Source organism: Coregonus lavaretus (genome assembly GCF_964263955.1).
Source record: "Coregonus lavaretus genome assembly, chromosome: 10".
Taxonomy (NCBI): Eukaryota; Metazoa; Chordata; class Actinopteri; order Salmoniformes; family Salmonidae; genus Coregonus; species Coregonus lavaretus.
The window spans coordinates 36721379-36865557 of record NC_139997.1 but is presented as its reverse complement, the minus strand read 5'-3'; the positions used below and the strand labels follow the sequence as shown (position 1 = coordinate 36865557).

The following is a 144179-nucleotide window of genomic DNA, read 5'->3' as shown; positions in this document are numbered from 1 at the left end:
ACGCACCTGAATGCACTCATGACCCCTTTCTATGCACACCAAAATTACTATCTGTTTCTCTGAATTGCCTTATGAAAGCCTAACACTGTAAGATCGTATTTTATAATTTAGGTAGTCATGTTGACAATAGAAATCAAGCCCACCTGACCCAGATTGCAATTTATAATGGACCGTTTTTGGATTGCGTAAACAACAACAGTAATTGTGTGATGGCAGGAATGCAGGGCTCTGTTCAAGTGTGCTTGGTCTAGTTTCTCAACCGCACAGCTAGGAGAGCTCAAAAAAGTACCTTTATCGTTGAAGACTCTTCTTTGAGTCATAAAAGTGCATTGAAATTGCTTAGGAACCATGCACACTTTGGAGAGGTGGTGGCCAGTTAGTTCTCTCACTCAAACCCTTGTAAATGTTTTGTCTCATGTTGCACGTACCCCACATTTTCCAGGAATAGTCTAATCATGATACTGAATGTATCCAGAGTATTTTCAGATTTCGTTATCAACAAATGCTGCAAAAAAAGTACAGTAAATGTAAAATGCACATAAAAAACAGTGCAATGTTTGGATTTAGTCAGGTGAACTGTTGTGTACTCACCTTTGGTCTAATAATTTTCCCATTTTCTCCAAACTCTTCGCTTTTAATTTCTATCATGGTTTATGCATATACTTTTCATATTTCTTCTGTAAGAAACATTTAAATGTAGCCCTATCCATATAGGCCAATTCCCATGAGTGTAGAGGGTTAAACAAAGCCTGCCATAACTATGAAAATGATATATTCTGAATCAGGGGTGGATGGAGAAAATCCACACTTTTTGTGTTGTTGAAATTTGATTATAGAATAATCTAAATTTAAACAAAAAATCCCTGATTCAGATTATATCATTTTCATAGTCATGGCATACTTTGTTTAAGAGCTATTGAAGATTGAAATCCGAAATCGTATTTATTTATTTATTTTCACACAGAAACGTGTGGATTGTTCTCCTTCCACCCCTGATTCAGAATATAAAATTTTCATAGTCATGGCATTCTTGGTTCAATAGCTATTGAAGAGAGAGAACTGAATATCCAATATAAAACTAATTTGACCTCTGTGCCAAACCATAACTTGAATTGCTCTATTACATAATAGGCTATAGATTTAATAATGTTGGTTAATGAAATGGGGAATGTGATATCAGGTGCGTAGCGATATATTGACTATGTTTGTTATGGTGAATGTATGTGTACCAAAAGTATGTGGACACCTGCTCGTCAAACATCTCATTGCAAAATCATGGGCATTAATATGGAGTTGGTCCCCCCTTTGCTGCTATAACAGCCTCCACTCTTCTGAGAAGGCTTTCCACTAGATGTTGGAACATTGCTGCGGGGACTTTTTTTATTTTATTTTTTAATTATTTATTTTTTCGGGGGGAATGGATCAGCTTAATATTGCAGATAGATTGTATCTTCTTTCAATGTAATTGTCTGCATCACTTCCAATCCCCCATGTTTATTTTAATTTTTTTATATATATACTCCCCTTTATTACTTTTCAACCCCACCATCCTTTCCCTACTTGGAGTAAATTAGTGAACAACAATGCCCAGGCCTCTACTTCCGGTCTATACTTACTATCTACACCTTATGGACAGAGTTAATTTTACAATAATTCTATTATATATATATATATATATATATATATATATATATATATATATATATATATATATATATATATATATATTTTTTTATTTTATTTTTTTTGCTCCTGAACTTCTTCTACTCTCAACCTCTCCGATCATTTTCATGGTGTCCATCCGGTTTGCTTCTATATGGCATATCTTTCTAACTGTGCTCCTTCCCAAAAGCTCCCAACATGCAACCTATATACTTATTATGGACACAGTATGCTTACATTATTAGCTATCTTTGTTATTATTTGTTGTTATTTGTTATTAGTCCCATCCTTCAACTCTATTCAATACCTCCCATCTATCTCTTAACACCATCCATATAGGATTTCTATTTGCCATATATATTTCAACCGTACTGTGATGTTTTACAACAATTCTGAACCTTTCTATTCTCATTGCTTCTACAGATTGTGAATTAAAAATAAACATTTTTGCTAAAAGTATTATTATATTATTGATTGATTGACTATGACTTTTCAGATCACCCAGTAATGCTATCTGCAAGGTTAGTTCCAGGTAAATATTGCAATCCTTTAGCCATTCCTGGACCTGTGTCCAAAAACAAGCTACAAATGGACAGAACCAAAACAAATGATCTAATGATTCTGTCTCTTCACAGCAAAACCTGCAGAGCTGGGAAGATTGTATCCCCCATATAAATAACATTCTATTGGTAGCAAGAATCTTATATAATAATTTAAATTGAAAGATTCTAATTTTTGAATCCGGTGTCGTTTTGCGTGTCAGTTCATAAACACTATGCCATGGGATCGGTACGTCAAAGATCTCTTTCCAACTATTTTGCAATCTATATGGGACGGCTGTCAATCCTTTGGTCCTTAAGTGAAACTGATATACTTTTTTATTTATCACAGTTTTCCTTAACCAATTATGTTCTTTAATGCAAGGCCGACAGACAAGTTCCTTACTTTCTCCCCTTTCCACTTTCCTCTTCCACTTTTGCGGTAAGGCTGCAATTATTTGGTTGTAATTTTGGGTAGAGCAGACATTTCCATATGTTTTTGTTAGCTGCATGTGTGACATAACTCCACCAGTCCTACCGATGATATCATTTACGAAGATTATACCTTTTTTAAACATTCTGTCAAAAAATAAAGGTTTTTTGTCAATTAGTATATTTGAATTTAACCACAATATTTGTTGCATTATTTGTTCTGTCGTTTCTGGAGGATTAAATTGAAATTGCAACCAACTTTCTATGGCTTGTTTTAGAAATAGTGACATTTGGGAGATTATTTCCTTTTCAAATAACTGAAAGTGAGAGGTTGTAATCTGAATAAAGGGAAAAAGGCCTTTCTTGAACATTGGGTGAGACAATCTTACTAATTTGCTTGAGAACCAGTTCGGATTTAAGTATAACTTTTGTATGACTGAAGCTTTTAGTGATAGGTCTAATGCTTTAATATTTAATAATTTCTGTCCTCCGAATTCATATTCATTATATAAATATGCTCTTTTAATTTTGTCTGGCTTGCCGTTCCAAATAAAATTGAATATTTTTTTCTCATATAATTTAAAAAACTGTTCGCTAGGCGTAGGCAAGACCATAAGCAAATAGGTAAACTGGGATAATACTAAAGAGTTAATCAGGGTGATTTTTCCACAAATTGACAGGTATTTTCCTTTCCATGGTAGTAAGATCTTATCTATTTTTGCTAACTTTCGATTAAAATTTATTGAAGTGAGATCATGTATTTCCTTTGGGATATGTATTCCGAGTATATCCACATCACCATCAGACCATTTTATTGGTAAACTACATGGTAATGTAAAAATTGTATTTTTTAGTGATCCAATACGTAATATAGTACATTTGTCATAATTTGGTTGTAATCCAGAGAGGTTAGAAAATGTATCTAGATCCTCTATGAGGCTGTGGAGGGATTCTAGTTGTGGATTTAAAAGAAAACATGAATCATCAGCGTACAATGACACTTTTGTTTTTAAGCCCTGTATTTCTAATCCTCTGATATTATTATTGGATCTGATTTTAATAGCTAACATCTCGATGGCCACAATAAATAGATATGCCGATAGTGGACATCCTTGTTTCACTCCTCTTGACAGTTTAAAACTTTCTGAGAAATAGCCATTATTTAATATTTTACACCTAGGGTTACTATACATGATTTTGACCCATTTTATAAGAGATTCTCCAAAATTGAAATGCTCCAGGCATTTATATATAAACCCCAGTCGAACTTTATCAAATGCCTTTTCGAAGTCTGCTATGAATAGCAGGCCTGGTTTCCCATATTTTCCATAGTGTTCTATTGTTTCCAATACTTGCCTTATATTATCTCCAATGTATCTTCCATGTAAAAAACCTGTCTGATTAGAATGAATAATATCCGACAATACCTTTTTAATTCTATGCGCTATACATTTTGCTGCGGGACTTGCTTCCATTCAGCCACAAGAGCATTAGTGTGGTCGGGCACTGATGTTGGGCTATTAGGCCTGGCTCGCAGTCAGCGTTCCAATTCATATCAAAGGTGTTCGATGGGGTTGAGGTCAGGGCTCTGTGCAGGCCAGTTCAAGTTCTTCCACACCGATCTCGACAAACCATTTCTGTATGGACCTCGCTTTGTGCATGGGGGCATTGTCATGCTGAAACAGGAAAGGGCCTTCCCCAAACTGTTGCACAGAATCGTCTAGAATGTCATTGTATGCTATAGTGTTAAGATTTCCCTTCACTGGAACTAAGGGGCCTAGCCCGAACCATGAAAAACAGCCCCATACCATTATTCCTCCTCCACCAAACTTTACAGTTGGCACTATGCATTTGGGCAGGTAGCATTCTCCTGGCATCCGCCAAAGCGTGATTCATCACTCCAGCTGAAGATTGGCATTGTGCATGGTGATCTTAGGCTTGTGTGCGGCTGCTCGGCCACAGAAACACATTTCAGGAAGCTCCCGACGAACAGTTCTTGTGCTGACGTTGCTTCCAGAGGCAGTTTGGAACTCGGTAGTGAGTGTTGCAACCGAGGACAGAAGATTCTTCAGCACTCTACGGTCCCGTTCTGTGAGCTTGTGTGGCCTACCACGTTAGGTGGCCTACCACGTCGCGCTGAGCCGATGTTGCACCTAGATGTTTCCACTCCACAATAACAGCACTTACAGTTGACCGGGGCAGCAAAATGACTTTGACGAACTGACTTGTTGGCAAGGTGGCATCCTATGATGGTGCCACGTTGAAAGTCACTGATCTCTTCAGTAAGGCCATTCTACTGCCAATGTTTGTCTATGGAGATTGCATGGCTGTGTGCTCGATTTTATACACCTTTCAGCAACATTTAGGGTAAAGTCAGCATTAGTGGGACATCAGATGTAGTAGGACATTTTGTGTTTGAGGGTAGGCTACTGTACTATGGTAATTTTGAAACCTAATCACAACACATGTTATTGGGTTGTTGCTGAATGTGTTCTTTGCATGACAAAAATTGTTTTGGTTAGTGTAACATCATTGTAGTGTGTGTGGTCAGGTTTCTTAGTTGAGGTGACCCATTGAAAATCATGATAAACTGCCATACTATGAAACCTTCCTCTAGAATGATAAGGATTATAATTCAACAATCTAGCTTTTGGTGTTAAAATGAATATTTATTATTATTGCTTTGAAATATAATAACCATTCATGTAAACAGCTTTTATGAAAATGGGTCCTCTGTAGCTCAATTGGTAGAGCATGGCGCATGTAACGCCAGGGTAGTGGGTTCGATTCCCGGGACCACCCATACGTAAAAATGTATGCACACATGACTGTAAGTCGCTTTGGATAAAAGCGTCTGCTAAATGGCATATTATTATTATTATTTATATGTTTATTGTCTCTACACTTTTACAGATTTATTGAGGTAGCTAGTTGGAGAGTTGGATTGTTGTCAATATGATGTAGTCTACTCTTCTTTTTCTCTGTAACTCTTCTCTCAATTTTATAGACAGTTGGACTGGTAACAAGCACATCTCCACTAAGTACATTCTTGTTCGAACTTCGGTACAGATCTCTGGCCCAATGAAGCTCCACTGCCCAAATCTTGTGAATAGAAGTGAATTGACCTACATGGATCCTCTGTCTGAGCTGTCATCACTCTCTCCTCCTACATCCCCCCCACCCCCATCTATGTCCCCTCCACCTTCCCCACCCATGTCTCCCCCAACACCCCCACCAATGTCTCCCCCAACACCCCCACCTATGTCTCCTCCACCTCCCCCACCCATGTCTCCTCCACCTTCCCCACCTATGTCTCCCCCACCTCCCCCTCCCATCTCCCCACCACACCCACCTCCTCCACTGCCCTGTGGCCTTTAGACCAGTCGTGATGTCCAGCAACGGTCCAAGTTACGCAATCTGAACTGGGATCTCATTCTGAAGGAGAAGGTAGAGGGCCGTCATAGTGTCTGGACCAGTCCAGATGAGTTCCACGTAGACCTGAGCTCGTTGGATGAGCTATTTGGACAACAGAAGAGCTCTCAGCCCCCCAAGAGGGACGTCAATTTACGGCATGGTCTCAGACCCATTGGCTCCCCTCCACGCAATGTACCTGAAAAGGTCAGCAGGCTGGTTTCCATATGGACAGGTATAGGCATAATATCTATCAGTCTTAATTGTGATGAAAAGTGTATTCCAGGTGTGGTGCTATCCTTAGAGAATGATTGGGATGTGGCTGTATGTTGATTGTTGTTCTGACTGTTATTCTCTGTTTCCGTCTGAATCTGTAGGCATCACTTCTGGGCGGGAAGCACAGTATGAACGTAGGGATTTTCCTCCAGCAATTCAAGAGGTGGGAGACATATATTTTAAACCCACTTTCATCAGGTTTGCAAAATAATGTCACTATCAGAGACATTTTTTATGTAATCCCTGCCATGTAACATGTCCCTGGCCAAACAAGCATTAGAGACAGAGGTATGACCTATATTATAACTCATAACTCATGGCTGTTGTCTCATGTCTTCACAGTGCAGTGAGGGAGACAGTGGAGGACATCAGACAGGGGGCTGGGCAGCATTATGGGAGTGACATGCTCAGTGAACTGTGCAAATTGCTGCCTGAGACTGAGGAGTGTCACGAACCGGCTCAAGTTCGTAACAAAAGGGAGACACGTGGAGACAAGGAATACTTAAAGTATATATTTATTAACTAAAGTAAACTAACTGAAATAACAATGGGGTGTGTAATCAGTAATCAGTAGTGTAAGTGAGTGTTTGCTTGCATAAAGGTAATATGGAAAAGTGTTGAGAAGTGCCAAAGCAAACAACCCAAAAAGGCCACAAAAATATCACAACCAAAGTCAAAGTATCTGCCTGGAGAGAGTCTCCTCAATGAATGTGGAAGAGGTCCATTTATGCTGGGACACACCCGGCCCAGGTGTTTCCCATTTAGCTGACGACCCTCCCAACTCCGCCCACCGGCATCCTAATAAGGAAACAAGAGCAAAGAGAGAATACGGCAGACAGAGTGGGAGGGTCGTCACACCCCCCCCCCCATAAGACCGGGGACCAACAAGGACCCCGGACCAACGTACCAGCCCCTGCGTCCCAAACCAACAATTTGTACATGTTCACCCCTCCACTTGCCCCACCCATCATCCTCCTCTCCAGACCTCAGCAACCTTTACACAGGAAGCAACCTTTAAGAGGAAAGAAAAACACGACTAGGAGGGGACAAACAGGAAAGATAGAACATGACAAAATCAAACACTGGTCGGTCACATCAATATTCATGAACAGGGCGCACGAGAGAGCGCATCAGCAATCACGTTATCAGTCCCCCGGATGTGCCGCACATCTAGATGGAAGGATTGTAAAAATAAACACCATCTCATTATCCTCTGATTAGGACACCTCATGGACCTCAAAAATGTGAGAGGGTTATGGTCGGTGTAGACCACAATAGGTACTACACCCGACCCAACATACACTTCAAAGTGTTGTAGCGCCAATATAAGTGCTAATGCTTCTTTTTCAATGACCGAATAGTTCAACTGATAATGGTTAAACTTTTTGGAAAAGAAACTAACAGGCCTCTCAACCCCAGCCACATCTGCTTGCAGTAACACTGCACCCGGCCCCACATGACTAGCATCCACCTGCAAGGTAAATGACAAATCCACACGAGGAGCAGCCAGTACCGGAGTTGAAGTAAGCAACCTCTTTGCATCTTCGAAAGCCTGTTGACAATGAGAAGACCATACGTACACAGCCTTAGCTTTCAGCAAATCTGTCAAGGGAGCGACCACAGTAGAGAAGTTCCTACAAAAACCACGATAATACCCAATCATTCCCAAGAAACGCATCAGTTCCTTTTTAGTAGTTGGTAGTGGAAAAGCATCAATAGCTACCACTTTAGCCCGAACAGGACGCACTTCACCCTGCCCAACCACCTTTCCAAGGTATGTAACAGTCGCCTGAGCAAACTCACATTTAGCCAAATTTATCGTGAGACGACCCGCAGCCAGACGTTCGAACAAGGCTTGAATACGGGACAGATGTTCCTCCCAAGTATCTGCATATATCACTACATCGTCCAGATAAACAGAGCACCCGGCCAGACCAGAGACAACCCTGTTCATAAGTCGCTGAAAAGTTGCAGGCGCATTACGCAGCCCGAAACTCATAACCGAATACGAGTACAGACCAAAAGGTGTAATAAAGGCAGAGATTTCACGTGCCCTACTCGTCAGTGGCACCTGCCAATAGCCCTTTAACAGATCAAATTTGCTCACAAACTTAGCTGCGCCGACTTGATCAACGCAGTCCTCCATCCGAGGAAGAGGAAATGAATCCGGCTTAGTGACATCGTTTACCTTACGGTAGTCCGTACAAAATCAGTTTGTTCCATCCGATTTACTGACCAAGATACAGGGAGAAGCCCAACTGGAGAAAGAAGGCTCTGCTATTTTACTCTCCAGCATGTACCTGACCTCAGCATCCAGACAACGCAGTTTCTCTGAAGAAACTCTATAGAACCGTTGACGAATGGGGTCAGCATCTCCAATGTCAATATCATGTTCTATTAAGTTTGTACGTGTTGGTGTATCAGAAAACAACCCTGGAAATCTCCGAATCAGACCAACCATCTCTTTCCGCCCATCAACAGGTAGATGAGTAAGAAGGCTATCTAAAATCTCCAGTGTCTCTGAATTCTTCAATCTACCCTGCAGTATGCAATCGTCGGGACCAGAAACATCTTCCTGCTCCTGCACAGACCTAGCATGACCAGAATCCAGGGAATAAACAGTATCAGCCAAAAGAACAGCCTTACCGTCCTCTGTAGACTCCCCCTGTTCAGTCTCAGAGGAACGGGCATAATAGGGTTTTAACAAATTTATATGGCACAGTTGGTGTGCTTTCCTCCGTTCTGGAGTGGCAACTATATAATTTTGCTCAGTGTACTGGCGCACCACTGTATATGGACCTTGAAACTTGGCTTGAAAAGGAGAACCAACAATTGGCAGCAGAGCCAGAACCTGATCACCTGGACTAAAGTGACGAGGCTCAGCTCGCCGATCATATATGCTCTTCATCCTGTCCTGTGAAGATGATAGCTTCTCTTTAGCCATTTCACCAGCGGCATACAAGCGTCGCCGAAAATCACACACATATGATAACAGGGACTGAGGAGGCTCGGGAGACTTCCAGTCATCCTGGAGAACAGATAAAAGCCCACGCACCCTATGTCCAAACACTAGGTCATTTGGGCTAAAACCTGTGCTCTCCTGTGAAACCTCCCTAGCAGCTAACAGTAACCAAGGCAACCCCTCCTCCCAATCCTTATCCATCTCAGTACAATAAGCTCTCAACAAAGACTTAAGCGTTTGATGGAAACGTTCCAGTGCTCCTTGACTTTGGGCATGATAAGCGCTAGACAAGTTGTGTTTAATATGGAGTTGTTGGAGAACCTGTCCAAAGAGATTAGAGGTGAAATTAGATCCTTGATCACTTTGAATGACCTTAGGGATTCCAAACAGTGAGAAAAACTGAGTCAAAGCTTTTAACACAGACTTAGTCGTGATAGACCGGAGAGGATAGGCAGCAGGAAACCTAGTGGTCTGACACATCACAGTCAACAAATAATTACTACCCTTTCTGGAACGAGGCAGAGGACCAACACAGTCAATAATCAGATACTCAAAAGGTTTACTGAGTACAGGAATAGGGAACAGTGGTACCGGCTTAATAGCTTGATTAGGTTTACCAGTTAATTGACAGGTGTGACAAGTTTTGATGAAATCAGAAACATCCCTCTTTAATCTTGGCCAAAAAAAATGTCGTAATATGCGATTGTAGGTTTTTCTCACACCCATATGCCCAGCAACGTCGTTGTGAGAAGTTGTCAGCACCAACTCACGAAGCTTAACTGGTACCACAACCTGACTAATCACCTCCCCCAGAAAACAACTACCATGAGACATCCACTTTCTCATCAGGACCTCCTCTTGGAGAAAATAGCCCTGTGCGACATCTCCCAACTGTTCCACAGGCACAATTTGGTCCCGCAACTCTTCTAATGTAGGGTCAGTCCGTTGCGCCTCGATTAAATCGGAGCGGGATACAGATAACGGGATAACAGGGAAAACAGTAACAGACTTCTTTATGGTATTCTCGTTAGCCAGCTCCGTGACCAGGTCGTCATGGATCATAGAACGCGTCACTGCACACGCAGAAAACACCTCTGGGAAATTCTGCGCACTCTCATCAGGAATCCCTACAATTGACGGCTTAGTGGAAACCACCAAAGATGGAAACGCGATAGGCCACACACGCTCCCCAGCCAAGTTATTCCCAAGGATCACGTCAATACCCTCAATAGGCAATGAAGGACGCACCCCCACAACAACCTCACCTTTCACCAGTCCACAATCCAACATCAGTTTATGCAATGGAACTGACAGAGTGTTCAAACCTATTCCCCTAATTAGAACACTATTCCCCGAATCAGTCTCCGCAGAGAAGGGTAACACAGATTCCAACACAAATGATTCAGAGGCACCTGTGTCTCTTAGGATCTTTACTGGCACTAGGTTCTTACTTCCTACCATAGACACAAAACCCTCCGTAACGAAAGGTAAATAGTCGGGATCAATATAACCCTTCACCTGGCTCTGGGCATGAGACAATGCGTCAGGAGTGAACTGATGTGGAACAGGCGCGGCTAACGCTGCAGGCCTCGATTTACCATAAGCACCTGTACTGAATTTACCCCTAGACCTAAGAATCGGACATTCATTTTTCCAATGACCTAATTCTTGACAGTAGTGACACTCTTGACCAACGTCAGTTTTACCACGGGTATCAGGCTCAACCCTAGTTGAATGAAACTCTGCCCGGGAACCGAAGTATCTCGGCAAGCGAGGCCCAAATCTCTGCGAACGCCCCCACTCACTCCGAATACGGGGTTCTGCAAAAACATTTTTGTGAGTCAACACATATTCATCTGCCAAAACCGCAGCTTCAGCAACAGTCTTTATTTTTCGTTCGTTAATGTACGTCGCTATACGATCAGGGATTGTGTCCTTAAATTGTTCTAACATAATCAGATCACACAGCCCTTGAAAAGTCATAACTGCAGAGGCAGAACACCAGCGATTGAACTGTGAAGATAATATTCGCGCAAACTCAACATGAGTCTGCTGATCATCCCTTTTTAAAGTTCTAAATCGTTGGCGGTAAGCCTCAGGGACCAATTCGTAACTCTGTAACCTTCTCATAACTAACACCGTCTGCTACACTAAGAGCTGAATATGCTTCTTGCGCTTTACCAGTCAGCACACACTGCAACATCAAAGTGCGATCAGAATCAGGCCAACTCCTAGCGTCAGCAACACGCTCAAACAACGAAAAGAATGTCTCCGGGTCCTTTTCATTAAACTGGGGCAACAACCGTAAATTCCCAACAATATCAAATGTGTCTGGATTACGACCAAAAGAGGAACGACCCCTAGGTAACTCTGGGTCACCTTCCCAGAGCAAACTCTCCCCTGAGAGCTTTCCTTCCCTAACCAACTCTAGTCGCTCTTGTTGCAGCTTGATTTTAGCCCGCTCCATATCCTGTTTAAATTCCAATTCCCTTTCATATTTTACACGATCATGCTCCATTTTAGCTTGTTCATGCTCCAGCTGTAACAGAAGCAGTTCTTTCTGCTGTTCAAAAAGAAGACTACTATGACTAACCGATGGAGCGGTCATTGTAACATATCGGGGAGACAACGTGTCCTCGGCAGAGGCTGCCCCAGTGGTAACATCCAGAATACCACTCTCCATCAAATTGGCCTTCAATATTAACCTAATAGAATTTTTTAGGCATTTATCACTAATTTCAACCTTGTAGTGTTCAGCAACCTTCAACAGCTGTTCTTTAGTACATAATTCTAACAGTTCTTCTGATGGAAAGCGAATGAACTCGTCTACATTAGACGCCATAATCAGGAAAAAAAAAAATATATATATATATCATAATAATCTTGCTCAACCCCTCTGCTGAGCACACCAGACACAAGAGAAATGACAATCACACCGAGCACCACAGAAGAGAGCTGGGATATGGAGCTTCCCCATAACCTACAATAACTCAACCCTAGTCTTCGTGTGGATTCGCGGTGGGTAATTACGCACTGTAGCCCGCTGGCAAGGAATTAAACCCCCCAGCACGCTGGTAGATTCCACCAAGCCACGGATGTGCCCCCGAGACAACTGCTCAGTCCACAGACACCCACACAAAAATAACAAACATTTAACCATGCCCAACGTATCCCAAAACAAAACACGTCACTAAGCCTATCAGGGGAAAAAGCTATAGCTCCGGGTAGAAAATGTCACTACCCTACCCAATCTCCCACTGAGGTACACAGCCGATTGTACTCACCTCCTCAGACCGATGCCCCAACAGCGAGTAGAGCAAGAGTTTCCAGGCTGGGCAGGGACTGGAAACTAACCAATGTACTCTCTCCAACGCAGTACACAACCCAAAGGAAACCAATACTGGGCCTATCAAACTCAAACAAACTAACAAAATTTACAAAAAAAAACCCTACAGAATTGAACATTAACTCCACGTTCTCCCAAACACAACCAGTTCAAGATCCCAGACGAGCCCCCACTTGTCACGAACCGGCTCAAGTTCGTAACAAAAGGGAGACACGTGGAGACAAGGAATACTTAAAGTATATATTTATTAACTAAAGTAAACTAACTGAAATAACAATGGGGTGTGTAATCAGTAGTGTAAGTGAGTGTTTGCTTGCATAAATGTAATATGGAAAAGTGTTGAGAAGTGCCAAAGCAAACAACCCAAAAAGGCCACAAAAATATCACAACCAAAGTCAAAGTATCTGCCTGGAGAGAGTCTCCTCAATGAATGTGGAAGAGGTCCATTTATGCTGGGACACACCCGGCCCAGGTGTTTCCCATGTAGCTGACGACCCTCCCAACTCCGCCCACCGGCATCCTAATAAGGAAACAAGAGCAAAGAGAGAATACGGCAGACAGAGTGGGAGGGTCGTCACAGGAGGTACTGTGGAGTTCTGTCTGTCTCTCCATATCATCTGTCTGTATTTAGTGGTCTTTATGTCTACATGTTTTTTCTGTCCTACAGTGTACTGACTCATGTTTCCTGTTCTGTAGGAGAGACGTCTCAGGGCGTTCCCGGGTGAGCATAGCCATTTTGAAGACACTGACCTCTTCATGCTCCTACTAGTGGAGGTGCCCAGGTGATTAAACATATTTTTGGTGGTTGGTCATCATCCTACTCCTACCAAAAGAAAAAGCTATTGAATCCTTTACCTAATTTATCTTCCTGTCTTTTGCATCCTGTTATTTTTCTCTTGTCAGTTATCGCTTGCGTCTGGACACCATGATCCTGCAGCAGGAGTTTGACCCAGCCTTATCTTCACTGTGTGTTTCAGCATGCTGCATGGTGTCTGCAGCCACAGGTGAGGAGACAGCATGAGCCAGAGTGATTGAAATCGTTTGTCTTAGATCACTGAACTTTCTTGTAAGATTTATTTGACTTGCATGTTGTTTTGATCTTAGTGACATACTGTAAATGACTCTCTCTCTCTCTTTCTTAGAGCTTTTGAGCTGCCCAGAGTTGCACTCCATCCTACGGCTGGTCCTGAGGGCAGGAAACTACATGAATGCCGTGAGTAGCAGTCATCTGGCACCTAGACAGCCAATGCAGCCAAACATTGACCAATGTGTTGAGTGCATGAGTATGAATGAGTGGGAGTGGGAGGGAATGATCTGATCTTGTCATACCTTCTGACCAACAGGGAGGTTACACAGGCAATGCTGCTGGGTTCCGCATCGCCTCTCTACTCAAACTCGCTGACACCAAAGCCAACAAACCAGACATGAACCTGCTGCATTATGTGGCCATGGTAAAAATCTGCTAAATACTTCACAAATAGATGTTAAAAGGATTCTCCAACACTCCTTTCAGGGATATGCGACATAAGCAGTCGGTTAGGGCCCCCAGCCGCTAGGGAGTGGATAAATAACAACAAATAGGGCACTGACAGCTGTCAGTGTAGCTAGCTAGCATGCTAACCTTATCTAGATAGCTAATGTTCTATGTTGCTGCTACACTGTATTCAAAAGATTAGCCAGCTGGCTAGTCTACTGAATGGCTGGTTCTGGAGCTGGATTTGTCATAAGTATTTAGGGAAAACTTCGCAACAGATGGATAGGGAAAACCAGTATATTTTACTTTGCCATCTATTGTTATCTCCAAAGTTTTGTCATGTTCCATAAATTGCGGCCGCGAATCCACCATAGAAATAGAAAAAATAAGATGAGGCTCCGGTAATATGGATAGCCTAACTATTGAACAGTTTGGACTAGATTCTACATTGTAATGGACACGGTGCAACCTTTGGTATGCTTCTGGTAGGCTGCGCTACAGCAATGCCACGTCAGCCAGTGCTCATGCCATGGTTCTCACAGCTAGAGGAAGTGAAATGATAGGCTACAATGACTTTTCTCATGATGCAGACCGCAAATGATACTGTATGTAACAACATCCTGAGCGCATTGGACACAAAACGAAACACCAACACACATGTAACAACAGCACAAAATAGATAAACAAGTTTGTGGAGTTTTCTTTCACGGGTGCCTTCATTATAGGATAGATACTTGTGATTTCTAGCTGCACCAATCAAAGCATGGTCAAAACCATTCATCTTGGGGAGCTGGGTTCCAAAATGCAATCCTATCACTCACAATTTTACCATTTATAAAATGGTCATATACAGTGCATTCGGAAAGTATTCAGACCCCTTCCCTTTTTCCACATTTTGTTACGTTACAGCCTTATTCTAAAATGTATTAAATTAAAAAATGTCCTCATCAATCTACACACAATATCCCATAATGACGAAGCGAAAACAGTTTAAAAAAACATTTTTGCAAATGTATTAAAAATGTTAAACAGAAAAACCTTATTTACATATGTGTTCAGACCCTTTGCTATGAGACTCGAAATTGAGCATCCTGTTTCCATTGATCATCCTTGAAATGTTTCTACCTCTTGATTGGAGTCTACATGTGGTAAATTCAATTGATTGGACATGATTTGGAAAGGCACACACCTGTCTATATAAGGTCCTACAGTCGACAGTGCATGACAGAGCAAAAACCAAGCCATCAAGGTCGAAGGAATTGTCCGTAGAGCTCCGAGACAGGATTGTGTCAAGGCACAGATCTAGGGAAGGGTACCAAACATTTCTGCAGCACTGAAGGTCCCCAAGAACACAGTGGCCTCCATCATTCTTAAATGGAAGAAGTCGGGGGAGAAGGGCCTTGGTCAGGGAAGTGACCAAGAACCCGATGGTCACTCTAACAGAGCTCCAGAGTTCTTCTTTGGAGATGGGAGAACCTTCCAGAAGGACAACCATCTCTGCAGCACTCCACCAATCAGGCCTTTATGGTAGAGTGGCCAGACGGAAGCCACTCCTCAGTAAAAGGCACATGACTGCCCGCTTGCAGTTTGCCAAAAGGCACCTAAAGGACTCTCAGACCATGAGAAACAAGATTCTCTGGTCTGATGAAACTAAGATTGAACTCTTTGACCTGAATGCTAAGCGTCACGTCTGGAGGACATCTGGCATGGTGGTGGCAGCATCATATGTGGGGATGTTTTTCAGCGGCAGGGACTGGGAGACTAGTCAGGATCAAGGAAAAGATGAACGGAGCAAAGTACAGAGAGATCCTTGATAAAAATCTGCTCCAGAGCGCTCACCTTCCAACAGGACATCGACCCTAAGCACACAGCCAAGACAATGCAGGAGTGGCTTTGGGACAAGTCTCTGAATGTCCTTCAGTGGCCCAGCCAGAGCCTGGACTTGAACCCGAACAAACATCTCTGGAGAGACCTGAAAATAGCTGTGCAATTTTCCCTAAAAATAAGTTGAAATTGACCAAAGTATTTGGTCTCCACAATTCTTTATTTCACTGTTAATATTACAGAACCTTTGTTTTTGATTCAGAACTTAATATATCCATTTAAATCAGAAAATAAACAAATGACATTGACAAAATTATTGACACCCTAGACTTAATATTTGGTAGCATAGCCTTTGGTCAAAATAACTGCAATCAAGCGCTTCCAATAGCCATCGATGAGCTTCCTGCACTTCTGTACTGGCAGTTTGGCCCACTCCTCTTGTGCAAACTGCTCCAGTTCTCCCAGATTTTAAGGGTGCCTTCTCACAACTGCTTTTTTCATATCTCTCCACAAGTTTTTAATGGGATTTAGATCTGGACTCATTGTTGGCCACTTCAGAAGAGTCCATCATTTTGTCCTGGGTGCTTTTTGAAGTGTGTTTGGGGTCATTGTCCTGCTGGAAGACCCATGACCTTTGACGGAGACCCAGCTTTCTGACACTGTGTCTGACATTGCACTCCAAAATGCCTTGGTATTCTCCTGATTTCATGATGCCATGCACACGTTCAAGGCACCTAGTGCCAGAGGCAGCAAAACAACCCTAAAAAACATAACTGAACCTCCTCCATATTTTACTGTAGGGAAGGTGTTCTTTTCTTTTGAAGGCTTCATTTAGTTTTCTGCAAACATAGAGATGGTGTTCTTTACCAAAAAGCTCTAATTTGATCTCATCTGTCCACAGGACATTCTCCCAGAAGGATTTTGGCATGTTCAGGTGTGTTTTGGCAAATTGCAGTCAGGCTTTCTTAAGTCTCTCTCTCAGCAGTGGGGTCCTCCTTACATATAACCCCCTTTCATTGAGTTGGCGACGGATGGTGCCAACTCAATGAATGTCGTACCTTGTGTCTGAAGGTCAGCTTGAATCTGTGTAGCAGTTAATCGAAGTGCTTTCTTCACCATTCAAACAATCCTTTGCTGCAATCTTCCATCAAGTTTTCTCTTGCCGCCACGTCCAGGGAGGTTGGCTACAGTGGTATGGACCTTAAACTTCTTGATTACATTACGTACGGTGGGAACAGGAACATCAAGGTCTCTGGAGATGGACTTGTAGCCTTGTGATTGTCCATGCTTTGCTACAATCTGACCTCCTCAGATAATTCTCTGGTTTTCTTTCTTTTCTCAATGCTTATTGCGGTACACACAGTGACACAAAACAGAAGAATGAGTCCTTTTCTCTATTCAAACTGGTTGAATTAGTGATTTTTATATTGCAGGCACCTACAACTCACCACAGATGAGTTCATTTCCAAAGTAAAGGAGAATCACTTGCTTCTAACTACTTCTAGAAGGTGCCAATAATATTGTTGGGGCCATTTTAGGATTTCCTTGTGGAATAAGCTAACATTTAGTAAATTATTCAGATTTTTTTGTTTTGTTCAACTGCAAACCAAAGACATACGTGGATACCAAAATATGTTTTTATTTCAACAGTTTTTTGGAAGAAATTGTGCATTATTTGAAAAAAGTGCAAGGGTGCCAATATTTCTGGCCACGACTGTAGCACTGTTTTTGCATGTTGGTTGGTTGGTTGATTGAGTCATTAATTCATCCATTAATTCACTCATTCTTTAATTCACTAATTCAGTCCATTGTTAATAACAATGTTAGGTCCCTTTACGGACTAATCTCACCTCTTGCTGTTCTCTCTCATCCATTAGACTGTTTGTGGATGTGGTGCAGGGGGATCTGTCTCAGCTGCACAGCAGACTAACTGCACTAGAGATGAGAATTCAGACTGAACTTGCTCTCCAACAGCAAATCAAATCCTTCCTCCGGGTAAGTGCTTCCTCTAAAATAATTAATAATATCTCAAAATAAGACCACAAGACTGCCACTTAAATGTTTCAGAAATGACCTTATATTGCAAGTAATTTGCGAGTAAATTGATTGGAATTTGGACTAACAATCGTAAGTTGTGAAAGGTAGTTTGCAAGACTTTTGTTGTGGCCTGTTGTTAGAGCACTGAGGGGAGGCTGGAGGAGGTGGAGGTGGAGGTGGAAGCTCTACTGCAGGCCCAACAGGACCTGGTAGACTTCTTCTGTGAGGACGATGTCACGTTCAAGCTGGAGGAGGCCTGCAGCATCTTTTACTCCTTCAACGTTCGCTTTCAGAAAGCTGTAGAAGTCAGCACCTGAGCAGCATCTGTTTGAGTTCAACCAGATTTTCACTTCTCCCATTGATATGAATGAATGTTATTTTGCTACAATAATGCATGTGTGCTGGTTGGCAAGACCTCCATCAATGTACTTTTATTTACCCTAAATGATTCAGTTAATTCTAATTTGATTACTCTTCTGATTTGTGTTTCAGGAGAATGCAAAGAGGGAGCTTCAGGAACAGAAGCGAGCAGAGAGGGAGAGGATGGAGAGGGACCGGGACAGGACGGTGAGACGTCGCTCCATAGCCACCTATTCATCACTGGAGGAAGACCTGGAGAGAACCCTGGAGAGGTGCCACTTCCATACCTGGTAGAGCCGCCTCAATGTGCGAAGCCCAGACAGCCGACTACGCGCCATGAGTACAACATTACACAGCTTACTGGAGAACATCAATGATGATGATACTACAGAATCATGTGACGCACCACCACCAACCCCTGCCCATTCACCACCACCACCCCAGACAAAGCCTCAGCAGAGTGTGGCTGCTCCCCCCTCTGACCCCACCAACAGTATGCCAGCCCAGCCTGCCCAGGAGACCACCCCTCCGGTGGACAGCCCACAGTCGCCTCTGGAGAGTGCCCATCTGCAGGGCAGTCTACCAGAAGTGCCTGCCCCAGAGAAACAGCATGACACAGCCTCTGCCCAACCCACCACCATGGGACAGTCACAGAAGCCTGGGGAATGGGAGCGTCTGTATCCATTCATGGGAGACACAGTAGTGTGTCACACTCTTGTGACTGGCCTACACTCCTATAAGAACCTGACCCCAACACAGCCCCAGAAGGAGCCAACGAAAGGATCCCACTGCTGCTTACGGTTGAGGGACAAGCAGGAGCAGGACAGAGCGGCATCACCCCAGGTCCACAGAGTGGCAGCACCCCAGGTCCAGGGGGATAATGTGCGAGACAAAAAGGTGTGCACACCAGCTTCTAGGCTGCAGAGAAAAACTCTGCCCAGGAGCAGGGCTTCCAGACCCTCTGCCAGCCCCACTTACACCCTTTCCTCTACTGCCTCTGCCATCCCCACTTCCACAGCCTCTGCCATCCCAAAAATGCAGGGCAGGTCAGAAGCAGCCTCCACATGGTCCTCACTTCTCCCTCTCAGGAACTCAATGCGTTCCCCAACTCCATCCACCTTCAGAGATCATACTGAGGTCAGACAGGAAGGGATTGTTAGGGAGAAAATTATTTATCTGAATGAGCAGACAAAAAAAAGAATCTTCTTCGTCGACTACTAGAAAAAGACAAACCAAAGGAGAAGGAGAGAGAGAAGGAGAAGATAAAGGAGGAGGAAAGAGAGATGGAGATGGAGATCGAGAGAGAGAAAAGAAGAGGGAGATATCGAGGGAGAGAGAGAAGGAGTGGGAGGGAGTGAGAGGGGAGAGGGAAAGAGAGAAGGTAAAGCATAATGAAGAGAAGAAAAGAGGGAAAGAGCGGTAGAAGGTCAAGGAGAAAGAGAAGGCCACGGAGAGGGCAAATGATAATGAGAGGGAAAAGGCAGAGGAGAAGAAGCAGATAAAACTAAGCTAAAGTGGAGGGAGAAGGAAGTCAGTGGAGCCAGTGTCAGCTCTGTGTCCAAGCAGCTGCCCCTGCACCCTGACTGTCATACCTCTCTGCCCCGCTGTGCCCTTCAGAGCTCTGTGACCACTAGTGCCAAGGCCATATGCTGTGCTGTCATTGCTGCTGCGGCTGTGAATAAGGACAGGAGCAGCCAGTCCACAGTACCAAAGACCCAAGTTACAAAGCTGCCTGTCCCCAGGTCGAAGCTCCCAACTCCCCTATCCATGTGGAAGTGAGGCCACCCACACCCACTCAGTATGTGACCCAGACATACATAAAAACCCTCAGATCTAATATGAACAGATTCCAATGGGGATTCAAGAATAGTACATTTATTTGTAATATCACACTTCCTTGGCTTTAGCTGAGTAGGCTACCCTCAATTATGTTGAACTGAGGTGAGAACTGTGGTGAGAGTTTGAAAGTAGAATATTCTATCAGTATGCTGGACGTATTATTCAAGTTCATGTAAGAATTGGAAATGTTTGCTCATCAGTATCTGTATGCTGTTATTTATTCAGCTAATTTAATAGATAATCTATGATAATAAGGCATCTATTTTTATAATGATTTACTACTGAAAGTGTGATAAATATTGTAAGGTAGGTAATAAAAGAACACTCAATGCGTCCGGTTACGTAAACCTGCACCTTAGAGGCTGCTGCCCCATATACATAGACTTGAAATCACTGGCCACTTTAATAATGGAACACTAGTCACTCTAATAATGTTTACATATTTTTGCTTTACTCATCTCATATGTATATACTGTATTTTATTCTACTGTATTTTAGTCTATGCCACACTGACATTGCTCATCCTAATATTTATAATATTGATATGTTCCTTAATTCCATTATTTTACTTTAGGTTGTGTGTACTGTGTGTATTGTTGTGAATTGTTAGATATACTGCACTGTTGGAGCTAGAAACACAAGCATTTTGCTACACCCGCAACCCGTAAGATCATCAAAGACATCAACCACCCAAGCCACTGCCTGGTCGCCCCGCTATCATCCAGAAGGCGAGGTCAGTACATGTGCATCAAAGCTGGGACAGAGAGACTAAAAAACAGCTTCTATCTCAAGGCCATCAGACTGTTAAACAGCCATCACTAGCACATTAGAGGCTGCTGCCTATAGACATAGACTAGAAATCACTGGCCACTTTAACATTTACATTTACATTTACGTCATTTAGCAGACGCTCTTATCCAGAGCGACTTACAGTTAGCACATACATTATTTTATCGAACCCACAACCCTGGCGTTGCAAACGCCATGCTCTACCAACTGAGCTACATCCCCTGCCGGCCATTCCCTCCCCTACCCTGGACGACGCTGGGCCAATTGTGCGCCGCCCCATGGGTCTCCCTTTAAGAAATGGAACACTAGCCACTTTAATAATGTTTACACATCTTGCATTACTCATCTCATATGTATATACTGTATTCTATACTATTCTATGGTATCTTAGTCACTTAATGTTTACATATCTTGCATTACTCATCTTATATGTATATACTGTATTCTATACTATTCTACTGTATCTTAGTCAATGTCACTCTGACATCGGTCGTCCATGTCCAGTTGAAGTTGGAAGTTTACATACACCTTAGCCAAATACATTTTAACTCAGTTTTTCACAATTCCTGACATTTAATCCTAGTAAAAATTCCCTGTCTTAGGTCAGTTAGGATCACCACTTTATTTTAAGAATGTGAAATGTCAGAATAATAGTAGAGAGAATTATTTCTTTCAGCTTTTATTTCTTTCAGCACATTCCCAGTGGGTCAGAAGTTTACATACACTCAATTAGTATTTGGTAGCATTGTCTTTAAATTGTTTAACTTGGGTCAAACGTTTCGGGTAGCCTTCCACAAGCTTCCCACAATAAGTTGGTGAATTATGGCCCATTCGTCCTGACAGAGCTGGTGTAACTGAGTCAGGTTTGTAGGCCTCCTTTCTTGCACACACTTTTTCAGTTCTGCCCACAAATGTTCTATAGGATTGAGGTCAGGGCTTTGTGATGGCCACTCCAATACCTTGACTTTGTTGTCCTTAAGCCATTTTGCCACAACTTTGGAAGTATGCTTGGGGTCATTGTCCATTTGGAAGACCCATTTGCGACCAAGCTTTAACTTCCTGACTGATGTCTTGAGATGTTGCTTCAATATATTCACATCATTTTCCTTCCTCATGATGCCATCTATTTTGTGAAGTGCACCAGTCCCTCCTGCAGCAAAGCACCCCCACAGCATGATGCTGCCACCCCTGTGCTTCACGGTTGGGATGGTGTTCTTCGGCTTGCAAGCCCCCCCTTTTTCCTCCAAACATAACGATGGTCATTATGGCCAAACAGTTATATTTTTGTTTCATCAGACCAGAGGACATTTCTCCAAAAAGTACGATCTTTGTCCCCATGTGCAGTTGCAAACCGTAGTCTGGCTTTTTTATGGCGGTTTTGGAGCAGTGGCTTCTTCTTTGCTGAGCGGCCTTTCAGGTTATGTCGATATAGGACTCATTTTACTATGGATATAGATACCTTTGCACCTGTTTCCTTAGCATCTTCACAAGGTCCTTTGCTGTTGTTTTGGGATTGATTTGCACTTTTCGCACCAAAGTACATTCATCTCTAGGAGACAGAATGCGTCTCCTTCCTGAGCGGTATGACGGCTGCGTGGTCCCATGGTGTTTATACCTGCGTACTATTGTTTGTACAGATGAACGTGGTACCTTCAGGTGTTTGGAAATTGCTCCCAAGGATGAACCAGACATGTGGAGGTCTACAATTTTTTTTCTGAGGTCTTGGCTGATTTATTTTGATTTTCCCATGATGTCAAGCAAAGAGGCACTGCGTTTGAAGGTAGGCCTTGAAATACATCCACAGGGACACCTCCAATTGACTAAAATGATGTCAGTTAGCCTATCAGAAGCTTCTAAAGCCATGACATCATTTTCTGGAATTTTCCAAGCTGTTTAAAGGCACAGTCAACTTAGTTTATGTAAACTTCTGACCCACTGGAATTGTGATACAGTGAATTATAAGTGAAATAATCTGTCTGTAAACAATTGTTGGAAAAATAGTAGTAAAAAAGTAGATGTCCTAACCGACTTGCCAAAACTATAGTTTGTTAACAAGAAATTTGTGGAGTGGTTGAAAAACAAGTTTTAATGACTCCAACCTAAGTGTATGTAAACTTCCGACTTCAACTGTATGTATATATTCTTAATTCATTCCTTACTTAAATTTGTGTGTATTGGGTATATGTTGTGAAATTGTTAGATATTACTTGTTATATATTACTGCACTGTTGGAGCTAGAAGCACAAGCATTTCGCTACACCCGCAATAACATCTGCTAAACATGTGTATGTGACCAATATAATTTGGTTTGATTTTGATTTGAACATCTGCTAAACATGTATATGTGACAAATAAAATGTGATTTGATTTGAATTTACCTGTAATAATGAAAGTAGGCAAAAGAAAGGAGAAATAATGTATGGATGAGGTGATGTACAGGAAGTTGTACTTGGGGATATTCAACAAGATGCTTGAATATGGAGTGAATGGGTGAGGAGGGAATAAACAGAGAAGGATCTGGTCAGGAATAAGACCCACTTTGATGAGTTTTGAAGTTATACATATTTAAAATGAGAGATGGAGTGGTGGGGTACGTGTGCTTGTAGGTGTCTTGATTAATAAAAAATGCATTAAAAGTGTATTTATATTTCGTACCTTGTGTTTATGGTTGTTCCAACTCTACACAAAACAATACAACTACGAAAATGTCATTTTGTCAGTGATCTGTGTGGCTTTTGTTAAATAACTCACTCCTCCACTGTACACAGACTGTACTGAAAAAAATATGTATGCACTCACTAAGTGTAAGCCGCTCTGGATAAGAGCGTCTGCTAAATGACTAAAATGTAAAATGTGAATGTACTGTAGCAGCTAGCTACTACAACAACCAGAATACAATACGATTTGGGCAAGAATCCCCGGATGAAATACTTCTGCTACAACAACGAAATGAGGAGGGCGCGAGACAAGAAGCAGTGGGGCAATTTATCAAGATAACCTGACTTTCAGCTCCGTTAATGGGACATTTCAACTTCCCTACTAAATTCTTTGTGAGTTGTGTTCTTAATTTAGCCTGGTTACAGAATATTTCCAACAAGTTATTCTTGTTCTCGGCCAATTTGACAACCTAGCGTTTAGCTTAGCTTGTAGCTGTGGCTATCTTGCGCTAACGCTAGCTAGAGTTCATAGCTAGCTAACGTTATCTACCTACGAAAACAAGCGCGTGCTAGGTGGCTAGTTAGATAGCTATCTAGTTGGCTCAAAGTGATCTGGTTTTCCTGGCGGATAGCTAGCTAAAACGCTTGGCTGTACACAACCGTTTTATTTTCATTCAATGATACGTTACTATTACGTTTGTCTACTTAGCTCGCCAAGTTAGCTAAGTAAATAGTGCAACTTTTTTCTAGCTAACGAGAAATAAAGTTATCTAGCTATCTTGTTTGCTAACTAAGTAGCTAGCTGAGCAAGTAACGTTAGCTAGGTCATGTTTGGCTATCATATTTGATTCATGCATTTAGCTATATTCTTACGAATGTCCTAGTTATGTGTTTTTTCTTACAGTGTTGGTAAACCCTCTCTGCCTCTTTACATTGAGGACCACATTGAAAATAAGTGTTGCAAAACACTGTTATCCTCTGAGTTCACTGATTTTACTCAATCAGACTACGTTGAACTTATGATCAGCATTTCATGGTCATATTTCTCCCCTTTCAAATCAAATGAAATTGTATTAGCCACATGCGTCGAATACAACAGGTGTAGACCTTACAGTGAAATGCATACTTACAAGCCCTAACCAACAATGCAGTTTTAAGAAAATAAAAAAAAGTTAAGTACAAAATAAAAATAGCAAATAATTAAAGAGCAGCAGTAAAATAAAGTAACAGTAAGGAGACTATATACAGGGGGTACCGGTACAGAGTCAATGTGCAGGGCACCTGACTCACACTCTCATTGCCCCTTGTTTCAGGCACACTAGTCGCCAGTGTGGATGAGGGAAGCATGCAGACCATAAAGTGTGTGGTGGTGGGCGATGGTGCCGTGGGTAAGACTTGCCTGCTTATCTCCTACACGACCAACGCCTTCCCAGAGGAGTACATCCCCACCGTGTTTGACAACTACAGCGCCCAGATAAGTGTGGACGGCCGCGCCATCAGCCTTAACCTGTGGGACACGGCAGGCCAGGAGGAATACGACCGCCTGCGCACCCTCTCTTACCCCCAGACCAACGTCTTCATCATCTGCTTCTCCATCGGCAGCCCCTCCTCTCACGCCAACGTACGGCACAAGTGGCACCCAGAGGTATCCCACCACTGTCCCGGAGTTCCAGTGCTGCTGGTGGGCACCAAGAAGGATCTGCGTGGAGATACGGAGGCGGTGAAGAAGTTGAAGGAGCACGGCTTGACCCCCACCACCCAACAGCAGGGCAATGCCTTAGCCAAGCAGATCGGTGCTGTCAAATACCTGGAGTGCTCAGCTCTGATGCAGGAAGGTGTGAGGGAGGTGTTCGCAGAGGCTGTGCGAGCTGTGCTCTACCCCGTTACCAAGAAGAATGACAAGAAGTGTGTTCTGTTATAACTTTGTGCCTAGACTGTAGGGGGACAGGGGGAAGAGACTCACACAATTGGCTTGGCCATTTTGGCTCCCAATAGGCCTTCCACGTTCTAACCCTCACCACTGTTAGCTTTGCCTGGCTTCTATGTTAATTGATTGTTTGTCAAGAGGTCCTCTCCATTAAGATATGGTTTTAATTGATGCCATCAGCCTTCCTATGGATTTTTTGTACCTCTGAAATCAAAAACCAAAATGAAGATGCCAAGGGATTTCGATGGAGCCTTCTCAGCTGCCTTAAGTGTCCCCACCAGCTACATGTTTAAGAAGATTACATCTGCTTTTCTTTTCTCCTTCATCAGGCCAGTCTTATAACGTGTTGGACCTTTTCTGTTAACCTTGCCCTCGTTTTCATCTGATGTGAATCGCAGGAATTTTGTGTTAATCAATAGCCACCGTGTTAAACATTTAGTTCATCCCTCTGTGCCATTATAGTTATAGTCTTATTACATTAGGGCTGTCAATAAGATACAGTTTGCCTCTAACGTGGCTCATAAGCCAGGGTCGCAGGACATCCGCTGAACTAGCCTCGCTGGAATTAGACAAGCAAGGGTATATGTATGACACTGTTACCCCAAACACAGGCACACTCTGATTAGATCAGTCTGTCTCCTATTGCTCTTTCACTTACTCACACTCCTTCTCTCTCTCTTACTCTGTAAAGCCATGAGCTTGCCATTGCACACAATGTTTTTTTGTTAAAACAAAGTCCTGATTGTCTCAGAGATTTGAATACAGATTTGGATGTCCATGTCTGCTAAGTAAACAGATCCCAAAGATTAATCTTCCATTTGTATTGCTGTTGTTGGAAGAAGTTGGCAAGAAATAATTTTGAGTGATTGAGAGACTCCTCTCCCCCAAAAACTCAAACCTTCAGTCAGCTTACCTGCTTATGCGTAATAAACCATAAGTCAAACAGAAACCACAAGGCAAATACATTCCATGTTATATTGGCACTGAAATCTATGTGCTGATTAATGCTACGCATTAGGATGTCATAAAAATCCTGTACTGTTTAGCGTTACCGCCCTCATGTAGGTACGTATGTACGTGTGTTGAAGGTACCACATGTCAGCAGTGATGCTACTCATTTGTGGCTAACTGTGTTAACTTATCTAGGGGTAATGGCAAGTATGTATGACTAATACTGCAACAGGAGCTGCAACCCTAACAGTTACTAATATTGCATGGGCTGCATGAACATGCTTGTGGGATATTGGAGTGGAAAGGTATGTGCCTCTGCTGCAGGGCAGATGCCTACCTGAGAAGTGCCTACATATTTTATCCAAACCACTCTAGCAGGATTCTTTCAGTGCCTGCTGGTTATTATTGGTATGACTAGTTCTGTCGTTTGCCTCGTACCTTTGGTGATGTCATATGGGATCTGTGCAGCTTCTGTCCTTAAGGGCCACAGGGTCAGCTGGTTTTCATCAGACCGCAGCATTGAATTGAATGTAAAGTATTGCATTTGATGGACACCTGTTTATAAGTCATAGTAAATCTGCTGACTGGACAATACATGTGGTGGAAACCTGCAGAGTCTGTAGCACTTGAGAATTAAAGTTGCACTTCCTCTGTGTGGAAGTCTTTGCCTTCTCAAACAGATGGAATGCCCCCCACCACTGCCTGATAATAAATGGGTTCTGATGGAATGTCGTAGGTTTCTTAACAGGTAACCTGCTTTGACATGTATAACAGGTGATAAAGGTAAAATTAATAAGGGCAATTTTGTTTACATTAAAAAAAATAAGGCCTACATATTCCCTTATGTCTTTGGAGCTCAATGCCATTCTGTACTGCAGACTAAAGAGGCTTGGTTGTGGAATTTATGATCCAAAAGAGACATTTGGCATTGGATATTTTATCATCCATTTAATTCCAGATACAAGTGCCATGGTCTTTATCTATTATGTGTAAACACTCGACTTGATTATATATTTTGATTTAATCATTTTTTTACAATGGGAAGTCGATGTGTGTACTTTACAATACATCACATTTTAGATCAACGATTGTTACCTTACATTATGTAACATGCATTACATTTACAAATAATTACTTTGATAACAATTTCTTACAATTAATTATATAAGCGTAAAAATCAAAGGTAATGTAAAATAATGGGCAACTCATTTCTTAAATCTATTGTGTCGTCAGAGCAGGCATCAAGGAAACATCACCTAAGTTAAAAAATATATATATATATGAAATTTCTCTCCTATACTTACATATCACTGAAAGGGTAATGTGTGGTACAGTGAACCCAAACCATATATTTGGTATTCCCCAGACTTGCCCTGCTGCACTCAGCCTAAAATTGCTGAAAACTCATGTTTGGCCTCTTTTAATCTCCTTTAGCTGAAAGGGATGACTTGGCCTTGAAGTGCCTCAAGGATTGTATGGTGGTATGTGGTTTTTGACATAAGCACTGTGGAATTTGATTTGTGTGTTAAAAATTAATTTTAACTGCAACAAAATCCACTTGAATAACAATTCTGTGGAAAATATCAGTCATGCCAAATAAACACAAACGTAAACTTTTGAATTTATCTCAACTTTGTTCATGTCTTCTGTTGTATATTTGAAGCACTATTGAATGATGAAGACCTCAGCAGATAAACTGATTGAATATTAGACTGTATGCTTGAATAAACAGGAGGAATATTCAACACCTCAATTGACAGAGCCAGTGAGGGTAAGTCACCCCCTCAAAAAAAACACTTTCAATATAGTCTGAGACAAGCACCTAGATTTGGTTTTACAGTTTGCTCACATCCCACAACAAAGGACAGAGAGAGCAGCTGCAGCATTCACATTGAACACTCTTACATCATACTTTGCTGTGACACCACTGTACACAAACATCTCATTGTCACTGCTTGGTGTAACTCCCGTGTAGTTCAGTTGGTAGAGCATGGCACTCACAAAGCCTGGGTTGTGGGTTTGATTCCCATGGGGGACCAGTATGAAAATGTATGCACTCACTACTGTAAGTCGCTCTGGATAAGAGAGTCTGCTAAAATGTAAATGAATTGCCTGTGCTGATGCATGGATGACTGGGCTCTTGCCCTGGTGGTTGGCACACAGATGTGTAGTGGGAACCATATAATTCATTCTACAGTGCTATGAAAAAGTATTTGCCCCCTTTCAAATTTTTCTTTACTTTTGCATATTTGTGATACTGAATGTTATCAGATCTTCAACCAAAACCTAATATTAGATAAAGGGAACATAAGTGAACAAATAACACAACAATTACATATTTATTTCATAAACAAAGTTATGCAACACCCAATTCCCCTGTGTGAAAAAGTAATTGCCCCCTTACACTCAATAACTGGTTGTGCCACCTTTAGCTGCAATGACTCCAACCAAATGCTTCCTGTAGTTGTTGATCCGTCTCACGTCGCTGTGGAGGAATTTTGGCCCACTCTTCCATGCTGAACTGCTTTAACTCAGTGACGTGTGGGTTTTCAAGCATGAACTGCTCGTTTCAAGTCCTGCCACAACATCTCAATTGGGATTAGGTCTGGACTTTGACTAGGCCATTCCAAAACGTCCAATTTGTTGCTTTTTAGCAATTTTCATGTAGACTTGATTGTGTGTTTTGGATCATTGTCTTGCTGCGTGACCCAGCTGCGCTTCAGCTTCATCTCACAGACGGATGGTCTGACATTCTCCTGTAGAATTCTCTGATACAGAGAAGAATTCATGGTTCCTTCTATTAAGGCAAGTTGTCCAGGTCCTGAGGCAGCAAAGCATCCCCAAACCATCACACCACCACCACCATGCATGACCTTTAGTATGATGTTCTTACTGTGGAATGCAGAGTTTGGTTTTCGCCAGGCATTAGTGGAACCATGTCGTCCAATTTAAATCTGAAATGTCATAGATGACAAATTGCAAGAAAATATAACTTTGGGGTCATATGTTAACAGAATTAGTAATTTAGCTTATTAAACACGAAAGTATGTTTCAAGTGAGAATTTGGCAGGTCTGATGCTGAAAAAGAAATGACATTATTGCCTACTTCATATTGTTTTATTTTTCAAAAAAGAGTAGTGTGTAGTTCTAGTAGTTAGCTACACCACTACATGGCAAAAAAAAAGTGAACCTACTGAAAACACTACCTAGATGTGAATTTAGTTAAACTATGACCAACCTACTGCAAAATGTAGTTACATTACTAGTGAAACTATGTTCATCTAGTTCACTACTCTCCAACACTGCTGATACCTAATTCTATGGATGGAACATGATAAATGTAGCAAGACACTTAACATTATGTCATAAAGGCAGAGACACCCCAAGCCAAGGGTGTTTACTGTCATTCTCAGACCAGTGAGCTTGGTTACTTAAGGCCTAAGAAGGGCTAGGAGTCAGGTAAGGTCACATCAGGTAACACCAATTTGTTACATCACGTATTAAACAACACTAGTCTTGTTGTTGAGGTAACATCACGTGTGCTCGTGTGCTACTGCACTTTCACACAGTCTGTGGCTTGCGTTGAACGGCCTTGTGCAAAAATAATGAACAATTGCACATGAAATACACTATCCTGTAGGTGGCGACAAAGTACGCGTAAACGGTAAAAAAGAAGCGGGAGGGCATTCCGTCACTGGTCCTCCTTCATGGAGCGGAAATGAACTATGCGCACGCGCATTGCACAATCTCACCAGGCTGTGTTGGTTGGTGTTGTCTGGATGGACTACATATGAAAACAATGAAACCCATACATTTTCTTTCGAAATAACGGGTCTGTGACTTACTTTAGACTACGTGCAAGCTTACCCACCCCTTTACCGCGTGTGGATACTGGCGCAGTGAACGGAGGTCGCATAGGGTACTAACGTTAGCTTGCCAAGATAGCTGCAATTTGGGTCCTAGGATATTATCAAGCTGGCCTTAACCCGAGGCCGACTTGTCCTTCCTAACTGAGTAAAAGTAACGCAAGGTAAGATACAACCTTCAACATACCTATTAATTTAGTTAGCATTTTTTGCTGTCTGTCATTCTATCCCGTTTGTTTTGATTATCATGCATGCATGGATGCCATTGTCACCCCGTTTGCCACACAAACAGGATTGGTATTTTAACATGCCTAGTTTCACTTTTGTTCAGTTAACTGCATTCCATCTCTACTGACAAGTGAGGACTATATAAACAAGAGAGAATAGATTAATCACACATTTATATTGATCAGTCACCCCCACCCACCCCTGCTTTCTCAGGATGTCGGACTCAGACAGTGATGAAGACCAAGACCGCCCCTTCTCTCTCACTGGTTTCCTCTTCGGGAACATCAATGAAGATGGTCAGCTGGAGGGAGACAGTGTGTTGGACACTGTGAGTGACTATATTTTGTTAAAATAATAAAACACTGCATAGTGTGGAAATAAACACAACTGTTTTGAACACACACTAAAGTATGCCTAAAAACAGGACTGAGATGTACATTTGCTGAATATGGGTTTCGTGTTATTATATTGATCACTTGTCCACTATGTCTTTGGTGCAATGTTACTTATAAAGACAACAGTCATTTTCACACCTGGTATATTCCAATACACGTAGGCCTATATAAAAGGTGATGTTTGTTTGACAATGGGATTTCCTTCCACACCCCAGGAGTCCAAGAAACACCTGGCTGGCCTGGGCTCCCTGGGCCTGGGAAACCTCATCACAGAGATCACTGCCAGTGAGGAGGACGATCCTGACGAGGATGGAGACACAGGTGGCACAGACGCAGAGGGTAAGAGGAAGGGCATGAAGTAAGGCTGTGGGTGGGGTAGTACCGTGGCTGGGAACTGTTATTTAACTGTCTCAACATGAACAGTCAATATGCTTCTTAGTTGTGTTTGTAAGTTGTCTGTAAATACTGTGATAAATGAGTGACGGTTTCATGTCCTGTTTCTTATGTAGGCTGGGTGAAGAATGATGCCGATGCAGTTGATTATTCTGACATCAATGAGGTGGCTGAAGATGAGACTAAGAAGTATCGTCAGGCCATGGGCAGCCTGCAGCCTACCAGGAGAACAGGTGCAGTAATACCCATGCAACTCCACATATGTACATGTATATACTGTACACAGCCATCTAGGAGTGCATGTACCCTAGTTTACCAGAACAGATAAATTAATCGTATTTAATTTCCACCCTCTTTATCAGAGACTTTGCGTAGCCAGTAACTGGACACTTTCTCTCTCTCTCTCTCTCTCTCTCTCTCTGTCTCTCTGTCTCTCTCTCTGTCTCTCTGTCTCTCTCTGTCTCAGATGATGAGGATGAGGATGACTATGATGCGGATTGTGAGGATATTGATGCCAAGCTTATGCCCCCTCCACCTCCTCCAAGTCTCACCACGCCTGGTGGCAAGAAAGAGGATTCCTCTCCTACGGCTGCAAGTGGTAAGGATTGGATGAGGAAGGGCCAAAGGGTGCCGGTGAAAAGATACTTTGTACTTACAGTACCAGTCAAAAGTTTGGACACCTACTCATTCAAGGGTTTTTCTTTATTTTGACTATTTTCTACATTGTAGAATAATAGTGAAGACATCAAAACTATGAAATAACACATATGGAATCATGTAGTAACCAAAAAAGTGTTAAACAAATCAAAATATATTTGAGATTCTTCAAAGTAGCCACCCTTTGCCTTGATGACAGCTTTGCACACTCTTGGCATTCTCTCAACCAGCTTCATGAAGGAGTCACCTGGAATGCATTTCAATTAACAGGTGTGCCTTCTTAAAAGTTCATTTTAAATTAAATTTCCTTCCAATCAGTTGTGTTTTGACAAGGAAGGGGGGGGGTATACAGAAGATAGCCCTATTTCGCAAAAACCATCGAGCGCTATGATGAAACTGCCTCTCATGAGGACCACCACAGGAATGGAAGACCCAAAGTTACCTCTGCTGTAGAGGATAAGTTCATTAGTTACCAGCCTCAGAAATTGCAGCCCAAATAAATGCTTCACTGAGTTCAAGTAACAGACACATCTCAACATCAACTGTTCAGAGGGGACTGTGTGAATCAGGCCTTCATGGTCGAATTGCTGCAAAGAAACCACTACTAAAGGACACCAATAAGAAGAAGAGACTTGCTTGGGCCAAGAAACATGAGTAATGGACATTAGACCGGTGGAAATTTGTCCTTTGGTCTGATGAGTCCAAATGTGAGATTTTTGGTTCCAACTGCCATGTCTTTGTGAGATGCAGAGTAGGTGAACGGATGATCTCTGCATGTGTGGTCCCACTGTGAAGCATGGAGGAGGAGGTGTGGGGGTGCTTTGCTGATGACACTGTCAGTGATTTATTTAGAATTCGAGGCACACTTTACCAGCATGGCTACCACAGCATTCTGCAGCGATACGCCATCCCATCTGGTTTGCGCTTAGTGTCCTGTTTTTCAACAGGACAATGACCCAACACACCTCCAGACTGTGTAAGTGCTATTTGACCAAGAAGGAGAGTGATGGAGTGCTGCATCAGATGACCTGGCTTCCAATCACCCGACCTTAACCCAATTGAGATGGTTTGGGATGATTTTGACCGCAGAGTGAAAGAAAAGCAGCCAACAAGTGCTCAGCATATGTGGGAACTCCTTCAAGACTGTTGGAAAAGCATTCCAGCTGAAGCTGGTTGATAGAATGCCAAGAGTATGCAAAGCTGTCATCAAGGCAAAGGGTGGCAACTTTGAAGAATCTCAAATATAAAATCTATATTTGTTTAACACTTTTTTGCTTACTACATGATTCCATATGTGTTATTTCATAGTTTTGACGTCTTCACGATTATTCTACAATGTAGAAAATAATAAAAATAAAGAAAAACCCTGGAATGAGTAGGTGTGTCAACTTTTGACTGGTACTGTATATTGTACAAGCATGATTCTTCACGATCCGTAAAAAAATAAACAGGGATATTGATGTATTTAATGTCAAGAATACATGCTAGTAATTTAGCACTCATAGAGTCAGAGGGGCTCTAATCCCAGTGTCTGCTATTGTTGGTTTCTACACAGTTGGGGATGAAGGAGACGGGATCATCCTGCCCTCCATCATTGCTCCCTCCTCTCTGGTAGACAAAGTGGACTTCAGCAGCTCCTCAGATTCTGAGTCGGAGACAGACCGCCCCTCCACAGGCTCCGGGTCTGGGGGTCCTCCAGCCTGCCTCAGCCTGCCCCTGGCTGGCATCATGCAGAAGGATGCTGCCAAAGCCCTGCCTGGCGTCACACAGCTCTTCCCAGAGTTCAGGCCTGGAAGGGTGAGCTGTCCTCCTTGGAAACACTGTATAGTACACCAAATATCAGAGAGTTGTGATTGGATCATTAATGCCTTTTTAAAAAGGTGAAGATCGAGCATAAATTAACGTATATCCATCCACTCCTCTGAACCCATCCAGGTGCTGCGGTTCCTTCGACTGTTTGGCCCTGGGAAGAACATGCCGTCGGTGTGGCGGAGTGCACGAAGAAAGAGGAAGAGGAAGCACCGCGACCCCCAGCCAGAGACACCCCCATCAGAGGGCGCTGAGCCCATGGAGCAGCAGGGACCAGAGAAGATATCTGGCTGGGACTATGAGTACGCCCCACCTCCACCCCCAGAGCAGTGCCTGTCTGATGACGAGGTCAGTGTGCAACAATCTCTTATTCCGAGATGTGAAAACCTGTTTGAAATCCGTGTGAAACTGTGTGGTTATTTACCTGTATAGTTTTTCACAGCTAGTTTATGAGAGCTTACTAGGTTTAGTAATATGATTCAGTCGCAGTATAATTCTGTATGGGTTCTCTCTCCTTAGAAAGTGAAATGGACAAAAGAGATTACTCAAAAAGATCATCTTCAATAATTCATTCCCTGTCCCTCTCGCCTTCCCCCAGATCACCATGATGGCCCCAGTAGAGTCCAAGTTCTCCCAGACCTCTGGAGACGGGGACAAGGTGGCAGAGTCCAGGCCCAAGGTGGCAGAGTGGCGCTACGGTCCGGCCCAGCTCTGGTACGACATGATGGGGGTCCCTGAGGATGGCAGTGGCTTCCACTACGGCTTCAAACTGAAGGAGGAGGAGGAAGATGAGCAGGAGAAGCAGGAGAGGCCAGAACCACCACCACCACCAGTTCCACAACCTCCCAAAGAGGTTAGCAACCCATACACTTCACTGATGCTTTAGGATTAGGGCTGAACTCACTCATTTTACCTCGCTTTTACACATCATCATTAAGAAATGCTAGAAGCAATGAGTTTTAAGTGGGTGTGTTCGCTACCGTTGTGTGTTCCTCTTTACTTGAAATATCCCAAACAGCCACCGTACGTGTGATGAATGGCACAGTAACCGCACGGCGCAGCATGACAACGTGAACATGATTGGTCAAGAATCCCAAGCTCAGAGCATTTCCTGCTTTCTAGAGTATCAGTATCTTTGATGAACGTTTTGATGCTAAAGTTAGCACATGAATGTGAGGATGTTTGAATTGGAAAGAAACCAAGACGTTTATAACAAACAAGTCTCGTTCTTTCAAAATAACAATGCCGACGATATTCGTCTCATTTGTTGTCTCATGTTATGTCGCAGCTGTGCTCTGAATCAATGAGTATTTGGGTGCTGCCAGCCGTGGGCATGTGGGCAGGATTGAAATCTAAACCCAACCCAAGGAAAACTGTGACGTATCCTAGATTCCTTAAATCTTGCAAATTATGACCAAAGTTCTACCATTTACACTTTTTAGTAAATGTTGCAACTATTACAATTGTTTAAGACCAATATCAATGCCACATAGGCCGTTTTCAACCAGAGAAGTTGGTTTTTGAGTTCAGCTCCTCTTTGAGAATCAATCTTCCATTTCTAGCTATACCTTCTTCCAACTCTTAGTTAGAAGAGGACAGACAACATTCAATAAAGACTTACCATGCTCTTTGTGTTTTTTACTGTCTCTCTTTCTGTCTAGGAGGGCAGTGGTGACGAAAAGGACGAACAGGCCCTGGAGAACGAGCTCTTTCTGATGGTCACCCAGCTTCAGTGGGAGGACGACATCATCTGGAACGGAGAGGACGTGAAACACAAAGGCACTAAGACCCAGCGAGCCAGTCTGGCAGGGTGGCTGCCTTCCAGCATGACGCGCAATGCCAATGCCTACAACGCACAGCAGGGTGAGCGACCCACCCACTCTACTCCAGTACCAATGAACACAAACTGACCTGCATACTGGAGATTCCTACCTCATTGAAATCCCATCGCCAAAGTGTAAACCCTAACTGTCCAGGGGTTTTAGGACTACAGTGGCAAATATAAACTGATATAATTGTTGTGTATTTGTCTGCTTTGGGTTGTCTAGGTATTCATGATGTCTATCTACACTACAGGTCTGTGTAGGAGTAACTCTCAGCTGGTGCCCCCCACTCCTCCACCCATGCCCAAAGCCCCCTCCATCGGCTCTGGCTCCAAGAGGGACAAACACCACCATGACCATTATGGTACGATGAGGCTATTTTACCTGGTATCAGTTGTAGAGTGTAATTAACTGTTATAATGATGAACAATGTGATATTACAACATATTCCTACTTATCTTTGTTAGTTGACATGGTGAATGTACCACTAAAGAGTAAATCTATCACTACTGATTCCCTATTGGTCTCGCCACAGCCTCTCATGAAGATGACGCCCCCTGGTTCTCCATCTTCCCCATTGACAATGAGGAGCTGGTGTACGGGCGCTGGGAGGACAACATAATCTGGGACGACCAGGCCATGGACCGCATGCTCTCGCCCCCTGTCCTCACCCTGGACCCCAACGATGAGAACATCATTTTAGGTACTGCCCCTTTCTTAGTGAACTGTTTGTACAGTTTTTCATTCAGTTTCAACCAATTATCAAATATCTTGATGGTCTGTAACCTTTTGAATGCTTTGATCTATCCACTAATCTCTGAACTTGGCCTCTTGCAGAAATCCCAGATGAGAAGGAGTCTGAGCATACGTCCCACTCCCCGTCCAAGGAGAACAAGAAGGAGTCGGCACTGAAGAAGAGTCGCATCCTGCTGGGGAAGACTGGGGTCATAAAGGAGGAGCCTCAACAGGTACTACAGGACTGGACCAGAAAACATAACATACAGTTGAAGTCGGAAGTTTACGTACACCTTAGCCAAATACATTTAAACTCAGTTTTTCCACAATTCCTGACATTTAATCCTAGTAAAGATTCCCTGTCTTAGGTCAGTTAGGATCACCACTTTATTTTAAGAATGTGAAATGTCAGAATAATAGTAGAGAGAGTGATTTATTTCAGCTTTTTTAAAAAATTTTAACATTCCCAGTGGGTCAGAAGTTTACATACACTCAATTAGTATTTGGTAGCATTGCCTTTAAATTGTTTAACTTGGGTCAAACGTTTCGGGTAGCCTTCCACAAGCTTCCCACAATAAGTTGGGTGAATTTTGGCCCATTCCTCCTTACAGAGCTGTTGTAACTGAGTCAGGTTTGTAGGCCTCCTTGCTCGCACACGCTTTTTCAGTTCTGCCCACACATTTTCTATAGGATTTAGGTCAGGGCTTTGTGATGGCCACTCCAATACCTTGACTTTGTTGTCCTTAAGCCATTTTGCCACAACTTTGGAAGTATGCTTGGTGTCATTGTCCATTTGGAAGACCCATTTGCGACCAAGCTTTAACTTCCTGACTGATGTCTTGAGATGTTGCTTCAATATATTCACATCATTTTCCTTCCTCATGATGCCATCTATTTTGTGAAGTGCACCAGTCCCTCCTGCAGCAAAGCACCCCCACAGCATGATGCTGCCACCCCCGTGCTTCACGGTTGGGATGGTGTACTTCGGCTTGCAAGTTACCCCCCTTTTCCTCCAAACATAACAATGGGCATTATGGCCAAACAGTTATATTTTTGTTTCATCAGACCAGAGGACATTTCTCCAAAAAGTACGGTCTTTGTCCTCATGTGCAGTTGCAAACCGTAGTCTGGCTTTTTTATGGCGGTTTTGGAGCAGTGGCTTCTTCCTTGCTGAGCGGCCTTTCAGGTTATGTCGATATAGGACTTGTTTTACTGTGGATATAGATACTTTTGTACCTGTTTCCTCCAGCATCTTCACAAGGTCCTTTGCTGTTGTTCTGGGATTGATTTGCACTTTTCGCACCAAAGTACGTTCATCTCTAGGAGACAGAACGCGTCTCCTTCCTGAGCGGTAAGACGGCTGCGTGGTTCCATGGTGTTTATACTTGCGTACTATTGTTTGTACAGATGAACGTGGTACCTTCAGGCGTTTGGAAATTGTTCCCAAGGATGAACCAGACTTGTGGAGGTCTAAAAAATAATTTTCTGAGGTCTTGGCTGATTTATTTTGATTCAAGCAAAGAGGCAGTGAGTTTGAAGGTAGGCCTTGAAATACATCCACAGGTACACCTCCAATTGACTCAAATGATGTCAATTAGCCTATCAGAAGCTTCTAAAGCCATGACATCATTTTCTGGAATTTTCCAAGCTGTTTAAAGGCACAGTCAACTTAGTGTATGTAAACTTCTGACCCACTGGAATTGTGAGACAGTGAATTATAAGTGAAATAATCTGTCTGTAAACAATTGTTGGAAAAATTACTTGTGTCATGCACAAAGTAGATGTCCTAACCGACTTGCCAAAACTATAGTTTGTTAACAAGACTTTTGTGGAGTGGTTGAAAAACGAGATTTAATGACTCCAACCTAAGTATATGTAAACCTCAAACTTCAACTGTAGATCTGTATCTTAAATGCCATTCTGCTGTCCCTGAACTAATCTGTTAACTCCTTTTCTGTTTGGTCTGCTGCCTACAGAACATGTCCCAGCCCGAGGTGAAGGACCCATGGAACCTGTCCAATGATGAGTTCTATTACCCCAAGCAGCAGGGCCTGAGGGGCACCTTCGGTGGCAACATCATTCAGGTGGGTGCTAGATTCTCTCCTGTGAGCTCTCTTCCTATACAGATTCCTTGGGTGCATCAAAACTGGGACAAAGAGAATGAAAACAGCTTCTATCAAGGCCATCAGACTGTTAAATAGCCATCACTAGCACATTAGAGGCTGCTGCTGCCTATTGAAATCACTGGCCACTTTAAGAAATGGAACACTAGTCACTTTAATCATGTTTACATATCTTGCACTACTCATCTCATATGTATATACAGTATTCTATAATATTCTACTGTATCTTAGTCCATGCCGCTCTGTCATTGCTTGTCCATATCTGTATATATTCTTAAATTCCATTCCTTACTTAGATTTGTGTGTATTGGGTATATGTTGTGAAATTGTTAGATATTACTTGTTAGATATTACTGCACTGTCGGAACTAGAAGCACAAGCATTTCGCTACACCCGCAATAACATCTGCTAAACACGTGTATGTGACAAATAAGATTTGATTTGATCAGCAGTTAAAGAGGATAATCTTAACAATAGTGTAGGATAATCTGAATATACTGAATGTTCACAGTAGTTGTATGTAACCTTTTCTGTCTATCTTTCTCTCCAGCACTCCATCTCTGCAGTGGAGCTGAGGCAGCCGTTCTTCCCTACTCACATGGGACCCATGAAGCTGCGTGGCTTCCACCGGCCCTCTCTGAAGAAGTACTCGTTTGGGACGTTGTCCCAGCCAGGTCCCCATGCAGCACAGCCCCTTCTCAAACAGATCAAGAAGAAGGCCAAGGTGAGGCCCCAGCCCCAGAATTCACCTCATCCACCTCCATCCTTCTCTCTGTCTTAACACAGGTCATCAGGAATGCATCTGTCTATGTGTGTTGATAACCATGTCTGTGTGTGATTTGTGTTAAATGTATTTTTCTGTGCCCATAGATGAGAGAGCAGGAGCGCCAGGCTTCTGGTGGCGGTGACATGTTCTTCATGCGGACAGCTCAGGATCTGACGGGGAAAGACGGAGACCTGATTCTGGCAGAGTACAGCGAGGAATACCCTCCGCTCATCATGCAAGTCGGCATGGCAACCAAGATCAAGAACTACTACAAGAGAGTGAGTCACTGCACTAGTCTTTCAACTACCATTTCCCTTGTATCAACATTGATTAGCATTTACTAAAAGCAGAACGACCTCAGTGGTTATTTACCTTCCTCTATTGTCTATGAGTTGTGTTTTGTTAACATACATTATGTGTAAATGCACTTTAAAATCTATTTGACCTAGATAGTTTGTGTGTATGTATTGATATGTAGGCTACGTGTGCCTTTTGTAAAAAAAATTAAAAAACATTAATGTATGTAGTTCTGTCCTTGAGCTGTTGTCTATTAATGTTCTGTATTATGTCATGTTTCATGTTTTGTGTGGACCCCAGGAAGAGTAGCTGCTGCTTTTCCAACAGCTAGGGGATCCTAATAAAAAAAATAAAAAACATGTCTGTTTTCCCTCAGAAACCAGGGAAGGACCCTGGAGCTCCAGACTGTAAGTACGGAGAGACCGTGTACTGCCACACCTCACCCTTCCTGGGCTCCCTGCACCCTGGGCAGCTGCTGCCGGTCAGTACCACAGTCATTACAGTCATTTACATGACCATTTATTGATGTTTGAAAAATAACTAGCTGTGAATGAGCCTGATACCCAGAAAGAGAAAATGTAGAGATCTGTCATGTCTTTTTTTATTTTAGGCTTTTGAGAACAACCTTTTCCGCGCCCCCATATACCTCCACAAGATGCCAGAGACAGATTTCCTGGTGCTGCGTACGCGGCAGGGCTACTTCATCAGAGAGCTGGTGGACATATTTGTGGTTGGACAGCAGTGTCCGCTCTATGAGGTCCCTGGACCCAACTCCAAACGAGCGAACACCCATATCAGAGACTTCCTGCAGGTATACCTTGCGATATATACACACACACACACACACACACGCATTACGACATCTACAAATCCACACACTCTCTCTCACACACACACACACACACACACACACATTGTCACACACAAGAGAAACACACTTACAGAATGCATGCTTGCCTACAATCATGTCTCTGTCTCCTCTTCTGTGCAGGTGTTTATCTATCGGTTGTTCTGGAAGAGTAAAGATCGTCCTAGGAGAATCCGCATGGAGGACATAAAGAAAGCTTTCCCCTCACATTCAGAAAGCAGCATCCGCAAACGCCTAAAACTCTGTGCTGACTTCAAGCGTACAGGTAGAAACAGCTAACCCTGCTTACCCTAGCCTTGTCGAGAATCAGGCTTCCCTAAAACGGGAAGCCTGGGGAAGTTTAATTGCTAAATATGGGTGGAGACCCAGTGTAAATCAGTGACGCCTTGCAACACGTCAAACAAATCAAATGCCTAGTGTTGTAGGTGCAACAGTGCATGAGGATGGCTGGGAAATCGCAGATTAAAACCCCATCAAAATATGTTGATGTATGTCAATTTTGTGTATAGAGCACACTTCTTGCAAAACAGACGAACATAACACGTAGCACCAACGGGCATGTGGGGGGAGGGTTCATGAAATGTAGCATCCAATCAAAGTCTTGCCGCAGGGAGCCCGCTTTTGCAAGAGAAAATTATCCAGACCTCCAAGGGAGGAGTGAAACGACGTGATTTTGGAGGTATGGTAACGTGAGACTATGCTTACCCCAATACTACCGTATAGCTTCATGTTTGTCAGTAGTACAGTATTGTTTGTCCTCACAAAGATGAGGAAGTAATGCAGAAATGTGAATATGCCTCGTGAACTTTGTCACTCACAGCTGTCCAACAATCCTGATTTCCTCTTAAAGGGATACTGCAAAATGTTTAGATTTAGGTCGTGTTTCTATTTGCCCAGAGTCAAACAAACTTATGGATACCATTTTTGTGTCTCTGTTAGTGCTGAGCGATTAACTGAAATGTCTTTATTTTTCTGTTTTTAAACAACTAATTGACTGACGTCGATTCAATTATTAGAATTCCATTTCGTTCGTTTTTTTTCTGTGAGCTGGATGTGCTGTTTCAGTAGAGATAAATCAGATCAAGCCCGAACTATGCGATGTAGTAAGGAGTTGTAGTTTCCAACAGGCCAATATTCTGCATAGTTTAGCGCAGAAAACGTGGTAATTAACTACAATGACCATAATCCATTGCGAGCCCGCCTGTTTGTCCGGTCTGTGTGGAGCAGACACTGAGAGAGCGAAGAGAGAGAACACGATCAAGAGGGATAGAAAGCAGTTGCTTCGCGATGTATCGCTACCTGAAAATACATGGTCTAAGTGATTGATAGTTGGTATTCAGCAGTCATAAAAGTATACCTTATTTACTTTGAAGAACTAGTAATTATAGTGATTTTGTCAGACAGCATAGGCAGTAGCTCTAAAGAGATGAGATGATGACTTGGAATGAAATAATAAAGTAATCAAATAAAGCAAATATTTTATTAAAGTAATGTGAATAAATTATGGTTAATAAGTGATAAGCAGTAATGGGCAGTCACTACAGCATTCAACCCACATAATGCATAGTGGATTTTTTAATAATCGAACCAAAACCGAACCGACCTAAAAAAGCACACATCTCTCAGCACTACTCTGCGTGCAGTTTGGATATTATTGAAGTTATCATAATGTTAGCTTAGCGCAATTGCTGGAAGTCTCCTGGTACACTAGCCAGCTCCTCTCAAAATACACAAAAACAACGTTGCGATCTCTACATCTCTATGCGATAACGAGACAGAGAATGAGGAAGTGGATATAATCTAGTTTCTTATGATTGTCAGTGAAATTAACACATTTATAAAATATTGATTACTATGTATAACTTTGTAAGACAATAAATGACCAACCACCCAGCTTTGGAGTAGTTAGGTCAATTTCTCTGCTTTTGAGAGGAGCTGGCTACTGTAACGGGAGACTTCCAGCAATTGCGCTAAGCTAACGATATGCTAATTTCAACTTTCTCCAAAATGCACGCAGAGACATAAAAATGGTATCCATGAGTTTGTCTGACTCTGGGTAAGTACAGAAACGACCTGAATCTCAATCTCACAGTATCCCTTTGTTTCTGCTCCTGTGTGATCTCAGGGAAGTGTTGAGGTGTAAGAGAGAGAGGTGACTCTGATGCTTAGCTGTGTGAGCTCAGAAATGGTGTGCCTTTGACAGACAGGCGTCAGGAAAGAGAGATGTCAGCATATTATGGATATTGAGTTTACTGTGGCGGTAAGGTGTGGTCTGAGGAAAGCATCAATAAGGTACCATAGGTTTGCAGGGTCCTTCGTTAATATATGCTGTTCTGCTCCTGCAACACCTCTGCTTTTGAGCTTACAAGAAGCTTCACTTGATGAAATGAAAAAATATCCAAAGGGTATAAGATCTTATACCCTTTGGAGAGGGGGAATTCTCATGCGACATGCGTCCATGAATCTTACAAAGCTGTAAGTTGGGCTGTAAGGGTGGAGTTAAGAGAACGTGGTTAATACTTGTTATATGATTTAAGCTCATTTGCCCTCCCCCTGTCTCCAGGGATGGACTCTAACTGGTGGGTGCTGAAGCCTGACTTCAGGCTGCCTACTGAGGAGGAGATCAGGGCCATGGTGTCTCCAGAGCAGTGCTGTGCCTACTACAGCATGCTGGTGGCAGAACAGAGACTGAAGGTAAGACTGACAGGCTCTTTGTTTAGGTACTATCTGTGATATCGGTACTCTGTATGGCACTGTGTGAACTATAATATAACTTTTCTCTCTCTCCACCAGGATGCTGGATATGGTGAAAAGTCATTCTTTGCCCCAGAGGAAGAGAACGAGGAAGACTTCCAGATGAAGATTGATGATGAGGTTCAGCTCTACTCTGCTTCCTTTTCATAAAAAATGTTGATGTTGAAAAAAAGGATCATCCATGATCTCACCAGTATTCTATGTGGTCCACCCTAGGTCCGCACAGCCCCTTGGAACACAACGCGAGCCTTCATCGCTGCCATGAAGGGGAAGTGTCTGCTGGAGGTCATGGGGGTGGCCGACCCCACAGGTTGTGGAGAGGGATTCTCCTATGTCAAAGTGCCCAACAAGCCCACTCAACAAAAGGTACTCCCTCTTTGTCTTACCCCAGTGCTCTGAAACACTTCTGCCAGATCCGTATCCAGATCAGGGGGCCCTAATTCCAGTCATGCGTTCACAGCCTTTCTGACAAAAATATAATCTGTCACAGTCCATAAAAGCAAGACCTATGTTTCTGTTATAACCATTCAATTGTTGTTTGATGATTATTTAATAATGTATTACTGAGCTAAAGGTTATTTGTCGTGTTTAGGCCCAGGATGACCGGGAGCCACAACCCGCTAAGAAGACTGTGACAGGGACAGACGCTGATCTGAGAAGACTATCACTGAAAAACGCCAAGCAGCTGCTGCGCAAGTTTGGTGTTCCAGAGGAGGAGGTAATCACGTAGTAATAGCATATTACATAATAATGTCTTAAATTCCCTCATTTCTTCCACCAACCTAAGTATGAAGGATAGATCAATCTCTTAAATCTGTGTTTATATGTGCATTTCAGATAAAGAAGCTGTCTCGTTGGGAGGTGATTGACGTGGTGAGGACAATGTCTACAGAGCAGGCGCGCTCTGGCGAGGGGCCCATGAGCAAGTTTGCCCGTGGGTCCCGCTTTTCTGTAGCCGAACACCAGGAGCGCTACAAGGAGGAGTGCCAGAGGATCTTTGACTTGCAGAACAAGTGAGGTCATCTCATCCTCCATCCCCCCTTATCCAAATAACCATAATTCACCACCCATTTCCTATAGGGATGCTGTAGTTGTACAGTATCTGATGTTCTACCCTCTACTTTCTCCTCAGAGTATTGGAGTCCACAGAGGTCCTGTCCACAGACACAGACAGCAGCTCAGCGGAGGACAGTGACTTTGAGGAGATGGGGAAGAACATTGAGAACATGCTGCAGAACAAGAAGACCAGCTCCCAGCTGTCCAGAGAGAGGGAGGAGCAGGAGAGGAAAGAGCTGCAGAGGATGCTGATGGGAGAGGAGAGCGACCGCGACCACAAGGGACGCAAAGCACGCAAGGGCTTCTGTAAGTGGCGTGTGTATGCATGTGTGTTTCAGGCTTTTTTTCTGTGTGTTTACAGGAGTGTGTGTGTAACTCGTATCTCTCTCTGTGTGTCCCTGCAGCCAGTGCTTTGTCCACGGGCTCCCATAAAGATGACGACACGTCCTCGGTCACCAGCCTGAACTCGTCCGCTACGGGACGGCGCCTCAAAATCTACCGCACCTTCAGAGACGAGGACGGCAAGGAGTATGTCCGCTGTGAGACAGTCCGCAAACCCTCCGTCATTGACGCCTACACCAGAATCAGAACCACCAAGGATGACGAGTTCATGTAAGTTCCTCCGTCAGTGTAGTGTGTGTCTGTGTAATATGAGTGTTTGGCCTGTGTGTAGTGTACCCAACCTCACACAGTCTTTGTCTGCCTTCTGCCACTGTAGAAAGAAGTTTGCGCTGTTTGACGAGCAACATAGAGAGGAGATGAGGAAGGAGCGGAGGAGGATCCAGGAGCAGCTGAGGAGGCTGAAGAGGAATCAGGAGAAGGACAGGTTCAAGAGCCCCCCAGAGAAGAAAGCCAAGAAGATCAAGGAGAGGCCAGACCTCAAGGTAAAAGTAAGCTTGCCAGCCCATAATGATTCAACTCCAAGACTATCCCCTCCTACTTTTCCATAACCTGCTGTATGTATTCCTGCTGACCTGCTGTCTCGAAAATAGGATCATTTAGTTCAAGATAAACCTTCCTCTCTTTTTTCACACTTTTTTCTTTAATAGCAATATATTATATTGCTTATAATAAGCATGATAATGTAGCGTTTGGCTTACTACAGTGAAAGTAGCATGATGTGATTCAGTGACCTGCAATCAACATTGTTATGTACAGAGTGTTTGTCTGGTTGTTAACTACATCTCTTTTTCTTTCTTCCTCCCCCTTGCCCTAGCTGAAGTGCGGCGCTTGCGGTGCCATCGGGCACATGCGAACCAACAAGTTCTGCCCGCTGTACTACCAGACCAACGCTCCGCCCTCCAACCCGGTTGCCATGACGGAGGAGCAGGAGGAGGAGCTGGAGAAGACTGTCATCCACAATGACAACGAGGAACTCATCAAGGTGGAGGGAACCAAGATCGTCCTGGGCAAGCAGCTCATCGAGAGGTGTACACACACACACACACACACACACACACACACACTCTGACAGGAGAGGGGGATAGTTCTAATTTCTTTCCAAATCACAACTGAATATCAGTAGTCTTTTCCACTCTCTTTGTGGACCGAAAGTTCCTATAGATGTGTTCCTTATGCTCTCTACGTCTGTCTAAATGTTAGTGATATATTACGTTGTGCTGCTGTGTAAAGGACCATGTTGTCTCCTCTCCCAGTGCTGATGAGGTGCGCAGGAAGTCCCTGGTGCTGAAATTCCCCAAACAGCAGCTTCCCCCCAAGAAGAAGAGACGTGTTGGGAACAACGTACACTGTGACTACCTCAATGTGAGCCTGGTTGCCAGTTACCATATTTACTTTGGTTGCGTATGACTATTCAGTATGACTATTCAGTTAAAGCAAGATATAAAGCAACAATATTTAACACTGTGATAGTTATGCCTTAGCTCTCTGTGGTTTTTGTTTTGTTTCATCCTCTCACAGAGGCCCAACAAATCCATCCACCGCAGACGCACTGACCCCATGGTCACCCTGTCCTCAGTCCTGGAGAGCATCATCAATGACATGCGTGATCACCCCAATGTAAGATCAACCCACTGCTTACAGACAGACAGTGCCTACACTCCTCCAAACACTATATAGGTTTCTCTCTCACACACATACACACAAACACTTTTGTCACGCTAATTGTGTTGTCTTTACCTCTTGTCACAGACATACCCCTTCCACACACCAGTCAATGCCAAGGTGGTGAAGGACTACTATAAGATCATCCCTCGTCCCATGAATCTGCAGACACTACGGGAGAATGTGCGCAAGCGTGTGTACCCCTCCCGGGAGGAGTTTAGAGAGAATGTGGAGCTCATTGTCAAGAACAGTGCCACATACAACGGTACAAATCTAAACCACTTGAAGCCTTAGAGAATGACTCATATTTTACTCTGACCGACCATTCTGTAACTTATTGCGACTGTAATTGTTGTGGTGTATTCAGGTGCCAAGCATCCAATTACCCAGGTGGCTCAGACTATGCTGGACCTTTGTGATGAGAAACTGAAAGAGGTACGTGTGAATGTGTACGCTGATGGATTCCTGGATGGGTGCCACTATCAAAGGCCCAATTTCTGCTTCTCTGTGGCAGGAGGAGGAAAATGTTCAGCAACTCTTGGAAGACAATGGAAGTGGCCTTTAATAGTACTTGTTATTTATTAAACTGGTAAATTCCTTTGTCCTGTGCAGAAGGAAGACAGGCTGGTGAGACTGGAGAAAGCCATCAACCCCCTACTGGACGATGACGACCAGGTGGCCTTCTCCTTCATCCTGGACAACATCGTCACTCAGAAGATGATGGCCGTGCCTGACGTGAGTGGAGCTTCACCCAATAATCAGGGGTGTATGCTTTCTTTCGGGCGCTTCGGATGTCACTGAGAGAATATCTTCTATTTGTATTTTCTTTGTAACTTAAGTCGTTTCACTGAAGTTTTTTCTTTGGCCTTAACAAATGTACTAAAATATTGACAATTCTGCCAGTAGTTCAATCAAGTACACAGTGTGATAATGTTCTAACTGTCCTTACTCTGCCTCTATCCCCTCTTCAGTCTTGGCCGTTCCACCATCCAGTCAACAAAAAGTTTGTTCCAGATTACTACAAAGTGATAGTCCAACCCATGGACCTAGAGAATGTCCGCAAGGTGAGTTATGGGAAGGAGACTTCAGTGTCAGCCTTGAGGAAAACCACAACAAAGACACCTTTTGGATCCCTTGATGCCAAGATGGATCAAACCTATATGTACAGGAGTACAGAATATATTACAGAATGCGGTAGATGGTAATACAGTGGGGGGAAAAAGTATTTAGTCAGCCACCAATTGTGCAAGTTCTCCCACTTAAAAAGATGAGAGAGGCCTGTACACGTCAACTATGACAGACAAATTGAGAGAAAAAAATCCAGAAAATCACATTGTAGGATTTTTTAATGTATTTATTTGCAAATTATGGTGGAAAATAAGTATTTGGTCACCTACAAACAAGCAAGATTTCTGGCTCTCACAGACCTGTAACTTCTTCTTTAAGAGGCTCCTCTGTCCTCCACTCGTTACCTGTATGAATGGCAGCAGTTTGAACTTGTTATCAGTATAAAAGACACCTGTCCACAACCTCAAACAGTCACACTCCAAACTCCACTATGGCCAAGACCAAAGAGCTGTCAAAGGACACCAGAAACAAAATTGTAGACCTGCACCAGGCTGGGAAGACTGAATCTGCAATAGGTAAGCAGCTTGGTTTGAAGAAATCAACTGTGGGAGCAATTATTAGGAAATGGAAGACATACAAGACCACTGATAATCTCCCTCGATCTGGGGCTCCACGCAAGATCTCACCCCGTGGGGTCAAAATGATCACAAGAACGGTGAGCAAAAATTCCAGAACCACACGGGGGGACCTAGTGAATGACCTGCAGAGAGCTGGGACCAAAGTAACAAAGCCTACCATCAGTAACACACTACGCTGCCAGGGACTCAAATCCTGCAGTGCGAGACGTGACCCCCTGCTTAAGCCAGTACATGTCCAGGCCCGTCTGAAGTTTGCTAGAGTGCATTTGGATGATCCAGAAGAGGATTGGGAGAATGTCATATGGTCAGGTGAAACCAAAATAGAACTTTTTGGTAAAAATTCAACTCGTCGTGTTTGGAGGACAAAGAATGCTGAGTTGCATCCAAAGAACACCATACCTACTGTGAAGCATGGGGGTGGAAACATCATGCTTTGGGGCTGTTTTTCTGCAAAGGGACCAGGACGACTGATCCGTGTAAAGGAAAGAATGAATGGGGCCATGTATCGTGAGATTTTGAGTGAAAACCTCCTTCCATCAGCAAGGGCATTGAAGATGAAACGTGGCTGGGTCTTTCAGCATGACAATGATCCCAAACACACCGCCCGGGCAACGAAGGAGTGGCCTGGCCAGTCTCCAGATCTCAACCCCATAGAAAATCTTTGGAGGTAGTTGAAAGTCTGTGTTGGCCAGCGACAGCCCCAAAACATCACTGCTCTAGAGGAGATCTGCATGGAGGAATGGGCCAAAATACCAGCAACAGTGTGTGAAAACCTTGTGAAGACTTACAGAAAACGTTTGACCTGTGTCATTGCCAACAAAGGGTATATAACAAAGTATTGAGAAACTTTTGTTATTGACCAAATACTTATTTTCCACCATAATTTGCAAATAAATTCATTAAAATTCCTACAATGTGATTTTCTGGAGAAAAAAATTCTCATTTTGTCTGTCATAGTTGACGTGTACCTATGATGAAAATTACAGGCCTCTCTCATCTTTTTAAGTGGGAGAACTTGCACAATTGGTGGCTGACTAAATACTTTTTGTCCCCACTGTATGTATAATATAACCATTAGTGTTATTTAAAAGTCCCTCTGTGTGCTGTGGTCCAACAGAACATATCCAAACACAAGTACCAGAACCGGGATGTGTTCCTATTTGACGTCAGCCTGGTCCACACCAACAGTGTCAAGTACAACGGTCCAGACAGCCCTTACACCAATACGGCCCTGGAGATAGTCAACGTGTGCAAGCAGACCCTGGCAGAGGTGTGTGTATGAAAGAGAAACTGCGAGAGAAAGTCATAATGAAACTACACTGAACAAAAAATATAAATGCAACATGTAAAGTGTTGGTCCCGTGTTTCATGAGCTGAAATACAATATCCCAGAAATGTTCCATACGCACAAAAAGCTTATTTCTCTCAGATTTTGTGCACATATTTGTTTACATTCCTGTTAGTGAGCATTTCTTAGGTGTGGTATATCAAGAAGCTGATTAAACAGCATGATCATTGCACAGGTGCACCTTGTGCTGGGGACAATAAAAGGCCACTCTAAAATGTGCAGTTTTGTCACATAACAGAATGCCACAGGTGTCTCAAGTTTTGAGGGAGCGTGCAATTGGCATGCTGACTGCAGGAATGTCCACCAGAGCTGTTGCCAGATAATTGTTCATTTCTCTACCATAAGCTGCCTCCAACATCGTTTTAGAGAATTTGGCAGTACTTCCAACCGGCCTCAACCGCAGACCATGTGTATGGCGTCGCGTGGGCGAGGGGTTTGCTGTTGTCATTGTTGTGAACAGAGTGCCCCATGGTGGCAGTGGGGTTATGGTATTGGCAGGCATAAGATACGGACAACGAACACAATTGCTTTTTATCGATGGCAATTTGAATACACAGAGATACCATGACGAGATCCTGAGGCCCATTGCCGTGCCATTCATCCGCCGCCATCACCTCATGTTTCAGCATGATAATGCACGGCCCCATGCTGCAAGGATCTGTACACAATTCCTGGAAGCTGAAAATGTCCCAGTTCCGTGGCCTGCATACTCACCAGACATGTCACTCATTAAGCATGTTTGAGATGCTATGGATCGACGTGTACGACAGTGTGTTCCAGTTCCCGCCAATATCCAGTAACATCGCACAGCCATTGAAGAGGAGTGGGACAACATTCCACAGGCCACAATCAACAGCCTGATCAACTCTATGTGAAGGAGATGTCGCGCTGCATGAGATACTGACTGTTTTTTTTTTTATCCACGTCTCTACTTTAAAAGAAAAATGTTATATGTGACCGACAGATGCATATCTGTATTCCCAGTTATGTGAAATCCATAGATTAGGGCCAAATTCATTTATTTCAATTGACTATTTCCTTATATGAACTGTAACTCAGTCAAATCTTTAAAATTGTTGCATGTTCTGTTAATATTTTTGTTCAGTATAATTAATTGACATCTTTATGGCTTGTCAGATGACTAATCATATTTATGACTTCATTATGTTGCCTCCGCCAAGGATAATTTGTTCATTTGACTGTTGCTTGATATATCCCCAGTATGATGAGCACCTGACCCAGCTGGAGAAGGACATCTCCACAGCTAAAGAGGCTGCTCTGGATGCAGCAGACCTGGATAGCCTGGACCCCATGACTCCTGGAACCTACACACCACAGGTAGCAATGTTCCTGTCCCATGTATGGCCCAGAAACAAGCCAGATACTACCAATAGGGCCTTAGAGTCACCAAATAAAGTACCTCTCCTCGCCCCTCACATGCTCCAGAGTTGGGGAATGCCACTCTTCTCCAAAGACCTACTTTTTAACCTCAGTCTGCTGTAGTCTCTCCCTCCATATTACATATACCTCTTCACATTCTAGTCTTTTTCTGCCTCGTAGTTCCTCTTTAGCACTCTTATGTGTCACAATTTAGTAGCTGTTTCTATAGTTTATCTATGCGTTAGTCTCTATTCTCCTTCCTACCATGTGTTTATCTCTTCTCCTCCCTCTTTCCTTTGTGTGTGTGTGTGTGGGTGTGTGGGTGTGGTGGGGGTGGGGGGGGGGCAGCCTGCTGATGTGTTTGACAGCAGTGCCTCTGTGAGCCTGCACAGAGAGACCAGCTTTTTCTCTGAGGTTGAGGCATCTCTAATGGCTGTACCAGAGAAGAGGGGGGTAGGGCAGGTACGGAGAGGGATCACCCTGGAGTGCAACGGGCGTCTGTCTCATCCAGGGGTCACCTGTCTTTTAACCACCCTTCTCCCCTCCCATTCCCCCCGTTCCTCCTTGTACATTCACCTGGTCCTCCCTTCCAGTTCTTCCCTCTCCATTCCCACAGTGTGTATCCTGACTGGTGCATGCTCCTCCTAACTAGGAGCCATTCTAAGATCCCTTTGTGCTTTTCATTCCTAAGACAAAGATGGTTCCTTCCCATAACTCATTTGGTTCATTTGTCTGCCTGTTTCGCATGTATGTAACTTTTTCTCCTACTTGTGACTGCCTGTCATATTAGCGTTCTGTTTGCCTGGCCAATTATCAATTTTCAGCCATCTCCATTGCTTCTCAAGTCATCACTCTATCTTTCCCCAGAATAATCTTCTCCTGTCTGTGTCGCTTAACTTCTCTGTGTGTCTCCAGGGTCGTCATAGAAGGCTAGGAGAGGAGGAGTCGGACGTGGACATCGAGGGCTTCGAGGAGGAGGATGACGGCAAGCCCAAGACACCAGCTCCTGTAAGACTCAGATCATGGAGAAACAGTATGAGTTTTAGAGATGGATTTTGAAAGAGAGAAATGGCAGATTTGGAAACAGTTTATAGTTCAGGCAAATTAGTCCTTTTGATGATTATGATGATGATGACCTGTTCCCCAGGCAGAGGATGGTGAGGGAGACCTGGAGGATGAAGAGGATGAAGAGGATATGCTGCTACCGCCCCACAGAAGGCTGCGGGGCCATGAGGATGATGATTATGACGAGGATGAAGGCTCCAGTCGGCCTGCCCAGGCCAGCGTGCTGTACCAGGACCTGCTCATGTCAGATGGAGAGGATGACGCCAGCGAAGAGGAGGGAGACAACCCGTTCTCCTGTGAGTCACACTAGGGTGGAGGTTGTCATAGGATGGAGTAAGATGATGAATAGAGATGTACTGTGTGAACATGTGCATTGGGTAAAAAAAGTTCACCCAAATTACAAAATGATGACAGCAATCCATGCTTTGGTTTAGTTTCCCTGGCACTGTTTCCACATGCTAACGTTTTAGCATTTGTCATGGGACTGATATTAGCATTTTCCGCACATCATGATAAAATTATCTATGTGACTTTGTTGAGGTTCGCAATCAATTGTAGATACTTTTGGATGAATTGGACATGCTAATATCTGTCCCATGACTTGAATGAGATTTCTTCCACAAATGCTAAAACATTAGCATGTGGAAACAGTGCCAGGGAAACTAAACCAAAGCATGGATTGCTGCCTACCTTGTCCATAGTCTGCTTATAGAGTAAGGAAACCAATCTGTCATTTTGTAATTTGGGTGAACTTTCCCTTTAAAATCTACATCCTATGATTTAAGGATTTCTGAAGGACACTAGGGACTGTATTTGAGATCTGAGGTTCTAACAGTGTTTCCTGTCCCGCCCCAGCTATCCACCTGTCAGAGAGTGGCAGTGACTCAGACAGAGAGGTGGAGGTGCGTCCCCCGCCCCCTCCCAGACCCCACCATGAGACGGCCCGCATGGGCCTGGAGCAGGACGAGAGCATGATGTCATACGGGGAAGAGGTGCCGGATGAGACCCACCTGGAGGACAGTAATGTCAGGTACAACATGGAGCCAGCAATCACCATGGCCGAAACATTATATACAGTACATGGTGTATTTGCATCGTTGTTTGAATCTTGGGCCCTATTAACCCATACTTTACCCTCTTTCTCTTCCCCATAGTTATGGGAGCTATGAGGAGCCGGAGGGTCAGACCCAGACCCAGACCTCCAGCATGGGCAATGGAGAGGACTACGGCATGAGTGAGGAAGAGGAGGAAGAGGCGGCTCAGAGGAGAGGTCCCAGTGTGCTGTCCCAGGTGCAGCTGAGTGAGGATGAGGAGGACAGCGAAGAGTTTAGGTCCATCGGGGGAGAGAGTGACTTGGACTCAGACAACTAGAGAAGTGTTCCTGCATACAGACACACTCAAAGACATAAATACTCTTACAACCATAAACACAGACAGAGAGCCACACCTATACACATAAATAGATTAACTCAGGCTCAATAAATGAATACACCCTGAACTTGCAGGCTGAATTGCACGTACTGTCATCATAACTTTATCTCATGTCAGTCAATCCCTGAGTGATAGACTATGTTTGCTGCCCAGTCATTAGCACACCTATGAAGTCTCTATGATAAACTCCTCTGTGACATCAATATTGTACAAAATGTTCAATCAATCTGAAGTGAGCTTTTCTATAATGGCAGGATTACATTGCAGTTGATGGTTTTAGTAAATGTTTTCTACTGGTTATGCTTTTTTCAATGTATCAACACGTGTGTGTGTGTGTGTGTGTGTATATATATAAAATGTTCGTTTTTTTTTACAATGATTTACCTTGAATAGCCATTTATTTCATGGTTGTGCAAAACGTAGATATTTGAATAATCAACTTTGAGCATTGTTTGTTTTCAGTGCCAGGTCTCATCTCAACCTTGTGTCTGTGAGACACTGGGTTGAGTGCTTGCGTGATAGAAAAAAGACTGTTATTCCCCATTAACTATTATGATTGCAGCCTGGATGTTCAGGCATTTGAGATGTTTCCAGTACTGTTATTAGGAAACTCTCAAACTATAAATGCTGTAAAACCGGATATGATGCCTTCATCTTTTCATTGTTTTTGTGGCTAAATCTTAGCAATATCTTATGTAACCAAGTTGAAGTTGTCCTTTCCTGTTATGCATGTCTTGCTTATCAAAAGTAAGAGAGGCACTCTTCAATACCAATATACAGTAGTAGCACATGAACAATATTTTATCAGCAGATCGTTTTATTACTGTAGTAGGGAGCCACCTATAATTTCTGTCTGCTCCCACAGGGAATAGTCCAAGGGACTGTTGTTAATGTGGTAATAATAATAATAATAATAATAATATGCCATTTATCAGACGCTTTTATCCAAAGCGACTTACAGTCATGCGTGCATACATTTTTGTGTATGGGTGGTCCCATGTTGATGTTGTGTTTTCTGTTACCAAAGTGTTTCATCTTTCCCTGCTTTTTCCTATCCTGCCACACCTTACAGGCTTCCCATCATTCGTATCTTATTCATGACATCATGTCATTAAACCTCAATGCCCCTATGGTGCTGGATCATGAACTCTGCTCCACAGTAAACAGATGATTATTGTAGTGAGTGACATAGATGACGTGTCAAGTATAAAGTATACCCTAACTAACCATAAACTTGACATTGTCTCATTATCTGCATGAGTATAGCTCTGACGTGGGAGAAGGCTATAAATGGTTGAGTGGTATTGCTCCTCATATACATTTGGTCACAGTACAGTAAGAAGAGTGTGAAGATGAAGGGCTATATTTTGCTGTGTTTAATATTTCTGCTCCCTGTCACAGTTATTGGACAAGGTACTACACCAGATCGTGAGTAGCATCTTTTTCTGCTATGCAATCTTTTGACGAAATCTGGAACGCAAGCCTGTTTTATATAGCATGAGTAGGCTTTCTGTAGCTCAGTTGGTAGAGCATGGTGCTTGCGACGCCAGGATAGTGGGTTTGATTCCCGGGACCACCTGTACGTAAAAATATGCATGTATGACTAAGTTGCTTTGGATAAAAGTGTCTGCTAAATGGCATATTGTAAGATTACTGTAGTTATGAACTTATACACTGATGGCATTTCTAAAATTAATGGTAAAATAGATATAAATAAATGTCCTGCTGCTTTTTGGGCTCTTTGTTGGCTAGGCTCTTTATTTGAAGGTAGTGCTCTTTATCAAATTGTGTATTTAGTTTGTCATGATGTTGTTGGGCCAAAACAATTGAAAAATGTAATGTTTCAATTACATGTTTTGTTTTTACATCCAGTGACAACATCGTGTGTAGGAGTAAAGGACTTTGAAGTGTGCAGGATACATATATCACCTAAATGCAGTGACAATAGCAAATGCTACTGTAAGGACGATAAAGCATTTTGTAGGTATGTTTCAGCATTTCCCGCACTCTTTTCCCTCAATATTTGTATATTTGTATATACACTGCATACTGTATATCAAACATTAGGAACCCCCCCCCCCCCCCAAGAACAGCCTCAGTTTGTCAGGGTATGGATTCTACAAGGTGTTGAAAGCGTTCCACAGGGATGCTGGCCCATGTTGACTCCACCGCTTCCCACGGTTGTGTCAAGTTGGCTGGATCTCCTTTGGGTGGTGGACCATTCTTGATGCACACGGGAAACTGTTGAGCGTGAAAATCCCAGCATTGTTGCAGTTCTTGACACAAAGCGGTGCGCCTGGCACCTACTACCATACCCTTTTCAAAGACACATAAATATTTTGTCTTGCTCATTCACCCTTTGAATGGCACACATACACAATCCATGTCTCAATTGTCTCAAGGCTTAAAAATCCTTCTTTAAACTGTCTCCTCCCCTTCATCTACACTGATTTGAAGTGGATTTAGGGACTGTACATTATTTATAATGAGGGATACCTGGATAAAATCGTGTCTCTGAAATTAAAATGGATGGCCCTCCCTTCAGTAAAATATATGTTTACCCTACCCTCCCTGAACGATTGAAAAAAAACAAGTGACCCTGCCCTATACCCAAAATAGTCATTCAAACATAAAGTTGATAGCAGAAAACATGGACAAGGGTAGGGGTGAAAGAATATACATTATAATAAAAGCACTGCATGAATCTATCATCTTATTTGCGGTCCGAGAAAAAAATGCTTTTATAAACGCATTTCATGCAATTCTATGTCATTTTACATGACTGGAGACAAGTAGAATATTTTTTAATACTACAACAGAGCATGACAATTAATGAGCGGATGCTGCAGCACGGGATACGTTTTGATTTCTATACAAGCTGTTGTTCAAAAATAGGATAGTCTAAGTTTGTAACAGTGCTAAAGTTGTCTATCAACTGTCAAAATTGAGCGCAACAGAACCAGTTAAAACTGAAGTATCTGACCATCAATGAATTAGAGAGAAAGCCATTCATTGTTGAACACAGCAGCCGCATATCATCAGGTAGGCCTGGTTTGTCTCTATGATATTCAGAGGCTGCCCTACAACCCTACTTCCCAAGCAAATCACAGTCAACACAAATCTAGTTTGTAACAACAATATCATGGAATAAAATAGAATAAATTAGAAAATGATAGTTTCCCAAATTATTTTTTTATGCATATTATGCACTTGTAAAAAAGTAGATATACACTACGGTCAAAAGTTTTAGAACACCTCCTCATTCAAGGGTTTTTCTTTATCTTTACTATTTTCTACATTGTAGAATAATAGTGAAGACATCAAAACTATGAAATAACACATACAGAATCATGTAGTAACCAAAAAAGTGTTAAACAAATCAAAATATATTTGAGATTCTTCAAATAGCCACCCTTTGCCTTGAAGAAGCATGACCCTCCCCCATTTTCCTCCGGGTAACTATTGTGTACATTTTGATCTCTCCCTTAACAAGTGACATCAATAAGGGATCATTGCTTTCACCTGGTTAGTCTATGTCATGGAAAGAGCAGGTGTCCTTAATGTTTTGTATACTCAGTGTATATTTGTATATATTTTAATATTTTTAGTTTTGGCATCAGACCTAATTCGAAAAGTATTCCGAATTTGCTGTTATGTTCCTTTTCAGGTGTAACAACTACATAAACATGTGGTACATAGGGGAGAACTGTGACTTTGAGTGGACAATATTGACATTCGCCCTGGTAGCAACTCTACCAGGATTGGCCTTGGCTGCTATTGTTGGTGTGATGGTCCAGTGTGTCCATTACTCAAGGAAACCAGCCGAGAAACAAAAGGATCAGACAGAGGGGTAAGAGCGGGAGAGGGTTTGGACAAGGTTCAATATGTCCATGTGTTTTGCACATTGTATGGCACCTAGTATCAGGAAGTAAGCTTGTTAAAAATATTTACATGTTGAGCAGAATTTATTTAGATTTGTCCACAGTCTTGTTTCAGGTTTGAAATGACTAGACACATCATATTTTTATAATGTACATTTCACTCTTTTCAGTTACACAAATAATGCAATGTCACCAACAACATATGATGAAAATAATCAAGATTACATGTTCTCCAACACTGTGAGTAGCTTGAGTCCTTTACTTAATTCTCCCAATGGTATTTGACCAACATATAACATAATGGTGTTTCCAATGGTGATGACACATCCAGAGATCTTGCTAAGTTAGGGATTCTTTATCTCCCAGCAATAATGCAGTCAATCTTTTACCTCAGATAAATTCAACTGCAGGTATTCTTCTAAGGTCATAAAACCAACCAAATCACAGGGTACTAAACTCTTGTGACCATAGGAGATGGAGAGAAACAGCCTTTGCACTGGTACAAATCACAGGAGGATTACAGCACCATGGCTATTGTACATAGCTGAATAGTCCAGCATTCCTTAAATTTTATTTGTAGGGTTTAAAAATATATATATACACTGCTCAAAAAAATAAAGGGAACACTTAAACAACACAATGTTACTCCAAGTCAATCACACTTCTGTGAAATCAAACTGTCCACTTAGGAAGCAACACTGATTGACAATACATTTCACATGCTGTTGTGCAAATGGAATAGACAACAGGTGGAAATTATAGGCAATTAGGGTTAGGGTTAGACACCCCCAATAAAGGACTGGTTTAGCAGGTGGTGACCACAGAACACTTCTCAGTTCCTATGCTTCTTGGCTGATGTTTTGGTCACTTTTGAATGCTGACGGTGCTTTCACTCTAGTGGTAGCATGAGACGGAGTCTACAACCCACACAAGTGGCTCAGGTAGTGCAGCTCATCCAGGATGGCACATCAATGCGAGCTGTGGCAAGAAGGTTTGCTGTGTCTGTCAGCGTAGTGTCCAGAGCATGGAGGCGCTACCAGGAGACAGGCCAGTACATCAGGAGTCGTGGAGGAGGCCGTAGGAGGGCAACAACCCAGCAGCAGGACTGTTACCTCTGCCTTTGTGCAAGGAGGAGCAGGAGGAGCACTGCCAGAGCCCTGCAAAATGACCTCCAGCAGGCCACAAATGTGCATGTGTCTGCTCAAACGGTCAGAAACAGACTCCATGAGGGTGGTATGAGGGCCTGACGTCCACAGGTGGTGGTTGTGCTTACAGCCCAACACCGTGCAGGAAGTTTGGCATTTGCCAGAGAACACCAAGATTGGCAAATTCGCCACTGGCTCCCTGTGCTCTTCACAGATGAAAGCAGGTTCACACTGAGCACGTGACAGACGTGACAGAGTCTGGAGACGCCGTGGAGAATGTTCTGCTGCCTGCAACATCCTCCAGCATGACCGGTTTGGCGGTTGGTCAGTCATGGTGTGGGGTGGCATTTCTTTGGGGGGCCGCACAGCCCTCCATGTGCTCGCTAGAGGTAGCCATGACTGCCATTAGGTACCGAGATGAGATCCTCAGACCCCTTGTGAGACCATATGCTGGTGCGGTTGGCCCTGGGTTCCTCCTAATGCAAGACAATGCTAGATCTCATGTGGCTGGAGTGTGTCAGCAGTTCCTGCAAGAGGAAGGCATTGATGCTATGGACTGGCCCGCCCGTTCCCCAGACCTGAATCCAATTGAGCACATCTGGGACATCATGTCTCGCTCCATCCACCAACGCCACGTTGCACCACAGACTGTCCAGGAGTTGGCGGATGCTTTAGTCCAGGTCTGGGAGGAGATCCCTCAGGAGCACCTCATCAGGAGCATGCCCAGGCGTTTTAGGGAGGTCATACAGGCACGTGGAGGCCACACACACTACTGAGCCTCATTTTGACTTGTTTTAAGGACATTACATCAAAGTTGGATCAGCCTGTAGTGTGGTTTTCCACTTTAATTTTGAGGGTGACTCCAAATCCAGACCTCCATGGGTTGATAAATTTGATTTCCATTGATAATTTTTGTGTGATTTTGTTGTCAGCACATTCAACTATGTAAAGAAAAAAGTTTTTAATAAGATTATTTCATTCATTCAGAACTAGGATGTGTTATTTTAGTGTTCCCTTAATTTTTTTGAGCAGTGTATTAACACCCTCTTTGGAGGACAAAAATAACTTTTTGTTTTTACAGCTTATTTGCTACATATACATACATTTTACATATTACATACATAGCACTTTTTTACACAGTGTTCAGGTAACATAAATATTGTTTTTTTTAATATATAGATATCTTGATGGTCCTCTGTAGCTCAATTGGTAGAGCATGGCGCTTGTAACGCCAGGGTAGTGGGTTCGATCCCTGGGACCACCCATACGTAAAAATGTATGCACACATGACTGTAAGTTGCTTTGGATAAAAGCGTCTGCTAAATGGCATATTATTATATCCATTTACATTTTAGTCATTTAGCAGACGCTCTTATCCAGAGCGACTTACAGTTAGTGAGTGCATTCATTTTCAAACTGGCCCCCCGTGGGAAACGAACACACAACCCTGGCGTTGCAAGCGCCATGCTCTACCAACTGAGCTACAGGGGACTATATACATACATATACACACACACATACATACAGTACCAGTCAAAAGTTTGGACACACCTACTCATTCAAGGGTTTTTCTTTATATTGGCTATTTTCTACATTGTAGAAACATAGTGAAGACATCAAAACTATGAAATAACACATATGGAATCATGTAGTAAGCAGAAAAGTGTTTATATTTGTGATTCTTCAAATAGCCACCCTTTGCCTTGATGACAGCTTTGCACACTCTTGGCATTCTCTCAACAAGCTTCACCTGGATTGCTTTTCCAACAGTCTTGAAGAAGTTCCCACATATGCTGAGCACTTGTTGGCTGCTTTTCCTTCACTCTGCCGTCCGACTCATCCCAAACCATCTCAATTGGGTTGAGGTCGGGGGATTGTGGAGGCCAGGTCATCTGATGCAGCACCCCATCACTCTCCTTCTTGGTAAAATAGCCCTTACACAGCCTGGAGGTGTGTTGGGTCATTGTCCTGTTGAAAAACAAATGATAGTCCCACTAAGCCCAAACCAGATGGGATGACGTATCGCTGAAGAATGCTGTGGTAGCCATGCTGGTTAAGTGTGCCTTGAATTCTAAATAAATCACAGACAGTGTCACCAGCAAAGCACCCCCACACCATAACTCCTCCTCCTCCATGCTTTACGGTGGGAACTACACATACGGAGATCATCCGTTCACCCACACCGCGTCTCACAAAGACACGGCGGTTGGAACCAAAAATCTCCAATTTGGACTCCAGACTAAAGGACAAATTTCCATCGGTCTAATGTCCATTGCTCGTGTTTCTTGGCCCAAGCAGATATCTTCTTATTATTGGTTCATGGCACACTTCACCATTATTCTACAATGTAAAAAATAGTACAAATAATGAAAAACCCTTGAATGAGTAGGTGTGCCCAAACTTTTGACTGGTAGTGTGTGTGTATATATATACAGTGCATTTGGAAAGTATTCAGACCCCTTGACTTTTTTCCACATTTTGTTACATTACAGCCTTATTCTAAAATTGATTAAATAGTGGGGGGGTTTCATGAATCTACACACAGTACCCCATAATGACAAAGCAAAGACAGGTTTTTAGAAACTTTAGCAAATGTATTTATTTTTTTACCCCGGAAATATTACATTTACATAAGTATTCAGAGCCTTTACTCAGTACTTTGTTGAAGCACCTTTGGCAGCGATTACAGCCTTGAGTCTTCATGGGTATGACGCTACAAGCTTGGCACACCTGTATTTAGGGAGTTTCTCCCATTCTTCTCTGCAGTTCCTCTCAAGCTCTGTCAGGTTGGATGGGGAGCGTTGCAGCACAGCTATTTTCAGGTCTCTCCAGAGATGTTCGATGGGGTTCAAGTCCATTCTCTGGCTGGGCCACTCAAGGACATTCAGAGACCTGTCCCTAAGCCACTCCTGCGTTATCCTGCTGGAAGGTGAACCTTCGCCCCAGTCGGAGGTCCTGAGCGCTCTGGGGCAGGTTTTAATCAAAGATTTCTTTGTCCTTTGCTCTGTTCATATTTCCCTCCATCCTGACTAGTCTCCCAGTCCCTGCTGCTGAAAAACATCCCCACAGCATGATGCTGCCACCACCACGCTTCACCGTAGGGATGGTGCTAGGTTTCCTCCAGACGTGACGCTTGGCATTCAGGCCAAAGAGTTCAATCTTTGTTTCATCAAACCAGAGAATCTTGTTTCTCATTGTCTGAGAGTCCTTTAGGTGCCTTTTGGAAAACTCCAAGCGGGCTGTCATGTGCTTTTTACTTACAAGTGGCTTATGTCTGGCCACTCTACCATAAAGGCCTGATTGGTGGAGTGCTCCAGAGATGGTTGTCCTTCTGGAAGGTTCTCCCATCTCCACAGAGGAACTCTGGAGCTCTGTCAGCGTGACCTTCAGGTTCTTGGTCACCTCCCTGACCAAGGCTCTTCTCCCCCGATTGCTCAGTTTGGCTGGGCAGCCAGCTCTAGGAAGAGTCTTGGTGGTTCCAAACTTATTCTATTTAAGAATGATGCAGGCCACTGTGTTCTTGGGGACCTTCAATGCTGCAGAAATTTTTGGTACCCTTCCCCAGATCTGTGCCTCGACACAATCCTGTCTCGGAGCTGTACGGACAATTCCTTCGACCTCATGGCTTGGATTTTGCTCTGAAATGCACTGTCAACTGTAGGACCTTATATAGACAGGTGTGTGCCTTTCCAAATCATGTCCAATCAATTGAATTTACCACAGTTGGACAATTTAATCAATTTTAGAATAAGGCTGTAACGTAACAAAATGTGGAAAAAGTAAAGGGGTCTGAATACTTTCCGAATGCACTGTACATTAACATTTTTGTTTTTAAGCCCTGGATTTATAACCCTTTGATGTTCTTGTTGGATCTGATTTTAGTAGCTAGCATTTCAATGTCTATAACAAATAGATACGGAGACAACAGAGAGCCTTGTTTTACTCCTCTTGACAGTTAAATACTTTCTGAAAAGTAATCATTTTTTACTATTTTACACCTGGGGTTGCTATACATAACTTTAACCCATTGTATAAGAGATTCACCGAAATTGAAATAGTCCAGGCATTTATATATAAATTGTAATCGTACTTTATCAAAAGCCTTTTCAAAATCTGCTATGAAAACTAGGTCTGGTTCCATTGTTTCAAGTAATTGTCGTATATTATCTCCAATGTGTATCATCCATGTAAAAAGCCAGTCTGATCAGAATGAAGAGTATCTGGTGAAACCTTTTTAATTCTATGTGCTATGCATTTCGCCAGGATTTTCGCACCACAACATTGAAGCATTCCTTTGTCTTTGTTATTGTACATTATATTGCCCCGTTAGATAAACATGTATCATGTCGCAACAATCTGTTTTAGTTTATTACACTGTCAAGCAACATGTTTACCTCCCGAGTGGCGCAGTGGTCTAAGGCACTGCATCGCAGTGCTAGCTGTGCCACTAGAGATCCTGGTTCGAATCCAGGCTCTGTCGTAGCCGGCCGCAACCGGGAGACCCATGGGGCGGCGCACAATTGGCCCAGGGTAGGGGAGGGAATGGCCGGCAGGGGATGTAGCTCAGTTGGTAGAGCATGGCGTTTGCAACGCCAGGGTTGTGGGTTCGATAAAATAATGTATGTGCTAACTGTAAGTCGCTCTGGATAAGAGCGTCTGCTAAATGACTAAAATGTAAATGTAATGTTTACATTTTGCAAAGTAAACATTGCCCTGAGCAACTATCTCTATTTGTCTTATTTCTGAAGAATCGGCTAAAGCCCCCCAGTTTCCAGCCCACCCTGGAGAGGTTTCCCATGGCCAATTTACACAACCACCCTTACAGGTTAGCTGTCTGAACAAAATTCAACTTGCCACTGGTTTTCACTTTCATTATGGGGGTCCTTATTGGGTCTGCAATGTTATGTGCTTTTATTGAAATGTTGTTCTCTCTACTCTCTTAGCCCCCAACCAAACGGCATGCGGCCCACTTTAGATAGATCGTCTTTGACAAACCCTACAAGCCAGCCGTACAGGTAAACCCTTGTAAGACTGTCATATAGAATGTATCCAAAATGCATTCTAAGCAAAGAAAGTAGGAATTATTATTTTTGCAACGCTTGCTTTGTTAAATAAACCCCAAAAAGTAATCAGGAATTATTGTGGTCCTCTTTTCACCAGAAAATAACTTCCCGTTTACTACATTGTTCTCTTCATTCTCTTAGCTCTTCACCAAACAACATTCGTCCCTCTTTAGATAGATCGTCTTTGGCCATCCCTCCAAGCCAGCCATACAGGTAAGCTAGTTTATGTTGTGTTTTTCAGTGTAATACTTTGTTCAATGGCAGTGATGTTGTACACATTTTGTTTGTATAAACATACGATACTCCGTGATGGACAAAAAAGTTAAACAAAATTAGAGACAACAGGACAATGCTCCCTCTACACAGTACTAGTAGTCATCCAGTGATTTGAGGAGCATGACACTGACGTTATCCATACCCATTTCCAGCATGGTATTTTGTCATTGACTAAAAAAATCTACTATTGAAATGTTGAACTCTATGCTCGCTCAGCCCTTCACCAAGCAGTATGCGACCTACTTTAAATATATATATTTTTGCCAACCCTGTGAGCCAGCCATACAAGCCCGTTTCTTTTGATTTGTGTGCTTTCAATCTGATACAGTACTTTGTTCCATGACAAGTTATATGATCATGTGCACTTAACTACATTATAATTATTGTTTTGAACTGTCTGCTCCGGGGCTGTAGCTATGCTACAGGGATGACCCAGCCCCTGGGTAACGCCTACCCCAAGTCTCCATCGCCAAGGAACCCCTATGAAGACAGAGCGCCACCTCCAGACTGTTATGACGACCAGCACATGAGACCAACACAGCCCCCACCAGGACACAATGGCATGATGGTGAGTGATTGCTTCCCCCTATTGAACAGTATGATAAATTCAACTGATCAACTGGACAAGCAAACTGTAGGGCAAAACTGTGGCTGAAACGTGGCTTTAATCTTAGCCCCTAGATGACCAGGCTGCTATAGAAAGCAGTGTTTTGACATGAGATCTGTTTCTATCGTCTAGAGAGAAGGCATGTATGGGTATCCTGTGGCCAGTTCCCCTGCTCCCCTCTACTCAGCTCCGGAGTACAACCCCAGTTCCCAGTTTCCCCGAGCCCATTTGGAGAGACTCTGAGGACAAACAGTGGGACCCTGGACTGAACTAGGAAGGAAGTGGAGCTCCACCAATTTCACTATTACAATGACCAAAATTGAACTCACATCTAATTTAAAGTGAGCGGAATAGCTCAACATTCAAGGCCTTTGTAAATGTTCATTTAACATAGTAAAAAATTGAAATTTAAAGGCAATGTTCCCACATTCACAGAGAATGCATTCAAGGTAAACGCTGCATATGTCGGCTCAATCGGAAATTACCGTTAAATGTTAATCACGCATTAAGACGGATATTCTGCACTACGGATTTAATCTAGGCCTAAGTAACAGGTTTGGGGCCAATTCCAATTTAATTTGAAATTCCAATTCGATTGTTGAATTCACTCATTAATTGGAGAATTTACATTGTTTAAATTCTAATTGAATTCAATCTTCAAGTTATGGAATTGGACTGTGAATTGCAATTGTAAAAATAAAAAAATAAAAAGTTTTTTTAATGTTTCAGATCAAACGAATTTAAATATTAGTCAAAGATAACACAAGTAAACACAAAATGCAGTTTTGAAATAAAGGTTGTTATTATTAAGGGAAAACAAAATCCAAACCCACATGGCCCTGTGTGAAAAAGTGATTGCCCCCTACAACCTAATAACTGGTTGGGACACCCTTAGCAGCAACAACTGCAATCAAGCTTTTGCGATAACTTGCAGTGAGTCTTTTACAGCGCTGTGGAGGAATTTTGGCCCACTCATCTTTGCAGAATTGTAATTCAGCCACATTGGAGGGTTTTCAAGCATGAACTGCCTTTTTAAGGTCATGCCACAGCATCTCAATAGGATTCAGGTCAGGACTAGGCCACTCCAAAGTCTTCATTGTGTTTTTCTTCAGCCATTCAGAGGTGGACTTGCTGGTGTGTTTTGGATCATTGTCCTGCTGCAGAACCCAAGTTCGCTTCAGCTTGAGGTCACGAACAGATGGCCGGACATTCTCCTTCAGGATTTTTTGGTAGACAGCAGAATTCATGGTTCCATTTATCACTGCAAGTCTTCCAGGTCCTGAAGCAGCAAAACAGGCCCAGACCATCACACTACCACCACCATATTTTACTGTTGGTATGATGTTACTTTTACGCCAGATGTAACGGGGGACACACCTTCCAAAAAGTTCAACTTTTGTCTAGTCAGTCCATAGAGTATTTTCCCAAAGGTCTTGGGGATCATCAAGATGTTTTCTGGCAAAAATGAGACGAGCCTTAATGTTCTTTTTGCTCAGCAGTGGTTTTCGTCTTGGAACTCTGCCATGCAGGCCATTTTTGCCCAGTCTCTTTCTTATGGTGGAGTCATGAACACTGACCTTAACTGAGGCAAGTGAGGCCTACAGCTCTTTGGATGTTGTTGTGGGGTCTTTTGTGACCTCTTGGATGAGTCGTCGCTGCGCTCTTGGGGTAATTTTGGTCGGCCGGCCACTCCTGGGACGGTTCACCACTGTTCCATGTTTTCGCCATTTGTGGATAATGGCTCTCACTGTGGTTCACTGGAGTCCCAAAGCTTTAGAAATGGCTTTATAACCTTTTCCAGACTGATGGATCTCAATTACTTTCTTTCTCATTTGTTCCTGAATTTCTTTGGATTTCGGCATTATGTCTAGCTTTTGAGGATCTTTTGGTCTACTTCACTTTGTCAGGCAGGTCCTATTTAAGTGATTCCTTGATTGAGAACAGGTGTGGCAGTAATCAGGCCTGGGTGTGGCTAGAGGAATTGAACTCAGGTGTGATAAACCACAGTTGAGTTGTGTTATAACAGGGGGGGCAAACACTTTTTCACACAGGGCCATGTAGGTTTGGATTTTGTTTTCCCTTAATAATAACAACCTTCATTTCAAAACTGCATTTTGTGTTTACTTGTGTTATCTTTGACTAATATTTAAATTTGTTTGATGATCTGAAACATTTAAGTGTGACAAACATGCAAACAAATAACAAATCAGGAAGGGGGCAAATATTCTTTCAAAAAGTACATTTCCACAAATCCGACGTTAATCATTCTAAATCAATAAACAAAATACAATCTTGATTTCACCTCTCTAGGTCAATCATGGGATGACTTGATGTCAGTAGGTGCCCATGTAAGATGCAAAGCACTGTCATCCTAACACAAATCCACCTGTTGGTACATTCTTTATTACTGAATGAATGAGGGCAAAAAGTTGATATGAAGATTGAATGAAAGTAATAAGTTGAGGTGAACAATTTATCAGGAGCTTCTAACATTTCAGTTGAGACATGAGAATAGATAACACTGATTTTATCTGATGCATGAGAGACATTCCTGATAGTGAACATGATGTGGTTGGCTCTGAGCAAGATGATTTTACCAGTGCAAACATGGGAAAAAATGAAAACCCCTGATTGTTTGACAAGCGATTATTTCAAAGCAAAATGGACACATCGACTTTCCATCCCTTTGAATACAGAGAAAATTGACACAGATGACTGTTTACATTTGTATTTATAACTGGGTCTTTAAATGCATGATTTTCACAATTTATTGCTAGCAAAAAACAGTGCAAAGGAATCATACAATGACTTGTCAGAGAACAGTTACCCCAAGGTCAAACTGAGAATACAGTCAGCAGTCAATCAAATTACAGCATTATCTTAGCACTGATACTGCATATAACAAGTGTTGTGCTATTCAAACAATCCAGGCATGCGACAAGCATACTACTGAGAAAAGATGTGCTTTCAGCAATGTTCTGATTTAGGACTTGCCTGACTTGAGGTTTGTTTGAATAGCACCCCAGGTTTGAGTACTAATGGTGATGTGAGGACAAGGTTAATAAATAACTAATAAAGTTGTAAGAAAATGTGACAATTGTCATCCTTTACCACATTGAAACCATTTTATTTCCCTGCTCTATAGTGGGTGAGAATAGGATTGTTCTGAATAGGGGAAAGGGTGTGTGAAGTAGAACTCTACATTAAAACATCCTTGTGATGCCGCGCAATGTGCTGGCTCTTTTCAGAGGGCCTACGGAAGCCTTTAGTGCAGTAGTCACAACGGTGGGGATAGTCCTTGGTGTGGATGGATATGACGTGCCGTTTGAATCCGGAAGCGTCCGAAGAGCTGTACTCACAGAACTGGCACTGGTACACTTTACGCCCACTGTGGGTCTTCATGTGCTTCTTCAGTTCCAGCTGATGCCTGAAGCCCCGTCGGCAGCGCTTGCACTTGAATGGCAAGTCTTTGGTGTGGACGGACAGGATGTGGCGGCTGAGTATGAACGGGTCCGGCGTCTTGAAGTCACAGTGGCGGCACTGGTGCAGCCTGGCACCTTTGTGAGTCTCTGCATGTTTTTTGAGCTCCGAGGGCCGGTGGAAGCCCTTCTCACACACATCACACTTGTGAGGGAAGTCCTTGGTGTGCACAGAGATAATGTGGCGCTTCAGGTCACTGGAGTTGGTGCTCTTGTGCTCGCAGTGTGGACACTGGTGCGTCTTGTGGCCCTGGAAGATCTCCATGTGCCTCTGCAGCTCCCGCTCGTCAGGGAAGGCCTGTGGGCAGTGGCCACACTTGAAGGGCAGCTCAGCGCCATGCTTACTCTTTATGTGGGTCTTCAGGTTGGACTGGTCGGCACAGCGGAACTCACAGTGCTGGCAGTGGTAAGGCTTCTCACCTGTGTGGGTCCTCATGTGCTTCTTGAGCTCCGAGGGGTGGCGGAAACCCTTAGCACACTCCACACACACATGGGCAAAGCTCTTGCTGTGCACGGCCAGCAGGTGGCGGTTGAGCAGGCCCTGCTCGGCTGTCTCATAGTCACAGTACTTACAGTGGTGCAGCTTGGGTTCCTGGTCACGCAGGATGAGCTTGTTGGAGCTGAGGGGGCTCTCCACACAGTACCGCCGCGTGAACTCAGTGAACTCTGGCACCCTGTCACTCTTCACTATGAGCTTGTGGCCCTCCAGGTGGTTGTGGAAGTTGACCTTCTTGTTGGTGGTAAAGTCACAGTCTGTGCACTGGTACTTCTTCTTGAACATGTGGTCTGGGTGGTTCTTCATGTGGATCTTTAGGAAGCCTCGTGATCTGAACTTTTTCCCACAGATGTGACAGGGGTACACAGTCAGAGGCTGGCCATCTGGACCAATGATCACGGCTGGGGAGAAGAGTGGAAGCAAAAAGACCAGGCATTGTCAGGACTACAGCTAAAAACAAATCTTACAAAATTCTGCAAGCTTCTAGAACATGTATGGTTTTAATGAACATAGAACCCCATACCTGTCTGACACTGACGTGTCTCTCCCTTCTTCTTTTTCTTGATCTTCTGTTTGAGAGCTCTACTTGTACTCAAGCTGTCGCTGATCTTCAGGTAATGTGTCCCTGTGTTGTTCTTGTTCTCCAGCCTGGAGTCCAGACTGTTACCTAGAGAAAATTATTTTGAGCCTATGTCCATACAACATCCACCAATTCAACACACTCAAAATATGAACAAAATCAAAATGTAGAATTCTATCTTACACCATACTGAAAGTATGTCTATGGAGGAAAGGAGTCAGCTTTACCATAAGCTGCAGCCCAGGCTATGGTGCCAAAGTTCTTATTGTGGCTAGAGTCATCCAGTGAGTCCTGAATGGCAGGGGCATCCTCCTCTCCCACTATCACCTCCATGTACACCTCATTTGCCATCTCAGTACAGTCTGCTCAGAGACAAGCAAAACGTAGTCACTTCATTTAATACTACAACCACTTATTGTGACAAAAAGAATAAGGCAGACATATTGTTTGATCTGATGGGTATAAAGGATAGGAGGAAGTGCTGGTAATTCAGGGGACTCACTGATCTCTGAATCCTCCTGGGACGGGTCTTTCACTGCCATGTAGACCATCTTCTCTCGAGACAGCTTGCCAATGCCCCCAGTCTCCAGCACTGCGTGACCGTTGTGGAAGTCACTCTCAGCTACAATCTCTGTGCCACCTGCACTCACAGTAAATGTCTGACATCAGGGAAACTGAACAGAGGTGTACCGTTCAAATAAGTCGTAACTTTCAGAAAGCCAATTAATAGCAGTCCTTGCCTATGTCAACATCATCATCATCATCAGCCTCTGCCTTGAAGATGTAGACTTTGATGCACTCAGAGTCGTAGTCGCCCTCTTTGGAGCCATCCTCCTCAGGCATCACCTCAGAACCCATCTTCAGGGGCGTGTCCTCCATGTCCAACTTCTCCCCAACATCGTCCACTGCACAAACAACAGCATAATCATTGTTCACTCCCGTACGTATTTATTTGGACAGTGAAGCTAAAACTTTTCATTTGGCTCTATACTCATATGAGGCGACAGTACAGAAGGTCACCTTTATTTTAAGGTATTTTCATACATATCTGTTTTACCGTTTAGAAATTAAAGCACTTTATGTATCTCGTCACTCCATTTGAAGGTGTCATAAGTATTCCATCAAGCTTGTTGGATGCATTTGCAGTTTGTTTTGGTTGTGTTTGAAAAGAAGGTTGACGACATCCGATCCTCGTTTGTTAAGTCTAATGACACTGCTGGTCCTGCTCACACTGCCCTACCCTATGCTTTGACTTCTTTCTCCCCTCTCTCTCCAGATAAAATCCTGCGACTTGTGACTGCAGGCCGCCCAACAACCTGCCCGCTTGACCCCATCCCCTCCTCTCTTCTCCAGACCATCTCCGGTGACCTTCTCCCCTACCTCACCTCGCTGATCAACTCATCCTTGACCGCTGGCCATGTCCCTTCCGTCTTCAAGAGAGCGAGAGTTGCTCCCCTTCTCAAAAAACCAACACTCGACCCCACTGATGTCAACAACTACAGACCAGTATCCCTTCTTTCTTTTCTTTCCAAAACTATTGAGCGTGCCGTCTTTAGCCAACTCTCTTGCTATCTCTCTCAGAATGACCTTCTTGATCCAAACCAATCAGGTTTCAGGACTGGTCATTCAACTGAGACTGCTCTTCTCTGTGTCACGGAGGCTCTCCGCACTGCTAAAGCTAACTCTCTCTCCTCTGCTCTTGTCCTTCTAGACCTGTCTGCTGCCTTTGATACTGTGAACCATCAGATCCTCCTCTCCACCCTCTCCGAGCTGGGCATCTCCGGCGCGGCTCACTCCTGGATTGCGTCCTACCTGACCGGTCGCTCCTACCAAGTGGCGTGGCGAGAAGCTGTCTCCGCACCACGTGCTCTCACCACTGGTGTCCCCCAGGGCTCAGTTCTAGGCCCCCTCCTTTTCTCCCTATACACCAAGTCACTTGGCTCTGTCATATCCTCACACGGCCTCTCCTATCATTGCTACGCTGACGATACACAACTAATCTTCTCCTTTCCCCCTTCTGATAACCAGGTGGCGAATCGCATCTCTGCATGTCTGGCAGACATATCAGTATGGATGACGGATCACCACCTCAAGCTGAACCCTGGCAAGACGGAGCTGCTCTTCCTCCCGGGGAAGGACTGCCCGTTCCATGATCTCGCCATCACGGTTGACAACTCCGTTGTGTCCTCCTCCCAGAGTGCGAAGAGCCTTGGCGTGACCCTGGACAACACCCTGTCGTTCTCCGCTAACATCAAGGCGGTGACCCGCTCCTGCAGGTTCATGCTCTACAACATTCGGAGAGTACGACCCTGCCTCACACAGGAAGCGGCACAGGTCCTAATCCAGGCACTTGTCATCTCCCGTCTGGATTACTGCAACTCGCTGTTGGCTGGCCTCCCTGCATGTGCCATTAAACCCCTACAACTCATCCAGAATGCCGCAGCCCGTCTGGTGTTCAACCTTCCCAAGTTCTCTCACGTCACCCCCCTCCTCCGCACACTCCACTGGCTTCCAGTTGAAGCTCGCATCCGTTACAAGACCATGGTGCTTGCCTTTGGAGCAGCGAGGGGAACGGCACCTCTGTACCTTCGGGCTCTGATCAGTCCCTACACCCAAACGAGGGCATTGCGTTCATCCACCTCTGGCCTGCTGGCTCCCCTTCCTCTGCGGAAGCATAGTTCCCGCTCAGCCCAGTCAAAACTGTTCGCTGCTCTGGCACCCCAATGGTGGAACAAGCTCCCTCACGACGCCAGGACAGCGGAGTCACTCACCACCTTCCGGAGACATTTGAAACCCCACCTCTTTAAGGAATACCTGGGATAGGATAAAGCAATCCTTCTACCCCCCCCCCCCACACACACAGCGGAGTCGCTCACCACCTTCCGGAGACATTTGAAACCCCACCTCTTTAAGGAATACCTGGGATAGGATAAAGTAATCCTTCTACCCCCCCCCCCCCCCCCCCCCCCCCCCCAAAAAAAATTGTAAAGTGGTTATCCCGCTCCTGTAAGTCGCTCTGGATAAGAGCGTCTGCTAAATGACTTAAATGTAAATGTAAATGTGTTTCGGATTATGTTGTGGCCAATAGAAATGAATGGTAAATAATGCAAACAACAAGTTTGTAGAGTCACAAGCTTGATGTAGTCATTGCGTGCTAGGAATATGGGACCAAATACTTAACTTTAGACTAAATTTAATACACTATAAGTGAATTTGTCAAAATACTTAGGAAATCTTCAAATGGGGGGACTAGATACATCAGGGTTCTTCAATTCCGGTCCTGGAGGGCCGAAACACGTCTGTTTTTTATTTCTACCTGGTAGTTAATTACACTCACCTGGTGTCCCAGGTCTGAATTAGCCCCTGATTAGAAGGAGAGGATGAAAAACAGAGGTGTTTCGGCCCTCCAGGACCGGAATTGAAGAACCCTGAGATACATAAAGTGCTTCCATTTCTAAACGGTAAAATAGATATGTATGAAAATACCCTCAAATAAAAGGTGACATTCTGTACTTTCGCCTCATAAAATATTTGATATCAAATCCAAAATGCTGGAGTATAGAGCTAAATTAATCGTTTTAGCATCACTGTCCAAATAAATATGTAGGGGTGTGTACATTCTCCAATTCATCCTATTAGAGGCAAAATTATTCTGTCATTCTGTGAGTGTTGGAGCAAATCAAATTTGATTTGTCACATGCGCCGAATACAACAGGTGTAGACCATACCATGAAATGCTAGTAGTTCTAAGAACAGAAAATGTATGCGACTTACAGGAGATCACCAGGTAGTCCTCAGAGACACTCCCCCCATCCTCATCATCCTGCTCCTCGATGGTGACTGCAGAGTCTTCCATCTCCTCCTGCTCCTCCACATATGTCTCTGAGTTGCAGTTGGAGACCATTACCTCCTCAGTGACCATCTCAAACACCTGGTCAGGAACGCTGTCAGATTCCTCTATGAGATCTGCTGTCAGCACATGCTGATGGTGGTCTGAGTCCAGCACCTCGTCGATGGCCACCTCGGCCCCCAGGACCGACTCAGTCATGATCATGCCGTCAGGGTCGTCACTGCAGCAGATGTCTGGCCCTTCTACAACCTCTGAGCCCAGGTCATGCTCAAATGTGATGCCCTCCTCATCAGTCACCACGTCTGACACCAGCACCGCCTCTGGCACAGACACCACAATGTGGTCACCGTCGATGTGGGCCATGCCACCCATACCTGCCACTGGGGAAGTCAGGAAGAACTGTTAGACTCATCTTATCAGTTCGAACATACACAGACACAGTCAAATAAACAAAAGACCATGGAGTATTAGTTCTCTGCATTGATGGAGATGACATACCAAAATCCTGCATTATCATTGTGTGTTGCATCTTTGAGTCCTGCATCTGAAAGTTCAAGACCCCCCCACCGTGGTCCATTCTCTTTTTATCCTGTCTGCTACAAACACAAAAGAGGAGAGGATTAAGTTGATCTAATTTTATCTGATCAATCAGGACCTCTGTCAATGTATAAATCATTACAAATGTGTCAACACATCTGACTCAATTAAATAATCAACAGACTGACCATCAATGCTAAATAAACATTGACATAAAACAACTAAATGTTAAGACTGAAAGATTAAAAACACATTGCATTTCAGCATTCACATTTGATGCTGAGCTCTCAAACCATCAGAAGTGTTATGCTTTTTTTTTTTATCAGCAAGGGAGAAGACGCCTGAAATAGAGAAAAGGAAAGCACATAGCCAATACATCAGCTTCAATTATATTATCTGTCCTGAAAAACAATTGTTTTTGTAAAGCAGACAGCTATAATGCTTGATTACTTTTTATAAGATTGAATGTGCCTTTATAATGTCTTATAGTAGAAGGAGAGAGGGTCAACTATCGGATAAATGCAGAAGTAATGTGGTTGATGATGCATTGCTAAATCTAATGGGAAGCAAAAAGCTACAATATCATGTTTATATTCACACATTCTCACAGGTGTGATACACAACATTTGGATAGGTTGAGTAGTGTTATGACTGGCCTTCACATTTAAAAAAAAACATGCCTCCAGGACTCATTTGTTAATGTACTAGAATTTGAACTTTGTTGTGGGTGACAGTAATAAATCAATGCCACTTTGTAACCACTGTAGTTACAGTGATAGACCGGGAAAGTATCCAATTTGGATGGCTAGACATTCACACGCACTGCTTTGACACAGTCTTGCAGTAGCCCACTGACTGGGTTGTGCCTACATGGAGTCTGGCTACGACTGGAAGTTAACTTTTCGTAGCAGGTTAAGAGAGCATTTTAGCTAACCCTAACCCTTTTTCCTAAACTTAACTTAATTCTCCTAACCTGCTGCGCAAATTAATTTCGACTAGGTGTTATACAGCTACGACTGGAAGTGACTTTTTGGAGAACCTTGTCAGCAGATTAGGAGAATTAAAGTGGCAGGTTAGGAGAATTAGGAAAAGGGTTAGCTAAAATGCTCTCCTAACTTGCTACGAAAAGTCACTTCCGGTCAGTGCTGTACTCCGTCTAGTCACAACGGCGTAAATTATCCTATCCTGGGTTATGACTATGTGGAATACTGTTACGACCGGAGGTGACTTTTAAGTAGCAGATTATGATCATTAACGTAGCAGGTTAGGAGAATGAGGTTAAGGTTCGGAAAAAGGTTTGCTAAAATGCTCTCCTAACCTGCTACGAAAAGTGACTTCCGGTCGTAGCTGTACTCCATCTAGTTACAACCCACTGACAGACAGCAGAGAGAGCGCCCAGACGCAATAAATATGGCGGCTTCTGTTTACATTGTGGGCACAGAACCCCGCCAACAATGATGTATAGCTCGAGCGCGCAGGTGAATCTAGCAAAAAATATTGGAAAAGCATGAATAATATGCAGAATGATTGTTAAGCATAAATCAAATCCATGCAACACATTTAAATCCAAGCTATGCATTTTTTCAAGACTCCAACAACAAGGGTGCAATACTGACCCTCTGCGACATTCTGCAAATGTTTTCTGTTCTGTGCCATTCGGCTAAATTAGCGAGCTAACTAGTTAGCAATAGCATTCCCAACAATTGTAATCAATATTATTAGTAAAATAAACGCAGTAAACCCACAACTGTTTATATACTTTAGAAAGTGTACACTGAAAGAAAACACAAATTATACTATATGTCCGAGCTAGCTATGTCGTTAGTTAGCTTGGCTAGCTAGCTACCATTGTTGTTTTTTTCGACTGAGGTGGAGGCCCGTAGGCCTTCGTGACAAGGCCCCATCGTCATATTGCATTAAATGTAATACATACTTACCAAACAAAGTCGCTGCCGTCTTTTTTTAAATTACACTTTTCGGGTTCGAGCAGTCTTCTTATTAAATTAGGTTATATTTCTCATGGTGCGAATGCGAGGCCTGTAAAACAGTCTAGATCCTGAAGGCTGTTTTTCAGGCCTGGACCAATCACGTAGCTCCCTGATAATTCCGAAGGGTGGGGCAGTAGACTGCGCTCGGTCTTCAATATTTTATTCCAAAACAGCTGGTCCCTGTCTCTAGAACAAGACATACGTCATGTAACTATTGTAAAGTTTAGAAACCTTAAACATATGTCTGTATTTACTAACTAATAGGTGGAACTGTATACCACAACTGCTCACTCTGCAACAAATTGCCAGGACTATCTGAAGTTAGAGCTCCTATAATAAAAACGTAATGGGGCCCAATACTGTAACTGCCCTCAAAGTGTTAAATTATTATACTTTTCAACTGAAACATGTTGTGGTATAACTTGTTTCAATTTTTGTCACATGCACAGGATAAAGCAGGTGTAAAACAGTACAGTGCTTAACTTGAGCTCTTTTCCAATAATGCACAATAGAGATAGTAAAATAGATAAAGAAATAAAACAAGTGAAATGTGAGAGAAGAAAAAATGAAACACGAGGATGCAGTTATATACAGGTCTTATATACAGGTCAGTGCAGTGCCAGTACCATTATTTCAATGTGCAGGGGTACTGGAGTGATTGAGGAAGAAATGTACATGTAAACCAGGGTAAAAGTAGTATGCAGAATAAAATTGTTTTACAAATGAGGCCTGTGTGATACTCTGCTGTGATATTTATGTTAATAATGAAATACTGTATCAGTCATGTGTCAAATCAAAACATTTGAATCAAATTAAGATTGTTTGTTGGAGATCGTTTGGAATTTAGCATTGAGCAGCACCTTGCATTTATAACTGAGAAAGGAGGGATGTGTCCAGTTCCAGTGGAAGGGATTGTGAAGCCACACAAAATAAATCAGTACTGTATGATCGGCAAAGGAAAATTACAACTCAATTCAAAAGCACAGAAATCAAACCTACTGTTTAATGTACTTTAATATTTTGAGTGAGAGTTTGTTACAGATTACTGAGGAACGTTGAGTACACCGTTTTACATACAGGAATTGGCAGGCGGCCCCATTCTGCCCCAAGCCAGGGGAGAAATAGACACGACCATGACTTAACAGGTACTCTCCAACTGAGAGGTCCTTACCGGGACAGGGGTTCCTCAAACCAGAGGGGCTGAGGGACTGGGGTCTCTGCAACCCTCTGATGGACGAGGCCTGAAATGATTATCTCAGGGACTGCCGTACTGCTCCAGTCGCAGGTTCACTTGAGCTCAATGTTTTGGCAGAGACAAATGAAGATCGGCCACCACTCCCAAGCCTGACTGAAGACGCACCTAGGAGGCAATCAGAAGTTTGGAAATGTTATGGCCTAACCATGTGTATGAAATAAAAACAAGTACAAAATTCAGTTCCTATGTGTTTCTATATGCTTGCTGAGAAGCAATCACATTTTATTGGTTGTGTACACATATTTTGCAGATGTTATCGCAGGTGTGTTATCGCAGGTGCAGTGAAATACTTCTGTTTGTAGCTCCAACAGTGCAGTAATACCTAACAATAAAAAACAATACACACAAATCCGAAAAGGAAAATAATTAAGAAATATCAGAACAAGCAATATCAGAGTCCGGAATATATATGTATATGATGGTGTGTATAGACATTATGGTTTAGTATATCGTCTCCCTATTAAAATACCAACCCACCGGGTGGAGACCTGGTTGAATCTGCGACAGGGTAGGTCAGGCGGGAGGTGGGGAGCTGGCCGTTAGCCTTCAGGTTGCGGCTGTTCCTGACTGCCTGGAGGGAGTGGAGGCTGGTGCGAGGAGGTGGTAAATCCTGGTTGGGCATGCTGCTTTTCAGCTCCTCTACAACAACAACAACATACATCTGGGTCAACTCCCATTTCACATATACAATCGGTCAAACACACATTAAACTGGTAGTGGAGAGAATATTCTCTGTCGATTTGTTTTTGTTTTCAAGTAAAAGTCAATATGTGAATTTGTGTGTCAAATGGGACTTTCCATACAGGTGCTCTTTTTACCTATGCTCTTTGTGAGTTTAAGCAGCTTAGATTGAATGGTGGCCTGACTGGGAGGCCTTTGCAGCTGGCTGCTGTGACCAGGCTGGGCTATGGATCTGGATGACTTGCCCAATGGGGAGGGCCGGTAGTAGGGCAGCTGGCTGGGAGGAGGTGTATATGTGACTGTGTCCTCCAGACTATACTTGTCGAACTCCAGATCACTGTAGCCATAATTAGAAGGTGACAGCATGGATATACCAACACTCCTGAATGGTGTGGCAGCACCAGGGATGGAGGCATAGTCCTGTCTTAAACCTGGGGAGAAGGAAAACACTGTCAAACACACTCTTCACAAGTAAAGTAATTATGCATAGTATGTATGAATCAAAACTAGAGGGTTTCCACACTCACTCTCCTCCTGCATGCAAGCCATGATCTGGATGTCAGTGAGGTCCTGCATCCTGTAGCCCATGATGATGGAGTCATCTGAGACACTCGGCTCATTCTCGTCCATGCAGGGTGGTAAACTACCATAATTGTTATCTGAAATACCAAGGTAATAGAGACACTAAGTAAATACAACCAGGACAATCAGGAATTTTAGTCGGTGGGAGTTACAGTGCATTTGGAAAGTATTCAGATTAACTTTTTCCACATGTTGTTACGTTACAGCCTTATTCTAAAATTGTTTAAATTGTCCCCCCCCCCCCATCAAATCTACACACAATACCCCATAATGACAAAGCAAAAACCGTTAAAAAAAAGAAAATGTTACAAATGTATTTAAAGAAAAATATGGAAATATCACATATACAGTGAGGGAAAAAAGTATTTGATCCCCTGCTGATTTTGTACTTTTGCCCACTGACAAAGAAATGATCAGTCTACATTTTAATGGTAGGTTTATTTGAACAGTGAGAGACAGAATAACAACAAAACAATCCAGAAGAACACATGTCAAAAATGTTATAAATTGATTTGCATTTTAATAAGGGAAATAAGTTTTTGACCCCCTCTCAATCAGAAAGATTTCTGGCTCCCAGGTGTCTTTTATACAGGTAACGAGCTGAGATTAGGAGCACACTCTTAAAGGGAGTGATCCTAATCTCAGCTTGTTACCTGTATAAAAGACACCTGTCCAAAGAAGCAATCAATCAGATTCCAAACTCTCCACCATGGCCAAGACCAAAGAGCTCTCCAAGGATGTCAGGGACAAGATTGTAGACCTACACAAGGCTGGAATGGGCTACAAGACCATCGCCAAGCAGCTTGGTGAGAAGGTGACAACAGTTGGTGCGATTATTCGCAAATTGAAGAAACACAAAATAACTGTCAATCTCCCTTGGCCTGGGGCTCCAAGCAAGATCTAACCTCGTGGAGTTGCAATGATCATGAGAACGGTGAGGAATCAGCCCAGAACTACACGGGAGGATCTTGTCAATGATCTCAAGGCAGCTGGGACCATAGTCACCAAGAAAACAATTGGTAACACACTACGCCGTGAAGGACTGAAATCCTGCAGCGCCCGCAAGGTCCCCCTGCTCAAGAAAGCACATATACATGCCCGTCTGAAGTTTGCCAATGAACATCTGAATGATTCAGAGGAGAACTGGGTGAAAGTGTTGTGGTCAGATGAGACCAAAATCGAGCTCTTTGGCATCAACTCAACTCGCCGTGTTTGGAGGAGGAGGAATGCTGCCTATGACCCCAAGAACACCATCCCCACCGTCAAACATGGAGGTGGAAACATTATGCTTTGGGGGTGTTTTTCAGCTAAGGGGACAGGACAATTTCACCGCATCAAAGGGACGATGGACAGGGCCATGTACCGTCAAATCATGGGTGAGAACCTCCCTCCCTCAGCCAGGGCATTGAAAATGGGTCGTGTATGGGGATTCCATCATGACAATGACCCAAAACACATGGCCAAGGCAACAAAGGAGTGGCTCAAGAAGAAGCACATTAAGGTCCTGGAGTGGCCTAGCCAGTCTCCAGACCTTAATCCCATAGAAAATCTGTGGAGGGAGCTGAAGGTTCGAGTTGCCAAACGTCAACCTCGAAACCTTAATGACTTGGAGAAGATCTGCAAAGAGAAGTGGGACAAAATCCCTCCTGAGATGTGTGCAAACCTGGTGGCCATCTACAAGAAACGTCTGACCTCTGTGATTGCCAACAAGGGTTTTGCCACCAAGTACTAAGTCATGTTTTGCAGAGGGGTCAAATAATGATTTCCCTCATTAAAATGCAAATCAATTTATAACATTTTTGACATGCGTTTTTGTGGATCTTTTTGTTGTTATTCTGTCTCTCACTGTTCAAATAAACCTACCATTAAATTATAGACTGATCATTTCTTTGTCAGTTGGCAAACGTACAAAATCAGCAGGGGATCAAATACTTTTTTCCCTCACTGTACATAAGTATTCAGAGCCTTTACTCAGTACTTTGTTGAAGCACCTTTGGTAGCGATTACAGCCTTGAGTCTTCTTTGGTATGATGCTACAAGCTTGGCACACCTGTATTTGGGGAGTTTCTCCCATTCTTCTCTGCAGATCCTCTCAAGCTCTGTCAGGTTGGATGGGGAGCGTCGCTGCACAGCTATTTTCAGGTCTCTCCAGAGATGTTCGGTCAGGCTCAAGTCTGGGCTCTGGCTGGGCCACTCAAGGACATTCAGAGACTTGTCCCGAATCCACTCCTGCGTTGTTTTGGCTGTGTAATTAGGGTCGTTGTCCTGTTGGAAGGGGAACCTTTGCCCCAGTCTGAGGGCCTGAGCGCTCTGGAGCAGGTTTTCATCAAGGATCTCTCTGTACTTTGCTCCGTTCATCTTTCCCTCGATCCTGACTAGTCTCCCAGTCCCTGCCATTGAAAAACATCCCCACAGCATGATGCTGCCACCACCATGATTCTCCGTAGGGATGGTGCCAGGTTTCCTCCAGACGTGACGCTTGGCATTTAGGCCAAAGAGTTCAATCTTGGTTTCATCAGACCAGAGAATCTTGTTTCTCATGGTCTGAGAGTCCTTTAGGTGCCTTTTGGCAAACTCCAAGCGGGCTGGTATGGGCCTTTTACTGAGGAGTTGCTTCCGTCTGGCCACTTTACCATAAAGGCCTGATTGGTGGAGTGCTACAGAGATGGTTGTCCTTCTGGAAGGTCCTCCCATTTCCACAGAGGAACTCTGGAGCTCTGTCAGAGTGACCATCGGGTTCTTGGTCACCTCCCTGACCAAGGCCCTTCTCCCCCGATTGCTCAGTTTGGCCGGGCGGCCAGCTCTTGGAAGAGTGTTGGTGGTTCTAAACTTCTTCTATTTAAGAATGATGGAGGCCACTGTGTTCTTAGGGACCTTCAATGCTGCAGAAAATTTTTGGAACCCTTCCCCAGATCTGTGCATCGACACAATCCAGTCTCGGAGCTCTACGGACAATTCATGGCTTGATTTTTGCTCTGACATGCACTGTCAACCCTGGGACCTAATATAGACAGGTGTGTGCCTTTCCAAATCATGTCCAATCAATTGAATTTACCAGAGGTGGACTCCAATCAAGTTGTAGAAACAGCTCAAGGCCTCCCGAGTGGCGCAGTGGTCTAAGGCACTGCATCGCAGTGCTAGCTGTGCCACTAAAGATCCTGGTTCGAATCCAGGCTCTGTCGTTGCTGGCCGCGACCGGGAGACCCATGGGGCGGCGCACAATTGGCCCAGGGTAGGGGAGGGAATGGCCGGCAGGGATGTAGCTCAGTTGGTAGAGCATGGCGTTTGCAACGCTAGGGTTGTGGGTTCGATTCCCACGGGGGGCCAGTATGAAAAATAATGTATGCACTAACTGTAAGTCGCTCTGGATAAGAGCGTCTGCTAAATGACTAAAATGTAAATGATCAATGGAAACAGGATGCACCTGAGCTCAATTTTGAGTCTCAAAGCAAAGGGTCTGAATACTGATGTAAATAAGCTATTTCTGTATTTTATTTGTAATACATTTGCTAAAATTTTCACTTTGTCATTATGGGGTATTGTGTGTAAATTGATGAGGAAAATGTTTTATTTAATCAATTTTAGAATAAGGCTGTAACGTAACAAAATGTGGAAAAAGTCCAAGGGTCTGAAGACTTTCCGAATGCAGTGTACTACATGTACAGGCACCCTTCTGTTAGTTGATCGGTGGTACAAAGTGGAAGGTGAGCCCATGCAAAGATAGCCAGTGTCAGGAAAGGCTACAGGATGTCTGTGGAAGCGACTGCTAAAGATACTCCTCCATCTCGTCTCTTAGGGAAAGAAGAGGGAAATGTAATTACTGTAATAGAAGCTACCTGTTCAGGATGATAAAGCATAGACACGACCAATTGGCCAATTTTAGTCTGTGTCAATTTGAGTGAGAGAAAGACAATTTCCATTGACGGACAGATTAGAAAATTCCTTATAAGACACTTTAGTCATCACCTTTTTGCACAAAACATCCATTGAATTATTCAATTAATTGTTGCTGAGGCCGAATGTATTTATTATTACTTTTTTTATCATACAGACTAAGATGAGTGTGTGACTTGGACAGCGACGGGTGAGGTTGTGTCTCTCTCTGGCGGGAGGTAAGCTTGGCTCATATGGTGTCGAGTAAAGATTAAACCATGTGTTTAGATTGTAGGTAGGTAGGTATTGTAGTTAGGTATTGTAGGTAGTTTATCTATGTAGTTATTGTAGGTTATTGTAGGTAATTATTGTAGGTAAGTATTGTATTCGGCTGAGCCCGGTGAAGCACGAGGCTAGCTAACTCACTACCTGGACCAATAATGTTAGCTAGCTAGCGGGTAGCTACTGGTAACTATTAGCAACTGTGGATAGTTGTTTCCAATGTTATTCCACGCTTAAGAGTACCTGTAATTATGCCAGCTAGCTACCTACCATTCAGCTGTTTTTCTAACCTCATTATCTGAAGCGTTAACGTTAGGTAATTAGTAGCTACTGTACTCGAAATGTAGCTACCTGGATAGCTAACTAAACAATAGATGGAACGACCTAGCGTTAATATTTGGAGACGCTTTCTCTCCGTTGGGACAGACGCGAACTGGCTGAATCGATTCAGTGGCTAGCTTTGCACTTAACTGGCTAACAGTAGCTACTAAGGGTAAGCTATAACCTACATTTATTTTTGTTTTGTTTTTTACATACTGGTAACCAGAGTCATTCAAGGGAATTCGGGACATGGGTGACTAGCTAACGTTAGCTTGGCTCTCTGTGTGTTCATGCCGTGGGAGGAGGGGTTAGTTCGTTGGCAGAGAGCAATGGCTAGCTAGCATGCTAACTATTCTAGCTAACTAACTGGCTGAATAACTTGACGACGTACTCACTCAAACTGTCAAAACTACCCCAAAACTTTACACAACGTTAGACACGGACACAAATGATCTGCTTGGCGTGTTAACACACTGGTGGTTTGTTGTAACCGAGTATTGGTGCTAAACCGTGTTATTGGAGGCTGGCATGCTAGTTGGCTTTGGCGTCATATGATTCGGTGTACCAAGTTAGCTAGCTGAATAAACTAAGTTAGAGTCTATTCGTAGAAACATTGAACCGCTGTAGTTTACAACAATTATAATTTCTAAAGTGGAAGTTGGGAGAGTTATATTTGAGTGTTTCAGTGAAACGTAAGTGAGGGAGGCCCCGCTCTTTCGCTTTCCCAGATGTTTAGTTCATTTCATTCCGATCTCCTTTGCATTATTGTAGCCTTTCTCTGTAGCCTGTCAACTATGTGTCTGTCTATCCCTGTTCTCTCCTCTCTGCACAGGCCATACAAACGCTTCACACCACGTGGCCACTCTAATCTGGTGGTCCCTGCGCGCACGACCCACGTGGAGTTCCAGGTCTCTGGCAGCCTCTGGAACTGCCGTTCTGCGGCCAACAAGGCAGAGTTCATCTCAGCCTATGCTACCCTCCAGTCCCTCGACTTCTTGGCGCTGACGGAAACATGGATTACCACAGAAAACACTGCTACTCCTACTGCTCTTTCCTCGTCTAACCATGTGTTCTCGCATACCCCGAGAGCATCTGGTCAGCGCGGCGGTGGCACAGGAATCCTCATCTCTCCAAAGTGGACATTCTCTCTTTTTCCCCTGACCCATCTGTATATCTCCTCATTTGAATTCCATGCTGTCACAGTCACTAGCCCATTCAAGCTTAACATCCTTGTCATTTATCGCCCTCCAGGTTCCCTTGGAGAGTTCATCAATGAGCTTGACGCCTTGATAAGTTCCTTTCCTGAGGATGGCTCACCCCTGAGGATGGTGACTTTAACCTCCCTACGTCTGCCTTTGACTCATTTCTCTCTGCCTCCTTCTTTCAACTCCTTTCCTCTTTTGACCTCACCCTCTCACCGTCCCCCCCTACTCACAAGGCAGGCAATACGCTTAACCTCATCTTTACTAGATGCTGTTCTTCTACTAATCTCACTGCAACTCCCCTCCAAGTCTCCGACCACTACTTTGTATCCTTTTCTCTCTCGCTCTCCTCCAACATTACTCACTCTGCCCCTACTCAGATGGTAATGTGCCGTCGCAACCTTCGCTCACTCTCTCCCGCTACTCTCTCCTCTTCCATCCTATCATCTCTTCCCTCTGCTAAATCCTTCTCCCTCCGATCTCCTGATTCTGCCTCCTCAACCCTCCTCTCCTCCCTTTCTGCATCTTTTGACTCTCTATGTCCCCTATCCTCCCGGCCGGCTCGGTCCTCCCCTCCTGCTCCGTGGCTTGACGACTCATTGCGAGCTCACAGAAGAGGGCTCCGGGCAGCCGAGCGGAAATGGAGGAAAACTAGACTCCCTGTGGACCTGTCATCTTTTCACTCCCTCCTCTACATTCTCTTCCTCTGTTTCCGCTGCTAAAGCCACTTTCTACCACTCTAAATTTCAAGCATCTGCCTCTAACCCTAGGAAGCTCTTTGCCACCTTCTCCTCCCTGCTGAATCCTCCTCCTCCTCCCCCTCCCTCCTCCCTCTCTGTGGATGAGTTTGTCAACCATTTTGAAAAGAAGGTTGACGACATCCGATCCTCATTTATTAAGTCAAATGACACCGCTGGTCCTGCTCACACTGCCCTACCCTATGCTTTGACTTCTTTCTCCCCTCTCTCTCCAGATGAAATCTTGCGACTTGTGACGGCCGGCCGGCCAACAACCTGCCCGCTTGACCCTATCCCCTCCTCTCTTCTCCAGACCATTTCCGGAGACCTTCTCCCTTACCTCACCTCGCTCATCAACTCATCCTTGACCGCTGGCCATGTCCCTTCCGTCTTCAAGAGAGCGAGAGTTGCACCCCTTCTCAAAAAACCAACACTCGATCCCTCTGATGTCAACAACTACAGACCAGTATCCCTTCTTTCTTTTTCTCCAAAACTCTTGAGCGTGCCGTCTCTAGCCAACTCTCCTGCTATCTCTCTCAGAATTACCTTCTTGATCCAAACCAGCCAGGTTTCAAGAATGGTCATTCAACTGAGACTGCTCTTCTCTGTGTCACGGAGGCTCTCCGCACTGCTAAAGCTAACTCTCTCTCCTCTGCTCTTATCCTTCTAGACCTATCCGCTGCCTTTGATACTGTGAACCATCAGATCCTCCTCTCCACCCTCTCCGAATTGGGCATCTCCGGCGCTGCTCACTCTTGCATCCTACCTGACAGGTCGCTCCTACCAGGTGGCATGGCGAGAATCTGTCTCTGCACCACGTGCTCTCACCACTGGTGTCCCCCAGGGCTCAGTTCTAGGCCCTCTCCTATTCTCTCTATACACCAAATCACTTGGCTCTGTCATATCCTCACATGGTCTCTCCTATCATTGCTACGCAGACGACACACAATTAATTTTCTCCTTTCCCCCTTCTGATAACCAGTTGGCGAATCGCATCTCTGCATGTCTGGCAGACATATCAGTGTGGATGTCGGATAACCACCTCAAGCTGAACCTCGGCAAGACGGAGCTGCTCTTCCTCCCTGGGAAGGACTGCCCGCTCCATGATCTCGCCATCACGGTTGACAACTCCATTGTGTCCTCCTCCCAGAGTGCAAAGAGCCTTGGCGTGACCCTGGACAACACCCTGTCATTCTCTGCTAACATCAAAGCGGTGATCCGATCCTGCAGGTTCATGCTCTACAACATTCGCAGAGTACGATCCTACCTTACACAGAAAGCGGCACAGGTCCTAATCCAGGCACTTGTCATCTCCCATCTGGATTACTGCAACTCGCTGTTGGCTGGGCTCCCTGCCTGTGCCATTAAACCCCTACAACTTATCCAGAACGCCGCAGCCCGTCTGGTGTTCGACCTTCCCAAGTTCTCTCATGTCACCCCGCTCCTCCGCACACTCCACTGGCTTCCAGTTGAGGCTCGCATCTACTACAAGACCATGGTGCTCGCTTATGGAGCTGTGAGGGGAACGGCACCTCCTTACCTTCAGGCTCTGATCAGACCGTACACCCAAACGAGGGCACTACGTTCATCCACCCCTACCTCTACAGAAGCACAGTTCCCGCTCAGCCCAGTCAAAGCTTTTTGCTGCTCTGGCACCCCAATGGTGGAACAAGCTCCCCCACGACGCCAGGACAGCGGAGTCACTGACCACCTTCCGGAGACACTTGAAACCCTACCTCTTTAAGGAATACCTGGAATAGTATATAGCAATGTGTCCCACTTGCTATCATAAGTTGAATGCACCAATTTGTAAGTCACTCTGGATAAGAGCGTCTGCTAAATGATGTAAATGTAAATGTAAATGTAATATACTGTGCAGTACTTACTTTGGTCCAGGATATTAATTAGTGTGTGACATGCCACCTCTGTTTCAGGGCTGGGGTTGTCCAAAACCTGTCTGCACCACTTTATAGGTGACTCATCGCTTCTCTCAACAGATGCCTGTTTATTGGGTGACTCATATAACCTAAGAACGAATGAGAGACTATGTTATTGGATTCTGATTAAAGATGCAGTCCAGGATCTTAAACACAACAAATGTGTTACATATTGTACAAATTGGATTCATAACATATCATACGAATTGGATGATGTAGTACACAATTGGATGACGTAGTACACAAAAAAACAGGGACCGTTTTGGCTCGTGAGCACCACTTTCAAAACTACTGGCTGAAATTATACAAAAGTTCTGGAGCATCACTTTAAGCACTCTGAATTATAACTAAGCGATTGAGGTATTAAAAAAGCAGGTGGTTTGAAAAGGAATACATGGACAGAAATGTTGCTGCAATGATTTAGAATAGCCTTAAATAGTGATGCTGCAAATTATTGACAGTATACACAGTTCAGAGTTTTATCAGAAAGTGCAGGTACCTACCAGCTCACTTCATTCTCCACATCACAGCCCTCCTCTAGGTCCAGGAGGTCCACCAGGTCGAGAGCAGACTGCTCTGCTCTCTTCTCTGTGTCCCTGTCCACCAGCTCCTCTGACCCCATGCATCCCTGCCAGTGTGTCTCCTCCAATATGTCACTGTGGGGCAAGTGTGTATGACAGCCATCATATATGTGTCCATCCTGCCCCACTAGTGTATCTCTTGGGCTTTCAAGAGGAGGTGGAGATATACCATCTCCTCCGTTGACCTCCGGTGGTTCAGGGTCCAGCAAATCACAGACATTTTGACTTTCCTCCAGCAAAGAGGGACAGCTGATGAGCCCACCAGAGAGAACCTGGTTGTTGGTGTTGATATTTCTTCTCCTCTCGCTTAGAGCTTCATTTAGAATTTCCAGTCTCCGCACTAATTCATGTAAATTGCGCACTTCTGCCAGCTCTAGTGCAGCAATCTCCTGCTCCATCCCTGTGTCTGGCCTCAACCTTTCTCCAATTCTGCAGCGTTCTTTTCTTTTCACTGATTGAACAACAGCACTACTTGACCAGATGACCACACTGAAAAATAAAAAGCTCCAGCTGAATTATAAACTGAATTCAGAAAATTAATCTAAAGGTGACATCAAGTAAACCCGATATTATCAACGTCCAGAGCAACTCTAAAAATGTAGAGCCACTGTATTCATCCACTACACTCTTGTGTACTGACCCAGATTTGCAGCAGGAGAGACTCAACAGCGAGCTTGGATGACTTTAAAGCACAGTGCCAGGTTCTTATGTGGATTAAAGAGTCTGACAAGCTGCCTCTGAAGCAAACCAAAGAAAATCAGAGGATCAGACTTGGTGACACCTGCAGTCATAAGTGATGAGTAATGACTTGCTAGCCATCACACAGGAGGTCAGGTCACACCCACACAGTCACTCATCATACTTGACCTCGGCCATGCACCCTTACTGTTCTGGCCTAGCAGATCAGATGGTGGTGACCTCTAATAAAACCACCACGTCTAGACATTTTGAAATAACCCAGTTAAGGATATGAAGGGGTTTTAACCATCTTCTAGATTTATTCATATAGCTTGCTTATCTACTACATTTCAACAACATACCCTAAGACTGAAATTACTAGTTAGCTAAGAAGTTAACGGTTGCTAGAGTTCTGACTTAACCGTGAATTTAACTATATATATAGAACACCTATAATAGTGAAGACATCAAAACTATGAAATAACACATATGGGATCATGTAGTAACCAAAAAAGTGTTAAACAAATCAAAATATATTTTATATTTGAGATTCTTCAAATGATGAGTTGGACGGAAGAGTGAAGGAAAAGCAGCCAACGAGTGCTCAGCACATGTGGGAACTCCTTCAAGACTGTTGGAAAAGCATTCCAGGTGAAGCTGGTTGAGCGAATGCCAAGTGTGCAAAGCTGTCATCAAGGCAAAGGGTGGCTATTTGAAGAACCTCAAATATAAAATATATTTTGATTTGTTTAACACTTTTTTGGTTACTTCATGATTCCATGTGTTATTTCATAGTTTTGATGTCTTCACTATTATTCTACAATAAAGAAAAACCCTTGAATGAGTAGGTGTGTCCAAACTTTTGACTGGTACTGTGTATATATATATATATACATATATATATATATATATATATATATATATATATATATATATATATATATATATATATATATATATATACACTGCTCCAAAAAATAAAGGGAACACTTAAACAACACAATGTAACTCCAAGTCAATCACACTTCTGTGAAATCAAACTGTCCACTTAGGAAGCAACACTGATTGACAATAAATGTCACATGCTGTTGTGCAAATGGAATAGACAACAGGTGGAAATTATAGGAAATTAGCAAGACACCCCCAATAAAGGAGTGGTTCTGCAGGTGGTGACCACAGACCACTTCTCAGTTCCTATGCTTCCTGGCTGATGTTTTGGTCACTTTTGAATGCTGGCGGTGCTTTCACTCTAGTGGTAGCATGAGACGGAGTCTACAACCCACACAAGTGGCTCAGGTAGTGCAGCTCATCCAGGATGGCACATCAATGCGAGCTGTGGCAAGAAGGTTTGCTGTGTCTGTCAGCGTAGTGTCCAGAGCATGGAGGCACTACCAGGAGACAGGCCAGTACATCAGGAGTTGTGGAGGAGGCCGTAGGAGGGCAACAACCCAGCAGCAGGACCGCTACCTCCGCCTTTGTGCAAGGAGGAGCAGGAGGAGCCCTGCCAGAGCCCTGCAAAATGACCTCCAGCAGGCCACAAATGTGCATGTGTCTGCTCAAACGGTCAGAAACAGACTCCATGAGGGTTGTATGAGGGCCCGACGTCCACAGGTGGGGGTTGTGCTTACAGCCCAACACCGTGCAGGATGTTTGGCATTTGCCAGAGAACACCAAGATTGGCAAATTCGCCAATGGCGCACTGTGCTCTTCACAGATGAAAGGAGGTTCACACTGAGCACATGTGACAGATGTGACAGAGTCTGGAGACGCCGTGAAGAACGTTCTGCTGCCTGCAACATCCTCCAGCATGACCGGTTTGGCGGTGGGTCAGTCATGGTGTGGGGTGGCATTTCTTTGGGGGGCCGCACAGCCCTCTATGTGCTCGCCAGAGGTAGCCAATTGAGCACATCTGGGACATCATGTCTCGCTCCATCCACCAACGCCACGTTGCACCACAGACTGTCCAGGAGTTGGCGGATGCTTTAGTCCAGGTCTGGGAGGAGATCCCTCAGGAGACCATCCGCCACCTCATCAGGAGCATGCCCAGGCGTTGTAGGGAGGTCATACAGGCACGTGGAGGCCACACACACTACTGAGCCTCATTTTGACTTGTTTTAAGGACATTACATCAAAGTTGGATCAGCCTGTAGTGTGGTTTTCCACTTCAATTTTGAGTGCGACTCCAAATCCAGACCTCCATGGGTTGATACATTTGATTTCCATTGATAATTTTTGTGTGATTTTGTTGTCAGCACATTCAACTATGTAAAGAAAAAAGTATTTAATAAGATTATTTCATTCATTCAGATCTAGGATGTGTTATTTTAGTGTTCCCTTTATTTTTTTGAGCAGTGTATATAAAAACGAATTATCCTACTCTAACAAAAATAGCTAGCTACACGTTGTATATGTACAATGTGTTTTTGTTTGATTGCGATTATTTGATACTACTCACCACACAAGGCCAGTTGATAACGGTAGACAACCGGGGTTAGCCAACGGCCGAATTAGACAATCCCCCCTCCTCCTTACTGATTGTTCCAATCATTTTTTATATTTGTCAATAGCGCCAGTTAGGCTACTACCGCCCTAGTACTACGGCTGCTGTGGACACCTTACTTTACTCTCATTACTTTGTGGTTGGCATGCGCTGTTTTTGTATGATGCATCTACCCCAAAGGAAATGTTTTATTATACAAAGGAATATAATAATACATACATATGAACATAACAGGAACTTTAGACTGAGCCCTCTGCTGACTGACAAGTTCCCCAATCATAATGTTACTTTGAATTGCATATAAAAAAAAACACACATAACAAATAAAGAAAACGATTCAAAGTTCCAGATATCATTTTATTGTTCCAAGATCATAACCCAATACATTCATTTCAAGTATCCATGTTGTGGAGGGCAGGATTTCTCATATCATGGGAGCAATATTAAATTCTGCAAATTTTACACTTAAAGCAACAAGGATCCTCAGATCAATCTACAGACGCGTCTTTCTTAAGAGTTGGCTGTTTTAAAGGGAGCTATAGTTTCAGCTCAAAATCAGACTAATTTAAACAGTAAAAACATCATACAGATTTGATTCTGGGGTATAATGGCCTTGCAGTGTATTGCTCTTACCGGTTATTGAAGCAGATACAGCAGTGTTTGAGAGTTATAGGGCTGACAATACTTTATACTCAAAAAATGAAAAAATATTGCTGAAGCAGGCCTTACACATACGCAGGCTTTTGAGCTGCGCAAGCCATCGTTTTCGAAATGGACGAGGACTGAACTGAAGTTGAAGGGGTGCATGCTACCCCACGCGGCGAGTGCACGAAGGCTTCCCGAGTTTGAGCGCTGAAGTTACTTTAATAATTTGAACTTTCCAATACATCGCAAAACCACTTGGGTTAGTAAAGCTACATTGATGTGACAGCTACATTAGAGGCTCCATGCATTAAATGCCTTATTGCTTGATGAATAAAAGATGAAAGATGTGACGACACATTCATTAGGTATACACGGAGTGTATAAAACATTAGGAACACCTGCTCTTTCCATGACATAGACAAGGGGTATCAAACTCATTCCATGGAGGGCCTAGCTTCTGCAGGTTTTTGTTTTTTGCTTTTTGCTTTCAAGTATTTATTTAACCTTTATTTAACTAGGCAAGTCAGTTAAGAACAAATTCTTATTTACAATGACGGCCTACAGAGGCGAAACCCGGACAACCAGGTGTGGGGAGTTCCTTACCAATTAGTGACCTTATTTCATCAATCAAGTACAAGTGAGGAGCAAAAACCCGCAGACACTTGGCCCTCCATCGAATGAGTTTGACACCTGTGACATACTGACCAGGTGAAAGCTATGATCCCTTATTAATATCAGCTGTTAAATCGACCTCAAATCAGTGTAGCTGAAGGGGAGGAGACAGGTTTACGTTTTTTTAAGCCTTGAGACATGGATTGTGTATGGGTGCCATTCATATAGTGACTGGGAAAGACCAACATTTTTAAAAAAGTGCCTTCGAACGGGCAACGGTGTTCCTAATGTTTTGTACACTGTGTGCGCACAGCAAGTTATGTTTTGATTTCAATTACATAAAACCATGCAACAAAATATTTAAATCATGGTATCAACACACCAAGGCATAGAATTAAGGTCACTTTTGAACGGAATTGTGAACGGCGCACGCACGCATCCTAGAATATAGCGTGAAAAACAAGCTTATTTAGCATAAAAACAACTCAAGACTAGCCTAACTAAAGCAAGGATGTAAACAGTACACAATGCTTTATTCTTGAACAACTGTGTCAAAAGCACCTTTCTCGTAAAATAAAATATACTGTCTTGGAAATGCAAGTGGGTAGCCTCACTTTTCAAGGAGGCCCAAGTCCCCCTAATACAAAAAAATATCAGTAACAAAAAAAAAAACAAGCTCATAAAACAGAACCAGCCATCTTGGAGTGAAAGTTTCTCTCAAATGGGGCATCAGCAGCAATGTAAACTAGAGCTTTCAATCTGACAATAGACAATGCTTATATGAAACAACCTGGCATATTATTACACCAAGTGAAGTCAAAAGGTTAAACCTGTTGATCACCAGTGCACTAACAGAATATTGGAAAAAGTAGGCTACCACACAGTAGGAGTATTTACTAACTACTTCCATCCCTTCTCTTGACATGGGGAATGAATGGATGGGCTGTGATGATGGTGCTCCAGACATCCCTCCTTTGGTACAGGTTCACCGGGGGGAAAGGGTGGGGTGTGGCTGCTCGTGGGATGTTACAAGGGAACATGGCTGAAGAGATACGACACAGACTCTCCGTTGTGTGTCCGGCGAATAGCCTCTGCCAGGATCATTGAGATGTCAATAACCTGAAAGGATGAGTGGGGGAGAAAACTAATTAACAAACCAAAATCTCACCTAGACTTATTGAATATTTCCCCCACAGATAACTTCAAAATGCCAAAGAAAATACAATTGGTCAACTAAACACCAGTGTGTATGTTTGTACAGTGGGGAAAAAAAGTATTTAGTCAGCCACCAATTGTGCAAGTTCTCCCACTTAAAAAGATGAGAGAGGCCTGTAATTTTCATCATAGGTACACGTCAACTATGACAGACAAAATTAGGAAAAAAAATCCAGAAAATCACATTGTAGGATTTTTAATGAATTTATTGGCATATAATGGTGGAAAATAAGTATTTGGTCAATAACAAAAGTTTCTCAATACTTTGTTATATACCCTTTGTTGGCAATGACACAGGTCAAACGTTTTCTGTAAGTCTTCACAAGGTTTTCACACACTGTTGCTGGTATTTTGGCCCATTCCTCCATGCAGATCTCCTCTAGAGCAGTGATGTTTTGGGGCTGTCGCTGGGCAACACAGACTTTCAACTCCCTCCAAAGATTTTCTATGGGGTTGAGATCTGGAGACTGGCTAGGCCACTCCAGGACCTTGAAATGCTTCTTACGAAGCCACTCCTTCGTTGCCCGGGCGGTGTGTTTGGGATCATTGTCATGCTGAAAGACCCAGCCACGTTTCATCTTCAATGCCCTTGCTGGTGGAAGGAGGGTTTCACTCAAAATCTCACGATACATGGCCCCATTCATTCTTTCCTTTACACGGATCAGTCGTCCTGGTCCCTTTGCAGAAAAACAGCCCCAAAGCATGATGTTTCCAACCCCATGCTTCACAGTAGGTATGGTGTTCTTTGGATGCAACTCAGCATTCTTTGTCCTCCAAACATGACGAGTTGAGTTTTTACCAAAAAGTTATATTTTGGTTTCATCTGACCATATGACATTCTCCCAATCCTCTTCTGGATCATCCAAATGCACTTCAGACGGGCCTGGACATGTACTGGCTTAAGCAGGGGGACACGTCTCGCACTGCAGGATTTGAGTCCCTGGCGGCGTAGTGTGTTACTAATGGTTGGCTTTGTTACTTTGGTCCCAGCTCTCTGCAGGTCATTCACTAGGTCCCCCCGTGTGGTTCTGGGATTTTTGCTCACCGTTCTTGTGATCATTTTGACCCCACGGGGTGAGATCTTGCGTGGAGCCCCAGATCGAGGGAGATTATCAGTGGTCTTGTATGTCTTCCATTTCCTAATAATTGCTCCCACAGTTGATTTCTTCAAACCAAGCTGCTTACCTATTGCAGATTCAGTCTTCCCAGCCTGGTGCAGGTCTACAATTTTGTTTTTGGTGTCCTTTGACAGCTCTTTGGTCTTGGCCATTGTGAAGTTTGGAGTGTGACTGTTTGAGGTTGTGGACAGGTGTATTTTATACTGATAACAAGTTCAAACAGGTGCCATTAATACAGGTAACGAGTGGAGGACAGAGGAGCCTCTGAAAGAAGAAGTTACAGGTCCGTGAGAGCCAGAAATCTTGCTTGTTTGTAGGTGACCAAATACTTATTTTCCACCATAATTTGCAAATAAATTCATTAAAAATCCTACAATGGGATTTTCTGGATTTTTTTCCCTCAATTTGTCTGTCATAGTTGACGTGTACCTATGATGAAAATTACAGGCCTCTCTCATCTTTTTAAGTGGGAGAACTTGCACAATTGGTGGCTGACTAAATACTTTTTTTCCCCACTGTGTGTGTGTGTGTGTGTGTGTGTGTATATATATATATATATATATATATATATATATATATACACACACACACACACACACACAGTGCAGTCGGAAAGTATTCAGACCCCTTGACTTTTTCCACATTTTGTTACGTTACAGCCGTATTCTAAAATTGATTACATTTCATATTTCCCTTATCTACACACAATACCCCATAATGACAAAGCAAAAACTGGTTTAGACATTTTTACAAAAATTAATGTAATATATTTACATAAGTATTCAGACCCTTTACTCAGTACATTGTTGAAGCACCGTTGGCAGCGATTACAGCCGCAAGTCTTCTTGGGTACGACGCTACAAGCTTGGCACACCTGTATTTGGGGAGTTTCTCCCATTCTTCTCTGCAGATCCTCTCAAGCTCTGTCTGGTTGGATGGGGAGCGTTGCTGCACAGCTATTTTCAGGTCTCTCCAGAGATGTTCGATCAGGTTCAAGTCCGTGCTCTGGCCGGGCCACTCAAGGACATTCAGAGACTAGTCCCGAAGCCACTCCTACGTTGTCTTGGCTGTGAGCTTTGGGTCGTTCTCCTGTTGGAAGGTGAACCTTCACCCCAGTCTGAGGTCCTGAGCGCTCTGTAGCAGGTTTTCATCAAGGATCTCTGTACTTTGCTCCGTTCATCTTTGCCTCGATCCTGACTAGTCTCCCAGTCCCTGCTGCTGAACAACATCCTCACAGCATGATGCTGCCACCACCATAGGGATGGTGCCAGGTGTCCTCCAGACGTGACGCTTGGCATTCAGCCAAAGAGTTCAATCTTGGTTTCATCAGACAAGAATCTTGTTTCTCATGGTCTGAGAGTCTTTAGGTGCCTTTTGGCAAACTCCAAGCGGGCTGTCATGTGCCTTTTACTGAGGAGTGGATTCCGTCTGGCCACTCTACCATAAAGGCCTGATTGGTGGAGTGCTGCAGAGATGGTTGTCCTTCTGGAACGTTCTCCCATTTCCACAGAGGAACTCTAGAGCTCTGTCAGAGTGACCATCAGGTTCTTGGTTACCTCCCTGACCAAGGCCCTTCTCCCCCGATTGTTCAGTTTGGCTGGGCGGCCAGCTCTAGGAAGAGTCTTGGCGGCTCCAAACTTCTTCTATTTAAGAATGATGGAGGCCACTGTGTTCTTGGGGACCTTCAATGTTGCAGAAATGTTTTTGGTACCCTTCCCCAGATCTGTGCCTCAACACAATTCTGTCTCGGAGCTCTACGGACAATTCCTTCGACCTAATAGCTTGGTTTTTGCTCTGACATGCACCGTCAACTGTGGGACCTTATATAGACAGGTGTGTGCCTTTCCAAATCATGTCCAATCAATTACATTTACCACAGGTGGAGATGTAGAAACATCAAGGATGATCAATGGATGATCAATGGAAACAGGATGCACCTGACCTCAATTTCAAGTCTTATAGCAAACTGTCTGAATAATTATGTAAATAAGGTATTTCTGGTTTTTATTTAATACATGTGCAAACATTTCTAAAAACCTGTTTTTGCTGTCATTATGGGGTATTGTGTGTAGATCTTTTCAATCCATTTTAGAATAAGGCTGTAACGTAACAAAATGTGGAATAAGTAAAGTGGTCTGAATACTTTCCGAAGGCACTGTAGCATAGTTTCAGCACAGTAAAGAGTGAGGACAATGCGATACACAGTAAGAATTAATCAAGCAGAGACTGAAGTTAAGGCAACATGCTAAGCCATGGAAATGAAGATTGTTGAGAGCCTACTGCTTAGCTATTCATTGGACATTGTTTAAAAAAGTTGCTATGGGGTGGAGGGAGGTTGGTATGTGTGCTCTGTGCTGGTGTCATGTGATCTGTTATTTGTGAAAGCAAAACATTTGTCCAAACTTCAGCAACTTTCAGTGAATTTCTCACAGTTCAGAAAATGAACTACAATTAAATTATTTTAGAAAATAATAATGGAATGTTGAAATTCCCCAAGTGACCTACAACCCTGAAACAACAAGTAAAACACTAGGGTTGGGCGATATATCAAATTAATGTTTTAGCGCGATATTCCAAATGCCTATATCACAATAATCTTTTTGGTCTCATCTCCTTCACTTCTTCTGCGACGGTGCACATTCCTATTCTTTCACACACAAACACAGCCCCTCCCCCTGCCACGCACAACAACAAAGATGAAAGATCACCTTCTCTCTGACAAGTGGTTTCAACTTGCCATTTACATTTGAGGTTTGGTCCAACATAAATATCGGTCATATGGACACCGAAACACATTGAGACATTATTTTACTGTAATAGACGAGAACTTAACCTCTTCAAATTGTGCGAAGAGCAGACACTACTAAAACAGGCGTATCAATGAACATTGATTCTGGAAAATGAATGCTCAGTTTCTGTCACGCACAGAAACCGCTAGCAGCATTTTAGCCACATACTTATATTAGCTGGTTAGTCCTTTATAAAATGTGCAATGAGCCTAAACAACAATTATATAAGGAATTGGCAACCTGTTCTCATTCTGACAAATAAGGTAGGCCACTTGATTTCAACATCTGAACAAAGTGGACAGTCTAGCATGCTGTTCAAACAGTTGGAGACTGACAGAAAGGTGTGTTAACTATTCAACTGTTCTACCTTGTTAGCAAGCAAATAGATCCAAATTGGCTAGACTTTAAATATAAAGATTAGCTGGCTACTCTCTAGCACGTGGACTTGTGCTTGAGAGATGTTTATGAGGCCTGTGATAATTTTCTATAATGCCTGCTAAGTTGGTCATTATTAGGGAATGTGCATTATGCATGGTTCTGGTTAAATTTGTAACAAAAGGGCATTTTCAGACTTGAAAGCAAGATCAGTGATTATTGCAAAAAAAAGCAAGTTAAACTATTTTGATAAATTATTAAATAATTAGTAGTGCTGAGCGATTAGTGCTTCAAGGTCAGTTCGGTTTCTGTTAGATTATTACAAAATAATCAGTTTTTCGATTGAATGCTGTAACACAGAATAAAATTAAAGTCCCACAATGGTATTAACCATCATTTATTCACATGACTTTAATAAAATATTTCAGTTGTGTATATTACATTTATTTTATTTGATGACTTTTTCATTCCGAGTCATCTCTATAGAGCTGCTGCCTATGCTGTCTAGCACTATTTTGTAGTTCTTCAAAGTAAATATGGCATACTTTTATGACTGCCAATCAATCAAATGTATTTATAAAACCTTTTTACAATCAGCAGATGTCACAAAGTGCTATACAGAAACCCAGCCTAAAACCCCAAACAGCAAGCAATGCAGATGTAGAAGCACGGTGGCTAGGAAAAACTCCCTAGAAAGGCAGAAACCTAGAGAGGAACCAGGCTCTGAGGGGTGGCCAGTCCTCTTCTGGCTGTGCCGGGTGGAGATTATAACAGTACATGGCCATTAAGGCCAGAGGTTGCAACAGGTCAGTATATCAGGAGTAAATGTCACTTGGCTTTTCATAGCCAGGCATTGATTGATTGATTGATTGAATGACTGCTGAATGCCAACTATCAATCACTGATCAGGTACAGATACCTCACGCAGCTGCTCTCTATATTCCTCACGATCGCACATTCTTGTCTCTTCCGTAGCAGGCGTAAAAGAAACGCATCTGTAGCAGGCGTAAAATAAACAGACCGGACAAGTAGATGCGCAATGGATTATGGTCATTGTAGTTAATTACCACGTTTTATGCGCTAAACTGTGTAGAATATTGGCCTGTTGGAAACATCACACAGTTCAGGATGTATCTGATGTATCTGTAGAGAAACTGTGCAACGTGCGCATTGAACTCACAGGAAAAAACCTAATGAAATGGAATTAAAATAATTGATCCAACGTCTGTCAATTAGTTGTTTAAAAACAAGAAAACTACATTTCAGTTAGTCGCTCAGCACTAATTATTAGTGGTTCTTATGGTTGTGGAAGGCTTATATTTTAGCCTAGGTATAATTTCACAAGCCCTGAATTCATTAGATTATTGCTGACTGTTTGAAATGCAGTGTATTTTACCTTTAATTGTACAACAAAGCATATATAAAATATCGCCCAGCCCTATTCTGACCTGTATTTTTGTACAGTGTTTCATCTTGTCCTCCTGAGGGATGGTATTCGTGACAACCACAGCCTCAAAACAGGCGTTGTTAATGCGAGTGATGGCAGGGCCTGAAAAGATCCCATGGGTCAGGATAGCGTAGACCTTTGTCGCTCCAGCAGAGACGAGCCTGGATATCCAGAAGGAAAAAAGAAAAAGAAAACTAAAATAGGTTGAATAATCCCCCCCTTTGTTTGTAAACAACCTTGCCATCAACAAATTTTCATTTTCAGAGACTGTTCCCTAAACAGATGTAATAGCTCGTCGTATTTGTTGTACATTTAAAGATTGAATATTCAGTCTCTGCTCTGTAATGATGTATGCAGCTAAAACACAGTAGTGACTCACTTATCTGCAGCATGGCAGATGGTGCCGCAGGTGTCTGCCATGTCATCAACCAAGATGGCCACTCTGTCTTTCACGTCCCCCACCAGGACCATGCGGTCCACCTCGTTAGCCTTCTTTCTCTCTTTGTGGATGAGCGCGAAGTCCACATTCAGCCTGTCTGCTATAGAGGTGACCCTGCATGGGGAATCCACTGATTGGTGAGGTTAATAATTATTCCTCAAAGTTACATCACATTACAATTTACATCTATGGGGAGGAAGGGAATATATAATAAGAAACAGGTTTATAATTCTATGATTAATCCCAAATTACAAACACATGCACTGTAATGACAGTATCAAAAAGATGGTTGCATATACAACTAAATGGTTGTAATAATGAACAAGGTGAAAGTAATGAATTGATCCACCATCATCCTTTCAACAATGCTGATATTTCTAACAACTAAAATCTGTCCTTTTTGACCCTTTGTATTGATGAAGAATCTCCAGGCCCATTGGTCCCTGCTTTACCTTTTGGCTCCTCCGGCATCAGGAGACACAATGGTGCAATTCTTCCACTCATTGATGTTCTCTTTGATCCATTTCAGCACAGCTGGCTCAGCGTATAGATTGTCCACAGGGATATCAAAGAACCCCTACAGAGGCATAAAGCGAGCAAACCCATGATAAGATACAGGATCATTAGGTCAGTGTCCTCAAACTGCCTTACTTGCAACAGCTTTTCTGAGAAAATGTCATGTGGCTCACTATAGTATGTAACACAAGTATAGTCTAAGGAATAGTTTGTACATTTGACTTGTGAATCCTACACTAGTGACTGCAATATACTGATGGAATGAGACAAATAATGTGCCAGAATGCTCACCTGTATCTGCGAGGCGTGCAGGTCCATGGTGATTATGTGATCGGCTCCTGACACTGACAACATGTTGGCCACCAGCTTTGCAGAGATGGGTGCCCGACTCTGTGAAAAAGAACATTGTTAACCTCTATATTCATACAAAGCCTGAAGAAGGACCATTGAGCCACTGCAATTAAAAAAAAATAAACAGAGGAAGACCAATCTCCTTTCTGAATTAGCTTTGTCAGTTATATTCCAAATCAACCAAAGTGGTTCGACCAATAGGGCGTTTCTGAAAAGCAGTCAAATATTTGTTGAGATCAATCAAATACTGACTGATTGATATGGATAGTGGAGAGCAGCAGTTCCCAAACCAGGGGTCGCGACCCCATGTGAGGTCTCCTGATATTAAAATGGGGTCACGGGAGAACTTCATTCCCACGGTGAATGGCTAGGCCCGCTACGCTATGAAACCGCACACTATTGCAGAGACTTTGAAATTACCGGCCACAATTGATATGGTGAAAACAATGTGTGGGGAGGCAGAGGCGCAGAAACTCACATCAATACCTTTAACACTGTTAAACTAAAAATGTATGCTATTGCTAGCAATCAAAAGGAAACTGACTGAACGACTCAAACTACCCAGCTTATGCTCTCCAAATGGACGTTAGCTGTGAGGGCCGAGATGCCCATGCATTGACTTTTGTTCGCTACACATGTCGGGGAATGCTATTCACGAGGACATATTGCTCTGTCTCACGATTCAAGAGCATAAAACGGCACAGGGGATGTTCAGTGTGCTGCGTGGCTATATTGACAAAAAACAGATTCCATGTGCTCGAATGGTGGGCTTTTGCACATATGGGGTTCAATCTATGGCGGGGCAAGCCTCTGCACTCTAGTTATGAATGAGTCTCCCTCTGCCATATGGATACACCGAGAGCAACTGGCGGCAAAAGAGCTGAGCACAGAACTCAGAGATATATATTGCAGCAGGTAACTTCGATTGTAAACTACATCCACTGCGCACACGCCTGTTCGCAAACCTATGTGGAGATATGGGATCAGAGCATGACAATGTTCTATTTCACACCGAGGCTTGGTGGTTAATCGAGAGGGAGTGTTGGAAAGATTTTTCACATTGAGAAGAACTGTTGTCATTCACAATGGATGTAAAAAAAATTAAAGGACATTCTGTGTAATGAAAAGAAACAGTCTCCTTGCCTATGTAACAGACATATTTGGGAAACTGAACAAACTGAATGCAAGCATGCAGGGGAAATACAAAAACATTCTACAGATGAGTGACCAAATCAGTGGATTCAGCTAAAATAATTCTTATTGGGAGAGTCTTTCAAAAGTGAACCATGACCCCTTCCCTCGGCTGTGCATGTTTCTAACAGAAAACAGCATCAGTAAGTGTCCCACACGAGTGATGGCTGCTCACCTCCAACGCTTGGAAGAGCACTTTCTGACCTACTTTCCAATCCGTTTGACTGATCCTGGCTCAGTTGACATGCCAGTAAGTGAAATCGAACAGCTGATCAAGCGGTCATGTGACCGAATGCTACAGACAACGTATTCATGGGTCACTACGGAGGAGTTTTGGTTCCTGACTCAAAGGGCATTGCCTGAAGTCTCCCTCTGAGCATTAAAACTCATGGTACTCTTTGCCAGCTCATATCGGTGTGAAGCTGCATTAAGTTCTCTCATCTGCATTAAAACCAAATATCGATCCAGGGTGGATGTGACAGCAGAGATGAGGCGTGTACTTTTGACCACGCCCCCTGACTTTGAGAAACTCTGACGTACCATGCATCAAGCACACCCATCTCATTAGTGGTGGAGATATAAGAGACATTATGTCAGACTAATTTGTAATTGACTGTCAAAGCCCCACATTAAAAGTATGTGATGATGAGTTGAGAAGACAATCAGAAATAGTGTTAGAATGTTTTTCAATTGACTGCCATTGCCCCAACAAACAAAAAAAAGTCAAAATTGGCTGTTAATTACAATTTTTCTTTCACATGGTTGGGGTCGTGATAATTTTTAGATATCAAAATGGGGTCGTGGGCCAAAAAAAGTTTGGGAACCCCTGGTGTAGTGTGTTGGTGCTGTGAATAGACAAACTATTTAAGTTTCCCTCACCCCCACCTTGTCCTTCTTGTCTTGTCTTGCATATGGGAAACAGGGGATGACAGCCGTGACTCGTGAGGCAGAGGCAATCTTACAGGCATTGATCATGATGAGGAGCTCCATTAAGTTATCGTTAATCTCACCACAACCACTCTGGACAATGTAGACATCCTCTCCTCTGACACTCTCCCCGATCTCCACGCTGCAGGAGTAAATCATGCGGTGTCAGCCAGTAGACTATACATGGTGACAGGACCATAACAGGTAGAGAACATTAAGATCATAGCATCATGGGCTTCCAGGTCAATGGACACAACACTCAATGAATGAATGTTCCGTATATTCACAGTCATACATTTCTGCTCTACCAACTATTCTGTGATCTAACATTATACCAACAACATAACTTGAAAAAGAAACAGATTGAAGAACCCTATGGATGTCAATGCTCAGGATGAGTGCTATTACAAACCTCCAGATAAACAGTTTCCTTTTCACATGTCAAAGGCACCTGCTACTTATACCCTGCAATAAGTAAGCAAGTCCCATAATGACTACTGTCAAACAGGATCATTTTATAACACTAATAAAAACAAAACAGCACAACTCAAAAGTAGTAATATGGTTGTATGAAAAGACAATTTAAATTGGTTTGATAAGACTGAAATAATTTGTTGCAACAGAGCACATAGCCTACCAACTACACCTACTAGAGGGTCAGTTGGGGTGCTAGCATCAAAAGGAAGTAGAGTAATAAACTGAGAAACTTTTAGCCTGACAAATTGGCTAGAAGTCACTGAAGCAAAAAAGCTAACCACTACTTGGAGTATGTAAAGTAAGCTAGCCAAATGCCCTTTCAAAACAACTGGGAACTCTGAAATCTACGACTTTCGAGCGTTCAATACAACTGGAACTCGGAAAAAACTAACTCCGACTGGGGGAAAACCATTTAATGGTTATCCAACTCGGAAACTCTGGCCTCTTGCGGCGTTCAAAACTGGGAACTCGGAAATCTCCGACTTCAGTTCGTTCAAAACTGGGAACTCTGGGGAAAAAACGAGCTACGACTGGGATAAATAGATTTTAACGGTCATCCAACTCGGGAACTCGGGCCTCTTTCTAGAGCTCAGAATTTCCGACATGAAGATCACAGACGTCATGATTTGACCTCATTTTTTTTCTCGAGTTTCCAGTTGTTTTGAATGCGGCATCTTTCTAGAGCTGCTACTTTCCAGCCTGAAGATCACAGATGTCATGATTTGACAGTTTTTTTCTTCTTCCCCGGAGTTCCCAGTTGTCTTGAAAGCACCAACAGTCAACCTGAATAAAGGCGACGTCACCATGATGGCTTGTCTCATGCCGCGTTCACGTTGTAGTCGGAACGGAACTAAGAAACTCGGAAATGTCACACTTGCTTTATTATTAATTATTACTTGCTAACTGGTTGCATTTATACACGTGATGCGTTCACCCATTTAGCAAATCGGAAATGTCCGCGTTACCTAGTTCCGAATAGCACGTGAACGCGGCATCTCCCATGTATAAGGAGCGCATAGTATCCACACGTGAGGGACAATGAATGGTATGGGATTCACTGTGAAGTATGTTTGAATGAGAGAAGGTTAACGTTAACTAGCCATCTCAGCTAACTATTTATACATGTAAAGGGCCATGAAAGAGTTTCCACTAGATAGCACAGTCACAACGTCAAAATCGGCTATATCGTACAAATTCATGAAAACAAAAAAACTTGTTGTTTGGTCTTAATGTAAGGTTAGCAGTGTTTAAAATCACATTTTAAGAAGATACATTTTAGAAATAGGCGGGGTTTGACTTTGTGCTGTGGTAACTAGTGTGACGACCCCTGAAAGGTCATTGAAATGACATCCCATTCCAAACGGTTTTTGGGAGTTGAAGTTCGAGGCCTCCTGCCCTTACCCAATCTCATTTGATGGTCAACATAAAATTGCCAACACTAGTTAAACTAACTAGATACTACTGGTACATGTTTGTGGATGCCAACCACCGTTAAACTCCAATGCCAGGTTTATGGTAAACTAATCTTAGCTAACAACAACGACCACTCACTCGCACTTTCAATTGGCCATGTGGGCTAACTTTAAACTCTCAGTTATTTAACGTTAGCAAACATTCCTACAACATTCACACATTTGTAAAAATAACTAACGTTAGCTTGCTATATAACTGGTATTCGGCAAAATATACGAATTGCTTAAGCACAACCTACCATGTCTCCTGATTGCTGAATTTTTTGGTTACAACCTTCCCCAGTTCAAGTCCCAGGCGATCGACAATTTTCTGGCCAAGGTCCGGATGAGAGCTGCCGCTGAATATCTTTATGTTAGGCATTTTGGACCTACGAGGGATACAATTGAAGTAACCAAACAACTCCCGCAGCTACATAAATACAAGGCTAACAAGCAAAAAAACAACAACTGTTCGCTAGCTAGCTCCTCTTTAGCGAACCCACAACAGCCAGGGAGGAGAGCATGCGATGGTGAAATAATTGTTTTCTATAGGTCGTTGGGCAGCAGGGCTACCCTTATTATATCGTGCTGATATATGGACACGCCTGGTGCCTAAATTGATGACGGGGAAAGTTTGCCCTTTACCCTGGCGGTGTGGTGAGATAACTCGATCTGTTGAAATACGATAGGAGCGTTTACTTCAGATAGCGCTCCGTAAGCCACGCCCCAGTGGGCAGAGCTAAGCATGTTGCACTGGGACACGTTTTATGGTGAAAAGCCTGTCATTTTGCTATGGGTCTGCCATGGTTCTGTGTAGCTATGCTAGTATATTTGAGACCAATGTATTGCAGTTAATTTCGTTTTTGACTTAATAAGTAAAATATCTTTGAGTACTAGTCCTAAACAGGGAAACAACAACGAGTCCCAAACTGTTCGCAAAAGAACATACCAGAGGGGGGCATCGTTTACTACCTAAATTATTGTGATCATCTGGTTACAACCTGTGTTTGCAATACATTAGAAATACAAATAAAGATATCATTAAATGGTGTTTTCTTTGAACAGATGGGCCTGGCTGAGAATAGAACATTCCGTTTTCTGCCTGAGTGTGGCGCTGTTTACCGCCATTTTCTCAAAGTCCATAATTAACATATACTCTGCATCCATTGCTGCAACAACTTGTGTCAATTATTTCCCCTTTTATAGAATACCCTTTATTATTATTTTTTACTAATGACTCAAAGTTGTGTGACCATTAACATTGGCTGCATATCCATTGTCCTTCTCCCAAAGTGTGGACTTGCACATTTCTTCTCATCTCAGGGATTTAATAATGGTGTAAAGTAACTCAAGCCAATGCTTACACCTATCCAATGATTGAATATCCATGAGGAGAGGGATGGACAATTGATATGCAGCCATTGACTTCAGGTGGCTTCATCAACAGATGGATTGAATTGTGTCCCAAATGGTACCCTATTCCCTATACATAGGGCACTAATTTTGACCAAGGCCCATAGGGCTCTGGTCAAAAGTAGTGCATTATACAGGGAGAAGTTACAGGGAATAGGGTGCCCTTTGGGTGCATGGAACCTGTTGAGCCCCACCCTGCCTATAGTAAACCATTTCTCCATCCCATTCCCCCAGTTAAGCAAATGAAGGGGAGAGGCTGCGACTACAATTTATGTAGTAAATTACTTTTCCTGTCAATTACTTTGTTTGATAAACTTCCATTATTGTGTAGGTGCGTGTCCCTTTTGAAGGTTTAATAAAACATGAATTCACCAAGAATACCATATTTTCATTGATGGAATATTCAACAGACTGAACCAATGAGAATAATTAGTTGCATTGCAGTTGTTGCCATTCAGCCCCATCTAGCCTTGATATGGAATAACTGATAACTGACAAGATCCATCAGCCTTAGGAAATCATTGGGGAAAGAAGTCACACTTCCAGTTTGCACTAATCTTTATTTGACTTGCTGTAATACAGAGATACATACCACATAAAAGCATACATTAAATCTCTAACAATGTCTTCATTGTGTCTTAATTGAAAATTAAAGCATAGTCTTCCTTTATTCACCATTTCAATAAGGAAAGCGCTATACCAGTATTAATGGCCAGTAGGCTCAAACAATATCCATAATGACTATAGAGAAAGTACTAACACTTCAAAGCCCTATGGTCAGATGGCTTTTCATAAAGACGTTGTGTTAAGTAATGGAATTCACATTTCTGGGTGTGTGGGGAGTGAGTGACTTGAGGGGGAAAAATAACCAGTGGAGGCAGCAACAGGAATTTAGGAGGTAGCGGGGGGCCAGGTGGGATTGGGCCAGGCACATCCAGGTGTCAGGCCAGGGTGTCCACAGTCGTGGTCCTAAAGCCTCAGGCCCTCCGGAAGGGGAGACAGAGAAAGAGAAAAGATGAGGCTTAGTGAGAACATGGCTAAGACCATAGTACACACCACATGAACTGGGGGTAGAGAATAATCAATAGTGTTGCTGTGGACACTGGAAAATCTGACTAACACACACACTTGTTTGACTTCGCTGTGATACTGTAGGCCTACTTATGTACATTTTCTGAGTCAATTCAGGTAGCATTCAATGTCCTGTGTTTGTGTTTGCCCAGCCATGTGAAATCCATAGATTAGGGCCTAATGACTGATTTCCTTAAATTAACTTTAACTCAGAAAAATTATTGAAATTGTTGCATGTTGTGTTTATATTTTTGTTCAGTATATATTTCTCGCAAGACTGCAGGTAACAAATGGAGCAAAGTGCAAACTAACATGCCTTCAGTGTTTGTAATTGCATTCCTCCTTCTCCCCCCTTCAATCCTGCATTCCTCCTGCCAAAGGTCTCTCATGTAGTACAGTCGTGGTCAAAAGTTTTGAGAATGACACAAATATCAGCATGGGATCAAAAACTTTTTTCCCTCACTGTAATTTTCACAAAGTCTGCTGCCTCAGTTTTTATTATGATGGCAATTTGCATATACTCCAGAATGTTATGAAGAGTGATCAGATGAATTGCAATTAATTGCAAAATCCCTCTTTGCCATGAAAATGAACTTAATCCCCCCCAAAAAATTCCACTGCATTTCAGCCCTGCCACAAAAGGACCAGCTGACATCATGTCAGTGATTCTCTCGTTAACACAGGTGAGAGTGTTGACGAGGACAAGGCTGGAGATCACTCTGTCATGCTGATTGAGGTAGAATAACAGACTGGACACTTTAAAAGGAGGGTGGTGCTTGAAATCATTGTTCTTCCTCTGTTAACCATGGTTACATGCAAGGAAACACGTGCCGTCATCGTTGCTTTGCACAAAAAGGGCTTCACAGGCAAGGATATTGCTGCTAGTAAGATTGCACCTAAATCAACCATTTATTGGATCATCAAGAACTTCAAGGAGAGAGGTTCAATTGTTGTGAAGAAGGCTTCAGGGCGCCCAAGAAAGTCCAGCAAGCGCCAGGACCGTCTCCTAAAGTTGATTCAGCTGTGGGATCGGGGCACCACCAGTGTAGAGCTTGCTCAGGAATGGCAGCAGGCAGGTGTGAGTGCATCTGCACGCACAGTGAGGCGAAGACTTTTGGAGGATGGCCTGGTGTCAAGAACGGCAGCGAGGAAGCCACTTCTCTCCAGGAAAAACATCAGGGACACACTGATATTCTGCAAAAGGCACAGGGATTGGACTGCTGAGGACTGGGGTAAAGTCATTTTCTCTGATGAATCCCCTTTCTGATTGTTTGGAGCATCCGGAAAAAAGCTTGTCCGGAGAAGACAAGGTGAGCGCTACCATCAGTCCTGTGTCATGCCAACAGTAAAGCATCCTGAGACCATTCATATGTGGGGTTGCTTTTCAGTCACAATTTTGCCTAAGAACACAGCCATGAATAAAGAATGGTACTAACACATCCTCAGAGAGCAACTTCTCCCAACCATCCAAGAACAGTTTGGTGACGAACAATGCCTTTTCCAGCATGATGGAGCACCTTGCCATAAGGCAAAAGTGATAACTAAGTTGCTCGGGGAACAAAACATCGAAATTTTGGGTCCATGGCCAGGAAACTCCCCAGACCTTAATCCCATTGAGAACTTGTGGTCAATCCTCAAGAGGCGGGTGGACAAACAAAAACCCTCAAATTCTGACAAACTCCAAGCATTGATTATGCAAGATTGACCCCCAGAAGTTAATTGACAGCATGCCAGGGCAGATTGCAGAGGTCTTGAAAAAGAAGGGTAAACACTGCAAATATTGACTCTTTGCATAAACTTAATGTAATTGTCAATAAAAGCCTTTGACACTAATGGAATGCTTGTAATTAAACTTCAGTATACCATAGTAACATCTGACAAAAATATCTAAAAACACTGAAGCAGCAAACTTTGTGAAGACCAATACTTGTGTCATTCTCAAAACTTTTGACCACGACTGTATATTCAAATGTAGTGGTCAGTCTGCTCTATACCATGAGAATTGGGCTGTTAGGTGTGCTGTCATTATAATTGTACTAATATCAGCACAAACTGAGTTCAGTGTAGTCAATCTATACAGAACAAAAATATAAATGCAATATGCAACAATTTCAAAGATTTGACTGAGTTACAGTTCATATAAGGAAATCAGTCAATTGAAATAAATGTATTAGGCACTAGTCTAAGTATTTCACATGACTGGGAATACAGAGATGCATCTGTTGGTCACAGATACCTTCAAAAAAATGGGCTTCACAATGGGCCTCGGATCTCGTCACGGTATTTCTATGCATTCAAATTGACATCGATAAAATACAATTGTGTTTGTTGTCCGTAGCTTATGCCTGCCCATACCGTAACCCCACCGCCACCATGGGTCACTCTGTTTAAAAAGTTGACATCAGCAAACCGCTCGCCCACACAATGCCATTCACTTGGTCTGCAGTTGAGAGGCAGGTTGGATGTACTGCCAAATTCTATACAATGACGTGGAAGGCGGCTTATGGTAGAGAAATTAACATTAAATTCTCTGGCAACAGCTCTGGCGGACATTCCTGCAGTCAGCATGCCAAATGCACGCTCCCTCATAATGAGACATCTGTGGCATTGTGTTGTGGCCTTTTATTGTCCCCAGCACAAGGTGCACCTGTGTAATGATCATGCTGTTTAATCAGCTTCTTGATATGCCACACCTGTCAGGTGGATGGATTATCTTGCCAAAGGAGAAATGCTCACTAACAGGAATGTATACACATTTTAGAGACATTTTAGAGAAACATTTTAGAGAAATATGCTTTTTGTGCATATGGAACATTTCTGGGATCTTTTATTTCAGCTCATGAAACATGGGACCAACACTTTATATGTTGTGTTTATATTGTTGTTCAGTGTATGTGTAACTTGATTAAATAATAAAGTAGTGTGGAAAGACTGACACAGAATCGCACACTTGTCACGATCGTCAGGGAGAGAAGTAGACCAATGCGCAGCGTGATGAACGAACATGTTACTTTATTATATTAAAGCACAAAACAATAAACGACTCGTGAAGTCCACGGTGACAATGACCGAACACGGAACAAAAACCCACAAACACCAAGGGAAAACAGACAGTATAAATATGGCTCCCAATCAGAGACAACCAGCCAACAGCTGACACTCGTTGCCTCTGATTGGGAGTCACTCAGGCAAACATAGAATACACAACCTAGAACACCCAACATAGAAACAGAACACATAGAATGAACACACCCTGGCTCAACATATAGAGTCCCAGAGCCAGGGTGTGACAACACTCCATTGTAACTTGTCGTTATTGAAAAAATTGGGCAGTTTTGACCCATTCGCCTAAGATGTTAGGTGTGCTGTCATTATAATATAAATCATATCAGCTTAAAAAGGGTTAATTAAAAGTCTTTGGGGTGTATAATGTTGGGAAAATTGGTATTGGAGAGTCTGACATGAAATCTCAACCCTAACCTGAGTTCTGTGTAACCAGCAATTCCCAGTGATTTGTTTGTTCTGTTTCAAGCCTTTTGGCTATGGGTTTTAGTACCCTATCATAATAATACAAGACATGTCATCTTATAAAGGGTTAATTAACAATCTTTGGGGTATAACATGTTGGGAAAAGTGTTATTGGAGAGTCTGACATGAAATCTCAACCCTAACCTGAGTGCTGTGTAATTCCATTCTGCTATTTGTTTCAGTACCCTAATTATGGGTTTTAGTACCCTAAGGTTCGACCAGTGCACCTTCCTACCATCAAGGTGCAAGACACGGCCTTTGCCAATGAGAACCAAGAGAGGCCTAGCTTTGTGCCTGCCTCCAGAAGGCTACTGAGTGAGAAGGGCTGCATTCTGTTCTACTAGGCCCCACTGCACCACAAACTTCCCTGATGTTCTTCCACCATATCCCAATTCAGTAGTGGTCTTCAGTGAGGTGCATTGCTGCAGGTTTCTGTCCTTATGACTGGGAAAGACCCAGAAGATCCTACATCCTGTCACGGTTTCGGCCGAGGCTGCCTCTCTTCCTTGTTCGGGCAGGCTTCGGCGTTCGTTGTCTCCGGAATACTAGCTGCCACCGTTGTATGTTTCATGTTCGTTTGCTTTTGTCTGTTTGTTTTTGACACCTGTTCTCGTTTAGCGTAATTAGTGTCCTATAAGTTTCTCGTTGTGTTTGTCTAGTGTTGTGTGTGATTGATTTATTTCTGTCGTGTGTAGTGCTTGTGTACTGCTATTTCGCTCGGTTGAGCTTCACTCCACTGCGTTGGAGCATTTACGCACATGTTTAGTGCGCCTTTATTTTTGTCGCCTTCGTGCGTAGTTTCGCCTTCGGGCAAGTGTGTTCGTATTTTCCTTGTTGGAAAGTTAACTAAAGTCTGTTGGACTATACTTCGGTGTCCTGCGCTTGATTCCACCACTACACCCACCTACAGCACTCATGACAGAATCACACACCTTCAAGAATGGAATCAGCAGGAGCCGCAGCAGCCCAGGCGACGCTGGAGGACAAGGTCCGGGAACAAAGTGACCAGATCCTGCAGATGGGGACCGCACTGCAGGAGGTGATCACCACCATCCGAGGCTGGGGGGCTCCTCCACCGCCATCCTCCCCGCCAGCACCATCGGCCAGTCAGCCCATTCCTGCTCCGGAACCCCGAGGAGTTTGACTCTCGCTCCCGAGGGCCTACGATGGGACCGCGGCCGGGTGTCAGGGATTCCTTCTCCAGGTGGAGCTGTACCTGGCCACCGTGCACCCGGCGCCCTCGGGACATGAGAGCGTGTCCGCCCTGATCTCCTGCCTTTCCGGGAAGGCGTTGGAATGGGCCAACGCGGAGTGGAGGAGGATCGACGCGGATACCATCACTTAAGACGAGTTCTCCCGCCGCTTCAGGGCGGTGTTTGACCATCCCCCGGAGGGGAAAGCGGCGGGGGAGCGTCTGGTCTTCCTCCGGCAGGGGAGGAGGAGTGCCCAGGAGTTCGCCCTCGAATTCCGTACTCTAGCGGCAGATGCAGGGTGGAATGAGCGGGCTCACATCGATCACTACAGATGTGGCCTTCGCGAGGACGTCCGTCGGGAGCTGGCCTGTAGGGACACCAGCCTCTCGTTCGACCAGTTGGTCGACATGTCCATCAGGCTGGATAACCTGCTAGCTACCCGCGGACGTTCCGAGGGGGGTCCGTCCATTTCACCCTCCAGCGCCTCCGAGCCGTGCCCCATGGAGCTCGGGGGCGCTGGCGCTAGAGAGAGGAGGGGTCGGCTCACGAGGGGGTCCATCTCCTGCACCAACTGTGGTCGGGGAGGACACACCGCGGCTAGGTGCTGGGGATGGCCTCCTAGGGGAGAGGACGACAGGTCCCGCACTGGGGATTCCTTCCAGGTGAGTAGGCGCCCCACTCACCCAGAGCTCTCTGTTGCACATTTCTGTATACCTGTGCGTTTTCCACAGGTAGCACCTCATTCCCAGCATAAGGCGCTGGTAGATTCAGGCGCGGCTGGGAATTTTGTTGATAAGAAGTTTTGTTTAGCCTTAGGGATTCCCCTTCTTCCTGTTGATGTCCCTTTCCCCGTTCATGCCCTAGATAGCCGTCCGTTGGGTGCGGGCTTAATCAGGGAGGTCACTGCGCCACTTAGGATGTGTGCGCAGGGGGGTCATCAGGAGATGATTCAGCTATTTCTGATTGACTCGCCTGCGTATCCGGTGATGCTGGGCATGCCCTGGTTGAGGACCCATAACCCATCTATTTCGTGGCAGGAGAGGGCTCTGATGGAGTGGTCTGCCCAGTGTGTGGGTCGATGTTTGGGCGTTTCCGTAGGGGCTACCTCGGTGGAGAGTCCAAACCAGGTGCCCGCATTGCACGTTCCCCCTGAGTATGGGGATTTGGCTATTGCGTTTAGTAAGTCGAGGGCGACGCGGTTGCCGCCCCATAGGCAGGGAGATTGTGCGATAGACCTCCAGGCAGGAGCTGCGCTCCCACGGAGCCATGTGTATCCTCTGTCTCAGGAGGAGAAGAAAGCTATGGAGATTTACATAGACGAATCTCTGAGACAAGGATACATACGGCCTTCCACTTCCCCTGCGTCCTCGAGTTTCTTTTTTGTGAAGAAAAAGGATGGTGGTTTACGCCCGTGCATCGATTACCGTGGTCTCAATCAGATCACGGTGAAGTATAGTTATCCACTCCCGCTGATTGCGACCATGACTGAGTCTTTGCATGGGGCGCGTTTCTTCACTAAATTAGATCTCAGGAGCGCGTACAACTTGGTGCGCATCAGGGAGGGCGATGAATGGAAGACAGCCTTTAGTACCACCTCGGGCCATTACGAGTATCTTGTCATGCCATACGGGTTGATGAACGCTCCGTCAGTTTTCCAATCATTCGTGGATGAGATCTTCAGGGACATGCAGGGGCAGGGGGTGGTTGTGTACATAGATGACATTCTCGTGTACTCGCCTACCCGTGTCGAGCATGTGGCCCTGGTGCGCAGAGTGTTGCGGAGGCTGGTGGAGCACGACCTGTATGTTAAGGCAGAGAAGTGTCTGTTTTTCCAGGAGTCGTCTCCTTTTTGGGGTATCAGTTGTCCGCGTCAGGGGTGAAGATGGAGGTAGACCGGGTGTCAGCCGTGCGTAATTGGCAAACACCAACCACTGTGAAGGAGGTGCAGCAGTTTTTGGGGTTTGCGAATTACTACCGGAGGTTTATCCGGGGTTTTGGACAGGTGGCAGCTCCCATCACGTCTCTTTTGAAGGGGGGTCCGGTGCGTCTGCAGTGGTCTGCCGAGGCGGACAGGGCGTTTGGGAGGCTGAAGGACCTGTTTACCTCGGCCCCGGTGCTGGCGCATCCGGATCCCTCTTTGCCATTTCAGGTAGAGGTGGACGCGTCTGAGGCCGGTATAGGAGCCGTGCTTTCACAACGGTCAGGCGCGCCACCTAAACTCCGCCCCTGTGCTTTTTATTCTAAGAAGCTCAGTCCGGCGGAGCGAAACTATGACGTAGGGGACAGGGAGCTGTTAGCCGTGGTACAGGCCCTAAAGGTGTGGAGGCACTGGCTTGAGGGGGCTCAACACCCTTTCCTCATTTTGACGGACCACCGTAACCTGGAGTACATCCGGGCAGCGAGGAGGCTGAACCCTCGTCAGGCAAGATGGAGCATGTTTTTGACCCGGTTTACATTTAAGATCACGTACATCCCTGGGTCACAGAACGGTAAGGCAGATGCACTGTCTTGGCGGTATGACACGGAGGAGAGGTCCGTGGAGCCCACTCCCATACTGCCGGAGTCGTGTCTGGTGGCACCGGTAGTGTGGGAGGTCGATGCGGAGCTCGAGCGGGCGTTACGCACCGACCCTAGTCCACCGCAATGCCCGGAGGGTCGGAAGTACGTTCCGCTCGAGGTTCGGGATCGATTGATCTATTGGGCTCACACGTCACCCTCCTCTGGACACCCTGGTATCGGCCGGACAGTGCACTGTCTTAGTGCCAAGTACTGGTGGCCCACGTTGGCAAGGGATGTGAGGGTTTATGTTTCCTCCTGCTCGGTGTGCGCCTAGTGTAAGGCGCCTAGACATCTGCCTAGGGGTAAGTTACTACCCCTGCCCGTTCCACAACGACCATGGTCTCACCTCTCGGTGGATTTCCTTACTGACCTTCCTCCTTCACAGGGGAATACCACTATACTGGTCGTTGTGGACCGGTTTTCTAAGGCCTGTCGTTTGCTCCCCATGCCGGGCCTTCCTACCGCCCTGCAAACTGCCGAAGCACTATTCACCCATGTGTTCCGGCACTACGGGGTACCCGAGGATATTGTGTCTGATCGAGGTCCCCAATTTACCTCCAGGGTCTGGAGAGCCTTTATGGAGCGGTTGGGGGTCTCGGTGAGCCTCACCTCGGGTTACCACCCGGAGAGTAATGGGCAGGTGGAACGCGTGAACCAGGATGTGGGTAGGTTTCTTAGAACATACTGCCAGGACCGGCCGGAGGAGTGGGCAAGGTACGTTCCCTGGGCCGAGATGGCCCAGAATTCCCTACGCCATTCCTCCACTAACCTAACCCCTTTCCAATGTGTGTTAGGTTACCAGCCGGTTCTGGCACCTTGGCAGCAGAGCCAGATCGAGGCTCCTGCGGTGGATGAGTGGGCGCGGCGCTCGGAGGAGACATGGAACGCTGCACACGTCCACCTGCAGCGGGCCCTCCGACGTCATAAGGCGAGCGCCGATCTCCACCGCAGTGAGGGACCGGTGTACGCACCTGGTGATCGAGTCTGGCTCTCTACCAGAAACCTGCCCCTCTGCCTGCCCTGTCGGAAACTGGGTCGGCGGTTTGTAGGGCCATTTAAAGTCCTGAGAAGGTTGAACGAGGTGTGTTACAAATTACAACTACCTGTTGAATATAAAAGTATTAACCCCTCGTTCCATGTGTCCCTTCTCAGGCCGGTGGTAGCTGGCCCACTCCAAGAAAGTGAGATCAGGGAGACTCCTCCGCCCCCATTGGACATCGAGGGGGCATCGGCGTACTCTGTGAGGTCCATTTTGGATTCGAGACGTCGGATGGGGGGTCTCCAATATCTAGTGGAGTGGGAGGGGTACGGTCCGGAGGAACGGTGCTGGGTGCCGAGGAGAGACATTTTGGACCCGTCTCTCCTGACGGAATTCCATCGTGGGCACCCGACGCACCCTGCTCCGCGTCCTCCGGGTCGTCCCCGAGGCCGGAGTCGGCGCACGTCTGGAGCCGCGCGTCAAGGGGGGGTACTGTCACGGTTTCGGCCGAGGTTGCCTCTCTTCCTTGTTCGGGCAGGCTTCGGCGTTCGTTGTCTCCGGAATACTAGCTGCCACCGTTGTATGTTTCATGTTCGTTTGCTTTTGTCTGTTTGTTTTTGACACCTGTTCTCGTTTAGCGTAATTAGTGTCCTATAAGTTTCTCGTTGTGTTTGTCTAGTGTTGTGTGTGATTGATTTATTTCTGTCGCGTGTAGTGCTTGTGTACTGCTATTTCGCTCGGTTGAGCTTCACTCCACTGCGTTGGAGCATTTACGCACATGTTTAGTGCGCCTTTATTTTTGTCGCCTTCGTGCGTAGTTTCGCCTTCGGGCAAGTGTGTTCGTATTTTCCTTGTTGGAAAGTTAACTAAAGTCTGTTGGACTATACTTCGGTGTCCTGCGCTTGATTCCACCACTACACCCACCTACAGCACTCTTGACACATCCGCCACAGTGATTCATATTACTGGTTTGCATCCCAACATATATTGTGTTCAATGATTTCACAGCCCTTTAAGTAATGAGAATAAAGACAGTCACCACGTTTACAGGCACACCAATATCCCGTTATTATTCGGGATACTCAAGTATTCTGTTTTTGAGTTGACGCATATAAACATCATATCCCGTTTACAATAACCCGAAAAAGCTAGTATCCTGGTTGTGAGAACCCGAATAAGATGCCTGGGATATGCTAATCTAAGATGGGATACTGTGGTAAGTAAACATCTTATCCCGTTACTGTTGTTTTTTGCGGTCTGCGCAGGCTCAGTTCACATATCATGGGGTGTTGTGTGATGATGTTTTCATCTGATTGTCAAACAAATCACTTAAATAAGTAGGCTACCAACCTGTAGGCCTACAGTCAGTGTCCAAACTTTAGTTACTATTCCATTTAACCCATTTGAATTTAAATGAGGAATATTCTGTTTATTCATGGTTACAGGGATACTCATGAGCGGGATATCAAAGGTGCATGTAAACAGCTTATCCTGAATAAGACCTGAAGTGGGATATGAGCTACTATCCGGAATACTGTGCGCATGTAAACGTGGTCAGTGACCATACATTAGGAGTAAAATAAATATGCATGTGTGGGCTACTACTGCTTACAGAATGTAATCTGCAAGAAAAATATACCAACATTAACAATACATTTTACTCTATCTGGACTTTGGATGCAAGGACACAATTTTAAACATACAGTATGGCTCAGTTGGTACGAGCAATGCAAATAATTACATGACAACAAAAATAAAGAATGGGTTAATATTTTTTGTTTGGATTTATGTTGGGGTAAGACAGTTGTACTAAGGACAGTCATAAAAATAAAATAAAAATACAGAAGATAGCCCTATTTGGTAAAAGACCAAGTCCATTTTATGGCAAGAACAGCTCAAATAAGCAAAGAGAAACGACAGTCCATCATTACTTTAAGACATGAAGGTCAGTCAATACAGAACATTTCAAGAACTTTTAAAGTTCTTCAGAAATTGCAGCCCAAATAAATGCTTCACAGAATTCAAGTCACAGACACATCTCAACATCAACTGTTCAGAAGGGACTGTGTGAATCAGGCCTTCATGGTCAAATTGCTGCAAAGAAACCACTACTAAAGGACACCAATAATAAGAAGAGACCTGCTTGGACCAAAAAACAAGAGCAATGGACATTAGACCAGTGGACATTTGTCCTTTGGTCTGGAGTCCAAATTGGAGATTTTTGGTTCCAACCGCCGTGTCTTTGTGAGACGCATTGTGGGTGAATGGATGATCTCCGCATGTGTAGTTCCCACCATAACGCATGGAGGAGGAGGTGTTATGGTGTGGGGGTGCTTTGCTGGTGACACTGTCTGTGATTTATTTAGAATTCAAGGTACACTTAACCAGCATGGCTACCACAGTATTCTGCAGCAAAAGGCCATCCCATCTGGTTTGGGCTTAGTGAGACTATCATTTGTTTTTCAACAGGACAATGACCCAACACACCTCCAGGCTGTGTAAGGGCTATTTTACCAAGAAGGAGAGTGATGGAGTGCTGCATCAGATGACCTGGCCTCCACAATCCCCCGACCTCAACCCAATTGAGATGGTTTGGGATGAGTCGGACGGCAGAGTGAAGGAAAAGCAGCCATCAAGTGCTAAGCATATGTGGGAACTCCTTCAAGACTGTTGGAAAAGCATTCCAGGTGAAGCTGGTTGATAGAATGCCAAGAGTGTGCAAAGTTGTCATCAAGGCAAAGGGTGGCAATTTGAAGAATCTCAAATCTCAAATATATTTTGATTTGTTTAACACTTTTCTGTTTACTACATGATTCCATATGTGTTATTTCATAGTTTTGATGTCTTCACTATTATTCTACAATGTAAAAAATAGTACAAATAAAGAAAAACACTTGAATGAGTAGGTGTCTCCAAACATTTGACTGGTACTGTATATATTTTTGTTTTGTGAAGCACATTTCGTTGCATTTCATGTCTGAAATGTGCTGTATAAATAAAGCTAGATTTTTTGGATCCCATTATATTTGTATATTTGACCATTTTTTGCAGTCCACTTAAAGGATTGCTGTAGATCATGAGTTATTATTTTTCACCTTAACATTATTTCAGTTTTTTCCATGTTCATTTTATATCCTGAGATTGTAGAGTATTCTGAAAATATTAGTCAGGTATATCAAGAGATCGTTGGCAAATACGTTTAGTTTATAGTCATGTTTACCAATACCGATACCTGTTACGCTTGGCTCCTGTCTAATTCTTTCTGCAAATGGTTCAATATGGTGGCAGGTAGCTTAGTGGTTAAGAGCGTTGTGCCAGTAACCGAAAGGCCGCTGGTTCTAATCCCCGAGCTGACTAGGTGAAAAATCTGTCGATGTGCTCTTGAGAAAGGCACTTAACCCCAGTTGCTCCTATAAGTCGCTCTGGATAAGAGCGTCTGCTAAATAAATAAAAAAGAGGGAGAACATCCCTGTCTCGTGCCCTTTCTAAAGCAATTTAATCAGATAATGTATTATTTGTGTATATTTTTGCTTTAGGATATTTACATAATATTTTTATGAAATGTATTATTTCAGCTGGAAAGTTGAAGGCTTCCAAAGTTTTAAAAATAGAAAAGGCCATTCAAGACAGTCGAAAGCCTTTTTGGCATCAACATCCATTATTGATAAATCTACATCTTGTTTCTTAGCATATTGTATTATACTGAAACATGTTCTTGTATTGGTTTGTAAGTGTCTATTTTTAATAAACCCTGTTTAATTAACATATATCAAGTCTGGTAATACTTTTGCCATTCTGTTGCTTATGAGTGTTATTTTATTGTCGCAATTTATTAAACTTCTGTAATCTGCAGGGACCTCTCCAGATTTTCCTGGTTTTAATATACACTGAACAAAAATATGAATGCAATATGTGAAGTGTTGGTCCCATGTTTCTAGACCTGAAATTAAATATCCCAGAAATGTTCCATATGCACAAAAAGCTTATTTCTCTCAAATTTTTTTGGCACAAATTTGTTTACATCCCTGTTAGCGAGCATTTCTCCTTTGCCAAGATAATCCATCCACCTGACAGGTGTGGCATATCAAGAAGCTGATTAAACAGCATTATCATTAAACAGGTGCACCTTGTGCTGGGGACAATAAAAGGCCACTATAAAATGTGCAGTTTTGTCACACAATGCCACAGATGTCTGAAGTTTTGAGGGAGCGTGCAATTGGCATGCTGACTGCAGGAATGTCCATCAAAGCTGTTGCCAGATAATTGAATGTTCATTCCTCTACCATAAGCCACTTCCAACGTCGTTTTATAGACGTTAAACCGGCCTCACAACAGCAGACCATGTGTAACCATGCCAACCCAGGACCTCCACATCCGGCTACTTCCCCTGTGGGATCGTCTGAGACCAGCCACTCGGACAGCTGATGAAACTGTGGGTTTGCACAACCGAAACATTTCTGCTCAAACCTTTAGAAACCGTCTCAGGGAAGATCATCTGTGTGCTTGTCGTCCTCACCAGGGTCTTGAAGAGGATTGGGTCAACATTCCACAGGCCACAATCAACAGCCTGAGTAAATGGTGGCCACACCAGATACTAACTGGTTTTCTGATCCACACCCCTGTGACCAACATATGCATATCTGCATTCCCAGTCATGTGAAATCCATAGATTAGGGCCTAATGAATTCATTTCAATTGACTGATTTCCTTATATGAATTGTAACTCAGTAAAATCGTTCAAATTGTTGCATTTTGCATTTATATTTTTGTTCAGTACATTTATTGTTCTTTCAAGAAGCAGCATCACACAACCGTTGATAGTGGAGAAACATAAAAATGTGCTAGGTAGCATTACATCATTAGTACAAAAATTTATAAACAGTAGGCCCATATGCAGTATAGGCACAGTACTGGGGGAAAACTGCTCTTAAAGTGTATGGTGATATTAAAGCACTCATCCAATTCCTTGTTTATTACACATACTGTATGATCATGAGTTGTTCCTGACTGCTGAAGATTGCACAAATCAGCACATATGAGCACCCTAACCAACTATTATAATCTAAGTTTGTCAAGACAATTTGTAAAGTCAGTAAAAGTTATAGTACATACTGTTACATTCCCCAGCAAGAAAACAAATGTTTTCGCTCAAACAGAAGGGGGAACTAACAGAGTCACTGATTTATATGTATGTGTAACCGGTGTGAAATGGCTAACTATTTAGCGGTGCGCACTAGTAGCATTTCAATCGGTAACGTCACTCGCTCTGAGACCTTGAAGTAGTTGTTTCCCTTGCTCTGCAAGGGCCGCGGCTTTTGTGGAGCGACGGGTAACGGTGCTTTGAGTGTGACTGTTGTCGATGTGTGCAGAGGGTCCCTGGTTCAAGGCGAGGAGAGGGACGGAAGCAACACTGTTACATATGTACAGTGAGGGAAAAAAGTATTTCATCCCCTGCTGATGCTGTACGTTTGCCCACTGACAAAGAAATGATCAGTCTATAATTTTAATGGTAGGTTTATTTGAACAGTGAGAAACAGAATAACAACAAAAAAATCCAGAAAAACGCATGTCAAAAATGTTATAAATTGATTTGCATTTTAATGAGGGAAATAAGTATTTGACCCCTCTGCAAAACATGACTTAGTACTTGGTGGCAAAACCCTTGTTGGCAATCACAGAGGTCAGACATTTCTTGTAGTTGGCCACCAGGTTTGCACACATCTCAGGAGGGATTTTGTCCCACTCCTCTTTGCAGATCTTCTCCAAGTCATTAAGGTTTCGAGGCTGACATTTGGCAACTCGAACCTTCAGCTCCCTCCACAGATTTTCTATGGGATTAAGGTCTGGAGACTGGCTAGGCACACTCCATGTGCTTCTACACCTGCATTACTAGCTGTTTGGGGTTTTAGGCTGGGTTTCTGTACAGCACTTCGAGATATTAGCTGATGTAAGAAGGGCTATATAAAATAAAATTGATTGATTGATTGATTGATTAATGTGCTTCTTCTTGAGCCACTCCTTTGTTGCCTTGGCCATGTGTTTTGGGTCGTTGTCATGCTGGAATACCCATCCACGACCCATTTTCAATGCCCTTGCTGAGGGAAGGAGGTTCTCCCCCAAGATTTGACGGTACATGGCCCCATCCATCGTCCCTTTGATGAGGTGAAGTTGTCCTGTCCCCTTAGCAGAAAAACACCCCCAAAGCATAATGTTTCCACCTCCATGTTTGACGGTGGGGATGGTGTTCTTGGGGTCATGGGCAGCATTCCTCCTCCTCCAAACACGGCGAGTTGAGTTGATGCCAAAGAGCTTGATTTTGGTCTCATCTGACCACAACACTTTCACCCAGTTCTCCTCTGAATCATTCAGATGTTTATTGGCAAACTTCAGACGGGCCTGTCTATGTGCTCTCTTGAGCAGGGGGACCTTGCGGGGGCTGCAGGATTTCAGTCCTTCACGGCGTAGTGTGTTACCAATTGTTTTCTTGGTGACTATGGTCCCAGCTGCCTTGAGATCGTTGACAAGATCCTCCCGTGTAGTTCTGGGCTGATTCCTCACCGTTCTCATGATCATTGCAACTCCACGAGGTGAGATCTTGCATGGAGCCAACTTGACACAACTGTGGGAAGCATTGGAGTCAACATGTCCCTGTGGAATGCTTTCGACACCTTGTAGAGTCCATGGCCAGACAAATTGAGGCTGTTCTGATGTTTGGGATGGTTCAAACAAAATAACAGGAGCCTTTTACATATTCATCTTTGTTTCACACTGGCATCATATACCAAAAACATTTAATATCACTTGCAGAAGGAGTACTGCTAAGGGGATACTACGAGATTCTGGCATTTAAGCCCTTGTTCTACTTTCATGGCTAAAACTAAGACTGGCCAATAGCTTCTACCCCCAGATCATCAGGCTGCTGAATAGCCACCACTAAAATACCTTCAAATTAAAGCTGACAGTCTGCACTTGAACCTCATAGTCATTGTATCATTTCAAATCCAAAGTTCTGGAGTACAGAGCCAAAACAACAAAACATGTGTCACTCTCTCCCCCCACACCCACATCCTTCCATAAAAGTGCCATATGTCAACTTTCAGTAAAAAACACACTTGAAGCAAATTTAAAAATTGAATTCCCCTAATGTATCCTGGAGAGAAAGAGAGCGAGAGATAATACCACACGACATGAGAGAAATGGAGAGAGACACTTTGAGAGCATCATGCCTAACAGGAAGTGTAAAGAAGGGTATTTCCTTGAAGGACGGGGAAGGAGAGGAGGGTCTCAGCTTAAGTCTAAGAATTCTGATATGTTCTGTCCAGTTGTCCCTCAAACAGGCCTGCAGGTGCCACCAACCAGCCTACATACCATCTGTGAGTGAACTGTGAGGATTGTCAAGAGAGAGAGAGGGAGAGGGAGAGGGAACGGGAGAGTGAGAGGGAGGGTTAACTGTTCATTTGTGATTGTTTATTCCACTTGCTCTGGCAATGTTATCATATGTTTCCCATGCCAATAAAGCCGCTTTGAATTTAATTTAATTGAATTGAGAAAGAGAGAGATAATCACTGAGCATTCCATTTGTAAAATAGTGTAAAACTGTTCTAGAGTCATGTTGTCTCAGCACAGTAGGGTACAGCAGGGTTAGAGAGATACAGACTTGGATAGGGCTGAGTGACTGAACTGTGTGAATGGTCCTGTCGTGTGTATGTGTGTGTGTGTGTGTGTGTATGTGTGTGTGGGTGTGTGAGTGTGTGTGTGTGTGAGTGTGTGAGTGTGTGTGTGAGTGTGTGAGTGAGTGAGTGTGGGATCAGTAACCAAATAATATTAGACTGGTTCCATATCATTGATCATCAATAAGGGGTATGTACAGATGTAGGATCTTAATTTGAGAATTTTCTCACAGCAGGAAAAGAATCCTGCAGCAATAGGAAATGTGAATTATTGTGTGGATTATAATTAATTTACATTTTGTAAGATTTGATACATTTTTAGTTGGGGCAAATCAAGTCTGACATTTTAAAGTGGAAATTACAATCTTTAGAAGCCTTTTTTAAACCTTAAATACACTACCAGTTTGCATTTCCTGCTGTGCAGGACATTTCCTGCAACAACAGGGTGATCAAATTAAGATCCTACACCTGTATACATTCAGAGAAGTAGGCTGATTGTCACAGAAATTGTATAGCCTATTTCTGTCTTTTTAATTGTTGTATTTATTTAACTAGGCAAGTCAATTAAGAACAAATTCTTATTTACAATGATGGCCTACCAAGACGCAAAAGGCCTCCTGCGGGAACGGGGGCTGTGATTCATATTTTTTGGGGGGACAAAACATACATCACAACAAGAGAGACACCACAACACTACATAGAGACCTAAGACAACAACACAACATGGCAGCAACACATGACAACACGGCATGGTAGCAACACAACATGACAACAACACAGTAGCAACACAACATGGCAGCAGCACAACATGGTAGCAGCACAAACATGGTACAAACATTGTTAGGCACAGGCAACAGCACAAAGGGCAAAAAGGTAGAGACAACAATACATCACGTGAAGCAGCCACAAGTGTCAGTAAGATTGTCCATGATCGAGTCTTTGAATGTAGAGAGGGAGATAAAACTGTCCAGTTTGAGTGTTTATTTCAGCTCGTTCCAGTCGTTAGCTGCAGCGAACTGAAAAGAGGAGCAACCAAGGGATGTGTGTGCTTTGGGGACACTAGAACCACTAAAGCAGTCATTTTGACTGCTCATGATTAAACATTTTTTTACTCTGTCATTTTTTAAGTCATGCCCCCCTCCGTCCTTGACTTTTCCTAAATAAGTCTATATAACACACTGTTGGTGTTAAAATCTTAATATCACAAACAGAACTGGTGTTATAACCGGTTTTAGGAGGGCATGCCATTTTGTATGGTTTCCCCTGTTGCCCCTCCTTCTCCCGACAATAGGGCCTGCTTCGCTCCTTCTTCCGACAATTGAAAGTGCAGAGCCCAACTGATAATCACCCCGATAATTGCCTCGAAACTGAACCTAAACTATACCAAAACTAATTTCACACATATAACAACAGATGGGGAGAAAGGGTGAGTTGATGAGCGAGGAGAAGCAAACGATGCATAATTATGTCATCACCAATTGTGAATGAAGAACAGGGCCATTCTATTGTATTGATCCATTCTAATTATAATCTTAAAATGGTGTGTACCCTATATCAGTCCACCGAATCAAAGCAGTCTTATCCGTCTACTCTGGCCTACTTGGAGTTGGCTTCACAGTGAGTGTGCATAATTGTACATACTGAACGGCTTTCAATATCTGGAAAAAATCAACATCGGGCAACAGGTGAGCAAGTGTTGGAGAATGTGGTGATGAGGCTTGTGGAACCTTACATTGCCAAGGGGAGAAATGTCACCATGGACAATTTCTTCACTTCAATGTCATTGGCAAACAAGTTGCTTGCAAAGAAAATAAGTCTGTCCAGCACCATGAACAAAGTGAGATGGAAGCTCACTCCCTCTGCACAAAATAAGGTACCTGCCCAGCCGTTGTACTCCACAACGGTGCTGAAGAATGACAAGATGACGGGGACACAATCAAGAGAAAACCGGAGACTATTACTGACTAAAACCAAACAAAGGTATGTCAAAGTGTGTCAAGCTGTCACGGTTTCGGCCGAGGCTGCTCCTCCTCCTGGTTCGGGCAGGCTTCGGCGTTCGCCGTCCCCGGAATACTAGCTGCCACCGTTGTATGTTTCGTGTGTTGATTGCTTTGGTCTGTCTGGTACACCTGTGTCTGTTTGTGTCCTAATTACGTGTCCTATAAGTTCCCTGTTTTGTGTTAGTTATATTGTGTGTTGTTGTCCGCGTGTCTTTTGAGCTGCGTGTTTTGCGCTCTTCATGGTATTTGTTTTACGCATGTTGCGTACTGTTTCTCGCCTCTGTATTTTCGAGGTCGTGTATGGATTATTGTACACTTTACTAATAGTAAAGTTTGTTGGACTAAACCTCTGTGTCCTGCGCCTGACTCCTCATCACATCCACATCGGTACCATACTGACACAAGCTAGTGAAAATTCTGTAAATTGTGTGAACTGTTAGGAAAAGGGATAACAGCTAAACAAAAAAATCCAACTGATGCCATTGCATGAAGATGCACACAAGCACGAGCTGACAATAATTGACTATTTTTGACTGCTGTCATATCAACACTAATATTCATTATAATGCCATTATTGCTTTTGTGCTGAGTTTCACTATTTATCAAGCCCACTTGATGCTTATAATGATGTTTAGGCTACTGATGTTTTCATCATTTGACCGCATCTTGACTGTGCGTCTTAGTAGTTGGGGTATTGTTTCTTTTTTTGTCATTATAAAAATAAGCTGTTACCGTGTTCCAACACATATACTTTCTGTTTCATAATTGTAACGAAGACACCACAAATAAAATAGATTGAACACTTGAATGTTTTTTTGTATTTATTTTTTTACATATAGCCACAGTAACATAAAATAATGAAGATGCTATTGTGTTATTATACTATATATATATATATATAACACTATTCTAATGTTACCGAAGGCCTTCATAAACACAACCAAATGATTTTCTTTTTGCGATAGCATGTATGAAATGTATTAATTACACTGTTAGAATGTTGCAGTCAGAATGACTGCTCATTAGCTTGAAGTGGCGTCAGTCGAGACCCAGCGGTTCTAGTGTTAACAGAATGTGACTGGCAGAACGGGTGTTGTATGTGGAGGATGAGGGTTGCAGTAGCTATCCACATGAACCACATGACCAAACCACATGACCTTTGTTTTGGAGGTTTTCAGAACAAGGTTAAGTGCTAAGAAAGCTTTTTGGACACTAAGAAACCTTTGTTGTAGAGCGTTTAACACAAAATCCGGGAAGGGGCCAGCTGAGTATAAGACTGTATCATCTGCATATAAATGGATGAGAGAGCTTCCTTCTGCCTGAGCTATGTTGTTGATGTAAATTGTGAAGAGTGTGGGGCCTAGGATCGAGCCTTGGAGTACTCCCTTGGTGACAGGCAGTGGCTGAGACAGCAGATGTTCTGACTTTACACATTGCACTCTTTGAGAGAGGTAGGAAAGCAGGCCAAAGACCTTTCAGTTAGCAGGAAAGGATGTTGGTGAAGTATACCCATACCAATAAATTGGCTTATTTGAACCTAATGTATTGGCTGGTGTAACTACATGAAGTTCATGATGATCTGCTCAGATGCCATACTGTGCCCTTCTCCTGGTGAAACATTCATAACTCACACACAGACACACAGACACACAGACACACAGACACACACACACACACACACACACACACACACACACACACACACACACACACACACACACACACACACACACACACACACACACACACACACACACACACACACACACACACACACACACACACATACACACACACACACACACACACATCAGCATTGACTATAGCTTAATTGGACATTGTTGTATGTGTAAGCAATAGCTAAGTTAGCTAAGCAAAGTGCCAGATAGGTAACCATTTACAGTGACTGCTGTTCATTATTACTCAGTCAATAAACACCATCAATCAACAGAAGATCTAGATAAGTTAGCTACAAAAAGTAATGGAGAAAATCTGAACTTTATGCAGCAAGTAGCTCTGGCTGGGCAGCTTCATCTTGTAGCTGGTTGGGGGACTAACTTACTTCTACTAGCTACTACTAGCTAGCATGACTATAGCCAGTAACCAGGTAGGGCTAGGGAGCCAACCTGCTAGCTAGTCAGTAGCCAGCTAGTGCTAGCTAGCCAGCTAGTGCAAGCCAACTTTGTTCAGTTGTTGTTGAGTTGTTCTATTGGCATGCTAACTTCATAATACATTCTGCATCTTAGCTAACATCTTATCTTCCTGTCACACTCACACAGTCTAATCATTTCTTAGTGCTGCCAACCTAGGCTGTAAACACACCCCCTACGCCCTGTGAATATTCTATGTGGTGGCGTGTACTTCCGGGTATGAACAAAACAAAAAACAAAAATAAAAAATAGAATACATTTTGTTGTTATTTGTTTTCCGTTATTCCATGTACAATCTTGACTAAATAAATGAGAAAACAAGTTGATTTCCGATTTTATTTTTTTCAAATTCAGAAACAAAAAAACTACAAATGTGCCTTTTTACCATTTTTCCTTTCTTTATTTTGAATTGGAAATGAAATGTACATGGACCCAATTTAATGTCTTAGTTTTATTTTAAGCCTCAAAATACATCTAACAGCTAAATGTTTTTTTTTTTACTTTGTTATAAATTCTAATTATATTTTCGAGGCTCCACATGTTGTCATGGAAAATATGAATGTTATTTCCAATAACAAATGAGCAACTCCGCTGTAAATCCATTGCATTTTGAACATTGAGATTGCTGAAAGGCCAGTGTCTTTGGCAATGACAAGAAGAGGCAAGGAGTGGAATTTTAGCTAAAGAGACTGGTACTCAGACAAGTAAAACCAAAGATATTTATAACTTACCTGTAGTAAAACTGTGACTTCATATCTGAATTCCGACATCTTTATGCACCTTCGCCATTGGAATGAATGGCAGTAGATGCATAGTCCTGATTTGACTAATGCCGGAAAATAAAAGTAAGGCATGTAATGTATCAGAAATTGTGTAATATAATTATTGACAACCTAAAATATTTTCATATAATTATAAGTACAGTTTATACAGGTTTTATACAATTTTTTTCTGTATACATAGCCTCTAAAATATATGTAAACAGACAATAAATGTCTACATTTTGTTTTCTTGGAAAGCTGTGAGTGCTATTATATAATACAATATCAGTACTTGTTGCATTTAAAACTTGTCTACGTCCTATCATCAACTGATTTCAGCCAGTGTATGGCTGTAAATTAACTGCATTATTTCAATGGAATATTGGCATATTGACAGTTATTTGACAAATGTATGGAATCATTCCTCTAAAACTGTCTGGCTAGCTAGCTAACAAACATTTAGTGCATAAATTCTTCAAATTCATTATTTTACACAATATCTTATCACAGCACTGGCAAACCATGGTTGACCAACTCCCTGATCAAAATGGCTGACCTTTATCCCATCATAAGACGGTTCATGTCCATTCTAGTATTCTAATTCCTAATTCTATGGTTAGGGGCTCCTTCTCTGAAATTCAAATTCTGATATTCAGATTCAGATTCAGAGTGTTCAATAGTCACATGTACAGGGTTGCATGTGTGATTGCAGGGTACAGTGAAAATCTTAGGCTCTGAGTTCCAACATGCAGGACTAAGTGAAATAAAATAATGAAACTGGTAATAAAAAACAACAACAATAAAAATAGAAATAGCACTATATACATCACAACTGTAGCAGTGATTAATAAATAAATGTCCATTGGGGTGGAGGCAGAGTAAAGACTGTTTAGGGGGTGTGGGGACCAAGTGAAATAAAAACAATATTTGTTTTTATTTAAAAAAAATATATATACATATTAACAACTGCAACAGTGATAAATGTTGTTGGGGTGCTCCCCCAAATGTCCATATGGGGAGCAGCATGTAAGGTAATTAACCGTTGAGGGGATGTGGGGGGGAAATGTCCATAGAGGGAGTAGCAGGGGGACGGGGGGAGTAGGTAGCTCTGGTTCTGAGCTCTATGTCTGTGCTCTGGTTGCAGAAAAAAATATACACTGAGTGTACAAAACATTAAGAACACTTGCTCTTTCCATGACATAGACTGACCAGGTGAAAGCTATGATCCCTTTTTCATGTCACTTGTTAAATCCACTTTAATCAGTGTAGATGAAGGGGAGGAGACAGGGTAAAGAAGGAATTTGTTTTGTACTTTCACCCCTTTTTCATGATATCCAATTGGTAGTTACAGTCTTGTCCCATTGCTGCAACTCCCCTATAGACTCGGGAGAGGCGACGATCGAGAGCCATGCGTCCTCCGAAACACGACCCTCCCAAGCCGCACTGCTCGCTTAACCCGGAAGCTAGCCGCACCAATGTGTCAGAGCTGGCAACCGGGTCAGCTTGCAGGCGCCCGGCCCACCACAAGGAGTCGCTAGAGTGCGATGGGACAAGGAAATCCCGGCTGGCCAACCCATAAAGAAGGATTTTTAAGCCTTGAGATAATTGAGACATGGATTGTGTATGTGTGCCATTCAGAGGGTGAATGGGCAAGACAAAATATTTAAGTGCCTTCGAACAGGGTGTGGTAGTAGGTGCCAGGTTTTAATCAAGTACTGCAACGCTGCTGGGTTTTTCACGCTCAACAGTTTCCTGTGTGTATCAAGAATGGGGGGAGGTGTTCCTAATGTTTTGTACATGTGTAGATAGGAGCATTGTATTAGAGGTCCAGAATTTGTTTCACCTGTCCAGATCAGTGTTGATGAAGTTAAGGAGATAGACAACCCCTCTCAATGTGAAGCCCTTGGCCTAGAAGTGTATTGATCTGCATAGGCCAAAATGCTGTCAGAAGCTGTCTAATCACTACATTCCAAATGAAAACCCTTGTTTGCACATATTCTATCTCCTCCATCCATGCCTCCTAGTGGAAAAGTTATCTATGTGTAAGTCTCTCTTTTCCCTTGAGACTTTTCCACCCCTCCTTACCTTGAGGAAAAAGGGAGGATACAACTAGAGTTGTAGAATGCACCCTGTGTATTTCCATAGCTGTGCTTTGTCTCACCTCCTCCCCAGGTTACATTTAATAAATATTCAGTTGTCTTCCTCTCAGTGGTAGATATTCTTACTCCTCTCACTCAATTACTGAGCATGCTGACCTTGGGTTAGCCTGTTACCATAAACAATAGATAAACAACATCATATTTTTAATTTGGTTGGAATTTTGTTGTCGCAGTCAACATTCACACACATTCCTATTTCGCTGTTATTTAATTCAAATGTGTGCAGCAGTGGATAAGAAAAATATATGAACATACCTATTGTGCAATGTATAATCCATGCAAACCATGTGTTACAAGGCCTAGCAATACACCAGGATAGTTTGAACTATTTCTCATAAAGAGAAAAAGATTGAATAATGCCATCTGCTGGACTACGAGCTCTATCGGTTGTGCGTTCGTTGTGCCTAACCACTAAACATAACATAGGAATAGTTTATGCCATAAAGGATAAAAAAATTGATCCAGCTATTTCAAACGTAACACTTTTCACAAAAACCTGATGATAATTAGGCCACTAGTTTGACCGGTCCATGTAAGACCGAATCTAGAGTAGATCAGTAGCGGTGCGTGGGTAAAATCACTGGGGAAGCCAAGCCAGGGGAAAAAAACCATATTACAACCTAAGTGTTGTGATAATTGCGTTGTTTGCTCTATAACCTGTTAATTCATATATGCCTTGTTGCCACCGTGATATATAAGCCTAAGGCCAAGACAATAAGAAGACACAGTGGTAGAACAAATTCAACCACACCTTTGTTTCATCACAAAACCAGAGAGCAACATCTGTCCGGTGGAGTCCACAAAGCATATTGCATGTAACAAACAGTTGGTCAATGAAGTTGATGTTTCCAGCACTACTAAACAACTATTGATTTAGAACACCGGAGAGTTGCCGCAAGTCGCCAAGAAATCAGGAGCTGCCTTCACTATTCCAGCACCATTTCAACTTAAACATTTCAAAATCATCAAATCACCTATGCTTAGTCTAATTCAGTGACAACTAAAAGATTCCCAAAACAACTTAGTCCAATCAACGTAAGCTAAATATCATGTGGCTGTCTATGGTACTGATTTCTGTGTGTGTGTGTGTGTGTGTGTGTGTAAGTAGAAAAAACATGTTGACTCACCCTACTTGTAGAGAAACGCCAATGCCATCCTCCTCTCTTTCATGGATCAGAATCGCCATTGTAATCATTGGCCAGTACGGAGAATTGAGTAAAACCACAAGTCCAAATCCCTATCTCCATCCATGGCTAATTTAGGAAAGGGTCAATTTTAGCTAGCTAGCTAGTCACCAGAGGACAACAACACAACGAAATGCAACAATTCAAGTTTTCTGTCAATGACGTTTGGCTTTTGATGTGATGTGATTGGTGTGAAGCCAAATCCAAACTGGCTTCCCTTGACACTTTTTTTTGGTGCACCAGGACCATTCACAGTTGCGCTCACTCAGTTTAGCTCAACGTTGACTGGCTATTATCTTATTTTAAAAAATTATCAAGCGAGGCCAAATGCTCGCTGGCTTCCCTTGCATTCAATGCTACAGGCAGCAACAATGTTATACTATTTTTGACCAGACAGCATCAGATAGATGGGCTACACATACAGAGACAGAGGGGCGCTGTTTCACTCGCTCAGATGCTTTCTCTGGTGAGATACATTCAGCCTCTTTTATATGTCTTTTTTTTGTTTGTGTAAATTTTTTGGGGAAGCCTGGCTTCCCTTGGCATCCATGAATACACGCCACTGGAGTAGATAGATTGTAGTCTCTCTAAACACGTGCCTATTCATCAAAGCAAATATCTGAAAAGAAAAAGTATATGAAGTAACATGTTTAGCATTTTGTGGAGTCCTGGGAATTAATCTATTTTCAGACATGCAAACACATGCACGGACTACAATAAATCTTTCAACACTTCTTGAAATCTTCAAGATGCATGCAACATAAGGACTGTATACATTTTCAGAAAGAGGCCAATACAGTCCCTACAGAGAAGAAAATGGAGACCTCATCTGAAAGCAGCAATCAAAAGCTCATTTTTATTTTATATTTATTCCATAAACATTATTACAAAACTCAGCAAGTTACCAATATTACATTGTCACCATACAGGCGTGTCCACAAATATTTAAACCTTTGCAACAGTTACAACAAAACAAAATAATCCTAGAATGATTTACATGAAAATCTATAAAACAGCAATAAAATCACAAACATGTCTTTATTTCAGTTTTTCTTTTTGTTTGATCATACTTTTTACACAGTAGCACTGCACTCCCACAACAAGATTGGTCTGATTACAAAACTTCCAACAAAATGTTACAGCTTTTTTTCCAGTGTTTTCCCCTCTCCTTTTTTGTAGTTTTTTTGTCATGTTTGTTATTTTTGGTTTTTAAAACCAGAGGCATGTCATTATGCATCCCTTTCACTGTCTGTAAAGGTGAAAAAAGAGTATCCACACTCACAAATACTTCACAGCACTTTCTAAGAAAAATATACACATAGAAAATATTTTACAAATCAGCACACTGAAAAATATACAAGATTCATCGAGGACGTCAAGAGTTATTTTGGAATCCCTCTGGCAACAACTCTGACAATATTTATAAAGCTCAATATTATTTTCAACAAAAAAGGCAAAACATAATTTCTATTAATGTCAAAATCATGGCGGAATTAGGCTACATCAAACATAACAGTATCTAATACATTCATAAATAGGGCACAGAGGATTTCTTCATCCTTTTTTCAATTACCTGTAAATTAATTTGCTTTCAAGCACCTTCCCGAGGCAGCTCAACAGTGGTACATCATATACAACTCTTGTTGGAGAGGAAGTACAGTACATTCAATTGACAATGGGCAGGGATGATAAAAGGCAGTTTGCTCCACACCAGCTGGTGGTGACACCTGTCCTGATCCCCCGTCTCAATGGCTAGCCTGGCAACTTGGAGAAGATGGAGGGGAAAGGGGGTTTCGAGAAACAAAGGTCTTCACAATAAATATCGATCTCTGATGGATAGTATCAATTTGTCAGTTGAAATAAATTGTAGAAATCTAATATAGAGCTCCATGTTAGTGCAGTGGTAGGTGAATGCATGAGATTACAATAATTAGTGTGCTAATCTTGAGTATAGTACAAATGCAAACCTCAAGATTTCAAGCGCTTGGGACTATAAGGTTCTATCTGCAAAAATATGATTGTGAGATAATTGGCTTCAAAGTTCCGAACCCTCATTGGTTTGAATGGTGTCAGCAATTTTTTTCTTGTATTCTTTTGAACTTAACAACATGAATTGGGGTATTTAGAGTATAGGTAGAGAACATTGAACAGATCAAGGCTATGTCAATAACTACATTTTGACAAAAATGCAGATAGAACCTTGTAGTACGAAGCTCTAGATTTAACTAACCTGTTAGAGCATATTTAATCCCCTTCTCAGTATCGCCATGCTGGCTGTTGATTTTGAGTTCAGATGGCAATAATTTCAAAAGAATGTATGAAAGAAAAGACAGTCATTTGCATTTTGGTAAAAGGTGTATCACTGTCAGCTGCAGGTGCTTGGCAAATGGAATGGATCCCAAGTGTAAGATCTCTGGAATGTCGACCGGCCACCACAGTCCATAACCCACACCCCACAACCGTAACAAAAAGAACATGAAACAGCCAATATACATACAGATATAAAATGTTTATACAGGTACTTGATCAACATTTGGCACATTAATTCAATTTTCAACATTATAATTATTCTACAAATAGTGCATATGTCTCTGTACAATAGCATTAACAAATTGCAATTTTGGGTACTTACTCCACTTACTCTCCCACCAACTCTCCCCAAACCTTGGCAATAAGCCAATGACAAATAATACCATTTAAAGATATTAATACAATTAGGACAGTTTGATAAATTCGTCTTATTGTTAATACAAAAAAGTCCCCATTTTTAGTATGAAAAGTCTGGTTCGCAGGAGAACAGCGATACAGTTCTCCAACACCAGTGAAACATCCACAAATGGAATGGCTGGGTGATATCAGTAATGATAGGATAGGCCTACTGTAATTGTTCCCTTATGACTCACTCCACTCTCTCTTCTTACACTGAAGGAAACCACCGTCTGAATGTAAGGACGGACAACTTTTGAACTGTGATTTTAGAGCCATAGACTGAATTTGGACATTATTAAGGTGGGGCAAGCTGTTCTGATGAAATGGAGAAATGAAAAAACAAAGCAAACCATTAAGAATCACAAAAATTATTTTCAAAACAGTTTCAAGGCAATCTTTCTTATTATACAAAAGTCAAACCTAAAGTAACAAAGACCAAGAAAGGTGAATCAAGCAGCAGTCAGAAACAAAATGTAGCCACGGTAGTTTGAAAACCCGGTCAAGCTGAAGACAATCAATCACTCAATAGGTAGTTTCTCAGGAACAAATAAAATCTTACATGCAAGTTATTTCGGCTCTATTTAGGGTAAAATATGCAGGTGGGGTAGTCAGGATTAATGTCCTTGCCATGCAACACTTGGATTTAAGTCAAAAAGGGAGAGCAGTAAGGGAACCCAGGGAACTGAGCAAGGGGCGGGAGGAAATAGAGTGAGTGGGACATATTTTGCAGCCACTGGTAGAAAATATTACCTCAGTTTCTCATAAGAGGCCATCAGAGCTGTGTTCTTGCTCGAGTCCCGCTTCCCTGTATTGTTTTCGTCTCGAGCAAATTTGGCACCGGTTTTGTGACGGTACATTTTTTTGTGTGCGGGCCCACAGATGCCAGGTATACCGAGGCTGGACTTGTTGAATATGTTGCAGTCTAGCATGAGAGGGGGGAAGAAGGGGTTTGAAGGAATTAACTTGGCTTGGTTTTTGGCTCCCATGCCAGTTGCCTTCCTGCCCCTTCCTACCACAGGGGAGGTGGCATAACCACCCTTTGTCCTGACATTAGCTGTCGTTCCCGCCAGGATTTTAAGTGTCTTAGTTTTAAGGCTGTTGGCATCTGGAGGCTGACAGAGTCCAGACATGGGGTCCCACAGTGGCTCGATGGACACCTTCATAAACCTCTGGACCTCTGCCATCCCAGAGGCTATGTTGGACAGGATGTTGGAGGGCTCTTCAAACTCTCGCTGGTCGTCATCCACAGGACTGTTGTTGTTGCCGTCTGCCCAGCCCCCACCGTGCTCCTCCAGTAAAGGCCAGTCTTCTGACAGTCCAAAAAGCCCTTCACTTTCTTCACCTTTTGCATTCGCCTTTGCATCAAGCAGGGCTTTTAGCTTTTTGGATGAACTAGAATTCTGTCTAGGGGCTTTGTTCTTCTCTGTCTTGGGGGCCCTTGGACCCTTGGTTTTCTGTTTGCTGGTTGTTTTCCTTTTTGACTTGGGACCTTTAGTTCGACCTCCGATGGATTCGGCCTGCTCATCAAAGACGTCCATGCCATCAATCTTACCTGTGCCATCATTGTCATTGAAAGTATGGAACTGGAACTGATGATTGTTTATCGCTCTGCCATCATGATTTTGTTGTGGCAGGACATTACAGTCCCACTTAGTCCCATCAGGTGTAGCTGAGAGAGTCATGTCTCCTGTCTCTCCCTGAAACTCCCTGGCCTTTCCTAGGCTTTCTCTAATTTCTGTCCCCATCACCTGTGGGGAGAGATTTGGTGTGTCGGGTGGCGACATCTCTGACAGCGGCGAGTGCCTGAACTTATCGGGGGTGAAGTTGGAGATGTCCAGTAGGTCTGTGGACTCCCTGAGGGGAGTGATTTCATCCGTACTTTGCTGGATCACCAGTTTGGGACTGCAGTGGGCCAAGAAGTTCTCGTTCACATCCTCTTCACTCTCCTTCTCACAGGACTTGAGACTCATAGAGCTGTAGCTGCTGGAGGTGGCAGACAGTGAACTCATAGAGTCATAGCTGGCCAGCCTGCCATTCTCTGTGTTTAGAGTGACTCTATGGAACTGCACCTGTTCCTCTTCAGCTGACTGGCTGACCTGTAGACCTGAGTCTAGTCCTGGTGGCTCCTCAGGCAAATATGCCTTATCATACAGCAGTCTGTTGCCATCTACATTGACTTGACTATATCCTGACAATGACAAGTTGTTTGTCATTGGCAAAGAGATTGTGCTGGAAAAACCAGCAGATTCAGGTGGAATATCAGGTGTAAATGGTAACTGTTCACCTCCAGACTGCCATGATGTGTGAGTGAAGTTTGGCTCCATCTGATTGGAGCAGTTAGAGGGGGATTGTTGGAGCTCGGACTCCGAGGGAGGGGATAGAACACAGCTCTGGGCCAGCTGTAGGTTAGTGAATGGATTCTCCTCCTGGGAAAGGCCATGAGGAAACTGCTGTCGGGGATGCTGCTGATGCTGCTGGGAGTAATATGTCAGCCCAGTGTTACTGGATGAGTCGGAGGCATCTAGTAATGTCTGCAGGTAGCCTCCAGGGATGACATGTAGACCACTATTCACATTTACAGGATGGGTCATTGTACTGGAAGGGGAGCAGGGGGCTGGTATAAAAATTGACTTTTCATTGGGGTCGACACTGACAGTGGAGTCATCACAAAGCTGGGGGCTGCCTGCGGTGGAGTAAACTATGTCAGGGTTCCGATTTGGGGATAGTGGGCCAACCTCTTGTAGGTGTATCACAGTTTTACCATCCTCCTGCTGAGCCTCTTTCATTTTTTTCAACCTCAGTCTGGCCTCGCTTTTAAACTTCCTTATTTGCACATTCTTATTCCCAAGTATTTTCCCCTCCCTCTCTAGCAATCTGCTTTTTCCAGTCACACTGCCTTGGTCTAATCTAGCAGCACAGTCGGAGGTCGTTGTTGATATAGATTCCATATCTGTACAGGCAGCCTCATCCTCAGCTGCGCCCACCTCTTGCTTGTGATCGGTGTGGTTTGGCGAAAGCTTTACAGCGTGAATTCTTTGAATCCGGACTCTATTTGCAATCCTGTATTTTCGTTTTGTCAGGCTCGAATTAAGGGAACGCCTGCAGCCATTTGGAAATGTGTTTTTATCACCAGCAGCCAGCATGCGCTGCTCCTGCATTTCCTGCCGCCTCTTTTGCCAGTAATCTTTCAGAGGGGCCATTCTCTGGTACTTATGAACTAAGTCCTTACTTAAGCTTACTGTTGTCTCTGATGTGTCAATTTTGCCAAGCTTTACTAACATGTGCTTCTCCCCTTTAAATCGGTTTATGATGATGTATTTGATTATCACCGGAGGCTCTTTTCGTGAGGATTTTCTCCTCTTCTTTGGACACCAGTCATCATCCTCCTCTTTCTTTGGACCCACCGTCTGCTTGTCTTTTTTCTCTGTGTTCCTCTCACTCTCGATAGAGTCCACGTCGTACAGATAGTCATCGCTGTATCTGACTTTTCTCTTGGACCTCAGCCCATAGCTCAGCTGGCTAGAGGAGCTGGAGTTCTCCCTGGAGAGGAAGCAGTGTTTCTGTTTAGTCTGGCAGGTGTCAAGGGAGGATCCAGTACAGGAGCTGTCATCGCTGTACTCTCCAGAGTCGACTGTGGAATTGTTGAAGTCAAACAGGTAGCTGCTCTCTGGACTGACATTCGGGGTCACTTCAGCAGAGCTGCTGCTGTTGTTTTTGTCAACCTTTTCTCCAGCCGCCCAGACTTCAACTATCTCTCCCTTCACCTGCGGCCCTTCAGCTCCCTTCTTCACTGCTCCTTCGCCCTCCTTTTTGGCCACGACACTTGGGAAGAAGTTGAACTGGGTTTCCTCCTGAATGGCATTGGTCTTTTCTCGGATGTTGTCCTGGAAGGACTCGTAGCGGATCTTCAGCGAGCACACGTCACTGCCCAGGGTGGAGTCCTCGTCCTCATCATCAAACATATAGTTGTCTACGTCCTCTTCTGAGAAGAGGTTGACAGAGAGCTCGTTCTTAGAGCACAGGTCCAGCAGCTCGATCTTACTCTCGCTGATAAAGGACTCAAAGCAGCCCCAGTCCTGGCTGGAGTTGGCCAGCAGAGCCTCCTCACCGTTGCACTTGTCAAGGAGCAGGCCTTCGTAGATACTCTTCGACGTGGCGTCCTCCGAGTCGCTGTCCTCCGCTGACTTCTCATCATCTGTCTTCTCCTCTGCCCTGACCTTGTGCTCTGGGTAGCTGAGGAGCTGGTCGGAGAGCAGCTGATCCCCGTAGCGGATACCATCCCCAGAACTCATGCACTGCATGGCCATGTCAGGACAGGAGACAGGACATGGGTCATAGTCCTGGCCCAGGTCCAGCCCTGGCTCAGGCTCTGTAGCGTCCTTGGTCTCGATGAAACAGCCCAGGCATGTGCGGCTTTGTGGCATGAGGCAGTCCCCTCCAGACAGGGCCGATACACTCCCTATCTCCATTATTGTGAAAGCTGCCTTGTTACTACAGTCCTCTGGAAGAGCCCAGGGACTCACCTCTTTGGTGGTGCAAGAGGAGGTGAGGGAGATAGCGTGGGTGGAAGAGGAGTCATCAGTGGTAGTGGTGGTGATACTGGGCTCAGGGGTCTCTGTTGGGCTGAGGGGTGAGGATGGGCTCAGTGAGGTCCTCTCACACTCATGGCCTCCTTTTGGTTGATTGGCTGTAGGTGGGATGGCGGTGCTGTCTGGCTTCAGATTACTGTTCTGGATGTGTGATTCTGTAGAGCAGAACAGAGAGATGATATCAGATATCAACTAATTCACCAGTGAACTCACTGATGGACAATGTGAGAGTACTTTAATATACTGTCCTATATGAGAGGACATTTTAATATACTCTACTATTTCCTATCTTTAATTATTTTTCATTTTCAGCTCAATGTATGTTCCTAGTCTCTCTTACACTTGATCAAATGCACAGGTCATGTTTTTTCAATCAGGCTGCACAAAGTAATCATTTTGTACAAAGACAAGGAATAATATATATAATTCAAGCTGAAAAGGTGAATTCAGCTTTTTATTGAGGAAAATGAAATGCTCATCATTTTCTCATCATTGTGTTTCTTGTGCTTTATAATTTGTGATAAGAATACATTGAGAATAAAATACCCAATAGAAAGTAATGGGACAATTATAGTGGAAATATGTAATTAGCCTATTTTTCACTCTTAAATAAGACCTCTGCTCTGCCTCTTCTCTTACTCTGATTCATGTATTTATAGGATGTATGGAAGGAATGACAAAGGTAATAACCTTTTCCCCTCGTCTTTGTGAGTGGTCTTCCCCCTTTGACATTCAGGGTCGTTAGGGGTGGGAAAGGATGATAAGTACTTTCAGAAGTAAAAAATTGAGGAAAACATTCCACACATTGGACCGTCTCTGAGCATTGAAACATTGCTCATCCATTCAGATGCAGCAAAAGTTAAGGTCACTAAATAACAAGGCTGTGGCTTCTTGCCTTTCAGTTCTGTGAAGGTCACAGGCAAACTAAATAGCAGAGGAGGTGAAAACAATGCATAGCATCTTGTTCCATTTAAGAACTCTGTGCCTCCTTGTAACCAGCAGGACATAATGTACTGTGATAATGTAGCAGCATTCCCTCTGTTCCTTAATAAAAACATATTTTAAAATGCTAAAACATACAGTACGATATGATAAATTATCATCTATAAGTGTTGATATACACCTGTGGTGAGGAATTACATCTTGGTGTGTCCATTATTTTTTTGATTCAAGTATAGTGTTTCTAGCAAAGCAACATACACATGTCTTTACCGTTCTCATCCTCTTTGTTGATCTGTTCCAGGTTTGGAGCCAGCACAGCAAAGTTGGGTTCTTGAAAAACATCCATCAATTTAGCTTGGTTCTACTTGTCCCTTACACTATTGCCACTATCCAACCTGCAGAAACACAGAGAAAGAGACACAGGAAAAAAATAAAATAAACACTGGTGCTGACAAAAGAAAAAGGCTTATTATGTCATCATAACAATATACACTGTCACGCAAATCTTTGTTGACCCTCGTCTTTGTCAACTACAACGTATGACAGGCTTCAAAAGATGCTAGGGAATCTGGATTTTATGTATGAACTAAAAACGTGTTACTATATTTCTCCTCAATACCATGTATTTTTGCCCAAGATTCTATTCTTTGTTCCCCCTAAATATCTGTCCCAATCTATGGGCTATCAAGGGATATTGGGTAGAAATATAGGAGACTCACATATATTGTATCTAGTAGGCTTTTCAACACCTGCTTGTCAGGCTGTATGCAAATTGCAGGCAAATCCTCCTGGCCTTTTGTAGATTGCTTTAATCAAGCATTTCTCAAGTCTCAAAACTCCTCAATAACTTGCTTGCTTTATGAGAATTGCTCTAAGCAAATGTCAGAAGTAACAATAGTATAAAATCACACCAACAAAATCCTATTTCTGTACCATATTCCATTTTCTTAGCTCTCTAACTCTACTGTTCACGCTTTCACACTCCCGTCCTCCTCCCCCAGCTAGGGAGCAAAAACAAATGGCCAGATTAATGAAGATGGAGAAGAAGCAATAAGAGGTTGCATAAAATTAGCCTTCTGTCCAATGATCATGTCCAATTTAACACCTTATTAAGCCATGCTGTTTCATCTCCTGGAGCCATTTGCGACAAAAGTTTGTGAGCCGCATTAAACAAGACTTTCTGCCAGTGCAGTGTTGACTCACTGCCAGCTGGAACGATGCTGGTAACCTGGACTGGGTCTCTGTCTCTGTGTAATTAACCTGGGTCTCTGTGTTAACCTGGCCAACCATGGGTCTTTGTGTTAACCTGGCCTGGGCTCTCTGTGTTAACCTGGCCATTGTTCTCTGTTTTAACCTGGCCTGGGCTCTCTGTGTTAACCTGGCCATGGGTCTCTGTGTTAACATGGCCATGGTTCTCCTAGCCATGGGTCTCTATGTTAACCTGGCCATGGTTTTTGTGTGTTAACCTGACCAGCCATGGGTCTCTGTGTTAACCTGACCAGCCATGGGTATATGTGTTAACCTGGCCATGATTCTCTCTCTGTGCTAACCTGGCCATAGGTCTATGTGTAAACCTGGCCATGATTCTCTCTCTGTGTTAACCTGGCCATGGTTCTCTCTCTGTGCTAACCTGGCCATAGTTCTATGTGTTAATCTGGCCATGATTCTCTCTCTGTGTTAACCTGGCCATGGTTCTCTCTCTGTGCTAACCTGGCCATAGGTCTATGTGTAAACCTGGCCATGATTCTCTCTCTGTGTTAACCTGGCCATGGTTCTCTCTCTGTGCTAACCTGGCCATAGTTCTATGTGTTAATCTGGCCATGATTCTCTCTCTGTGTTAACCTGGCCATGGTTCTCTCTCTGTGCTAACCTGGCCATAGGTCTATGTGTTAACCTGGCCATAGGTCTCTGTGTTAACCTCCCACTGGGCAAAAACTGGTTGAATCAATGTTGTTTCCACATCATTTCAACCCAAGAAATTAAATGTGATGACGTTGAATCAACATAGAAAACTGATTGAAATTGCAAAATGTCATCAGCGTAAGGGAATTTAGTCTATTTTTACCCAACCTAAATCCAATGTCATGATGATTTCACGTTGAATTCATGTTAGTTGACAACAAAAATAGACGCTGAACTGACGTTTATGCCAGTGGGCTGGCCATGGGTCTCTGTGTTAACCTGACCATGGGTCTCGGTGTTAACCTGACCATGGGTCTCTGTGTTAACCTGTCCATGGGTCTCGGTGTTAACCTGACCATGGGTCTCTGTGTTAACCTGACCATGGGTCTCTGTGTTAACCTGACCATGGGTCTCGGTGTTAACCTGACCATGAGTCTCTGTGTTAACCTGACCATGGGTCTCTTTGTTAACCTGGTGCAACAGATGTCCAGCGTAGACAAGAAGACTGGTCTCGACACAAGTTTAATAGATGTGATCGTATATCGTAACTCTCTTGCGTTGTGATTTTAAAGAAAGGAATACCCAGCCAGCGGGCCAAGTTGATTGATGTTTGTTCTGAGGATAGACACAGGGAAGCCCATTAAATGTGCAGGACAACAGTATGTTGATGGCTGTAGATTCGTGATTCATCGCTTGCATTCAATATCAGAATGGGTATTTTGTAATCAAACATCATAACCATGACAAAAATAGTACAAAATACAATAAATGTAAGTACCTGACGACAGACACAAGGAAGGCCATTAGATGTGCAGGACAACAGTATGCTGATGGCTGTAGTTTCATTATTTATCTGTTAGCAAGGAAATAACTATGAATTAGCAGAGACTAATGCAACCACTACATCTCGAGCATGATAGCTAATTCGCTCTTACAGCAATAACATACAAAAGCACATCCCAGGATGCCCCCAATATCTAACAGGTACTCTACACATATGCCTTCAGAAAGTATTCACACCGCTTGACTTTTTCCACAGTTACAAAGTGGGATTAAACTGGCTTTAATTGTCATTTTTTGACAATGATCTTCACAAAATACTCTGTAATGTCAATGTGGAAGAAAAATTCTAACATTTGTAAAACATTTATGAAAAATAAAACACAAATATATTTTGATTAGATAAGTATTCAACCCCTTGAGTCAATAAATGTTAGAATCACCTTTGGCAGCGATTACAGCTGTGAGTCTTTCTGGGTAAGTCTCTAAGAGCTTTCCACGCCTGGATTGTGCAACATTTGCCCATTATTATTTTCAAAATTCTTCAAGCTCTGTCAAATTGGTTGTTGATCATTACTAGACAACCATTTTCATGTCTTGCCATAGATTTTCAAGCAGATTTATGTCAAAACTGTAACTCGGCCACTCAGGAACATTCACTGTCCTCTTGGTAAGCAATTCCAGTGTAGATTTGGCCTTGTGTTTCAGGTTATTGTCCTGCTGAAAGGTGAATTCATATTCATCTCCCAGTGTCTAGTGGAAAGCAGACTGAACCAGGTTTTCCTCTAGGATTTTGCCTGTGCTTAGCTCCATTCCGTTTATTTTTTATCCTGAAAAACGTCCCAGTCCTTAACGATAACAAGTATACCCATAACATGATGCAGCCAACACTATGAATAAAATATGGAGAGTGTAATGAATACTCAGGGAGTAAAAGGTGTAGATTCACGCGCAGAGCGCGGCAGGTGTTTATTTCGCCTTCGCAGAAGGCAGGAATCGTGGTCACAGGTAGGCAAACAGGCAGGTGAAACAAAACTAGGACTGAAGACTATAACTGGTTCTCACAAACGAGCTAGGAAAAGGCTTAGTGGAGACAAACCGAACAATACCTCACAAGGCACAAACAGAATGAACTAAATAAGGAGCTGATGAGACCAGGTGAGTAACTAACACAGGTGAAATAATATAATATGCCATTTAGCAGACGCTTTTATCCAAAGCGACTTACAGTCATGTGTGCATACATTTTTACATATGGGTGGTCCCGGGGAATGGGGATCGAACCCACTACCCTGGCGTTACAAGCGCCATGCTCTACCAATTGAGCTACAGAGGACCTCAATGAACAAAAATGAAAGACAGGGCTACGTTCAAGAACACACAGAAACAGGGCTACGTTCAAGAACACAAGGTTGACTAAGAAAATAAATACAGAACCTTACAGAGAGTGGTACTCAGTAATGTGTTGTATTGGATTTGCCCCAAACATAACACTTTGCTTTCAGGACAAAAACTGAATTGCTTTGGCAAATTTTTTTGAAGTATTACTTTAGTGCCTTTTAGCAAACAGGATGCATGTTTTGGAATATTTTTTATTCTGTCCAGGCTTCCTTCTTTTCACTCTGTCAATTAGGTTAGTATTGTGGAGTAACCATTAAACTCTGTAACAGTTTTAACGTCACCATTGGCCTCATGGTGAAATTCCTGAGCGGTTTCCTTCCTCTCCGGACACCGAGTTAGGATGGACGCCTGTATCTTTGTAGTGACTGGGTGTATTGATATACCATCCAAAATGTAATTAATAACTTCACCATGCTCAAGGAGATATTCAATGTCTGCTTTAAAAAGAAATTACGCATCTACCAATAGGTGCCCTTCTTTGCGAGGCATTGGAAAACCTCCTTGGTCTTTGTGGTTGAATCTGTGTTTGAAATTCACTTCTCGACTGAGGGACCTTACAGATAATTGTATGTGTGGGGTACAGAGATGAGGTAGTCATTCAAAAAATCATGTTAAACACTATTATTGCACACAGAGTGAGTCCATGCAACTTATTTTGTGACTTGCTAAGTCAATTTTTACTCCTGAATTTATTTAGGCTTCACATAACAAAGGGATGTAATACTTATTGTTCTTACTTTTCATTTGTAATACATTTGTAAATATTTCGAAAAACCTAATTCCACTTTGACATTATGGGGTATTATTGTGTGTAGGCCAGTGACCAAAAAAATCTCTATTTAATCCATTTTAAATTCTGGCTTTAACACCAGAAAATGTGGAAAAAGTTAAGGGGTGTGAATACTTTCTGAAGGCACTGTATACACATCAGGACATGTACGTAGTGAACTCGTACACATTGTAGAATATAGTATTTCAGAACGTGACCTACCGCTTGCATGTCAATATCAGACTGGGAAGAATTTACGTTCGCGATCTCCCACTATCTGCAAGCATGACCAATAGCATAACACCTTATTGATATGTAAATTCAACCAACCAATAGGAATACAGAAACATCGAATACATATTTCTGCAGTGTCAAGTGGAAACATAACCAACCCTGTTAACCTGGCCATGGTTCTCTGTCTGTCTTACCCTGGCCATGGGTCTCTGACTACCACTGTGCACTAATTTGACTGAAAAGACTCTAGTCTACTCTAAGTTATCACTATGAGTCATTGGGAAGAGGTATGAAAATCTTAACCGCAGAATTGTCTTATCTCAGCACTGCGTAGAGAGAGACTACTGGAAACAGAGTAGTATAGGGAGAGTTTTCAGAGATATGAAACATTATCTTCAGCGGGAGATGCTCAGCATCTTTTTACAACTAAAAACAACACCTGGCGGGCCCAAGATGACAAATGTGTGAAAGTATAACTGCCAGACTTGAATCCATTACTGGCATGGAGTAGCATCTGTGGTTATCAGACCCTTGTCAGGCACATTCAATTAATTAAAAAAAATATAATTTATGTATGCAGAGAAAAGGAAAACAGGTCCTATCATCTGAAATGAAGGCCCAGGTTATCAGAGCTCTCTCTCTACTCAGAAGGGGTCACTTCAAATGCAGGAGAATCACTTTCACTTGTACAAGTCCACAATTACATCCACATCACCTGATCCATCTGCTGCAGTCAGGGCTCTAAATGGGAGGATCTGTGACACACACTGACACTGCTCTGTGCCTTTCTTCTCAGGAGGAACAACTGACTTCCCAGATAAAACACTGAAATCACAATTTCATATGAACCAG

At 43.3% G+C, this 144179-nt stretch overlaps 5 protein-coding genes across 9 annotated transcripts; 2 read left to right on the top strand and 3 right to left on the bottom strand.

Moving 5' to 3' along the window:
- The first annotated feature begins 23889 nt into the window (after positions 1-23889).
- LOC311135749 (rho-related GTP-binding protein RhoG-like) lies at positions 23890-28103 on the top strand. Its single transcript, XM_084169796.1, has 2 exons — positions 23890-24001; positions 24922-28103. The coding sequence occupies exon 2, from the start codon at positions 24954-24956 to the stop codon at positions 25527-25529; it is 576 nt and encodes a 191-aa protein (XP_084025922.1). The 5' UTR covers positions 23890-24001; positions 24922-24953; the 3' UTR covers positions 25530-28103.
- Positions 28104-30255: 2152 nt separating this feature from the next.
- On the top strand, positions 30256-53890 carry LOC311135732 (transcription initiation factor TFIID subunit 1-like). Its single transcript, XM_084169760.1, has 39 exons — positions 30256-30516; positions 30794-30908; positions 31191-31314; positions 31485-31601; positions 31835-31966; positions 33581-33822; positions 33961-34182; positions 34433-34687; positions 35496-35697; positions 35911-36021; positions 36193-36360; positions 36495-36625; positions 38369-38476; positions 39066-39239; positions 39386-39559; positions 39955-40059; positions 40189-40389; positions 40570-40711; positions 43010-43140; positions 43240-43320; positions 43417-43566; positions 43793-43918; positions 44038-44213; positions 44333-44562; positions 44661-44868; positions 44975-45140; positions 45473-45684; positions 45912-46020; positions 46177-46275; positions 46408-46585; positions 46688-46755; positions 46933-47055; positions 47292-47384; positions 49144-49296; positions 50596-50712; positions 51670-51762; positions 51902-52115; positions 52675-52849; positions 52974-53890. Exons 2-39 carry the CDS (start codon positions 30795-30797, stop codon positions 53188-53190), a joined length of 5841 nt encoding a protein of 1946 aa, XP_084025886.1. The 5' UTR covers positions 30256-30516; position 30794; the 3' UTR covers positions 53191-53890.
- Positions 53891-66603: 12713 nt separating this feature from the next.
- On the bottom strand, positions 66604-75243 carry LOC311135739 (zinc finger protein 711-like). 2 transcript variants are annotated; one of them, XM_084169774.1, is made up of 8 exons: positions 75102-75243; positions 73126-73223; positions 72552-73007; positions 69518-69682; positions 69280-69417; positions 69005-69139; positions 68721-68864; positions 66604-68598 (listed from the first exon to the last, which is right to left on the bottom strand). In XM_084169774.1, exons 2-8 carry the CDS (start codon positions 73202-73204, stop codon positions 67421-67423), a joined length of 2295 nt encoding a protein of 764 aa, XP_084025900.1. In that variant the 5' UTR covers positions 73205-73223; positions 75102-75243; the 3' UTR covers positions 66604-67420. The 2 variants fall into 2 exon arrangements, with proteins under 2 accessions (XP_084025900.1, XP_084025901.1); XM_084169775.1 differs by having other exon boundaries at positions 73126-73220.
- Positions 75244-90112: 14869 nt separating this feature from the next.
- LOC311135745 (ribose-phosphate pyrophosphokinase 1-like) lies at positions 90113-104008 on the bottom strand. 4 transcript variants are annotated; one of them, XM_084169788.1, is made up of 8 exons: positions 103595-103985; positions 101359-101548; positions 99229-99327; positions 98874-98998; positions 98362-98535; positions 97984-98143; positions 97455-97530; positions 92085-92157 (listed from the first exon to the last, which is right to left on the bottom strand). In XM_084169788.1, exons 1-7 carry the CDS (start codon positions 103714-103716, stop codon positions 97480-97482), a joined length of 921 nt encoding a protein of 306 aa, XP_084025914.1. In that variant the 5' UTR covers positions 103717-103985; the 3' UTR covers positions 92085-92157; positions 97455-97479. The 4 variants fall into 4 exon arrangements, with proteins under 4 accessions (XP_084025912.1, XP_084025913.1, XP_084025915.1 ...); XM_084169786.1 differs by lacking the exon at positions 97455-97530 and having other exon boundaries at positions 90113-92157; positions 103595-104008; XM_084169787.1 differs by lacking the exon at positions 97455-97530 and having other exon boundaries at positions 90113-92157; positions 101365-101548; positions 103595-104008.
- Positions 104009-133456: 29448 nt separating this feature from the next.
- LOC311136146 (neurite extension and migration factor-like) lies at positions 133457-138587 on the bottom strand (the record flags this gene model as incomplete). Its single annotated transcript, XM_084170235.1, has 2 exons — positions 133457-137454; positions 138512-138587. 2 exons carry the CDS (start codon positions 138585-138587, stop codon positions 133457-133459), a joined length of 4074 nt encoding a protein of 1357 aa, XP_084026361.1.
- Between the last annotated feature and the right edge of the window lie 5592 nt (positions 138588-144179).

Bases quoted from the DNA above. Each gene is read 5' to 3' on its own strand.
- LOC311135749 (XM_084169796.1), top strand. From the start codon at position 24,954: ATGCAGACCATAAAGTGTGTGGTGGTGGGCGATGGTGCCGTGGGTAAG.
- LOC311135739 (XM_084169774.1), bottom strand. From the start codon at position 73,204: ATGGACCACGGTGGGGGGGTCTTGAACTTTCAGATGCAGGACTCAAAG. The intron at 69,418-69,517 runs GCAAGGACTGCT...CTGTGAGTGCAG, and splicing joins TGATGATGATGTTGACATAG to GTGGCACAGAGATTGTAGCT. The intron at 69,140-69,279 runs GTGAGTCCCCTG...GTCTCTGAGCAG, and splicing joins CCAGGAGGATTCAGAGATCA to ACTGTACTGAGATGGCAAAT.
- LOC311135732 (XM_084169760.1), top strand. From the start codon at position 30,795: ATGTCGGACTCAGACAGTGATGAAGACCAAGACCGCCCCTTCTCTCTC. The intron at 36,626-38,368 runs GTACTACAGGAC...TGCTGCCTACAG, and splicing joins TAAAGGAGGAGCCTCAACAG to AACATGTCCCAGCCCGAGGT. The intron at 46,756-46,932 runs GTACGTGTGAAT...TGTCCTGTGCAG, and splicing joins GTGATGAGAAACTGAAAGAG to AAGGAAGACAGGCTGGTGAG.
- LOC311135745 (XM_084169786.1), bottom strand. From the start codon at position 103,716: ATGCCTAACATAAAGATATTCAGCGGCAGCTCTCATCCGGACCTTGGC. The intron at 98,536-98,873 runs GTAAAGCAGGGA...TTCCCCATGCAG, and splicing joins GATGCCGGAGGAGCCAAAAG to GGTCACCTCTATAGCAGACA. The intron at 92,158-97,983 runs GTCAGAATAGGG...TCATCCTTTCAG, and splicing joins AACACTGTACAAAAATACAG to GTTATTGACATCTCAATGAT.